Raw genomic sequence first — 142,669 nt, forward strand, 5'->3', positions numbered from 1 at the left:
TTGATAATAATGTGCTCATGTTGGTTCACTGATTGTACAAATATGCCACACTGATGAGGGATGTTAAGGGTAGGGGAGTATATATGTGTGGATGGGGAGGGGTATTTGTGAACTCTGTATTTTCTGCTCAATTCTGCTGTGAACCTGAAACTGCTCTAAAAAAAATTAGTCTATTAAAAAAAAAAACAAAACAGCCTAACTGAAGTGGGCAAATGGAAACTGATAATGCAGAATCCTAAAAATCCAGGAAGGAGTTTGGACCTGACATGACATGCAACAAAGAGGACTATCTGTTCTTAAATTAGGAGTAGGGCTGTATGATGAAAATGAAGACACACAATTTCAAAAACACATACCAAATAGATGGGTGATTTCCTCAGTCAATAAATAAAGCAAAGCAAGCACAGGTGGCTAACACAAGGATCCAACCCAGGCCTTAGGTCATCAGCCCAGTGACGTCAGTGCTCTAATCAATTCAGAATGTGAAGCTTACCAAATGCTACTAGTCATTCAACAAATACCTAGGATTTCACAGAAGTGTTGCTTTGCCCAAATGACCACAACTGCACTCAGGTCACAAAGAATATATTTAAAAGGAATCAAACACAGGAAGGATAATGCATAATTAGTGTATGCAATATGGCTCATTAAAAATTGAAAATGACAAATCAAACCACATGTCATCTTTGCCTACTTAATCAGGAAGTCAGCCCACAAGGCTTCCTCCTATCTTTCCTTCAAATTGAATTACAACTCCCTGTGTGCCCTAACATCCAGGGCAACTGAGACATTCCTTCCTAAAACAAAGAGGAGAAAAAATACAAATGCTGTTTTTCCTCAAGGACAATGGATCCATCCCAGGTGCCACTATGACAATTTCATTTCCAAATCATGGCCCCTCCTATGTCATGCAGAATATTCCATGCCCTGGGAAATCTGTCCTTGGCTCTTGGAAGTTATTGCCCCACTGCCCAAGTCAATATTGTTAACTGCAAGAACCCAAAGAACATGTGCCTTTTCTAGAGCCAATATACAAAGTAGAGAAACTCTCTTCCATGTGCATTTTAATGAACCTGTGTTTTGGGACCAGGAGAACAATGAATGTTTAAACAAGTACTGCAAGACTCTGGTGGGCAGAAGCTGATTTACAGACTGATACTTTTATTAAGAAGATAAATAATTTTTTTAACCCAGCTAAATATTAATGGAGTAAATGCCAAAATATGCTAGGCATTCCTTTATTCAATAAAATGTCAATGAGTATGTTATCTACCTTTTATTAAGTATTGAACTATGGGTATCGGGAAGTTTCTTTAAGGCAGTTTTTATCCTGAAGAAGTTACTGTAACCACCACTAACTGATAGGTTGTTGAGAACAGCATATGGTGGGATTTGACAGACATCAACTTAATTAAGTTACCTAATTTAACAGCACTAACAATGATGTGATGTACTGAAAAGGAAATGTCCCTTACAGCAATCCTGTCAAAAAATGTTTAATTTGAATCTAGTCATGATGATATTATCAGACAAACCCAATGTGAGGAAACTTCTATAAATCAACTGGCCTAGATTCTTCAAATATCACTGTCATTTGTCATGATGCCAATGTCACAAAAAGAGGCTAGGAAACTGTTCTTAGAGCAAAGGAGATTAAAGAACCATGACAATTAATTGCAATGTGTGATTCTTGACTGGATCCTGAATGGATTTCTTTAAAAAATTCAGCTAAAACATTATTAGGACAATTGAAGAAATTTAATGCAGGTTGCATTTTAATGATAGTGGTTATATCAGTGCTAAATTCTCTGAGTGTGATAATGGTACTGCAGTTATGTATGAGAATGCCTTTTTAAGACTGAGTAAAATGATATATCTACAACTCTGAAATGGTTCAGTTAAGTGTGTGTGTGCGTGCGTGCATGTGTGTGTGTAGAAAATGCATGCATGTGTAACAGAAATAAGGCAAATATACCAAAATGTTAACAAATGATGACCATAGGTCAAGAATATAAAGCTAATTGTGATGCTCTTTTTGCAACTGTTCCACGGGTTTGAAATTTTTCAAGCTAAAAAGTTGAGAAAAATGGTAAATGTAAACTAAAGAATTCCATAAGGTTAAAGAAAAATTAGTATGGGAGGGTATATAGTTCGAGTGGTAGAGCGCATGTATAGCATGCACAAGGTCCTGGGTTCAATCCCCAGTACCTCCTCTAAAAATAAATAAATAAGCCTAATGACCACCCCCCACACCAAAAACAAACAAACAAACAAACGAACAAACAAAAATTAGTATAACCTATAACTGAGGACATTTTCCTCCAATGTTTTCATATTCTCCTGTAGAACTAAGAATAGTATTGATTTTATTTACAGGTGTTTAAAGCAATTACTCCAAGTGAATTTTAAAGACTGAATCTATATTTACAGGAAGGCAGTCACTTAATTTCCTCAGGGAGTGAATTAGTTGACTACAGTTGGCTTGTTTTTGAGATTTAACCTGTCTGCTTAACTTGCTGAGTAAATTTAATGGATCTAAATAACTACTTTGGAAAACTAAATTCTGAATAAACAGAACAAAATGATCTACTGACAGATTTTCCTTAGAAGCACATGCATATACAAAAATGCCCAAACAATGCCTATTAATTGCCACACAGTTAATTCTTACAAACACAATGATGAACGGAATTGCTCAAATTCTATGTTCCACCTGTGTTATTGATTCGAGTCCTGTTCTGAAAAACTAAACTCTGGTCCAAAAAAACTGAGCAGCCTTCAAAGTAAACGAACAATTTAAACTATAGCCTTCTCTTGGGAGCTAGCAAACAAGTATTCTCTTTCCAGTCTGAATTGTTACTATATTGTTTGTAGGACCTACTAGCTAATCTCTAAACCTCAGTATTCCCAACTATAAAATGAAGGAAATTCTGACACTATCTCAAAAAGATGATACGGAAGAAAGAGTCCATTTTCTATAACTATGTATATTAAGTTCAAGAATAAAAGAATGGCTTTTGCACAGCAAAAGAAACCATAAATAAAACAAAACAACAACCTATGGAATGGGAGAAAATATCTGCAAATGATGCGACTGACAAAGGTTTAATTTCCAGAATATAAAAACGGTTCATACAACTTAATAACAAAAAACAAACAATCCAATCCAAAAACGGGCAGAAGATAATCAATTCTCCAAAGAAGACATACAAATGGCCAATAGGCACATGAAAAACTGCTCAATATTGCTAATTATCAGAGAAATGCAAATCAAAACTACAATGAGGTATCACCTTATACCACTCAGAATGGCTGTCGTTCAAAAGCCCACAAACGATAAATGCTGGAGAGGGTGTGGAGAAAAGGGAACCCTCCTACACTGCTGGTAGGCATATAGTTTGGTGTAGCCATTATGGAAAACAGTAAGGAGATTCCTCAAAAGACTAAAAATAGACTTACCATATGATCCAGCAATCCCACTCCTGGGCATATATCCAGAGGGAACCTTAATTCAAAAAGATACATGCACCCCCAATGTCCATAGCAACACTATTTACAATAGCCAAGATATGGAAACAACCTAAATGTCCATCAACAGATGGCTGGATAAAAAGAAGTTGTTTATTTATAAAATGGAATTCTACTTAGCAATAAAAAATAATAAAATAATGCCATTCCAACATGGATGGCCTTGGAGATTGTCATTCTAAGTGAAGTAAGCCAGAAAGAGAAAGAAAAATACCATATACCACTCATATGTGGAGTCTTAAAAAAAAAGAAAAGAAAAAAGAGGACACTAATGAACTCATCTACAAAACAGAAAGACTCAGAGACATAGAAAACAAACTATTGGCTATCGGGGGGAAAGGAAGTGGGAAGGGATACATTTGGGACTTTGAGATTTGCAAAGGTTAACCACTACATACAAAAATATATAAAAAACAAATTTCTTCTGTATATCAAGGGGACTATATTCAGTATCTTGTAATAATCTTTAATGAAAAAGAATTTAAAAATGAATATATGTATACATATGCATGACTGGAACACTGCTGTACATCAAAAATTGACACAACATTGTAAACTGACTATACTTCAATTAAAAAAATACACACACAGATACACGCACACACACACACACACAAAGAAAGAAAACCAACGAAGGGCATTACACAAGGGGTGACCTGATCTGATCCAATTAATATTTTAAGATCATTTTGGCCACTGTGTGGAAAACAGAATGGAGGGGACAGGGCAAGAGTGGAAGCCAAAGGCTATTTCTTAAACAAGAGCAGAGATGATGGACTACAAAATCAGCAGTGGGGACGGTGAAAAGTAACTTCATTCGAAATATATTTTGAAGGTGAAGACAACAGGATTGGTTGATGGACTGGATTTAGAAGTGAGGAAAGAGAGTTAGATTTTTGGTCTAAGCAACTGGATGGATAAGAGAAATATATTTGGGGGAATAATTTGCATATAGATGGATAAAATGACCAAGGGAAAGAGCGTGGAGAGAAAGGGTCCCAGGACTAAGCCCTAAGACACTTCAACATTTAGAAGCCAAGCATGGAAGGAAGGGGGAGCCAGGAAAGAAGTAGTCCTTGATGCAGAAGGAAATCCAAGAGAGCATGTCACAAAGCCAAGAGAGTTTCTAGAGTTTCCGTATCAACTTCTGCTTAAGGATCAAGAAAGTTGAGACCAGGAAATCAACTTCTGGTTCTGACAAGACCGAAGGCTACGCAAGACCCATTTCTGTAGACTGGTGAGGGTGAAAGCCCAAAAGGATGAGAGAATGGGGGATATACAACACTTCTAAGAAGTTTTGTTGTGACAGAAAGCCGGAAGGGAGCAACAGGTGGATATGAATGTAGGGCTAGAAAAGGTTTGTTTGTTTGTTTGTTTGTTTAAGACAAATTAAAGCAGGCTTGTATGCTGATAGGAAATGCTCTATAAAAAGAGAAAAACTAATAATGATGCCTTGGGCTAGAGTAATACATATGAATGCTTTTCAAGTTGCAGCTTAAACCCCATAAGTGGACTGCAAAATCAATTTAGTGAGTCAACATTCTATTTTAATAAAAGAGAAGAGACTATCAGAATGTACTGCATACAGTAAAGTGCTGTCCCATGAAGCTTTCATTTCAGTTACATATGCATTTTGTGTTTTTTTAAGTCTGAAAAATAATAGTATGTGTACACACTAAACATGAAAAAGAACACAAAGGAAAATGTCAGTATTCAATAATCAGTGCCAAAGAGAACACAACATAGGTATGCCTACACGTAAATGATAATCATGCAAAAATCCACATACAGAGTAGCTGCAAAAACTTCCATTTGCACGTGGTACAACGAGCAAACATGGAAAAGACCACGTGCGGTTAAAACTGACAGAACGGCTTTTACTCCCTACACATACACGAACACACATGTACGGTTAACTGCTCCTCATCAAACTCGGACGGCACCTCCTTTGAGTCAGGGCTCCCTAGGAGCCCACTGCTCCTAAGCAAAGCTCTCCCCCAACACTTATCATCGGTCTTTCCTCCAGGTACTTTCCACCCTCTAAAACCCGACTCGAATCCCGGGTCGTGCTCCCCACTGTGACCCGGCAACGCTGGTGAGCGAATGAGGGAGGGAACAGACACCCTAAAAGGCAGCTGGGCCAAGTGGCACTCGGCCCCGCGTCCTAGGCAGGGGGTGGGAGTTGGGGAGACGGTTAGGAGGGCCAAAGCGAGCTCCTTTCTCCGCCGCCTCCCGCCAAATGGTCCTCCCCACACGCAGGGAAGACAGCTCGCCCCAGGCCCATGCCTCCCTGCTCCCCGGGTCTAGCCGTCCCCAGCTGCGAGCGTCGGCCCAAAGCTGGCGACACTCCCAGGGCGACTTACACTTCCATGTCGACCCCGTCTCTTCGCCTCCGGCCGCCAGTACACGCACAACCCCACAACGAGACACCACTGCTTCCGCCGCCTGGGCCAAGCGCCCCGCGGACGGCTCCGCGCGCCGCGCTGCACGCCGGGATCGTAGCGCTGCACGCCGGGAACCTGGCGGACCCCACGGCTCCGAGAGCGCTGCGGGCCCCTCTAGCCGTCCGGCCTCGGTGCTCTTCGCCCGGTGGGGCTTCAGACTGTTAAGCAGTTGCAGACAAGGCTTCGCTCGTGTTTTCGTGGTCTAGGTTACATCGAAGCATTAATAAAGTAAGTTTCCAAAGATGTAATCGGATCAGTAGGCTTTTGCGGCGTTAAAATCCCACTCCTTGGATAGTAGCGATGGCGAGGGGCAGGCGGCCCTGGGCTGCTGGAAAGGCTGTTTTTAAGGATCTGGGTGCTGGATACGTGGTGCATTCTGTTTGTGAAAATTCAGTGAGCTGCACGCTTATGTGCACTTTGGTGTGTGTGTGTGTGTGATAATTGAATAAAACTTTCCAAAAGGTGGGAAAAAAAATTATCTCCCTTCTCTCTGTTCCCATTCTTAAAAGCTATTTGGCGAAAGGAAAAAAAAAAAAAAAAAGGAGAAGAAGAAGAAGAAGAAAAAAAAGGTATGAAGAGCTTTAACGACAAGCAGTCTCTAACCTTCCGGGCTTTCTAGGAATTTGTCCAAAAGGAATTATCAGGCACTTGAAGAAAGATCGATGTGTAATGATAATTTTGCTGGGAGACAGCTGAAATGCCCGAAAGTAGGGAATTGACAAATCATGTTTCAAACATACAATGTAGTATATGTGGCTGTGAGAAATCAGGTAATATATATTTGATATACTGGGGAAATGCTCAAGATAAGGTTTTTAAAAGATAGAAGATGATGTAGTGTGACTCTAATAATCTAAGGAAAAATAATGCATAGTGAAAAAACAGCAATACCTAAGGGTATGGGAGATAGAGCCACCTAATCTACTAAATTTTGTGTATTAAAAAAAAAAACAGGTGAAAGAAAGATGGATGCCTATTTTCTGGATTTTTGGTATGTTTGAAATATTTCTTAAAGACTGGAAGGAAATATGCCAAAAATTAACAGTGGCAAGTGTCTTTAGATGATGAGTATGGTTAATTTTTTTCTGCTTTTTTATAGTTAGATCAGTTATCATTTACTAAACACATTCCGTTTGCAAGGGCCTTGATAAGTGCTTTGTTATTCTGTAATATCAACAAGTAATGGTGTAGGCTTTGCAGACAGTCTGTGATTCTGTTTACCTCCATAACTTTCTTAGGGGCTTTCTGAGCTGTAGATTACTTAACCTCTCCTAACCTCAATTCCCTAATCTGTCAATCATACATCTGTTAGGTATCTACAGTGCCTAGCACTTAGTAAGTGCTCAGCAAATACTCATTACTGTGACAGTACAACTGTGACGCTATGAGGTAGACCCCTTTGTTATTCAAATTCTACTACTGAGGAAACTGAGGCAGGCTTTAAGAGGTTGTAATTGACCAAAGGTCATTCATCTGGGAACTTATCCAGCAGGGATTTAAACCGAAACAATCTGAACAAATACAGGAAGTATATTAAATTGTTAATAGTGACTGATGACTGAATAAATAAAATATGCTATATTAATACAATGGAATACTATTTAGTAATAAAAAGGAATGGAGTACTGATACATGAAACAACATGGATGACCCTCAAAAACATGATCAGTGAAAGAAACCAGACACCAAAGACAACATACCGTATGATTCCATTTACATGAAATGTCCAAGAATGGGCAAAAAATCTATAGAGACAGAAAGTGGATGAGTGGTTGCTTAGGACTGGGAAGGGACAGAGGTGGTGATGGTAATCTATTGGGAACTGAGTTTCTTTTGGGGGAAACAAGTGTCCTAAAATTAGATTGTAGTAATGGTTGCTCATCCCTGTGAATATACTAAAAAATACTGAATTGTATACTTTAAATGGGCGAACTGTATGGTATCTGAATTATATATCAATAAAGCTGTTAATTTTTTTTTTTAAACTGGTGTTTGCCTGTGGGGATTGCATTGGAAGAGAAGTGAGGGGAATTTTTAACATTTAACTTTACAGAGTTTTAAAAATTTCTTTCAATGTACATGTTATTTGTAAACTACAAAAAATATTTTTAAAACAACTGCTTTACTTTAAAAATCAACAAGTAAATAAAATGCCAGCCCAGACCCAGCTGGCCCTATTTGTGTGGAGAGTCCCCTGTACCTCCGTTGAGCAGAGCAGGCCTCACAAAGAAGCACTAAAGATTTCTGCTGTGCTATTCACTCAGCAGACATGCAGCGACGGCCCATTCCATGGTGATGATACAAGAGTGAGTAATACACACCTCCTGCCCTGGCTAGCTGACATCCTGGTTGGGGAACCACACTGGACATCACTAACTACAATACGCTGTGTTCAGACGCGGTGGAGAAGAAGAGAGTGTGACTAATGAGGTGGGGAAGCGTTCCAAAGCCAGAGGAGCTGGAGCTGAGTGAAGGGAGGAACACACTAGGCCAAGGCTTCAGGGATGGGCTTCCACAGAAGAGAGGCTAGTGCCTCTGAGCGGCCCATGATAAAATGCCTAAGTTCCGAGTTCCCCAAAGGATGCTACCCTAAGACTTTGAGGGCTATTTGTAGCCACCCAACCTATCCCATGGGGGCAGGTGGGTAGTCAGGAAGGCTGACTTCCCAAGGGAAGGCTGCCCAGAAGGAGCCCGCACAACAGAATAGCCCAGACAACAAAGCCGAGCCGGTTGACAGCTGAAGCTCCTGCCCAGTCTGTCCCCACTCAGGGCCTCTCTGCAGCTTTCCTAACTTGAGGTTGCCTGAGGAGTCTGTTCTTTGCCACACAATCCTAGAAGAGCTTTCTTCTTTTTTTTTTCTTAATAGCTGGCTTTTTAGGCAGAGGTATTAAATATATACCAAGGGCCAGAGCATGAGCGAAGCTTGTATGTCCTCCAAGTGGAAATGTCCTGTTGAATGTTGAAACTTTTAGGTTTAGAGCGTAGAAGAAAATTGACAGATAGCGCTTTTGAAGGTATAAGTAGCAACTGAAGCCTTTAAAGTTAAGTCACCCAGGGAAAGTCTAGAATAGTAAGGCTTGCTTGGTGCTTAGCAGCTGTCAGAGTTGCTCTAAGCTCTTCACATGTGTACGCTTATTTAGTCCTCACAAAATCCCCACAGGGACGCGTGCCAGGCACTGCGTTTGTTAGCGAGGTCTCATCTACTTCTCTCAGGAGTCCTCAGAGTTAAGCACTATAATCAGCCCATTTCACAGAGAGGAAAGTGAAGTTCAGACAGGAGTTAGGAAGTGTCAGAGTCAGCATTCTCACTCTAATCTGGCCAATTCCAACACCCATGTGTACCAGCTCCACCTCAGCCTTACCTGTCTCCATTTTAGGGCCTGCCAACATCAGGGATCCCTCCCTGTCCTGCATTAGAGCCTTCCTTAGTCATTGTGAAGCACCAGGGTGGAAATTTTTAGGGGAGAGAAGCCAGACAAGGTTTTCACTCTCCCAAGGCAGATAAATTCCATACAACACTCAGCCCTCAGCTGAAGATGGGTGTTGCCCATTGTCTGAACAGTCTTGGACCCCCAAGCTGGCAATAAGAACGGACACAGAAGGTTTGCCTATGATCAAAGCCCTGAAGGAAACACCAGCAGAGAAGAGTGGGGTTGGGAATCCCGTTTTTACCATCCCAGGGGCAGGATTTGTTGACCCCTGTGACATCCAATCATGGGTTGTATTCCTAGCCAGAACCTCCTAGCTGAGCCCATTCAACCTCCAGAATGATCAAAGGTAGTAACAATTATGACTGTTGTTGTTTTACACTTTGGGATGTTTTGTTACACAGCAATAGATACGTAAAGCACATTGCACATAAAATAATGAATAAATAGTTGTCCTAGTTTCAGCCCATCATTATTCTGGCCCATGAGGGCTTCATTTATTCATAATAGCAGTGACCACTTAGTATAAATCAGACATAGTACATCTATGATTTCTTCCTCAGTCAATACTCTGTGCGTGGGTATCATTCTCTCCTTTTTATTGAAACTTCAAGGAGTTAAATCACTTACATGAGGCCACATCCAAGGAGTGATTGTGGCTTAGATTCAAGCCCTGGCTCCTCTGACTCTCAGGGCCTGAATGAAGCACACTCCAAGATGGTAACTGCTGAGCCCTTCTAAAGTGCTGCCAGTGGTTAGGCCTCTGCCTGAGCTGTGTCACCAGCAACTGTCTCCATTAAAAACTAACAGGACTGTGGCCCTGGCCACCCCCTGTGGCATTCTTTCTGCCTGGCTGCTGCACACTCAACACATTGATGTATGGTCAATCTTAATCCAACAAATGAAGACCATGGCAACCCACAGGCCTCAAGACTCCTAGTCCATCTTTTGTTTTCACCATGAGGACTAGAAAGACAGTTGATTGTCATGTGAACTTTAGTAATGATCCTATTAGCCAGTTGTTGATCCCTTAGGTAATTAATTTCTGATAAATCAATGTCTTGGCATGCTCCCCCGATGGATGTTATTGCTGCCTGCACAGAACACAGCCTTTGTGGCCAGACTGCTGGGGTGCGTTCTCAGCTCTGCCACTTCCTAGCTGAGTGTTTGGGGGCAAGTCACTGAATCCCTACAGACTCAGCATCCTCATCAGTAGAATGGGAGTAATTATAGCATTGACCAAAAGGGGCTCTAGACTGAGCATTGCTTGTTACTAAGAAATAATGAAAGGCAAAACTCAAAAGGATCAAACTGTTTCCAGGTAACTTAACTGCATCCCAGAGGAAGCTCAAAAAGATTTATAGGAATACAAAAATCTCCAGCACCTAACAAGATAAAGATCTAATGTCTAGCCTCCAACCAGAGATTACTAGGCATGTAAAAAGACAACAAAATATGACCCATAATGAAGAGAAGGATTAATAAATCAGAGCAGGACATTAAAATAGTTATTATAACTGCATTCTATATGTTTAAAAAGTTAAGTAGAGTATTTGAGTAGGCATTTCTCCAAAGGTGATATGAAAATGGCCAACAAACATGAAAAGACGTTCAACATCACTAATCATCAGGGCAATGCAAATCAAAACCACAGTGAGCTATCACCTCACAGTCATTATAATGACTACTACAAAAAAAACAAAACAAAACAGGAAATAACAAGTTTGGTAGGGGTGTGGAGCAGTTGGAATCCTTGTGCACACTTGATGGGATTGTAAAATGGTACAACTGCTATGGAAACCAGTTCCTCAAAAAACGAAAAATAGAACTACCATATGATCAGGCAATTCCACTTCTGAGTATATATCTGAAAGAAATGAAAGCAGGATCTTGAAGAGATATTCACATACCTCTATTCACAGCAACGTTATTCACAATACACAAGAGATAGAAGTAACCCACATTTCCATTAATGGATGAATGGACAAACAAAATGTGATATATATATATATATTATATAATAGATGTATTAGCCAGGGTTTTTTAGAAAAAGGATATGTATACTAGAAGATATATTATAGAAATTGGCTCATGCTGATATGGAGGCCTAAAAATTCCAAAATCTGCCATCTGCCAGCTGGAGGACCAGGAAAGCTAGTGGTGTAATTCAGTCCAATTTCAAAGGCCTGAGAACCAATCTGAGTCCAAAAACCCAATACCCAAGAGGTCAAGAGAAGATGGATGTCTCAGCTCAAACAGAGAGAGAGAGTAAATACATCTTCCTTCACCTTTTTCTTCTATTTGGGCACTCAACAGATTGGATGATGCCCACTTACACTGGGGAGGGCCACCTGTTTCACCAATTCAAATGCTAATCTCTTCTGGAAACACTCTCACAGACACACCCAAAAATAATGTTTTACCCGCTATCTGGGCATCTCTTAGCCCAGTCAAGTTGACACATAAAATTGACTAGCACAATTAAATAGTAATGTAGCTTTAAAAAGGAAGGAAATCTTGTCACATCATACAATAAGGATAAACCTTGAGGACATTAAGCTAAATGAAATAAGTCAATCACAAAATGAAAAATAACATATGTGTCCATTTACATGAAACACATAAAGTAGTCAAAGTCATACATATAGAAAGTAGAATGGTAATTAAGAGGGGCTGGGGGCAGTGGGCAAAGGGGAGTTGTTGTTTGATGGATATAGTTTCAGTTCTGAAAGATGTTTTCCCCCTAAGATCAGGAACAAGACAGAGATGTCTACTCTCATCACTTCTATTCAAAATTGTACTGCAGGTTCTAGCCAGAGCAATAGGCACGAAAAAGAAATAAGGCACTCAAACTGGAAAGGAAGAATTATGCATGATAGATGACGTGAATATTGTCTGTAGGAAACCGTAAGGAATCCACTAAGAAAGCTACTAGGTAAACAAGTTCAGCAAAACTGCAGGATACAAGAGGAATATATAGAAATCAGTTGTGTTTCCATACACCAGTAGTAAACATTTAGGAAATAAAATCAAGAAAACAATTTCATTTACAATAGCAGCAAAAAGAATAAAATACTTAAGAATAAATTTAGCAAAAGTAGTGTATGACTTGTGACATCACATGTTTATGACTGGAATACTTTACGTTGTCAAAATGTCAATAATCTCCAAATTGACCTACAGGCTCAACACAATCCCTATCAAAATTCCAGCTGCCCTGAAACTAATGCAATATTGTAAATCAACTATACCTCAGTTTTTAAAAATTCCAGCTGCCTTTTTGTAGTGTTTGTGCAGAAACTGACAAGTTGATTGCAAAATTCGTATGGGAATGCAAGGAACCCAGAATGGCCAAAACAATCTTGAAAAAGACGAAAAAAGTTGAAGGGCCCACACTTTTCAATTTTAAAACTAACTGAACTAATCAAAACTAATCAAGATAGGATGGTACTGGCATAAGAATAGACATATGGGTTCAATGGAATAGAATTGAGTATCCAGATATAAAACCTACATATAGTCAACTGATTTCTTGACAAGGGTGCTAAGACCCTTCCTATTGAGGAAAGAATAGTCTTTTCAACAAATGGTGCTAACTGAAAATCCATAGACAAAAGTAAAAATTGGATGCCTACTTCACACCATACAGAAAAATTAACTGAGAATCAACATAGGAGTAAATATTTATGACTTTGAGTTAGGTAATAATATTTCCTTAGATATGACACCAAAAGTGGAACACCCAAGGCAGATAAATTGGACTTCATCAAGATGAAAAACTGTGCTGCAAACAATATAATCAAGAAAGTGAAAAGACAATCCACGGATGGGAAAAAATATTTGCAGATCATAGATCAAGATCTGATAAAGGGCTTGTATCATCAAGATTAAAAACTTTTCCCCTAAGAAAGATGCTATTATGAGAAAGAAAACACAATCCACAGGCTAGGTGAAAATCTTTGCAAAGCATATGTCTGGATGAACTGCTTGTATCTAAAACATATAAAGAACTCTCAAAACACAGCAACAGGCAAACAACCCAATTTAAAAAGGGCAAAAAAATATAAAGAGACACCTCACAAAGATACATCGATGGCAAATAACCACATGAAAAGATGCTCAGCATTAGTCATTAAGGGAAATGCAAATTAAAACAATAATGAGATACCATTATGCACCTATAAGCGTAACTAAAATTAAAAAGACTGATCATTCTAAGTGTTGACAAGGATGTCCCAAACTGGGACTCTCATATACTGCTGATGCGAAAAGTAAAATTGTACAACCACTTTGAAATACTGTTTGCTAGCTTCCTTAAAAGTTAAACATACATCCACCATATGATCCAGCCATCCCACTCCTAGATATTTACCCAAGGGAAACAAAAGCTTATGTTCATAGAAAGGCTTATGTACATGCATGTTTTATTTGTAATGGCCAAAAGTAGGTAGCAATTCAAAAGTCCATCAACAGGCAGTTGGATAAACAAATCATGGTGTGTTCATATGATGGAATACTACTTATTAATAAGGAGGAATGAACTATTGATATATGTGCTAACATGGATAAATTTCAAAATAATTACACTAGGTGAGAAAAGCCAGACAAAAAGATATATATATAGTAATTCCATATATATATAGGAAATACAAACTAATCTATGGTTACAAGCAGATCCGTGTTTTGAGGGGGATGGGTGGGAGAGGCAGGAGGAAGAGATTATGAAGAGGCACATGGGTATGATGTGAGTCTAATGGATACATTCACCATCTAGATTATGGTGTGGTTTCATGGGTGTTCATATATCAAAACATCAAATTGTACAATTTAAATATTTGTATATTATTGTATGTCAACTAAATCTCAATAAAGCTGATACATACATCATACACATCTACATAGACACACACATAGACACACATCCATACATATCCCAGTTAATGAGGCTTTTAACAATGGGATTGTGAGTGTTTTAACACTTCCCCAACTCCCGTTCCAGCCTCAATCCGTTTGACAAAGGGTGTGAGCCCTTTATGTTGCTGGGTATTAAGGAATGTGATCTCATGTCTGCAGAATACCTCTGGCTTTCACACTTGACCTCCCAAGAAGAGATGTCAGGCCTCAGACACTAGCAGGTATATCCCAGGACTTGCCACAACACTCTCTCAGTCTTCAGGACCACATGGCTCATAGGTGGTCTCAAGGACTTCCCTGCCAACCCAGTGGCCTGCTGCAGCCCAGTTCTGGGACTTCTGTGGGAGAAGACAGGAGAGGACTGGGGGGTCACAGAGATAAAGTGTTTGAGGACTTGCCTCCAAGGAGCTCACAGTTGGGTAGGAGAGAAGACCCAGAAGCCACAATTACAGTACTACAGTACTCCCAATTCAGAAGACTGCTAGATGTGCCTTCCCACGGGAACCCAGAGCAGGACAGCTGGATCAGGGGGATGATGGATGAATGGGAGTACCAAGGCAGACAGTGAGGGAAGGGCATTCCAGGCAAAGGAAGAGCATTTAGGAAAGCTTGCAATAGCCCAATGCATTCTAGGAACTCCAAGTAATTTCACCCTCGAGTGAGGGCTAAAAACCTTCAACCCACAAGGTAGCCCAGCATTGGTCTCTTCTTCTCCCCTCCATTCCATCCTCAATATTGTTGCCAGATTATCTTTCTAAAAATAATTTGGCTCACCTGATTTAAAATATCTGTTGGCTCCCTATGACCTACAGAACAAAGCCCCAAACCTTTCCCTTGACATTCAAGGCTCTTCACAATCGTACCCCGATCAACTTCCCACTTCTTCTCCCCACCACCATCCTCAAGCCCCTGATCCTTTGTTATAGCCACTGTGACTGGTCTCCTTTTCTCCAAGCAGGCCATTCACATTCTGACCTCTGTCCTTCAGCCTTGGCTCAGACTGCTCCCTCTGCATGGAATGTTCTAATCCCCTTCTTTGCTAACTCCTTCTCATCTTCCATGACCAACTCAGGACACCTCCACCAGAATGTGGAACTTCCAGGGCAGAAGTTTGAGGCTGTACCCCTAGTGCTTAGAACTCAGTCTGTCATTTTTTTTGTTGAATAATTAATTAGTCGTGTAAAAAACAGAAAAAACTTCCCAGGGAGAGATATAGCTCAGTGGTAGAGCACATGCTTAACATGCACGAGGTCCTGGGTTCAATCCCTAGTACCGCTAAAAAAAAATTGGTGAACTTCATCAAAATTTTTAAAAACTTAAATAAAAAATTTTAAAAATATATAAAATCTTCTCTGAGAATCCCATTAGGCGCCCACTCTCACTGCCCTCCGTGCTCCCCTCACCACTTGTCCATGCTTTGTTAGAGCTTTTTGAGGCAGGCATCATTTTTTATGCTCATTTCTCTTTCTTCAGAGTCTAACTCTTGACATTATAGGAGGTGCTGGGTACCTGTTTGTTGAATGAATGAATGATCGAGCATGTCATTTCGTCTTAGGTATTTTGTGAGCCCTCCAGGCCCGGCCCAGTGTCTTTGCCTCTATCCTTAGCTCAGGTCTCCCTCCAGTGTCCAGGGCTGGCTGCTGCCTAGAGCCCTGCCATCCAGGCACCACCTTCACTGTCCCTTACCTCCGCCCTGGGGCCAAAGGAGCGCTGGAGACGGCCCCGCCCACAGCCGGGGTTGGAGGGCTGAGGCAACGCCCACCTGGCCGGGCTGCCTGGGATTGGTGCGGTCGCCGCCAGAAGGAGGGGACAGCGCCGGGCTGCCGACGATCTCCGGGCCAGAAAGCCCAGCTGGGTGGCTCGCGAGAGGCTCACGGCGCTGCCAGGAGGTGGTGAGTGCGCGGCGGCCGGGCGGCCGGGACAGTAGGGAGCGGAGGACGCAGAGGCCCGGGACGCGCCCTCTGGGCGCTGTCCACCCCCGCCCCCCCCCCTCTATTTCCCCGAGCGCCGTGTCCCACCCCGGAGGCCGAGGAGGTCGTCAGTCCCATCCTGTCTTCCAGACCCGGAGGACCAAGACTCCCGGACGACGAGGAACCGCCCAACATGGCATCGGAGGTGAGTGGGACCTCGGGGACGCCGGTCCTCCAAACGAGGGGGAGGGGCGCCCTGGGGGCCAGCGGGGGCCTAGACCTGAGCACGCGATCTCCCCGAGCCAGACCTGCCTCCCGCCGCCCTCCTGGTAATTATCCTCGCTGGCTCCAGGCGGTGGGTACCCACTGGCCCACCTGCCAGAGCCCGGAAGAAAACTTTGCTTCGACTTCCCGGTGTCCCCATCACCGTCTGCTCTTACCCCCTTCCCTACCTCTCCCCAGGCGGTCTGTGTGGCAAACTCACCAACCCACACTACTGGGGAAGGTGGCCCTGACCTGACCCCCCCCCCCCCGCCGCGACCTGATAGTCCTCTAGGCCCCGGGGAAGGGTGCTGTCCACTCATTCAGCCCCCTCACCTCTTCATTCCTTCCTTCCCCTGTGTCCTCCTGTCAGCCCCATCCTGTGCCCCTCACCTGCACTTTTCCCTGTGTGGCAGAGTCCATATGACTTTTGTGTGTGTTAAGAGCCAGGAGGTAGGGGACTGTGCCCTGTGGCCCCAGTGCCTGGTGGCTTCCTGTCTCACTGGTCTCTCTCCCTCAGAGCCTGGGTTCTCTCCTGACCTCCGAGTGGCAGGAGTCCGAGGCACAGGCTCCTTTCCTTGGGCCTCAGTTGATTTTCCTGGTAGATGGGGATAATAGCTGAATGTCTGCCTCTGTAAGGTACTGGATCATGAGGTCATTGCTTTGACCCCTTCAAGTTAAAGGGGCTGTTTGCTTGATGCCAATGAAGGGAACCCTGGGCTAGGGAAGCAGGAGGTCTGGGTTCCTGTCCCTTCTGGCCCTCATTAGCTGGCAAGTCACTTCCTCTCTGGGACACAGTTTGTTCATCTGAATAAATGGGTTATGACTGCCTGCTCTGCTAGCTTCTGGGCCATGGTGGAGGGCCTGTGGCAGGGCCTGGACTTGGAAGCCAAACAGTCCTGGTTTCTGAAGCAGTCACTCCACCTCCTCAAACCTCTCTTCCTCATTTGTAAAATAGGGGTGACAGTGCCCACCTCATAGGAGGGTGTAATAGCATCTGAAGAAGGCCTAGCACAGGGCCAACCGATTGTAGGTGCTCAATAAGTGGTGGTTAATGACACTAAGAGTGACGACACTGGTATTTCCCAGGTGTGATCTAAATTGGTTATTGCTCTCTCAGCCCAGCCCAACCCAGTGTCCCTGTCCCCTTGCCACAAAGGGATCTTTTCAGCCCAGATGTGCTCTGGCTTATAGCAGTGCCCTCTCCTACCACCTTGCCCCTCCCTCAGTGCCCAGGTGGTGGCACCTCACTCTGACATCCTCCTGGGGTCCTTTTAAACCTACTAGTGGGGTTGGAGCTTGGCTCCAATGTGGAGAGGGCTGCCTTCAGGAGACCAAGGCACCAGGCGACCTCTGCTTGCCCTAGGCCATCCTGTGGTTTGGACTAATTGGTTTTGGCTGCAGCCTTGCTTGTTAAATAGTTGTTATTACTAACAACCTGTGGAGGGAGTCCAGAAGCCTGCTGGGGGAGGTGAGGTCCTAGCTGAAGGGAGCCCTGGCTCCCCATCCTGACTGGCTGGCCCTGGCCCTCTGTTACCAATGGTCAGGACCAGGGCCCCACTGTGGCGTTTTGCTGGCGATCAAGGCTTGGTGGGGCAGCAGAGGAGAGAGGGGTGGGTCCAGCTGAAAAGGCTGAGGAGAGGCAGAGGCTGCATCTGGAGGGCAGAGTCAAGTGCCAAGACTGCTGGGCACAGAGGGGTCAGCTCAGAGCCTGGGGCCAGAGCATGGTGGAGGTCCCTGTGGTGCACACGAGAACCGGGAGTGGAGCTAAGGCACACCCTGACCCTGGCAGCCCTTGACCCCTCCCTCAGTAATACCTGGAATTTACTGAGTACCAGGCACTGTGCTGTGTATGCAATTAGCTTAATCTAATTGATGCTCACAACAACGCCATTGGTCAGTACTATTATTATCCCTATTTTATAGGCGGGCAACCATGACGGTGAGAGGTTATATAACATTCCCACAGTCAGCTGGTTAACAGAGGTCTGGGAGACAGAGGAGAACTTACCCTCCCAGTGGCCACTGTAAACTGCCCCTCCACAGAAAAGATGCCAGTGAAGTAACATGCCCACCTCCACCCAGCACACTTTCCTCCCGTCTTTGGCACACTGGGCGCTCAGACTGCCCCTCCGGTCTCCTGTGCCCCCTCCCCCATCTGTCCCAGGCCCCGACCTTTGCCCTCTTTCAAAACAGTGGTGTCTCTGTCCCATCCCTCTGCCCTTGGCTCTTGAGGAGCAGAGGGTCAGAGACCTCCCAGAAGGCCAATGATAACGGGTGCGTAAGGGGTGCTCTCCTGAGGAGTGGTGGGGGTTGGGACCTTAGGCCCCACCCGATGCTGTGGGAGGGAAATGCAGGTAACCTGAGACTGATGGGGGCCCCTCAGGTGCCTCCCTGCCTGTCCCTGCAGCACAACTTCAGAAAAGCAAAGCCAGCAGAGAGGCCCTGGTGGAATGTGGGGTTTAGAGCACGGGCTCTGACTTCAGGCTGCGGGGCTGCAGTCCTGGCTTTGCCACTCTCACCAAAGGCAAGGGCGAGGGCAGAGCTCAGGGCTGCTCCGGGCCTTGGTTTCCCTCTCTCTGAAGCAGGATCGTACTGCTACTTCAGAGGGTTGCTGTCTGTGCACGCCAAGCAATTAGAAGGGCGGCTGGCACACAGTGAGAACGCAGCACGTGTTAGCCAGAGGTATCATCATTACCCCTGGTGCCGCGGAGCAGCGTTCACACTCTGGATTCTAGTGCCACTTCTCACCTTGGTCAGTGGCAGGAAAGGTCCCAGAAGTTCTGCTGTGGTCTCAGGGTTGCCTTGTACCCTGCCACCATCTCCCTGGAGCTGTGCCACATGGTGGGAAAGAACCCTAACTCCAGTATCCAGTCACATTCCCATGTTCACTCCCTGAGTGGGTCTGGGCAAGTTCCTGATGCTCTCTGAGCCTCAGTTTCCTGATCTGTCCAGTGAGAATAACCCTGCCCACTGGCTCCCATGCCATGAGACTTGATAACTCTCCTGGGGGCCCTTTGTGAGAAGCACTGTTCTCAAGGCGGGAGGAGATTAATTGCTTCTGCTCCCCTGGCCAGAGTGGGAAGCTGTGGGGTGGCCGGTTTGTGGGAGCAGTGGACCCCATCATGGAGAAGTTCAACGCGTCCATCGCCTATGACCAGCACCTATGGGAGGTGGACGTGCAGGGCAGCAAGGCCTACAGCCGGGGCCTGGAGAAGGCGGGGCTCCTCACCAAGGCTGAGATGGACCAGATACTCCAGGGCCTGGACAAGGTACTCTCCATGCCCCAAGGCCCACCCGAGGGCCCCTCCCTGTCACCCCAGGCTTTCACCAAATCCCCAAGCATGGCGTCATCCCAAGCCTGTCCTTTCCCCTGTAGTGATTATACGCCTAGAAGTGCCCTTTAACCGTGCATTGTGCTGACTGGCTCTCTTCATCCCTAATGGCCCCTGGTCCCATGGCTCCTGAGCAAAGGTGCACTGGGCCTGAGATGCTCCCCCAGGGGTGGGGGCCACACAGGCCCCTCCTGTGGAGCACGGTCAGCACTCAGCTGCCGACTCCTGCCCTCCTGCCCCTGTGTGGGGCCATCTGCTGCAGGTAGCTGAGGAGTGGGCCCAGGGTACCTTCAAACTAAACCCCAACGACGAGGACATCCATACAGCCAACGAGCGGCGTCTGAAGGTGCGACCCCATCCCCATCCCTCCCCTCTCTGCCTTGCCCTGGGCCACTGTGAGCATCCACACCATCACTGTTCCCTTCATCACTGGGACTTCAACAGGAGGCCTCAGTGGAGATAGCCAAGACTTGGGCAGCACCAGAGGACCCTGGGGCAGGGAGGGTGGGCCACGGGCTGGGGAGGAAACGCACCCTGCCTGAGCTGAGCCCACTGGGCTATGACCCCAACTGCCTGCCTCCCTCTACCCCAGGAGCTTATCGGTGAAACCGCAGGGAAGCTACACACAGGACGAAGCCGGAATGACCAGGTGCTGCCAGCCCCTCCTCCTGCCCCCACCTTCCCAACTTTGTGGACCCCAGGCAGCAGAGTTAGCGCTCAGCAGCTGTCCTGGCCCCGCAGGGAAGCAACACATCTGTGCCCTGAGTGCCACCTCCTCCTCCCCACAGGTAGTCACAGACCTCAGGCTGTGGATGCGACGGAACTGCTCCACACTCTCTGCCCTCCTCTGGGAGCTCATCAGAACCATGGTGGATCGGGCGGAGGCGTGAGTCCCCGGGGACACCAGGTGGCAGAGAGGGGCAAGAGGGTGGCCAGGGATCTCCACTCCTGAGACAGGCAGCCTGAATGCCAGACCTAGGTGGCCGGGGTGAAGAGGGTGGGGGAGCCAGGCTCTGGGGTACGGGGGTCCCAGAACTCCTGGACCAAGAGAGGCAGAGCAGCCGGGAGTGGGGCATTTCCTGCAGCACCCCCTCCCCAGCCAGCCTAGCTCAGCAAGCAGGGCAAGTTCATACTTCAGGGCCTCACAGGCAGGAGCTTAGGCACGAGGCTGACACCCTGAGGCTGAAGGAAAGGGGCTGGCTGGCCTAGGGCAGCCAGAGAGTCACTCCTCACCATGCTGGTGCCCTACATCCCCCATCCTCACTGGCATTGCTGACAAAGAGCCGGGGGCTGCCTCCCGCTGGCCTCATCCCAAGCTTCAGCTTCTGTGATGTGACTGCTCAGAAGTCCCTATTTGGTGTCAGAGACAGGGTTGACCCCTCTTCTTCTCCAACTCCCTGTGACCCATTTCACTGACTTCACCACGAGGGGAAAACAAGGGCCCAAGAACTGTCATCCTAGGGAGGTGGTGTTGGTAGAAATAGGGAGGCACTGCTAATGGGTACTGGGTTCCTTTCTTGGGGTGATGAAAATGTTCTAAAGTTGATGTGGTGATGGTTATGCACTAAGTGTATGCTTTAAATGGTTGATTTCTATGTGAATTATATCTCAATAAAGCTGTTTATTAAAAAAAAAACTCAGAACCATCACCCAGAGCCCCTCTGCCTCTGCCCTGCCTACTTAAAGTGCCCCAGCTATTCTGGGCTCCTCCGGAGCTTCTCTCGTGCTCACAGGCTCGGTCCCTCACGGCCCGGTGGTACCTGCTGTGCGCCTCCTCCCCTGCCCTAGCGCTGCTCAGATCTGCTGCCAAGGTACAGAGGTCCAAGCTGAAGGCATAATCTACAACTTGGTCCTACGCTTACCCCCTAGAGGCCCCAGGGCCCTGGCCCAGCCCTTGGATCACACTTTCCCCCTTCCCAGCTCTTCCCTCACACCATGTTTGTTCCCAGGAGGTCACTTGGTCCCTTGTGCAGGCAGATCCTTGGTGGGCCTGCCCTGCTCTCCTCTCGAGGGGCGCAGGCCCGTAGGGTCCCAGTTGTCACAGGCAGGCCTCACCTGAACCTCCTGAGCCCCTCAGGCCCCTGCCCCTACTCTTCCCCCACAGGGAATGGGACGTCCTCTTCCCGGGGTACACACACCTGCAGAGGGCTCAGCCCATCCGCTGGAGCCACTGGATCCTGAGGTGAGGAGGGCGTGACAGGAGGAGCTGTGATGGAGGGAAGGAGCTGGGGCTGCCCTGACCCTCCTGCCTCCTGGCTTCCCATAGCCATGCTGTGGCACTGACCAGAGACTCTGAGAGGCTGCTGGAGGTGCAGAAGAGGATCAACGTCCTGCCTCTGGGGAGGTGAGCGGGGCCCCAGTGCTCCAGGGTAGGGCGTAGGGGGCTACTGCCACACAGTGGGCATAGTCTTTGGGGTTCAACAGAACAGGAGGAGCCAGGAAGGACAGAGGGACAGAAAGCCAGGCAATCAGCCTCCCTGTCCAGGGTGGGAGGGGCACCACACATGGCCCCTCAGCTCCAAGATGGGGACAATGAATGTGTCAGAGCCAGGCCAGAGCTCTTCAGGGAGGCTCCAGAGAGCCAGCCAGCTGCTCACAGCCTGCCATTTCCCCCGCATGGGGACAAGTATCTGGCACCCAAGCTGACCAGGCCATAGCCCTGGCGACCAGAGCTTGGCATGGGTGTGCAAGTGTGTGTGTGTGCTGGGGCTGGCCTGCCAAGAGCCCTGATCACTCAGAAGCCCCCATCTCTGCAGCGGGGCCATTGCAGGCAATCCTCTGGGTGTGGACCGGGAGCTGCTCCGAGCAGGTAAGGCGCCCACTCTCAGCACCCGCCAGGTCCCACAGACACATGTAGAGAGGGCGGGGGCCTGGGTGAAATTTCAGCTTATTATCTGTGGACAGTGAGGCTAGAGCAGCAAAGGAAGGCCTGTGGTAGGGCCGCATGGTGCTGGGAAGCTCGGGGCTCCCGCCTGCCTCCTGGGACCTGTACAAGAGACCACCCCCCAACCTCCTGCCCCTCCTACTCCTCCTCTCCCTGAGGGGTCCAGGGGGACATCGCTGGGAAACCTGGTTTGGGGTAGAGAAAGCCCCTCTTCGCCCTCCAGCTCAGCCCTCATGCCTTCCCCTTTCCCCTTGTCCAGAGCTGAACTTTGGGTCCATCACTCTCAACAGCATGGATGCCACCAGTGAGCGAGACTTTGTGGGTGAGTCTGGGAGCCACTCATACTCCAGGGCCAGGCTCTGCACTGTGTGCAACCTTTGTCCCCCAGCTTTGGCTCCTTTCCAGCTTCCTTCCCCTCAACCCCCTGTATGACCCACCTGGAGCTTCTCCAGGCTGGGTGAGGGGCAAGAGAGGCCTGCCTGGTGACCTCCCTTTCCTCCCATAAGCTGAGTTCCTGTTCTGGGCTTCGCTGTGCATGACCCACCTCAGCAGAATGGCTGAGGATCTCATCCTCTACGGCACCAAGGAATTCAACTTTGTGCAGCTCTCAGATGCCTACAGGTAAGGCTGCGCCCTGCCCTACACCCACCAGCTCTGTGCCCACCAGCATGGCTTCCTTCCTCCCCACCCCAACCTGGGGCAGACCCACTCAGCAGACCAGCCCAGGGGCAGGGGAGCCCCTTCAGCTGCAGCATCTCTGTCTCCAGCACCGGAAGCAGCCTGATGCCCCAGAAGAAAAACCCAGACAGCCTGGAGCTGATCCGGAGCAAGGCGGGGCGAGTGTTTGGGCGGGTGAGCAAGGGCACGGAGGTGGGGCAAGGCCTCTGCGCTAACCCGGAAGGTCCTGAGGGAACTTCCAGGAAGGCTCCGAGATCCAGCCTCCTGATCCTCACTCTCCCTGCAGTGTGCTGGGGTCCTGATGACACTCAAGGGGCTTCCAAGCACCTACAACAAGGACTTACAGGTGCGAGTCTAGGGACTGTGGGGGAGGGGCCCGCCGGCACATATACCACATACCAGTTCTCAGGGACCTGGCACATCCAGGCTGGGGTCCCACAGAATTCCCACCTCCCATCCTGTGCACCCAGCCCTCGGCCACCCTGAGAGCTCTCTCCTCTCCCTCTGTATGAGGTGTAGGAGGTGTGAGTGTTCCCGGTGGAAGGCAGTGGGGAGGCCTCAGTGGGGACTGGGCTGCTGGGCGCTTACCTCCTGCCACGTGCCTCCCAGGAGGACAAGGAAGCCGTGTTTGAAGTGTCAGACACCATGAGTGCCGTCCTCCAGGTGGCCACTGGCGTCATCTCTACGCTTCAGGCAAGACACGCCTCTTCTCTGGGCTCCTAAACCCAGGGGTGGGCAAGCCAGGAGGGTGATCTTAAGAGGAAGAAAGTGAGGGTGGTCCAGAGACCCTGAGGCAGGGGGACAGAATCTATGCTCATTCATGCTGTGGGAACAGTGAAAACACCAACTGAAGCTGCCGCAGTAGAATGCCAGTGGGTTAGACCCAAGGGGCCCCATCAACTGGCCCGACCAGATTTCTTTTTAACCATTTATGATGTGAACTTTCAGTAGACGACAGCTGGGTGTATAACGAACCCCTTTGTCCCAACACCCAGCTTCAAAACAGTCAACTTATGGCCATTGTTGGGTTGTCAGCCATCTATACCCATTAAGCCGCCTACTCCTACTCCATTATTTTTACACAAAGCCCCCTCATCATAGCATTGCATTCCTAAATAGTTCAGGATGTGTCTCTAAAGCAGTGGTTCTCAAAGTGTGGTCCCGGGATCAGCAGCATCAGCATCACCTGAGCACTCCCAGGCCCCACTCCAGATCTACGGGAATCAGAGACCCCGGGTTAGGCCACAGTGGTCTGTATTTGCAATAAATCCTCCAAGTGATTCTGATGCATGCTAAAGATAAGGACGCTTTGAAAATGCCAAGGCGACCCCAGTAGCACACCTGATCAGTATCAATAACTATGAAAAGGTGACTGGAGCAGAAAGCGCAAAACAGGGTGGGTAAGAGTGTCTGCCTGAGGCAGGGGACATCGTGGCTGAGGGGTAGGCCTTGGGCTGGCAGCTCCGGGACCACAGGTCCCCAGGATTCACTGCTCGCTTGGCCTGCGCCCCCAGATTCACCGTGAGAACATGGCCCAGGCTCTTAGTCCTGACATGCTGGCCACTGACCTTGCCTACTACCTAGTCCGCAAAGGGGTAAGTGTAGGGCAGCCAGGGTGGAGGGTGGGGGGAGAGTGATGTTCCCCAGGCCGGGGTTGGGGGTGGGCGTGGGGATTGGGGTGGTCAGGGAGGGTGTGGGTGCTCCTCGTGGAACAGAGCCGAGGAAGCCTGCGTCAGCACCGCCCTCTGCCCCGACGTCCCCAGATGCCGTTCCGCCAGGCCCATGAGGCCTCCGGGAAAGCTGTGTTCATGGCGGAGACCAAGGGGGTCGCCCTCAACCAGCTGTCGCTGCAGGAGCTCCAGACCATCAGGTGTGGCCCCCTCTCCTCCTTTGGCCTCCCAGGAGGCAAGCCCCAGCCCCCGAGGCCACGATGGCCCAGCTGCCCCAGCCCACCTCCTCCTTTCCCCCAGCCCCCTGTTCTCGGGCGACGTGAGCCACGTGTGGGACTACGGACACAGCGTGGAGCAGTACACCGCCCTGGGGGGCACCGCGCGCTCCAGCGTCGACTGGCAGATCGGCCAAGTGCGAGCGCTCCTACGGGCACAGCAGGCCTAGAGTCCTCCCCGCCCCGCTCCCAAATAAAGTGGGCCCGAGACGAGGCCCTGCGTGTTTCCCCCCAGCCTGTCTCCCTCAGCGGCGGGCTTTCGGGGATCTGTTAAGCAGGAGGTGGGGGTCATCAAGGAAGGGGAGGAACTGGGCTGGCAGAGCGAGAGTCACGGTAGGGAAGGGAGGAGGGGGCTCTCATCAGAGCCCCTGCCCTGCGCAGGCCCCACCCCTCTGCTGCGGGGCATCGCAGTGATATCCATCGTCAGGGGCATCTTCGGAGCCCTGGTGGGACAGGATGGGCTTGGTTAACCCAGTCAGCCCCTGTCCATCCCCCTTCTTTCCCAGGCTCCTTCCCAGGCTCCCCTGCTCACATCCTCCCCTTGCTTAATCCACCCTTCCCTGGACCATCAGGCACTATTAGCAGGTGTCCTGTACCCTCAGAGGGGAGCGGTACATTTGGTGGTAAAGTCAGTCACCCGGGTGGCTAGTGTGTGATGCCAGGCACTAGGTGAGCTTCATACACAGGTCAAGGAGACGTTTCCTCTCCCCTGGAGAGTAATGTACAGACAAATTCTCAGGCACTAACCCTGAGGCGAAGGCCACCGATGGGGGTGGTGCAGAGGGGCCTGCCCATGTGCAGTTCAAGGGAGGGACCCTCACACCGAGTCTGCAAAGAGCCTGAGGCCGGGCCTGGCATGGGTTAAGTGTTCAGTAACAGTGAACCCCCAGAGCCAGCAGAGATACAGAGACCTCTTGTACACAAATCTCACCAAAATCCTGATAATAAAACAAATTGCAGACATTTCTTAACGACAAAGATAAACAAACCAAACACAAGGAAGTATGACCAACACCTCCTAAGTGATTAAGACTGTAAACTAAAGAACCAAAACTCCAGCAGCGGGGACACTACACCAAATTCCCAAAAGGGTCAAAGCGATGGGTCACAGGTGGAATCTTCTAGAGTAGTGATTCTCAAAGTGTGGTTCCTGACCACTATCATCATCGTCTTCAAACTTGTTGAAAAGCAAATTTTTAGTCCCCACCAAGACCTACTAAATCAGATTCCCCATGGGGCCCAGCAATCTGTTTTAACAAACCCTTCAGGTGATCCTGATGTGTGCTCAGGATTTGCGAATCACTGATCTTGAGAACCTTGTTACACAAAGTTGCTGCAGACCAGCAACATCTGCCTCAACTGGGTCCTGCCCTGACCTACTGATTCAGAATCTGCATTTTAATAAACTCCCCGGGCATCTCTTGTGCGCATTTAGAGTTAGAAATGCTGATCTATTGATAAACATCGAGGACTTACTGTCTAGCACAGGGGACTACATTAAACATCTTGTAATATCTTGTAACAGTAAAGAATCTGAAAAAATACATATGTATATAACTAAATCACTTTGCTGTACATCTGAAACTAACACAATATTATAAATCAATCCTGCTTCAATAAAAAAGAAAACATAAGTTTAAAAAAAACAGGGGGGTCAAACAGAAACAAAATTGTAGGACTAAAAAAAGAGCGCTGATCCAGAGAATGCCTAAATATCTAGTCTCAGAAATGAAGGGGGGCTGTGGCTGAAGCCCTATGGCATATGATCTGAAACCTCTCCTAGCTTACCTTTAATTGGTATTTTGGGGACATGTTCACTCAGTCAGTTAAGATTATACTCATTAATGCTGTCATCCATCCTACATTTTTCCAAAAGCAGGTCACAAAAGGCTTTTTCAAATAACTTGCTGAAATCCAGATAGCCTCTGTTAGAGCATTCCCTCACCCAGGACTAAAAGGGACCAAGGATGTTATCAAGAGTTTTGATAAAAGTTTTGGATAAAAGATCAGTTTATCAAAAAAGGGAATGAAGTTTAGTTTTATAGAATTTATATTTAGGTGAAACTATACGGGGGTCCCAGTGTCTACCAATTTATTTTCTAAGTGCATATTATCCATTCTTTTTATTCATTCATTCCTTTATTTTCTACAACAGCTTTATTGAGCCATAATTCACATGTCATGAAACACAACCTTTTAAAGTGTTCAGCTTAATGGTTTTTAGTGTGTTCACAGAGTTGTGCGATTATCACCCCAAAAAGAAGCCCATAAGAAACTTTGTACTTCAAAGGAAGTAAAAAAGACATCCACAGAATGGATATTTGTAAATCATATACCTGATAAGGATCTAGTATCCAGAATATAAAAAGAACTCATAACTCAATCATAAAAAGACAACCCAATTAAAAATGGGTAAAATATCTGAATAGACATTTCTCCAAAGAATATATACAACACATGAAAATATATTCAATATCATTAATCAGGAAATGCAGAGCAAAACCAAAATGGGACATTACTTCATTCCCACTAGGATGTGAGTTAATTTTTGTATGTAGTGTGAAGAAGGGGCCCAACTTCATTTCTTTTCCATGTGGAAATCCATTTGTCTCATCACCATTTGTTGAGAAGACTGTTTGTATCCAATTGAATTGTTTGGGCATCCTTGTCAAAAATCAGCTGACCAATACAAGTGAATTGTATGGTATGTAAATTATACCTCAATAAAGCTGATGCCCCTCCAAAAAATTAATTGATTATTCTTTTGTTTTTAACAAAAAAGTATTTTGTACATGTGTCAGATGCTGTGCTAAGGCTCACTAGTCAACTTAGAGTTTGTGTGATTCACCCTCTTTCCATTCTTGGGAACTTCATGGTCCTTGCAGCCTACTCTGGCTCCCAGCAGCAACCACATTACCTGTGGTAATTCTGCAAAATCATCAACTTGTTCTCAGTTACCCCAGTCTCTTACCAACTCCTGCGGCCATCTGAATGTACAAGGTTGGACTTATAAGCTCTGCCAAACATTTAGTTTTTCAGTTATTCTTGCTTAGCTTTCCCCTGAGGAGCTAATCCAAAGCTTTCATATCTTCTTCAAGCTCTCAACCTGATCCAAACATCTCCCCCAAATCACTGGAAACTATGAATCTACTTCCTGTCTCTGTAGACTTATCTGTTTGACTTGCAAATAAGTGGAATCACATCATATGTGGCCTTCTGTGCCTGGCTTCTTTCACTTTATTTATCCATGTTGTAGCATGTATCAGAACTTCATTCCTCTTTATGGCTGAATAATACTCCATTGCATGGACATACCACATTCATCAGTTGATGGAAATTTGAATTGTTTACATTTTTCACTATTGTGAATAGTGCTGCTAAGAACATTAAAATACAAGTTTAACAAAAAACCTCTTAATAATGAAATCCTCTTCAGCCCTTCCCCTACTTGACCTTTCTGAGATTCCTGACACTGTTGACCATTACTTCAAGAAAACTTTTCTTTGAAAAAAAAAAAGCACAATATGCCACAATTTTAAAAATAATAACATTAAAAGGATTACATAGCATGACCAAGTGGGACTTCCCCTAGGATGCAAGAATGGTTCAACATACAAAAATCAATCAATGTAACATACTACAATAACAGAATGAAGGGGAAAGAAAACCGCATAAATACCAATTGATGCATAAAAAGCATCTGCAAAAATTCAACATCTTTTCATGATAAAAATACTCAACAAACTAGGAACAGAAGGAAACTAACTCAGCATAATACAAGCCACATATGAAAAACCTACAGCAAACATCACACTCAATGGTGAAAGATGGAAAGTTTTTCCTCTGAGATCATGAACAAGATAAGGATGCCCACTCTTGCCAATCTTATTTAACATAGTACTGGAAGTCCTAACCAGAGCAATCAGACAGGAAAAAGAAAAGGCATCCAAATTGGAAAAGGAGAAATAAAAGTATCTCTGTTTACACACATTATGATCTTATATGTAGAAAACCCTAAAGATTCCACACACACTCACACAAAACCCTGTTACACCTAATAAACAAATTCAGCAAAGTAGCTAGGTACAAACCAACACACAAGAATCAGCTGCATTTCCATACACTAACAATGAACAATCCAGAAAGGAAATTATGAAAATAATTCCACTTACAATAGCATCAGAGAGAATAAGACATTTAGGAGTTAACCAAAGAGGTGAAAAATTTATACCGTAAAAACTATCAAACATTGCTGAAAGAAATTAAAGAAGACATAAATAAATGTAAAGACATCCATGTTCACGGACCCTACATGATCTATAGGTTTAATTCAATCCCTATCAAAATCCCAGTGATATTTTTAACAGAAATAGAAAATCCCATCATAAAATTCATAATGGAGTCCCAAGGGACCCTGAATAGCCAAACAATTCTGAAAAATATGAACAAAGCTGGAGGTCTTAAACCTTCTGATATCAAAACTTACTATAAATCTACTGTAATCAAAACAGTGTGTTGAAAGATGACTGGCATAAAGACAGGCATCTAGACAAATGGAATAGAGTCCAGAAATAAGCATTTTCTAATATAGTACAGTGATTTTTAACAAGGGTGTCAAGGCCATTCCATAGGGGAAAGACACTCTTCTACAAATGGTGCTGGGAAAACTGTATCCCCATATGCAAAAAAATGAAGTTGGACTCTTAACTAACACCCTATACAAAAATGAACTAAAATGGATTCATGACCTAAATGTAAGATCTAAAACTATAAAACTCTTAGAAGAAAACACAGGGGAAAAGCTGCATGACTTTGGATTTGGCAGTGATTTCTTGGAAATGACAGCAAAGGCACAGACAACAAAAGAAAAAACAGATTGGGCTTCATGAAAAATTAAGAATTTTGTGCATCAAAAGACATAGTAACAGTAAAAATGCAACCCATAGAAAGAGAGAAAATATTTGCAAATCATATATCTGTTTAGAAATTAATATCCAGAGTATATAAAGAACTCCTATAAATCAAACATAATAATAAAAAAAAAAAAAACCAAAACAACATGATTAAAAATGAGCAAAGGACTTGAATAGGCATTTCTACAAAGAAGATATACAGATGGCCAATAAGCACATGAAAAGAGATTCAATATCACTAATCAACAGGGAAATGCAGATCAAAACTACAATGAGATACTACCTCACACTTAGTAGGAGGGCTACTATCAAAGAATAGAAAATAGCTAGTGTTGGCAAGGATGTGGAGAAACTGGAGCCCTTGCGCTCTGCTGGTGGGAAGGTATAAGGGCACCATACTAATCCAGTATGACCCCATCCTAATCCATCATGACTTCATTTTAACTATTACATCTACAAAGACTGTGTTTCCAAATACAATCACTGTTATGGGTTAAACTGTGTCTCCCCAAATATTTGAAGAGAAAAAAAAATCAATGAAACAAGGTTGGTCCCTTGAAAAGATCAACAATATTGACAAAGTTTTAGCTAGACCATCTCAGTCTGTTCAAGCTGCTATAATAAAATACAAGTGGCTTTAAACAACAGAGATTTATTTCTTACAGTTCTAGAGACTAGAAGTCCAAGATCAAGGTGTCACCATAATCAGATGAGGGGCCCCTTTTGGGTTGCAGACTTCTCATTATATCATCGCATGCGTAAGGGGACAGGAATCTCTCTGAAGCCTCTTATAAGGGCTTTGATCCTATGACCTAATCACTTCCCAAAGGCCCCACCTCCTAACACCATCATTTAGCATTAGGATTTAGCACACAAACTTTGAGTGGACCCAAACATTTGGAGCATAGCATAGACTTATAAGGGAAAAAGAAAAAGACGTAAATCACTAAAATCAGAAGTGAAAATGGGGACATTATTACCGAGATCATTAAGATAAAAAAGGATTATAAGAGAATACCCTGAACAGTTACATACCAACAAATTAAATAACCTAGAAGAAATGGACAAATCCCTTGAAATACACAAATTACCTAAATTGATTCAAGAAGAAATAGAAAATCTCAACAGATTTATAACAGGTAAAGAGATTGAATCAGTAGTCAAAAACTTCCCAACAAAGGAAAGTCCTGGACCACATGGCTTCACAGGTGAATTTTACCAAATGTTTAAAGAATTAACACGAATCATTCTCAAACTCTTCCAAAAAAACTGAAGAGGAAGGAGCACTTCCTAATTCATCCTATGAAGCCAGCATTACCCTAATGCCAAAGCCAGATAAAGACATCACAAGAAAATAAGATTACAGACCAACTTCCCTTATGAATATAGATGCAAAAATCCTTGACGAGATATTAGCACAATGAATCCAATAACATATTAAAAGAATTATTCACCACAGTCAAGTGAGATTTATCCCAGGAATTCAAGGGTGATTCAACACAAGAATAAGAAAATCAATCAATGTAATACATCACATTAGTAGAATGAAGGAAATAAAACCACATGATTATCTCAACTGGTATAGAAGAGGCATTTCACAGAGTCCAACACTCTTTTATAATTAAAAACTCTCAGAAAAGTAGGAATAAAGGGAAAGTTTCTCAACATGATAAAGGATATTTATGAAAAACCCACAGTTAACATCATATTGAAAGACTGAGAGCTTTCCCCTTTAAATCAGGAATAAGACAAGGATGCCTACTTTTACTGATGCTATTCAACACTGTACTGAAGTTCTACCCAGAGCAAATATAGTTGACCCTTAAACAAACACTAACCCTCTGAGCAGTCAAAAATAACTTTACAGTTGGCCCTCTGTATCCTCAGTTCTGAATCTGCTTGTTACCATTTTATCTTTGTGTGTGTGTGTGTTTTCCCCTCTTGCCCTCCTACTACAGGCCAGATCTCCATTTCGCACTGGACCGTTGTTTCTGTCTTCCCTCTTCTCCAGCTCAGACAGAACAATTCCAACAATTTCTTTTTCAACCCCGGCTCACTTGAGATTGTCCTAGTAGAATGTGGATTTTGAGGTTTCCAGAGCCATCCTCCTCCTTAGAGCATCTACTTAAATCCACCAGTAGGGACTGCAACATGCACTCACTTTCACGTCTGGTCCTAAAGTTGCATGATTCCTGCCCAGTACTCGAGAAAGGATTGTCATTTTTGCTGGGAAAAGGGACTATTGTGGGAGCAGAGACTTGGCTGACCTTCCCTAAAGGTGAAGTCAGAGGAAGGGATCAGTTTGATGAGCTCCCTCCTGAGGGTTAGGACCCAAGCAGAGCTTCCTTGTACGACCTTAGCAGATGCCTGTCCTGTGGCTGACCTTGAAGAACACCTTCCTCCCCAAGTATCCTGTGGCTCCCATAGGCAGGCTTGAGAGCTGCTGGGCATGTGCTAGCAATTGCCTCATCTTCAGCCCTTGCTCTAACGATGCTCCCTCCTCCAGGCAGAGACTTTCATCTCTTCTCCGCTCCTCTCTCTCTGAACGTCCACCTCTAGGGTGTCCTCAGCCATTCTCCCTTGGGCAGGGCCGCTCTGCAGTCTGGACATGGGGGAGGAGAGGCAGTCCTGACCCATCGCCCAGTCTTTTGCTCCTCAAAGGTAGGCTCAGAAAACAGAGCAAGCAGAGCCTGGAGATCAGGGGCCTGGAATGGTGAGAACCTCAATAAAAATTCAAAATGTCCTGAGTTCCCTGCATTGTTATTTCTTCTCCATTTTGTTTACCCTGGAGCAACCTCTTGAAGAAAAAGCATCTCTGGGCTTTTCTTCAGGGAAGGGAGGATTTGCTGTAACGTTCTGCTAATTTTGAAAAACATGTATAAAATCACAGGCTAAAAAAAAATAATAATCATAGAGCTAAAAACACTGATTCTGATGAATTCTAGTACAAAACAGAGGCACAGTGAAAACACATTCAATTTTAAAACGTTAAGAGGCAAAAGACGGCCCCTTTTCGCTTCCTCCCCTTCGGAGACGGCCTGCCCTCTGTCTGTGGAGTGTGTACCTACTTTTACTTTAACCTGAGCACCCAAGTTCCACACCTCTTTCCTTGCCTTTCTCTTGCCTTACACTCTATGCAGTATGTATCTCTCTAAATAAATCTACCTTTAATCAAAAAAAAAAAAAGAGGCAAAAGACCACATAGTACATAATTTACATAACACATCCAGAATAGCCAAATTATGGAGACAAAAAATAGATTAGTGGTTGCTCAGGGCTAGGTGGGAGTGACATAAGGAGAGATAACTAAAGGGCACAGTTTCTTTTTTTTTTTTTTTTCAGGGGGGAGGGCGAGGTAATCAGGTTTTTATTTATTTATTTTTAGTGGTGGTACTGGGGATTGAATCCAGGACCTCGTGTATGCTAAGCATGAGCTCTACCACTGATGTACCCTCCCTCCAGAGTTTCTTTTTGAGGTGATGAAAATGTTTTAAATTGATTGTAATTGCTAACTAAAAATTGGCACTTGCCATCTGCCTCTACAAGGATTGGATCACACTGGCACCTGCCATCAAATTCTGCTTGGATTAAATCACCAACCTCCTGAAAGGAGTTTAGGGTGGTCAGGAATGAAGCACTCTGCTCTGGGAAAACTGGCTGAACAGGCCTTCAGATAGTTATATATTTTCAGGAGATTTTATGACCCCAATTCTTGCGTCTCCTCATATCTAGAAAAGCACTAAAATCATTATGGGTGATATTTGCTCCTTGTGACTAGCAGCAGCCTCTGCCTAACTGTGTGCTTGACTGCACGTACCCCCTTCAGTGAAATCATATTTGATACTGAGTTTTTCCCCTGCCTCTTTGAAACAGTTTCAGAGCTCTCTGGGATGCTATCTCCCAGCCTAGAGTCCTCATTTTGTCCCAAATAAAACAACCCACAACTCTCACATTGTGTGATTTTATTTCAGTCGACATAATGATGGTCATAGATATTCATTAATATACTAAAACCCACTAAATTGTATTTTAAATAGATGAATTATGTGATATGTGAATTATATTTCAATAAAACTGTTTGAAAAATAAACCTTAGCAGGGAGGGTGTAGCTTAAGTGGTAGAGTGTATGCTTAGCATGCATGAGGACCTGGGTTCAATCACTAATATCTCCATTAAAAAAACAAAAAAATAAATAAACCTAATAACCTCCCCCCACCAAAAAAAAAAAAAAATTAAAAAAAAAAAACCCTTAAATGCTCTCTTTGCTGAAACCACTGTGAGAATGGAGACATTTTCAGCAACCAGACTGTCGACATTCCAGAAGATGTTGACATCACTCTGGAGGGACACACAGGCCCCTGGAGGCACCCTGCAGACAGTCTTCATCAGTATAGAACTCAGGTTTCTTGGAAAGAAAGGAAAGGGCTTTGGGTTGACAAACAGTGGAGAAGAGAAAGGAACTGGGGTTCCAGGTCACGCAGTCTGTTGTCAAACAGCACGTGATCAAGGGTGTTCCACTGGGCTTCCAGCACAAGAGTATGTCTGTGTTTGCTCACTTCCTCATTCACGTGTGCGTTCAGGAGAGCAGGTCTCCTGTTGAAATCTGAAATTTCTTGGATGAATAATCTGCAGGGCTCCTATGAGGCCAGGCATTGCTCATTCAGAATTTCAAGCCCAGAAAGTGACTTGCATTGAACCTGTATCAACTTCAGCTGCTTTGATTCAGCAAGCCACAGTTAAAAACAGGGGTATCAGAAAAATTCTGGATGTTGTTTGTGTCTCTGAAAAAGGAACCGATCAGCAGGCTGATGAATAAGCTCTGAGCCGTCTAGCTATGGAAACAAGATGATGCCAAATGATTTCCAAGATCTATTCGTGATATCTTTAAAATGCAATGAAACTTACCTATTGGGAAAAAAAATGGGAAGTCTCACACTTCTGCTCCTGATCAGCTGAGTGTCCTGTGACTTGCTTGTTATACTCCAGGCTGTGACCCTCACGTCTTTGCAGGCACACTGTGCGTTGATGCACCCCACCACCAGAAGGAATGTCTTCTGTTATTTTCTGTCCTAGACTTTTGAAAGTCCTTTGGATGCAGGGTAATTTGGGGGAAGGAGAGGAATGTGTCGTCAATGACAGTAAATGTAGTTTTAGGTATGTTTCCTTGAGCAAGTCATTTCCCCCTCTCTCAATTCAGCCTCAATTTCCTCATCTGTAGCAGAGAAAGAATAACTCCATGTTGCAGTGTTTTGGAGCAGAGTGCCTGCTCACGGGGTCTGCTGTGACTATTGCCTTCACGCGATAGGAACCCAGTGGGCACCCCCAGAGGCCCCAGGTCACCTTTACCTAAGTGGCACTCCATAAGCTCTCACTTACGGGGTGAAGTCCACATCACTGTGGTTATGAAAGGAGGATCAGTTGCCAGAGAGTTACAGACTGGCTCAGGCCAGGCAGCCAGGACTCCAGCTCAGGGCCTTACTGCAAATGTCGTGACAGCTGCTATCCCAGGAGGAATTTTTGTCCCAGTGAAGAAACAAAAGAGCTGGCATCCCAGCCAAGCTTAGAAAAATGACCTGGAGAACAGGAGAAAGAACTAAGAACAAAGCAACCTTCAAGACAAGCCTGGGGGGTATTTCAGGGGCCGAGGAGCAGGGATCCTAGTAGAAGGGAGCTTAGGGAAGGGGCAGGTGCATAGAAAAGTCACTGAAGACAGACTTACAAAGAGCATCATGACTCCATGCTTCAGACGTAATAATGATGAATAAAACACAAAAAGAGAAAAGACCCAAAAGGGAGCTGGTCAAGATAAAAACAAGCAAGACCTCTTTGTGAACCAGACTCACGCAGAAGCGGTGAGAGGGGAGACGCGTGGGCGCGCGCTGGGTCTGGGCAGGCGCTGGTGGCTGGGTGCTTTTCTTCAGCTTCCTTGGGGTAGCTGGGAGTAAGAGAACCCATGCGTAATGGCCCTCACCCAACCACTGGTCTGCATTGTCACCACAGGTTAGATTTGGCTTTTCTAGAGTTTCACATAAAAAGAATGATACAGGATGCTCTTTTGTGTCTAGTTTCTTTCATGCCGTATAATGTTTTTGAGATTCTCCATGTTATTGCCTGTGTCAGTACTTCAACATATGAATTTGAGATCTGTGGAGTGGACATGGCTGGAGATACAAACTTGCAGACTGTATTAGCGTTCTATTGCTACATAACCAAATACCCTCAAATCTGGTAGCCTAAAACAACAAGCATTTATCATGTCATGGTTTCTGCTGGTCAGGAATTTGAAAGTGCCTTAGCTGGATAATTATGGTTTGGGGTCTCTCAAACAGTGTCACTGACTCCTTCGTGTGTTCACTTATCCTCTGGTGGAAGCATTCCCCTTCTCCTGACCCTGGGAACCAAGACCTCTAAATCCATCAAACTCTAATGTTATGAAGATGGGAAACACAAACTCTGAAGATGGGTCTCTGGAAGAGATGCTGAGGGGGCCTGTTTCTATTTCTATTCCCTTTGATTCCGGACTGTGTGATCCAGCTACTGGGGAACACCGGATGTCAGCACATTGCACATCATGGAGGACAGCACCCCAAATCTGCAGAGCATTGTCCCCAAACTGGTGCCTTTGCTGAACCTTTCACAGCCACTCCACCTTCTTAACACGCTCCCCATTTCTGGCTGATGCCGAATGTGGAGGGGGCCAATGGATTCTGTGGTCATGTGCCCATTGTTACACCTCTTGCACCATAAAATGGGTCCTCTGATCTGGGGTGATACGATGCCAGAGCTTATTTTGGTAAATCAGATTCAGTAGGCCCTCCGCTAGTGATGCTGGTAGAGGCACTGTGGGCAGGGAAGCACAGCCATATCTGGAGTAGGTATCAATGACTGTCACTTTCAACTACTGGTCCCTCCGGAGTGGAAGCAGCAGCATTTTCGGATGCAGAATAGGCGGATTCCAGATTCTAAAGAGGCCTGCCAAATGCCATGTCTTTTTCTTGGTGGTAGGAAGAACGAGGTGTAATAACTTGCCCTTTACCTTAGAGGGAAGATACTGGCATGGGCAGACCATCACGCCTCTGGAAACTTCACTGACGTGGCAGGCCCTGAATCTCTGTGGGGTTTGTTTCTCACTCTGGCACGCACATACCGTGCTAGGGCATTGCAGTGCTTGCTCCTTCCTGCTCACCAGGCCCAGCGAGCAGGTTTCATTAATATAACGGACCAATGTGACGTTCTGCAGGACTTCTGCTCTTTGTAGCCTGTTCCCTGACAGGGTATAGGGGAGTCAGCATAGCCCTGAATGTCTCCGATCATCTTTCTCCCGTAATTATGACCTGCGTTTCATCCTGTTTTGTGGCTGGAGGTCGAAAAGAACACATTTGCCACATCAGTAGGCACATATCTGGTGCCAGGGCCAGCTTTTGACATCTGTCAAAATTCATCAAATGATATTTCTGAAATATGTGTAGTTTACTGTACAGGAATTTGTACTAACTAAATATATATAGGTTGACTTGCAGATGGAAAATCACTTTATTAATTTACAGAAGCAGATCGACTTTTATTTACTTATTTCTTTATTTACTTATTTACTTATTTCTCTTTGCCTGTTTGCTGTTTTTAAAAACCACTTATTGGTTTGATTCTGATTATAAAAATAATATATGTTCACTATAGAAACTTCCAAAAAGATCAGAAATGTATGAAGAACAAAATGGAAACTATACCATCGATAACGCTTCAATCTATCTGTCTACCTATATGGATATAATTTTAGCAGTATTAGGACCATACTGTATATATTTTTGCATCCTCCTTTCTCTTATTTTCATGGTGTAAGCATTTGGGAAGGAAGCCTTTAGACCTTATCAGTTCTTACAACATATTTTTACTATGCTGGGGACTGTTTACAGTACCAAGGTCCGTTATCTGAAGGTTGCTTTGGTGAACATGAAATCGGAGCAAAAAGTAATAATTAAGAAATTGGGTAATGGTACGAACAATTGTATCCAGGCCAGGTTAGTAGTATCACAGACCCCCCTCAACTCCCCAGTGTTCTCACATCTTTGTGTGTCCTTAATGCCAAACAGGGTAGGGATCCGCAGGTTGACGCCCAGGGTCAAGGCTATGGCCCCGCGAGCCCGCAGGGCAGACGTCACTAGGCATGCTGAGGCTTTGCCTGAGCTCACCGGTGTCCCGCAGGCATACGTGAATGGAGGTGTCCCAAGCCGGCCTTCTTGCAGAAAGGGGGGAAACCCGGCGGTCTCCCGGGTCCCGCTCCCGCCCGCGGCCCTGAATCGGTGGCTTTGGGCGCGAGCAGCCAGGGAGAGGAGGGCGGGGACAGGCGCACGCAGTGACCTCGCGGGCACGGAGCCAGCGGCCTCGGCCTGCCTGGGACCGGGCTGGAGCTCGGGCCCCGCTCGGGCCCCCCGTTGGCCCCACGAGGGCCCTCCCCCGCCGCCTTCAAGTCTCGCGTGGGCTTCGCGTCGGCCTCCAGACCAGGAACTCGCCTTCCGTCAAGATGGCGTTGGGGGAGGGACACGTGACGCCAAGCCCCGCCCCCCCCCCCCCCCCCCGCGCTCAGCACCCGGCGCCCGTCCGCAAGCAGCTAGCTGCCGCGCGGAAACCATGCTGCGGGAGCGGGCGGGCGCCTGGGCCGTGCTCGGCCCGCTGCTCTGGGGCTGCGGGCTGGCGCTGCTGCAGGGCGGGATGCTCTACCCCCGGGAGAGCCGGTCGCGGGAGCGCAAGGAGCTCGACGGCCTCTGGAGCTTCCGCGCCGACTTTTCCGACAACCGGCGCCAGGGCTTCGAGCAGCAGTGGTACCGGGCACCGCTGCGGGAGGTGCGGGCTCTGGTGAGGGGCACGGGGTCAGGGCAGGGAAGCTCCTGGAAGCCAGGAGGGGGCCGTGAGGAGCCTTCCCCTGTGCCTTCGGAACTGCCAGCCGCTAAGAGGTTAAAGGTGGACGGGCTTGGGGGCGTGGGGTCGGCCCACCCGGGGAGGGACCCTGAAGGAGGAAATGGGTGGGCCCGACGTCTGTTCGGAGGCGGAGGCGGGGCAGTGTCCGTGCACCCGAGTGGGGGGCGGGTGGCGGGGCAGGGGAAGAAGGGGAGGCTTTGGACATCTTGGGGCCACCTCTGCCCTGGCAGGAAGGACCCTGGATTCAGGTAGAGGGCGGGGCTTGGTATCCCGCCAGCCGAGGACGCCCCTGTCCGGGTCTCCACTCTGACTTAGGTCGCAGGTGGAGAGTGGTGGCGAGGGCTGGGGCAGGAGTAGGCTTGTGTGCTTATCCGACGCTCACCTCACTTAGATCCTCTTTTCCGTCCTGGCTGCCTAGCCTTCATCAAGCAGAGGAAGAAGGGAGAGTGTGCATGTGCCCCACTCACAGCTTCCTCACCATAGTGGCCCTGCGCCCTGGCCCATCTTCCTCTCTGGCACTGTCAGTTGATCATTTTCCTCTTAGTCAGGGTCTGGTCTCTGCAGATCCCTCTTGCCCAACGCTGGTGTGGCCTTGGGCGCACCCTTTTCCATGGATACCTTGGTGCCTGCTGCCCTGAGAAAGAACTTTTGGCCCCACCAGACCTGGGACAGAAACCATCCTAGCAGTTGGTCGCTCATCAGCAAGTTATCCATACAGCTAGATACACTGGGCCTGCAGCTGTGAAGGACAGGAAATCTTTGCCTCCTTGGAAGTCACATGCTCCGTATACAAGATATTTTTAGGAAGCTCTTCCCCAGGCTGCTTCCAGACTCACTCACTGAGCTATCTGCCCCACTCCTGCCTTGCCTTCTGTCTGAGGTGTTCAAGGGTCTCGAGGTTCAGGCGATTCCCTGCAGGGCCCAGGTTCACCTAGTTTGGCCAGCATGTGCAGAGGCAGTATTGAATGGGCCCTGGCCCCAAAAGGCTTTCCCTGGCCCTGCAGCAAGCCCTCTGCCACTGTCCACACTCTTCACAGAGCTGATCACCTGACAGCAGAGGCCTTGTTAACTGTTTTGTTCACTTTTATTCCCAGCGCCCAGAACAGCATGTAGGTGTTCACTGTACACCGTTGACGGAGTGAGTGAATGACTGGATCTACTTCACAGAGTTGTGAAGATTAAATGAGTCCATAAAAGACATTGTTTGGTTGCTGGCAAAGAACAATGGCAGGGCGGCCTGGAATCGGGGAGGGTCTGGGAGAAGTCACGTGGTCCAGCCTTCTTCCTGCAGATGGGGTTGCTGGGGTACCTGGCCCCTTGGATTCCTAGGTGACCTGGACCTGACTCCAGCCCATTGTTCCCTCAGTCGGGCCCCACCCTGGACATGCCGGTTCCCTCCAGCTTCAACGATGTGGGCCAGGACGGGCGGCTGCGGAGCTTTGTTGGCTGGGTGTGGTACGAGCGGGAGGCCACCCTGCCCCAGCGGTGGACCCAGGACCTGGGCACAAGAGTGGTGCTGAGGATTGGCAGTGCCCACTATTACGCCATCGTGGTCAGTGCCACAAGCAGGGCGAGTGGATGGGTAGGGCCATTGAGCATGCATGCGGCTGTCTTGGGGTGCCTGGCTCCCAGCTGTCACCTGATAGCCTGCCTTCCTGGGTGCGTGGGGGGCACACTCATGCCCCGCACTGGGGTTTGTGCCCTGGGTGGGAGAGGGTTGCCTAATCTGTTCCCTTGGAGCTCCGTTCCTCCACTCCTGAGGCAGGTGGCAGCTGGCAGGGCTCCCAACCACCCCCCATGCTGCCTTTATGTGAGGGAGTGCCTGAGACAGCAGGGTCCCCCCATCCCTCCCTATGTCTGCAGTGGGTGAATGGGGTCCATGTGGCAGAGCACGAGGGGGGCCATCTCCCCTTCGAGGCTGACATCAGCAAGCTGGTCCAGAGTGGGCCCCTGTCCTCCTGCCGCATTACCATCGCCATCAACAACACGCTCTCCCCCTACACCCTGCCGCCAGGGACCATCCTCTACCAGACCGACACCTCCAAGTGAGCCGCACCTCTCTCCCCGCCCCTGCCCAGTGAGCAGCCTTCCCACCAGGGGCAGGGTGGCCTTAGCAGAAGTGAGGCCCTGGTTCTGGGAGGCCAAGGAGACATGTGAGCTAATGTCGAAGGACCCAGGGCAAGGCCCCAGTTGGCTCCTCTCCTCTCATCCTAGGTACCCCAAGGGTTACTTTGTCCAGAACACCAACTTTGACTTCTTCAACTACGCGGGACTGCACCGGTCTGTGCTCCTCTACACCACGCCTATCAGCTACATTGATGACATCACCATCACCACCGACGTGGACCAAGACATTGGTGAGGCTCCTGGCAGGATCTGCCCTTGGCCAAGCCCCAAGTAGCTTTGTTCCCCATTTGGAAAGATCCCGCAGAAGAAAGTCTCTCCCAGCGTCTCCACACTCTCAAGCTTCCATCCACCTCAGAAACCGAAGTCCAGCCTCTCCGAGCTGGCAGGGGCTTCGGAAATCACGTGTCTGCTCTGACCTCGTTTTGGGAGGAAATGAGGTCCACTGAGAAGAGGGGCTTGTCTAACATCATAGCTCAGAATTCACGAGAACCCGTGTCCGTTCTCCTCTGTGCTGCCCTCACTCAATCTCCCGTCGCTGCTGACTGAGCTCAAGAAATGGACGGCTGTCAGCTGGGGACTCCTCAGAGCGGTAGCCTCAGGGAGCGCTCCTCTGTCAGCCCCAGGTCACACCCCTGCCTCTTCTCTCTTGTCTGATCTCTCGCTCCTCTCCCGCAGGGCTAGTGAATTACCAGATTTTCATCCAGGGAAGTGAACACTTCCAGCTAGAAGTCTTTCTTTTGGATGCGGACGGCAGGACCGTGGCCCAGGGGACAGGGGGCCAGGGCCAGCTGCAGGTGCCCAGGGCCCACCTCTGGTGGCCGTACCTGATGCATGAGCACCCTGCCTACCTGTACTCGTTGGAGGTAATGGTGGTGAGCCCTGGGGCTGTGGGAGGCCTTTTACCCCCCATCCTGGCTTCAGCAGGGGTGCCGGATGGGTGGGCGGGCAAGCGTGGTCCTCTGAACTTCCTAGCCACTTGGGTCGAAGTGTCCCAAGCCTGATTCATTCAATCTTTGGTGGGGAGGCCCAGTTTTGAAGAGCAGGCCTCAGGGGGAGGGTGGACGAGAGTTCCTCCTTGCTAACGGCAGAGGCCTGTACTTTCTGCATCTCTCTGCTTGCAGTCCCAGAGGTGGGCCGCTGTGGTTTACAAGGGGTCATCCTGCTGAAGTGCAGGCTGCATGAGGCTCCAGGCCACCAAGAATGCCTCACGCCCAGGGCTTGGCTTTCACAGGTGAGGCTGACCGCACAGACGGCAGATGGGCCTGTGTCTGACTTCTACACCCTCCCCGTGGGGATTCGCACCGTGGCAGTCACAGAGAGCCGGTTTCTCATCAATGGGAAACCTTTCTATTTCCATGGGGTCAACAAGCATGAGGATGCAGATGTGAGTTGGGGCTGCTGGGTCCCTGTGGGGGCTGTTTTTCTCCAACCTCTTCCCCATGTCCCCTGGAGCGGTCAAGGGCAGCTCAGAGCAATTCGTCAAAAGTACTTCAGCACAAAACCCCTGACTAATGGGGCGTGTGCTTGGTCTGGATGGGGGGCTAGCGGGGTGACTCTTGAGGGGCCGGGCTCCAGAAGGAAGCACGTCTTGGACAGCGGGCAGGGGGTCACTCTGCTCTGCTGTTCCCTAGATCCGAGGGAAGGGCTTTGACTGGCCACTGCTGGTGAAGGACTTCAACCTGCTTCGTTGGCTGGGTGCCAACGCCTTCCGCACCAGCCACTACCCCTACGCCGAGGAGCTGATGCAGCTCTGCGACCGCTATGGGATCGTGGTCATCGATGAGAGTCCAGGCGCGGGCATCGCGCTGGCGTGAGTACCCTCCACCCTCCGCCCACCCTGCCCAGCCCGCCCAGCCCGGCACTGTGTGATCGCCTGACCCACTCCCTTTCCTCCTGCGGCCCCGCAGCCAGAGCCTCAGCAACGTGTCTCTGCAGCACCACCTGGAGGTGATGGAGGAGATGGTACGCAGGGACAAGAACCACCCGGCCGTTGTGATGTGGTCCGTGGCCAACGAGCCCGCTTCCTCCCTGAAGCCAGCTGGGTATTACTTCAAGTGAGTGCCCCCGCCTCCCCTCCTCAGGCAGGCGGGAGACCTCAGCCCTTTGGCCCAGCTCAGCCTGGGCTGGCAGCCACGGGAGGGCTGGGTGAGTCCTGGGGTGGGTGTGGGTCGTGAGAGGGTCAGCGTCTGCTCCCAGCCCAGGGGGACCCGTAACTGGTTAGTTCAAGGAACCAAATACGCACCCACCCAAATTGCAGTTTCAACCCAGTGAGCCCCGGTGTCTCTTTTCCACACCCAAAATGAAAGCCAGAGTTAACAAAACCTACTTACGTGCATAACTTCAAGTTTAAAAAAAATAGTGACATAGCCTAACTGTGCTATAAAGGGAGAGTCATTGGTAAAATAACACGTGAGTGCCTGGGCCTGACTCCCCAGGAGACCCAGTGAAGAGACCAGATGCTTGCAGCTGGACGTGGAATCTCCCTGGAACACAGCTACAAAAGCTGGTCGCTCTGATACCCTGAGCAGCGTTCCCTTTAATGCCACGCTTCTTAAACCAGTGAGCCACTCTAGGTGAAGTTCCAAACAAAACCAAGTATCATCTTCCCTCAATTTTTACAATATCTCCATTTCTGGGAAATTGAGTGAGTTAAAACTGGAAAAAAACAAAACACAACTCTGTGAAACTTTGGCCCTGCCTGTAAAGGGGAGTAAGGCTTTATAAAACCAGCTTATCTAGGTACATAATTATAAACTGGTTTTTCAATGACATGCATATTCTAACGATTCTAAAATTACATCTTTGGACAGGACCAGGCTTATCTAAAGTTCATAGTCCGTTCACTGAATGCCAGTAGCTCTGCCTTCCCCCAGGCATTGCTTTGGACAGAAACACCGCTTAGGGGCCATCTCCCTGAAGGGGGAGGGTTCATGGTCCCTGAGGGAGGCTGGCCTTGCTTGGGGTGTTCCTTGATTCCTTCTCTTCCTTATGATCGTGCAGTTGTTGTGGGGTTTTTTTTAATTAAAAATTATATTTTGTTTTAGGGGGGAAGTAATTATGTTTATTTATTTATTTAAATGGAGGTACTGGGGATTCAGCCCAGGACCTCATGAATGTCATGCATGCTAGGCATGGACTCTGCCCTCCCCCCTACCATGATCATGCAGTTGTAACGAAGCCTGTAGAGGAGGATTATTTCTCTTACTGTAGAGGCAGCAGGGGCCATTGAAATAGTCCCTGAGGCAGTCACTGCATGCATCCCAGTGTCCCGGGTTGGGCTCTGAGGAGCGGGCCCACTGGGTGAAGGAAAGCTCTGCAAACACAGTCCTGGAGCACGTAGTGGGGCGCGGGTGTGCTGAGCCTGGCTCGTGCACAGAAAGGACTACAGGCCCCCAGGAATGAGTGCTCGCGCTTCCCGAGGGGCCTCCTGGGGAGGGGGACAGAGGGGAATGTGTGACTGGGGGAGAAGCGGGAATGGGGCTGGATGTGGGTAGAGCTGCCTGGGCTGGAGGAGCTGGGCTGGGCTGTGAAGCTCCCCGGATGACAAATGGGCTGTTTCAGACAGTGGGTTTGGGGGCACTGTTCTAGCCTGTGGGAACCACAGCCTTCGAATGAGAGGAGCAGTGAGGGTAGAGGGGATCAAGGAAAGAAAAACCAGCTGTGAGGAAAAAGGAGAGAAAAGTAGGATTGAACAGTGAATGAGGGTGGTCTGCACTGGGGAGGCCGAGCCCCGACCACAGACTGGCCCCTCTGTCGGGGAGCCTCCTCCGCCACTGCTCCTTGGTTAACACGAACCTGCAGGAATGCCAGTTTCCGAGAGGCCCCGCTGACTCTGCAGTCTTGATGATGTGCCCTGTCACTGTCGCATAGAACCCTGTGCTTCCTCTTCCCTAGTTCCTGCCTCTTGTCATTAGTCACATCCACCTGTGCTGGTGTCTGTCCTGCCACAGGCTACGTGCTGTGTGGCTCTTAAGTCTTTAGTGAGTGCCCAGCACACAGCTGGCCTCCTCGTACTTGCTCCCTCATTATTTGTTAAATTAACATCCATCTTAATCCATACCCCATCCATTCCTGTTTTTAAGAGCTTTGCCAGAGATGCAGAAGCTAGCTTCTGGCAGCGCCCAGCCCAAGGACCTCAGCTCTGTGTCCCTCTCACCCCTGGAGGAAGGCCTCCCCCTGAGGGTGAGAGGGTGGGGACGGGGCTGGGATTTGCAGAGGGGAAAGAGAAGGAATGGTGTCAGGCAGCATGCTGTCTGGAGGAACATGTTTGCTTACCTGAAATACACTTGAAGGCAGGGAGGGAGGAGAGCAGTGCTTCTGGTGTTTCCGGCTGGGAAGATGGGAGGGAGAGGAGGCAAGGTGGGTATCCGAGAGCTCTTCCCTGACTGACGGCACCGTGTCTTCTGCCCCCCCCCCCCCCCCCCCGTGGACAGGACGCTGATTGCCCACACCAAAGCCTTGGACCCCTCCCGGCCCGTGACCTTTGTGACCAAGTCCAGCTATGAAGCAGACCTGGGGGTAAGCCTGGGGGTCTTCACGTCATGTCTCCCCTTTGCCTGTCCTCTCGTCCTGCCCTGATGCTTGCTGAAATGAACTGCCGGGAGGGCCCATGAGCAGCCAGTCCAGCCATTTCCATAGGTGGTCTTCAGGGTAAAGAGAACTTCCTGCCGACTCGCCCAGCAGTGCGGCTTCTTCTCTGTAAGGAGGCTGAGCACAGGGAGGTCATATTCATTCTCAGTTCAGATTCATATGTTTTTATGTCTCTCACTGTAATGTTATGCCCCTCAGTTTACTATGCTCATAAAAGGGCAGAACTTAAAGTTGCCATTGTCCCGTGTTCCTCAAACCTGGCAGATAGTCAGGACCGCTGAGGGAAGCTTTTTACTTTTTTTCTCTCTTTAAAATTTTTTTTTTTTGGTGGAGGGAGGTAATTAGGTTTATTTATTTTAATGGAGGTACTAGGGGTTGAACCCAGGACCTCGTGGGTGCTAAGCATGCACTCTACCCCTGAGCTATCCCCTCCCCCTCTACTGAGGGAAGCTTTTTGAAAGTACAGAGGTCTGGATTCTGAGATTCTGATTTAGCAAGTCCAGGGTGAGCATCTGAGGTTTTGAAAAGCTCCTCAGTGAGTCCAGTCATCAGCCAGCTGGGGGAACCTCAGACTGCCAGCCCCTGGGATTGAGAATCGAAAGGACAGGGCCACACAGCTGGCTGGACCCCATGGCCGCCCTCACGGTCTCTGGGGGCAGCAGCCCCTCACAAACTGTGTGTTGAGTTGCATCGAAGCTGTAAGACCTGGGAGCAAGAAAATGTTCCTGCCCTGGAGAACAGAGGCCAGTACTTAAAAGTGCTCCAGAAAGAGAATCCTCTAAAGAAAGAATGGATGAGAAAATACTACACAAATAAAAATTGTGAGCGCTGTCATTTTAACATGGAAGGGATGGTTTGAAGCTGTGGGGTTCACCTGCCACCCCGAGAACACCCCCTTCAGAGGAGCACAAAGATTGTGGGGAAACAGCAGCAGGGCACAGGCAGACCCATTTGAGGGGCCAGGGGGATCTGTGCCGGACCCCTCGGGAGGCTGCCAGACCCATCTGGGGTGTGTGAGCCATGTTCAGACGCCCAGCCTCCCCGTCTGCATCTTTCCGCCTCCAGTTTGGAAGGGTGCCACGGTCGCTTGGGAAAGACGGGGCCCGTCGGCCCCCGAGCACACTGAAAGTGAGCACGTGTTTAGGTGAGCCATGCTGCTCCGTCCCCAGCCCCACTTGAGGCAGTCCTGCCCCATTATCTTGGCTTCCCTCCCAGGAGGGAATTCTCCAGCCACTTTGTGGCACCCAGCACGAGCTCACGGTGAATCCAGAATCTGTGAGGAGAAAAACTGCCTCTGTCCCACAGTTTGGGACATTTCTCCAGGGCCAGGGGGAAGGCCAGGTACAGGAGTGCAACCTAGGGAGGAACCAAGCCGGTTGGGATGGGCCCTGGGCTCCCCCCACTGGGGCCTGGGTGTCTGGCGCCCACTCCGCCTCTCATCCCCCTGCCCTGGGCCCGCCTGCAGCCAGGTCAGGGGCCCCGGCCCAGCATTAGAGACTTGCTCCATTCAGTATCTGACTACATTTCCAACACACGTGAGCATCTAAATCGTTTTCTGCACCGCCGCCTTACCTCTGTGGGAAGAGCCCCCGCAAGTGTGGGAGCCCTAACGCTGTCACACAGTCTGGACGGTGAACAAGCTTTGCACACTGTTCTAGGTGCCGTACGTGGACGTCATCTGTGTGAACAGTTACTACTCCTGGTATCATGACTACGGGCACATGGAGGTGATTCAGCTGCAGCTGGCCACCCAGTTTGAGAACTGGTACCGGACCTACCAGAAGCCAATTATTCAGAGCGAGTATGGAGCAGAAACCATTGCAGGGTTTCACCAGGTAAATAATGTAGAACATTCAGGTTATGTTTTCACTTTCTTGGATGTGATGTCACTCATTGCCCCAGGCTGGGAAGGTGCCTCCTCCCCTGTTCATCACTTGTCCTGATGATCTGTCTCCCTGCCGATCTTCAAGCCCACCCCAACCTGCCCCTCCACACTTGCATGATCCTAAGGCAGCCTCCTTATGGGCCTGGTTTCCAGCCTCCCACTCGCTGCCCAAGTGGTCTTTCGAACAAATCTAGACCTTAGAGTCCCGTCACTGGCTCCCCTTGGCCCACAGGACAGAGCCCTCATCCCTGGTCAGGGCGGTCAGCATCCTTTGCCCTCTGCCCTCTCCCAGGTCTTCACCCTCCTCTGCCTTCACCTCTGGACCCTGGACTGTTTTCAGTATGCTCATTGGCTGTAGCTCTCGGGCCGTTCCTTCTGCCTGCAATGCCTCTTTGGCACCGTGATCGCCAGCTCCTGGACTCTCACTCAGGGTTGGCGCCTCAGCTGGCTGGCCCCTCTTTGGTGAAGTTTACCCACCGGCCCAGGCAGAGGAACTGTCCCCTCTCCTCGGTCTTTCTCAGTATGCCTCACTGTGCACGGTCCTTATTTCTTTGCCTCTCTCCTCGTCCACACGGGGGGCTCCAGGAGGGAGACTCAATCCTACTTCTTGTTGCTTCCCGAGCACTCAGCAGTGTCCGACACACAGCAGGTGCTAAATAATATTTGTGAAGGGAGTGAGTGAGATCTTGGAACAATGTTTAATCACTAGGTTTTTCTCATTGTTTGGTCCATTTCCTCACCAAAGAGAGGCTGCTTTGTCTTGTGGGGATGTTTTCCATGTGGATTCTTGGACCCGAGCCAGCCCCTCATCCCCAGCAGCCACCCCACACTCACCTGTCACAACTACTGGGACTCCTTGTTGACACCCCTCTTCTAGTCTGCTTATCCTTGTATGCTCAGCGGTAACCCACATGGACTGCCTTACTCTGTTCACACCCTTGCATCCATCTTGCTTACACAGAATGGCACTTCTGCAAACTGGTAAAGTATAGGGGAGTATCTCATGAAGACAAAATATATGCACACTTGTTCCCCCTCTTTGAAGAGGTAACCAACTCTGAGTTTTTAAGAAATTCTAAAAGAGCCCATTTATTGGCTCTGGTAACCTAACTGGAGAATGGGCAATGATTTGTTTGTAATTTTAACATTTATTTATACACATAAGCAACAAACAGCTTTCTGTGTTTTTTATAAACGATATAAATATTAACAAAAAATAAAAGAGCCCAGGTCAGCACTATCTGATACAGCGTTTTGTGGTGATGGAGATGTTCTGAACCATTAGCCACATGTAGCTGCTGAGGACTTGGAATGTGACGAGCATGACTGAGGCAATGTAGTTTCATTTAGTTTTAAATTTAAATAGTTGTGTGTGTGCGCCTGGTTTTAAGACAAAGCAGGGTCCTTTCCATGAAAACACAGTAAGGAACTCGACCTCTTGCTCTGGGACGGGAACAAAACAGGGCTCAGTTGCACAGTCTTGTCTTCAGTGCATCCCGTATAATAGCATTTGAATCCTGCTCTCTGGGAAGGAGAGCCAAAGCCAGCAGGGTTTGGTTCTCTCGTGAGGTGATTGAAATGCTGCATCCCTGAGCGTCTAAGACTGAGCAGCCCCCCTACCCCCTGTGCCGCCCTGGCCAAGTTCCCATGGGATGAAAACTCAGCCTTTGTGCTCCAAGAACACCTGAAAAGATAATTATATCTTAGATTGTGACACACAGGAGCTCTTCAGCAAATACTGAGTGAGCCCAGATGTGGCCTCTGTTTTTGTTGAGGACAGCCTTCTCCTTACCTGGCAGGTCTCAGCTTAAGTGTTTCCTCAGGGCAGCTCTCTGTGGACCCAGCCTCAGTCCCCACCCTGCATGCTCCCTGTTCACCCTCATTACACTCACAGCTTGTGTCTTGCCAGGTCATAAAGCCTGTGAGGGCAGGGACCCTATCTTTCTCGTTTGTCCGACTTTGTCCCCGATGCCTGCCATATGAGCAGATCCTAAATAATTATTTGTTGAATGGATGCATGTGCTAAACAGCAGATACTCACCCAGACGAGACACAGATGAATCTGAGGCGAGTTAAATCTGAATCACACCAGTTCTCAAATTATGCACTAGCAGCCACTTAAAACTTGTGTTTTAAATTTATTATCCAGGGACATATTTTTACTTCCAGCGGAGTTCAGCTTTAAGACTGCACTGGGGAATAGAGATGGAAAAGTAAGATAAAGGAAATAGCAAATTCTGTTTATAAAATAAAGCAGCTTACTCATTAAGTTTTGTAAAAAATCTTTTTCACTCTGGGCTGTGTCATACCCTGGCTGCGCCTCTGCACCAGCGTCAGCAAGCCCTGCGGGCACTGCAGCCCACCACGAGGACGCGTACTTCGGCCGTTGTCACGTGGACCTTTATTTTTCTCTAACGTTTACGGTTCTGCTAGTTCTGACTCCCAAATTCTCATTGCCTTGAATTCCAGGACCCACCTCTGATGTTCAGTGAGGAGTACCAGAAAGGCCTGCTAGAGCAGTATCACTTGGTCCTGGATCAAAAACGCAAAGAATACGTGGTTGGAGAGCTCATCTGGAATTTTGCTGATTTTATGACCGACCAGTGTAAGTGAGAGTTTGGTTTACGGAATGTACCCCTTCTCATTTTTTCAGGTTGGCATTTTAGTTCAGGACATTTGGTTGTAAGAACTCTGGAGACAAGAAGGGAAAAAGCTGATCTAATCCATGCAGGCCACATGGAGGGCTTCCTAGGAAAAGCAAGCTGTGTTTAGCAAGCAGCAGTCACTTGCCTGCTTCCTGAATCATTTTATGGTAAACGAGCAAGTGGAAGAGCCTACTGCCTCGAGGCAAGGATGGCTAACTTGTCTCTGTCTGCTTCACCACACTATGAGGCAAAAGAGGACCTCATGCTGGATTTACTGGTGGGATTCACTCATTATTCCAGAGTAAGGTACAAAGCCCAAGAAACTTAAGATATTTCAGTGTGTTTGGTATTATTCACTTATAAAAAGGTACGTTAACGAATATAGGTAAGTGTCAAAGCGTTTTGAACGTGGGAGTGTTTAAAAGCCTTCAAAGTGAATACGATCTGTACTTTCTCAAGTGGGGATAATGAGCACAAAAGTTCCAAATGAATGTTTCCCGTTTCTTCCTACACCTCTCGGTTACTAGCTTCTTAAAATACCGTGAACTTAGGATAGCGATCTGGGGAGGTAGGGAAAGATTTGGTAGTAGTGGGAATTACATTACATTACTTACGGGGAAAGACAAGTTTTTGGAAGGTTCAAGTTTAATTAAAAATCAGAATGGAAAGAGGTAAAGAGAAAAAAAAGAAAATATGAGCCCCCCACTCTGCTTGGCGCATGAGATTAATGGCTCCTGGAAATATCTTGGATGGAAGTCTGGTTTGGTGAGTAGGTGCACTGGCTTCGTGTACTAAGAAATGAGCTGTGTGACCTTGGACAGGGCACCTGACCTTTTCATCAGCCTGTAAAGTGCCTGCCACCTCGCCGGTGGATGCGGGGAGTCCAGTTGATGAAGTGCTTGGCACAGGACCTGGCATTTGCTTTTCAAGTTCAAGTTCGTCTTGAACTTCTCCGTGGGAAAGACCTCCTTTCCACTTAACAGAAGCAGTGGTTTCTCTGGGAGGTAAAGAAGTTGTGCTGGAAGGGCAGCCTGACAGGTTGTTGTCAGCCCTGCCCCCTTCCTGGCTCCAGCCCTGGTGGACCTGCCACCAGCAGTGGGGACCCAGTGGGAAATCTGCCCCAGCCGGAAGTCTGCCCTGGAGAACTTAAAAATTTGACTGGACCAGACTCTGGCTCCCACTAGGAGAGCTGTGTCCCCAGAAAGGCCCAAGCTTTTTTCCAAGGGTAATGCCTTGTCTCAGCCCCACTCATTATGAGGCAGCTGGGTCCCTATCATGTCTTAAACCTTATTTTGCAAGTGAAAGATAAACAGTTTTGGATTTTTTCCCCTAACATGAAAAATCAACACACCAGGGGGCTGAAGTGTTTTGGGGGAGCAGTGGTATTTAAACCTTTAACTCACTAAGGGGCCACTTCAGATACCACTTCAGACCAGGCAGCTGTGAACCATGAGAGGACGTCTGTTTAGGGCCCAGCTTGGCTCCAGGCTGGTTCTGGCTTGGCCCATTGGGAGTCACCTGAAACGCCTTTTGTCTTGTTTCTAGCACCACAGAGAGCAATAGGGAATAGAAAGGGCATCTTCACCCGTCAGAGACAACCGAAAAGTGCAGCATTCCTGTTGCGAGAGAGATACTGGAAACTCGCCAATGAAACCTGGCACCACCAGTCAGCTGTGAAGCCACAGTGTGTGGAAAACAGCCCGTTTATCTTTTAAAGCAAGAACTACCTCTCTGCCGACACCGGCTCTGTCGGCTCCCTGCTCCCCAAGTGAGGGGCGACGTCCACAGCACACAGACAAGTGCTTCTTGGACTGCGCCCAGCAGACTGGGAGGTTCCCGGTCTGGATTCTGTGGAAATGTGCTAGAAGGGAATGTTACAGGTGAAAATAAAGGCTTTTGTGGTATGGGAATAAAGAGTTGTCTTGTAAGTGACCATCCATATGTTGGATGATTGGTACCGCTGAAAAGCATCTCAAGTTGCTTCCAGTGTCAGGCTGTTTTCAGGCTGGAACCGAGTGTGGACTCTTGAGAAGCCTCTGCTTCCGCGCTCACACCGCACTCAGGGTGGCTGGTTACAGACTGGGTGCTGCCCCAGGAGCAGCCCCAGGGCCACCTGCGCTCAGATCCCACCTGTGCTTTCGGCCACCACACTCCTGGTCTCGACTGGAGTGGGTGACACTGAACTCCACAGATGGGCTGAAGTCCCAGCCAGTCCACAGACAGTGGTACCCTGCTGGGATAGCGCACAAGGTCTGTGTGCCAGCTTCCAGAGTTAAGCTGACCGAGAAGCGTAAGAAAGGTAAGAACTGAGGGAGGTCAGAATTGGAAGGGAGCTCAGGGGTACCAGTTCTTCCAGAACATTCTCCCAACCTCAGCCACGGTTCTGCCTGTACTGACGGATAGAGGGGCACAAAAGCCCACTGGGCCCCTCACAACCGGCCCACTGAATGTGACGAGGCCTCATAGGCAAGTGCCACAGGCCTTGGTACCTCTGGGCGCCGCCGCCTGCCCTGCTCCAGAGGATGGTCTTTCCTTAGGGAGCCTTCCCGCCTCTTCTTCCACAGGCTCCACTAAGGCAAGTAAGGGGCCTTATTTGTAGGATTTCGGTGTTCGTCAGTCCTGGTTCAAAGCTGGAAGCATTGGAAAAATACCGTCCAATCAAATCAAGGACTGAACCAATACAGTTGTTAATGCAAAGTTTGACTCACTTCACTATTTCACGTCTCAACACACGCCCTTTTTTAACCTTCCTTTCTAAGCTCCATGCAAGACACATTACAGATAAGTTAACCTCATTTTAGGGGCCATCTTTAGACCATTTTTAAGAAACGAGACCGTGGCGGGGGGTGGATATAGCTCAGGGGAAGAGCGCATGCTTAGCATGCTCGAGGTCCTGGGTTCAATCCCCAGTACCTCCATCAAAATAAACAAATAAACCTAATCTCCCCACCCCCCGCCAAAAAAAGAACTGAGAGTGTAGTTAGTTCAAATAGAAAGTTAGGAATTCTAGGGCTCACCTATTCCTTTTGTTACTACTCTTGAGTTCCTTGAAGTAATCAAATTTTATGTTCCAGTTTAATGTCAAGGAATAATTTAAAACTCTTTACTTGACAAACATTAAAAAAAAAATTAAACATAACAGACACAGTTAAATGTTTCACAAATTAGGGGTAAGGTCCATTTCTGAAGTCCGGAGGTTCTAACACAGGACATGTTTGTTCTCGTCACTAAAATACGGCTAACTCATTTCAAACGGAATCATCTTTCTTGCAGATACTACCTTCTGAGAAGACTATGAGGGTGGAGTATTCAAGGTGAGCTAAAGTGAAGCGGTGGGAAAACAGCTGATTAACAGTCCAAATGCTTACAGAGCTGTGAGCAGTAACCCCCTTTTCACTAATTCTTGACATCCATATACACCATAACGGGAACTCCAGGAGCTAGGCTCTAAGAATCCGGCCCGCGTGTTCTATACATTACTTACCATTCAAGAGAAAAGGAATCAACTCAGCACACCTGTAGAAATGAGGTCACAGTATCAATTTCAGGAGTAATTCTGATAAGCCTGAATTCATTCCCGCTGCTTTTTTGAAGTGGAACACCCAGTGTAAGAATGATGGCAGCACAACTTCCACAGGTAACTTCTACATTTATTTTATACCAAAAAAGTTATGTGCAACAAATAAACATTCTTACATATTTACATTTGTTTTTTTACCAGTTAGCAAAACTGTGTCCTAAATCTCTGATAAAGAATATTTCTATCTCTATTAAAGGGGAAGTCTGCCCAGTGAACTCCATTTTAAATGAATGTTTACTCTGGAGCTTAAAGCACTAGTAATAAATATTTTTGATGGAACATACTATACAGATCATACACCTAATACTTAGGCCATGCTTAATACAGTTTTATAACAAAACATTTCACCTTTTCTGGGCTAATTTGTCAAAAAAAAAAAAAAAAGTTTAACCAAGTAGCCCGGACTCCCGCCCCCGCCCCCTTTGATTTACTGAAGGGTGGTTCTCACAGATTAGGAATCATAAGTGCTGCCTACAGTGTATGAATAGAAATGTTTCACCTGCACTTGCCTGTTGGGGAAAAATACACGAGGACAAAGACTGAATATTAGGTGTTCCTTCCCAAATAGGTTGCCAAAAATGATAGTGGATTTCTTTTTGGCATTTGTCCAATCCTGGTTTTCAGGACAAGATCTGTCAGCATTCATTGGTGTCAAGCTTTGGTGAAGATAACGCTGCACTTTTACTGATAGTTTTAAAAATAACTGAAATATAAGCAAACTAAAGGCAACTAACAGTTTAATTTCACTGTAGTCTTCGTCCTATACCCTCCCTAGTAGGTCCAAAGATCTCTTGTACCAAATGACAGATCTTTGTCTCTTTGTATGAAAATAGTCAATGGTTTCGACATCTTTAAAAGTAATGGATTTAAAGGAGAAGCTCCAAATATCAAGTCAAAGTAATTCCTGGCACAAGCAGCTGGTTAAACCTGAGTTTTTCCACCAGAAGTTTACCCTCGCTGACAGCAACTAGCTGTAATGAAAAAAACAAATGAAATCCTCCAGGCCACCGAGATCCCCTAGAATGTATCATCTAACCCAACTTCCCTTCTTTCTTCAAATGATAAAAGACTATCAAAGTAAACAAGACACTTCATTAGTTACAAATCATTTTGAAAGCCAAGAAGCAGAAATTCAACTTTTTCCCTAATCTGTTCTTCAACGTTGGTGACAAATAATGTTGCAGTGTTTAAATATTCAGTCTAAAATCATTATAACAATCCAGAGATTTTATAACATGGGACTTTCCCCTTATTCTGAGGTGGAATTCAGATGTCGCGGGAAGTCTAAATTCTTCCAGGGCAAAAATACCAAATCACATCACTGGGCAGGGTTGGGGGAGGGCTTTGCTTACAGAGATACAGGCGTAACCACGCTGTTGTTTCAGGCAGCACGTGTTCATCACTCAGTGAGAAGAAGGATATTAATTCTGGGGTCACAGGAATGTGGCAACAATTTTTCTACAACTGAAACAGTGGTTTCCCCAAGGCTTAGAAAAGCAAAGGAAAAACTTGAAGGGTCTGGCTGAATAGTCTGACATTGTCTCATGTCAGAGTTGGAGACATTTGCAAGAATGCAACACCAAGACAAGCTTTAACTATACTCTGCTGACTGATACAGAATATGGTGAAAAACAACTTTAAATTGGGACACCAGGAACTTGTTTAGCACGGCCAGTTATATACATCACTGAAGTCTTCACTGTGAAGCCACTTCCACTCTACTGGAGAAAAGAAAAGCAGTAAACTGTGGGGTAGAGCCGGAAGCACTGTTCCAAGATGACCTCGTTGCGCAGTTCGCCAACGTTAGGGCTTGTTTCTCCATAAATACCAGACATCTAATTAACGCTTTCTAGAGTTCTTTAACTATAGAAACAAGAACAATACATATATAATAAAATAGGCATTGAAATATTCACATTCATGGGAAAACATAAGCCTTGATGGAATCTGAATTAAGCCATCTTTTACAAAGCTAGTTTAAACCAGTTAAAGGTACATTACAGCTCAGATTCTATACCTGCCTTGGGCCAGAAGAATACATCGTGTCAATTATGGTGGTTAGTTGGAAACTGCTGAACAGTTGCTGACTCCACGTGTTATGGTTTGCAGAGCAGAACCTGTCCCCTCCCTTGAAAAGAAGGCAAATAAAGCACTCAAAAGTTACTGGTCTGTTTTTAACATAATGATAAACGGAACTGGAAGCAAAAACATTGCTACTACTTCTTCAGTCTAAGGAATAAAATGATCATACCGAACCTTTCTGTAGAAGCCAAGTTTTCTGTTTCATGCTAAGAAAGGAAGGAAGGATACTTCTGCCCAAGTTCAACACACAAAATATTTGGTATGAGATTTAAGACAGAAGGCACTTTTAACATTATGATATAAGATGTTAACCATAGGAACATACTGTCACTATTTAATTTGGGTTTACTCAAATCACTTTTAATAACTCTGCATTTGGGTAGTTATTAGAAAGAGCAGTGACGACATTACTGTATTTCACCTCGTGGTATTTCAACCTTTAGTAGTCCTCCCAAGTAAGCAAACTGAGCAGCAGGTCAGCTCTAAAGTCTACAAATCCAGTATCTGACTCTAAAGAATTAAACTAGACGTCTGGTTAGTTGGTGCAGGAAGAAACAGGGAAAACGCTACGGAGCTACCCAAGAGCTCGATTCTGCCTGGAGCGACTGGGCTTAAACTGATTATTTCAAAGTCAATACTGTTTGGCTGACTGGCACCAATGTTAAGGGAAAAATATCTGCATGAAAATTCAACTCTTGTAGAGATTTTACCTAAAAATGCCGTATTAATATTTCCAGCTTTTCTCCAAAGAAATCTGCCCATTTCCCCATCTTTATTGTCCTGAAGGCCTTGGATTTGAAAGTCTGATCACATGACTCATTCTGTAAAGTTATAATTGATCCAGTTTTATGACTAGGTACAAGCGTGACCTGAATGTCCAAATTTAGTTTCTTCCTTTCAGAGGAAGGAGATAGAAGGGAACCAATCGCCCTACAATTTTTGCTGTCAGCGCTGAACCCACAGTGGTCAGTGCTTTTCACAAGATGCTCTGTGTGGACTTACATTTTTCACTATTTCTTCAGTCAACGTCGAGCTGACAGTTCTTCGTTGCTACACTTCAACTAAACTGTACAGTAAGTTCTGCAGGGATGGATCCAATATTTCTACTTTTATTTACAAATATCACATAAATGGATTCTAGTTGAATCTACATGTTTAAATCCATCGGCTAAAAACATATTACGTATTGTAAACATGGCAATATTTAATACAGTATCTATTCTAAAATATTTTCATGTCATGATCACATTTGTTATACCTGAAATTGAATTTATACACATTAGAGAATTACTAGCAATGGTTGCTCACATTACAATTGAGGGAAGGGGGCTAGGACTATATTTTATTATTTCAGAAACACCTTCAAAGTAAAGTTAAAGCTTGTCTTTGATTGGCTCGGCATATCCTTTTTTTTGTATCCATATTTAAAATGAAGATTGACACAGAAAATAGCTATGGCCCCTTCTAATTTACAGGATTTTAAAAAATCAGTTGAAGATTCTTAGGGAAAGTGTCTGTTGTGAAGAATTAAAAAAAAAAAAACTGCTGCAAAATAAACTTAATGGAAAAAGGGACTTCAGACTGTCAGTTAAGAGTTCGTCAGGTTTCAGTCCTGCTTGGGCTGCAGTTGCCGTTTCCAGGCCTCATTCAAGTAAACTAGTCGTTTGTAGTTGATGATAAGAAGAATGAAGTTCAGCACGTATGTGATGACGCAGATGATGCAAAACTCCTTCAGCACAAAGTACAGAATGTAGGCCAGGTACAAAGAGCCTACTGCGGACACGATAGAGGAAGTCATGAGGATTAAAGCTGCGACTGCACTTGCTGTCATGCCTGCAAGAGAAAGAGACGCTGGGCTCAAGCAGACCTTGGCACTGGAGGGAAAGTTTCTCAGTTAAAAGGTAACACTTAGTGACTTGCTGCAGCGTTAGGATACTGATCTTACTGCAAAACACTGAAATTTGAGGACAAAAGCTACAGGTCCATTTTGTTAAGATTATGCAAGTTGACTCTGCATATAGGATACCAGTTTTATAGCTGCCATGTTTTTGACTTGTCAATTTTCTAGGTGAAATATTACTTATTTCATAAACTAGCCTCAGTTAGGCACACACAGAGAATATGCAATCTTGCAATCATATTATGCAATGAAGCTGATTTGTAAAACTGACAGCCCCACCTCCTCTAATGAATAAAGGAATGTGAGGACCACAACCTTCTCTTCCAAGCAGGACACATTTGGTGAGACCCTCCTCTGGTCTTTTCACTATAGGCTAGCTCCCCACCTGTGGAAAGTAAAACTTTCTTTCCCATGTTTAGATCAAATTTATCAGATAAAAAACAAAAACAAAATCTCATAATGGGAGATGATTACACCAACATGCTGCTGCTGAAGAAAAAAAAATGGTGATAAACATTTCAGAAATGGCTCACCCTGGGGGACAAGAGCAATCACATTTGGCCACTTGGCCACATGTGGATGGAACCAGATCAAGAAAAAGGGCAGTTACGTATGCTAAGCCCGGCTCTTAAGATAAAGGCTTGCTTGAATTCCTGATACTATCTGATAACTTCATATGTATTGTTTTGTAATTTCCTGTAGTCAACAGTATTGAGAACACATGCATTTATTCTTAAGGACAAGGAGACAGCAGAGCATATTAAACTACCTACCCTCCTCCCCAACAGCTAACAGATAAGGATCACAGAAACAGGAACAAGTAAGAATAGGTAGTAGCTGGCTTGAAATCCCCACCACCAGTTGAATAAGTTGCCTGTGGGCTGCAGCCGAGCCACTGGGGCTGACTTGCCCACGAGACCCATCTGTACTAGAGTACACACACGATGCCCTAACAGGGCCCTTTAAGACTAAGATGCTGTTGGATTACTTGTGCCACCCGCTTTTGTAAATAAAGATTTATCATAACCCAGCCACGCTCATTCACGTCTGTGACATCCGTGGCTGATGTGGGCCAGAGTGGTAGAGTTGAGTAGCTGCGACAGCCAGCAAAGCCTAAATTATTTCTGGTCTGGCCTTTTACTGAAAAACAAAGTTTGCTGACCACATCTGTGCTAACATCCAAAACTTCAGAAACGAATACTGTCACCTCAATTTTATCTGAGAAAGTTAATTTTAAAATGATATAGGCAAGTTATTTACTCTCTGTGTGCAACTCTTTTCCTTAACCGTAAAACTGGGGTAATAACCATGACTGCCTCCTAAGACCGCTGTGCAGATTATACTTAGAATGCTCCATAAATACTACAGTATTAGTATTAGTAAAGTGTAAAGTATATTTTATACATAAAGTATTAGTTAAATACTCCTGTACCAAACCTGTGCTAATGTATTTTTCTGGGCATCATAGGATGCTGCCATCCCTAATTAAACACCAGTAGATACCAAGTTCAGCATTAGTGTCAGTCAAAGTCTTAGTGAACCAAGTTTTCACGACACAGAAATGCGTTACAAACTAGTGGTTCTATATTAACATATGCTTTTATTTAATATAAAGACACACTTCAGGGTGAAGTACTAAACGGAATATAACAAAACAAACTTATTTTTGTATTGTTGTATAAATACTTACCAAGTAGTAACTGTAGAATATAAAATATAAGTCCAAAGACACTGTTTGGCTGGTTTAATACACCATCCTTTCCAAAAATGGAACCCAAAAGGCCAAATCCTCGACCCCATCTGTAAAATAAAGAAAACCAATAACCCCATATTCGAGATTGTCTATTTTTAAAAATGTAGAATTATCTGAGCATGCCATGCCCATATACTCTGAATCTCTAGGTTATCAATTTCTATAGTCTTTTTTCCAAAAGGTAGGACAAAGTATATTCTTTTTCCGATGGAATTAGTATTTACAGAGGAAGGGCTCTTTCAATTTAAGCGAGGATCTCTTAGCAGCAGCAACATGGACACCTTGGGCTAAATAATTCTTTGTGGTGGGGGGCTGTTCAGTGCACTACAGGGTGTTTACCAGCATCCCTGGCCTCCCCCACCAGGTACAGGTAGTAGCCCCCCCGCCAGCTGTGACTACCCAAAATACCTTCAGCCACTGCTAGATGTCACCCCAGGGCAAAATCACCCCAGTTGAAAGCCAGTGATGTAACCTGTCCTATTTCTTCCAAGTATGTAGAATGAAACATTATTTCCTGACAAACTTCACCCAGACATGCATTAGGAAGCATACCTTTGGAACATATCTTTAAATGTAGAACAATATCAGAAACTGTCAGTCTTTCCTAGACTCTTACCCTCAAGAATAGAAAATTTATATATTACTTGCCCTATCAGTTTTTATTTGTAGTTTAACTTCAAATTTTGCATTTCCATAATCTTATTTTCTTATTTTAAAAAGATGATTAAGTTATGATCTAATAATATTTGACACAAATATCAAACTAACATTTATTTTGGATCAAAACCTTTGACAATAACTTTAACTCTGAATGAAAATACTTTTTAAGATACCAAAAAGAAAACAACTAGTCATGTTTTACGTCTGTAGCGAATTACTCAGTAAAGTCTAAACTTTGGTTCTGAAGACAAACTACCTGAGAACAAGGCTAAGTAAGTGATTAGGAGTCACATGACTTTAACAGTGTCCAAGAAACAGAGTGAAACCTCTTCATGATGATGATGCTGGGAGATAAACATAACCAATTTTACAAGCAAGTGAGAACCATCAAGATTTTTATTGTACAGAGTTGTATGCTTCAAGGAACACAAAGTAATCTCCAACCTATCTGTGTATCTTTTTACACATCAAATGCTCATTGTGCGTGTTCCAGGTGCAGACCACGGGGCAGGTGCCGCCATCCAGAGGGAACAAGTCAGATGAGGTGGTGCCCTTGTGAGGCCCGTGTTCCATTTAGGGAGAAGTGATAAACAGGTAAAATTGACTAAGTTGTCTTCAAAAATGGATGAACCTATTAACAGATATACAGGAATACTGAAAATTGAACATTTTAAACTGCTTACAGTCACCTCGGGGCTTTGTTAAGATGCAGGTTTTACTTCAGCAGGTCTGTGGTGGGGCCTAAGACTGCATCCCAAACAAAACAAAGTAACATGCTCCCATGTGGTGCTCATGCTTCTGGTCTGGGGACCACACTCAGCAGCACTGCCCTAGATGGAGAAGGGGTGGAGGGAGCTACTTCAGCTAGACCGTCAGGGAAGGCCTTTTTCAGGAATTCAATCCTGAATGATGAGAAGCAGTCAGTCTCATGAGGAACTGGCCAGTACGAAGGCCTGGAGGCAGGACAAGCTAGGAGTACGTAAAAAAAAGGCCATTAAGGCTGATGCTGATAAGGGAGAGTGACAAGAGAATGAGGCACAGTCCCATCATTTATATGATTTACAGCCTTGTTTAGAGGCCATGATGAAGAGTTTGAACTCTAGTCTAATTGCAGTGGGAAGACATTCAGTGGCTGTTAAACAGGAGAGTAATATAAGCTTATTTATGATCCCAGCTTGACTATCGTGTAAAGAACAAACTGCAGGAGGGCACGGGTACAGACAGGGACAAACTGCAATCAACCTTCCAAGACCTACTCATCTGAAGCACGAATTCAAATGTAAATCACCAACTGTGGCAACAGAAGTAAGTGGGCATACTGCCAAAATTATCATATATAAACAATTTTTATATATTCCAAGCATTGGTCTATGCTCATTATTCACATATGATCATGTGGATATCTTCCCTGAAAACAATGCAGTCATCCACAGAATGAATACGTCATTTTTTCAAAGTAATACATGTATAAGGTTTAAAAATCAAACAACACTGAAAGCCTTGTAAAACCAAACAGAGATATTTCCTACTCCAGTCCTCTCCTTACTCAGTTCCAGTCCCCACAACCACTTTGATGTCTTTTTACTGTTTTTCTCTCCTACTTAGAACACTGGGACATTTGAAAATACTGTAGTTTTCTCCCACTTCTGAAAGCTGTATGAAAGTGTATGAAATATTTTATGTGCTAACTTTATTCCTGGCTTTATCTTAGTTTCTAACCATCTTTTTTCCTTGCCCCATCTGTATTAAAAATTCTGTTATAGTACTTATCTGCAGAGTTGCCCCAAGTACTTTACGGAACAAGATGGGATATTAACCAATTGAGCAAAAATAAATGTTTTCTTAAAGTAATACTTATACAGATGTTCATTTTGCTTCATTATAGTAACTTCAATGAAGTGATTATGCAAAAGAGAACTTCCCTTTAATCTTTGACTCTAAGGTTCAGTTCATCTTTGACCCAAATATTAACTTCCTTGAATAGTTTGCACCTGGGTGCATCAACAACCAATACCCCTTCCCTAACGTATGATGAGAAATTGTTGAAAGGTTTCTAAACATTCCTAATTTTCCCAGAAACAACAAATCTTAAAACCAATCACTCTCCAACTCTGGTCTCCTAGGTCCCTGAGGCTAAATCTAAGACATTATTTGCCTCCTTCATTATCATGTTCTCATAAATGTATTGGGGAGTTTTCCAAAGGCTGCTTGCATGGCATGTGATAATGCAATAGATCGAATGCAAGAGCTGATGTGAAAATCCAACAGTCTTATATCATGGCAGACATTAAAGAGATCTGCAAAAAGAGAAACAATGCCTATCTTTCCACTACTGTGTGTGTGTGTCTGTTTGGGAAGTTATTTTTCATAAAAATATTTAACATGTAATGGGTTTATTAAATAATTTCTCAGTTTTTAATTTCAAATACACTAAATATCAAAGATAGAACCCACATAAATAAAATCTTTTTGGGGTCTTTAGTAATTATTAAAAGTATAAACAGGTTCTGAGATCAAAAAGTTTGAAAATCACTGCTTTTGACCAATTTACCCCAAAAAACAAATCATGGTTCGGACAAAATTTTAAAAACTGGAGTGAAATAAAGTAGAAATATAATAAACAATCCTAAAGTTTGCATGGGATTACAAAAGACCCTGAGTAGCCAAAGCAATCTTAAGAAAGAAGAACAAAGCTGGAGGCACCACAGTCCCTGATTTTAGACTAGACTAAAAAATTACAGTAATCACATCAGTATCGCAGTGGCATGAAGAAACACACAGATCAACGGAATGGAATAAAGAGCCCAGAAATAAACCCCCACATATATGGTCAATTAAGTTATGATAAAGGAGCCAAGAATATACAATGAGGAAAGGATAGTCTCTTCAATAAATCGTTTTGGGAAAACTGGACAGCCACATGCAAAAGAATGAAACTAGACCTCTCTATTACACCATACAAAAAAATCAACTCAAAATGGATTAAAGACTTGAATGTAAGAGCTGAAACAGTAAAACTCCTAGAAGAAAACATAGGCAGTAAGCTCCCCGACATCAGTCTTGGCAATGCTCTTTTGGATTTGACACCAAAAGCAAAGGCAATAAAAGCAAAAATAAACAAGTGGGATTACATCAAACTAAAAAGCTGCTGCACAGCAAAATAAACCATCAACAAAATGAAAAGGCAACCTACTGAATGAGGGAAAATATTTTCAAATCATATATCTGATAGCGTTAATACCCAAAATATTAAAGAACTCATACAACTTAATAGCAAAAAAGAAAAAAAATCTTATTAAAAATGGGCAGAGAAAAAAATGTGACAATGAATATATGTATGTTCATGTATAACTGAAAAATTGTGCTCTACGCTGGAATTTGACACAACATTGTAAAATGACTATAACTCAGTAAAAAAAATTTAAAAAAATGGGCAGAGGAACTAGACATTTTTCCAAAGAAGACATACAGATGGCCAACAGGTTCATGAAAAGTTGTTCAGCATCACTAGTCATCAGGGAAATGCAAATCAAAACCACAATGAGATACTACTTTACACCTGTTAGAATGGCTATTATCATAAAGACAAGAAATAAGCATGAATGAGAATATGGAGAAAAGAGAACCCTTGTACTTTGTTGGTGGGAGTGTAAATTGGTGTAGCCACTATGGAGAGCAGCATGGAGGTTCTTTTAAAAACTAAAAATAGAGTTACCATATGATCCAGCAATCCCACTCCTGGGCACATATCCAGAGAAAAGAAAATTTGAAAAGATACAGGCACCCCAATGTTCATAGCAGCACTATTTACAATAGCCAAGACATGGAAGCAACCTAAATGTCCATCGACAGATGACTGGGATAAAGAAGATATGGTATAAACATACACTGAATACTACTTAGCCATAAAAAAGAATGTAATAATACCATTTGCAGTAACTTGGATAGACCTACTAAGTGAAGTAAGTCAGACAGAGAAGGACAAATATCATATGATATCACTTATATGTGGAATCTAAAGAACAAAAAAAGATACAAATGCCTTTATTTATTACAAAACAGAAACAGACTCACAGACATAGGAAACAAACATATTGTTTCCAGAGGGGAAAGGGAGGGGAGGGATAAGTTAGGAGTCTGGGATTAGCAGATACATCCTACTATATATAAAATAGATAAACAAGGTCCTACTGTATAGCACAGGGAACTATATTCAATATCTTGTAATAAACTATAATGGAAAAGAATCTGAAAAAGAATTTATATACACATGTATGTATAACTGAATCACTTTGCTGTACAGCTGAAACTAACACAACTTTGTAAATCACCTATACTTCAATTAAAAATATATAAATATAAACATATAATATACAAATATAAATATATATATACATGATATACATTTAAATATATATATAGTATTATTGCAAAACAGATCTCCAGAACCGTCTCATCTTGCAAAACTGAAACTCTATACCCTTAAACAACAACTCTTTTCACTTCCTCCAGCCCCTGGCAACCATCTTTCCATCTTCTATTTCTATGAGTTTGACTACTTTACTTTAAATGACTCATACAAATGGAATCATACAGTACTTGTCTTTCTGTGACTGGCTTATTTCACTTAGCATAATGCCCTCAAAGTTCATACATGTTGCAGCATGTGACAGAATTTTCTTTCTTTTTAATAGAAGGCTGAACAATAGTCCATTATATATACACACACACACTGTTTTGTTTATTCATGGACATTAGGTTGTTTCTACCTCTTGGTATATAAAGCTTGTTTGAGAGATATATATATATACACACACACACATACATACTTTTTCTCCCCAACCAAATACAACTGCTCTTAACAATTTTTCACCCATTACTCTGATAGTAACAAACTCCTTAAATAGTAAAGTTTCAGGTAAAATCCAATGTCAAGACAAATAGAACTAGACATCTCTTCCTTCCATTTTTGTTGGAGCTAACATGGTTCACGAGGAGAACTGGGCCTGGGTAAAGATGAAAAAATAATCCTTATTTCTTTCATTTTAAAGTCATGGGCTATGAGACGTTATCAATTTAATAACAACTTTTCAGAGAAAAAAATTTCCACATATACAAGTACATTGATCCAAATGGTAAAGTTAAATAACAATGGACATAAAAATCACAGAAATATAGAAGCTAATGTTTGGGTTTATAAAATCTTTTTCAAAGGTGTGTGTGTGTGTGTGTGTGTGTGTGTGTACCAAGACATGGCCTCATGCCCACGTCATTGTGGACACCACATGTCAAATAAAATTTAAAATTCTTTCAAGCCAAAAGTTCTATTTTCTCTGTATTTCAAGAACCCAAAAAGGTCATAATCACTAAAAAGGAAGAATGGATCCTGGAAAGTGTACAAAAGTGGGATAATACATGTATTAGGCTTAGTATGGTATCTGGTAATACTGTATGTTCAATAAATACTTGTGATTACTGTAATAAAACTTTCTGAGGAACCTGGTAGAAGACTTACATACTCACTTGGTAAGTTTTTGTTTGTTTTCATGATATTAAATTGTATTTAACATAAAATTTTATATATATATATATATATACAGTTATACATATACAGTTTTAAAATCAGATAAGTACTACAAGATTTAGGAAAAAAAATAGCAGTTCTGTGATCTCTAAGTCGCTCTCCTGAGAGGCAAGCACTTTCAACTTATTTTAGTGGTTTCTTTTGGTTTTTACCTATAAATTTCTTTTCACAAAAATGTTTTATCATTTTCAGACAATCTTTTCATTACATGGTAGACTAAACTATAATTTAGTACTCTCTCACTTTCCCTTCTCCCCAATTCCCAAACTCCCAATCAGATCACATCTTTTACAGTTACATCACAATTTTTGGTTACTTCAGTATACATTGTTTCCGCTGTACTGTTTGACACTGAGCTAGGAATGGTCTGTTCTGTTAACCACACAACGTGAATTTATATGGGTTACAGGGTTACATATAATTTTCCCCAGGGTGTTACCGTTTTGCACCAATGAACAAAAGTAGCTGAAGACAAAGTACATGAGTAAGTCTGGATGCAGCAGGTCACAGAGAAATACATTCTACACCACAATTTGACCTCAATGCTTTCTTGAAGTTGCTTGAATTTCAGTGTGTGGTTCTCCCAATCTTTGTTTCACTATAGTTTGTTTCATAACTCAGCTGCCTTGGTCTTTATACCCTCATTCGTTAAGCTTCTTTCACATTTCCTCCCTCTACCCCCAAAACAAAGTCCTACAATGACCATAGTATTTATTCACTTATTTAAAATTTAACACGTCTTTTAACTCTGACAGTAATTTATTAGGATTGTTTTTGCTTTCTCTTCACCATCTGGTTATAAAGTTATACAGGTTTTGAATGGTCTGCTCCATCCCTTGTTTTCTCATAAGCCCTGGTATTTTTTAAAATACTTTTTATTAAAGCATCATTTACACAAAGAAAATTGCATATAAGTGTATAAAAACTCAGTGAATTTCCATGAACTGAATATACTTGTGCATCAGGACTTAGATCAAGAAATAGTGATACCACAACCCCAGAAGCTCTCTTATGTTCCCCTTACAGTTACTTCTCCTCCCCCAGGAATAACCACTATCCTGATAATCTTTTTTAAAAATAGAATTGTCACATCATATTAAAATATAATTTCAAATATATTATTTAATAATATATTAAATAAAAATAAATATAAAATTAAATGTTTAATAATATATTATAAAAAGCTATTATAAGTCAAACACCTTCATAACCACCACCTAGGTCAAGAAATGGAACTCTGAGACCCCCCCCCCATGTGCCCTAACCTAATTAAACACTCCTTCTCTCCAAAAGCATACAGTAACTATCTCAACTTTTATCCTGGACTTTCTATATGGATTTATCACAAGTAAGCATTCCTAGATACTATAGGTTTTTTTTCTGTCTCTCTTTTTTATTGATTCATAGTCAGTTTACAATGTTGTGTAAATTTCTGGTCTACATACTACAGTTTAATCTTGCCCCCAATCCCACTTTCTTTTGTTTGATATGTGAAGCTACTTCTAAGCTATAATTCCTAACCCTGGTATTTTTCAAGGCTCAATTCCATTGAAAATGAGGTTTTCTAGGAACATGTTACATCAGAAATGCCTATAATAAACTATGGTTATATTTCCTGTTACGTACAAATTGCTTTTCTTGGAGTTAATAATTTATATTTTGTTTGTTTCATTTTCTATGCCACCATCCTTCTTAGCAAAAATCCTTCTGAGCAGTATTTTCAACAAGACCACCCATATCAAGAAATCTATTGAGCTGCATTTTTTTCCCTAGAGACGTCTTCCCTGGAACCCTCAACCTTTCTGACCCACTCCAGATGACTTGATTTGGGCTGGCTGCTCTCTGGGCTTGCTGCACAGTGGTCATCCTAAAACTTCCAATCTGTTCCCTACGCAGAATCTTCCATTTCTTATATTTGGCATCTTCCTTTCCCCCTTGGTTAAATCACTTGTTTTGGTGAAACAATCTTCAAATAGCTTCCTTGAGAAAATACATACTAGAGATAAATTTCTGAGATTTTGGAAGTCTAAAAACATCTTTCTTCTACCATCACATTGGATCGACAGTTTGTTTGGGTATATAATTACAAATTAAAAATAAATTTCCCTTAGAATTTTTTAAGACATTGTTCCAGAGACCACGGTCTTTGAAAACTTTGATGCCATTCTGACCTTTGAATATGACCTGTTTTTGTCCCTCCATCAAGCTTTAATAAATTTCATTTTAATTCCAGTGATCTGAAATTTCACAAAAGATGTGCCTTGATAGGCCCTTTCAGTATAGAAATTTATGTTCTTCAATATCAGAAAATTTTCACATACTATGACAGCCAAATGTTGGACCTCTAAAACTGAACCTCTAATTTTCTTTTACTTTTCCTTCCATTTTCCATCTTTCTCCTTTGGTTTCATTTTCTAGGAGATTAACACAATGCACTCTTCCAAGCCTTAAGTCACTTATTAAACTTACTGCTACCATACATTAGATTTCTAAGTGTTCTCTCTTATTCTCTGATTGTTGCTTTTTCATAAATAGCATGTTGCTTTGTTTATGGATAACCACTTTTTTCTTAGATCTAAGAAGATAAAACCATTTTTGTCTACTTTAAGTTTACTTCTGGCAGCTTCATTTTCTGTTTCCTCTAAGTTCCTTGGTGATTCTGCATGAGTCTGTCTCTCATATTGAAGACTTTTTTTCTCAAATGTCTGAGGACTCTTAACTGTCAACTCATTTGTAGAACCAAGGCATTAAAAAATATGAATGCCAATTCCAGTGCTGGACAAAATAGATTATGCCCATCACAGCCCCCCTCTCTCTCACTGATTACAACTGAAAATTGGAAAGAATGAAAAAGCAACTGCCTGAGGACTCTAAAAAGTAAAACTAGCAAGTGGATAGGGGAGAGAAGTTGAAACTTGAAGAACAACCAGTACAGCAGAGCTTTCTGGGGTTCCCCCCCCTTTTATTGTCTACCTTTGAACCAAAGGGAGCTCAAGTTGCAGAACTGCCCAGGGGGAGTAGACAGCAAAAAGCCCCTCTTTTTGGACAGAAGATGAGGAAAAGGGACCCAAGTGAGCTGAACAGTGTGGGGCAACTGGAACTACATCTCAGGGAGGGCAGTCTAGGGACCTCACATTCTGAGAGAAAATCTGTGTCTGCCGAGAAGAAATAAGAAAATGGACCCCTGTGTTCTTAAGCACGTAGGGGGATCCTGTCATTTTTTTCTCTTTTCTCTCACTGCTTTACCCTGATGGTGCAGTCTGTCACGTGGGACTGTGGGACTGTGTGACAGTGAGGGGAGCTAAAATGCTCTGTGGGAAACCTCCTTCTAGCTAGAGGAACTGGGAAAGAGGCCCCTGGGAACCAGAGACTGGGGAGAAAATCCCAGCAAGGAGCACATCAAAGAAAGGATCTCTGATTCCAATATTAGTAGGAAATAATACAAGTCGCCCCTGAGCTGCACATGCATGGAACAGACCCAAAGAAGCACAGCAAAGTCTGTGAGAACTAAACTACAATATAAACCACTACTCAAGCTGTGGACTGACTACCAAGTGGGGCATGTGAGGGCCAAGGCTTTGAAATTGGAAGTGACACTGAAACTATCACCCACAGAGGAGAGAGAGGACTTGTAATCTAACTGGGTTGACTGCCTGCTCAAACAGAACAAAAATCAACATCTCCAGAAGATTTTAACAGAATCCAGAGTCTAACAGCATAATACTTAAAATGCAATGAACTAAAGATACATAGTCCAAAATTACGTGACATACAATGAACCAAAAAAAAAAAAAAGGTGACCAATTCTCAAGGGAAAAAAACAAAAGATGTCAATCTTAAATGACACAGATATTAGAATTATCAGAATATAATTTAAAACAGTTATATCTATGCTCAACCAGGTGAAGGTAATGATGTTTTTAACAAAGGTGCAAAGAACTTAATGGAGAAAGAACAGTCGTCAACAAACGGTGCTGGAATAATTAGACATGCATATGCCAAACAAACAAAAAAAGAACTCTGACCCATACCTCAGACCTCAAACGCAATTCACAATAGAGATTAGAAAGTGGACTTCAAAACACTGGCTTGTGAAAGACACCGTTAAGAAAATGAAAAGATAAGCCCGACTGAGAGAAAATACTTGGAAATTACATATCAGACAAAGGACTTTTAGCCAGAATATATAAAGATCTCTAAAAACTCAACCATGAAAAAAAAACCCCAAAAAACTCAGTTTTTATTTTAAAAAAGCACATCATCAAATATATAGATGGTGCATAAGTACATGGAAAGACGCTCAACGTCTTCAGTCACTGAGAAAAATGAAAATGAAAATTCCAGTGACATATCACTACACACCTACCATAATGGTAAATAAACACAATATAACAAAACTAAGCTAACACACCTAAGTGCTGGTCAGGATACAAAGTCATGCAAAATGGTACAGTCATTTGGAAAACAAATTGGCAGTTTATTATGAAGTTAAACATACATGTATCATATAACCCAGCACTCCTACTTGTGTTTACCCAAAGGAAATGAAACTTATGCTCACACAAAAATCTGTTTGCAAAAGTTTATAGTAACTTTATTTAGAATTACCAAAAATTAGAAACAATCCAATTACCTTCAACAGGTAAATGGATGAACAAACTAGTATATATCATGGAATATCACTGCCATAAAATGAAAGGACTATTGACACACAAAACAAGATCGATCAACTGCAAATACATTACTGTAAGTTAACAAAGCCACACTTGAAGGCTAGGTACTGTAAAGTTCCATTCAAATGAAATTCTGGAAAAGGCAAGACTTATAAGGACAGAGAATAGATCAAAGCTTGCCAAGGCTTAAGGATGGAGGAGAGCTGACTATAAAGGGGAACTGTTCTGATGTTGGTACTGGTGGCTACCTGACTGCATCTGTCTAAACTCAACAAACCGGAAACCAAACAGCAAATCTCACTCTAGGTAAGTTTAAATTAATTGTTTAAAGTAATTTAAATTTTAAAAGCAGAATGGTTTTTCTATATTGTATGGTTTTGTCAACATTAGACGTTACTATAGGTGGGTTATTAGGTAGAGGGCTAATCATATTATTAAAGGTCCCTGAATGTCAGTATCTGTACATATTTTTGAGAAGAAAATGTTTCTCTAGGAAAAAAAAAATTCTACCAGTCTCCTGCGGCTAGGGCTAGGGCTATGGATAAAGATGCCTGGCACTAGTGTCCTTAGAGCTGTGTCAACTTTCCCAGTCATTTTGTCCTTGTGGTTTTATACAATTTCTTTTATTCCTTTACCCTTGTTTCCTTGGAATTTCCTGAGGGTGCAGAGATAAGCAAATGCATAAAATCCATTATGTTTATCTGGAAATCTAAAATTCACTGACTCAAATTTTATCAAATACATATATGCCAAACAACAGGTGTTTGAAATAGAAGGGGCTGTGAAGTCAAATACTTAAATGCGTGAAGCACAGTCTACACCCTCAAGGAGCTTAGTCTTGAAGAATGGAGAGAAAAATCACATTCAGAAACATAATGCGAAGTAATAAACACTGTAAAGCACCTTTGTACCTAAGGGGAAAAGGCTGAATTCTGCCCGAGAGGGTTAACGAGGAACGGGGGCGTTGCATACAGCACAGATTCATCACAGGGGGCAGAATTCAAAATAGACCAATGAGAAAACTACTGTAACAGTTTAGGGGAAACATGAAGGTCTGAACTAGGAGTAAGAGCACTAAAGATGGATTCAACCCAGGTAATTATGTTTAATAAGCAGCCAAAAGTAAGAAGCTGAAGGTTTATACATGGGTCCAAAATGTTGACTTAGTAAGTGTGATTCTATTCAGGAAAAAGATGATAGGGAAGGAATCCATGAGGGTGAAGGAACGTGGGCGAGAGAGGTAGGAGAACCAGGAGAGGGCACAGTAACAGAAGGCAGAAGAGAAAATTTAAGAATGCAATATTCAATATCTAATCCTGAGGAAAAGATTTGTAAAATATAGAGTAAAAAGTACTTCCTAGATTTGGCAATTGAGCTAGTGATTAACCATGACTAAAAGAACAGGAAAGCATAGCTGTCAATCATCCAGCAAATTCATATAAATAAAACTAAGCAGTTGAACATTTGTCTGTTACTACATTTGCAAAAATTGCTAGATATATTTTCATGAAACTTGAAGATCACATGGCACACAAAAAATTTACTATGAACTGTACTGTCAAAGTCTGACAGTGGTTCCAGTGAAAAATATCCATGGAGGTTTTATTTGACCAGAGGTTGGCAAACTACAACCCCATGGGCCAAAGTCAGTCCACTGCCTGTTTCTGCAAATAAAGTTTAATTAGAACACGACCACTCTCCTTTGTATCGTCTCTCACAGCACACTATAATAGTATATGGCCACGTTAGTTGGGACAGAGATCATGTGGATTGCAAAACCCAAAATATTTGCTATCTGGCCCTTTAAAGAAAAGGTCAGCCAATCTTTGTATCTGACCAGAATATCACTATTGATAAAGATTGTACAGTTATAGAATGTAAAGACAGAGTTTCCCGAGTAACAGAAAAGAAAAATACCACTTGTGAGGCCACCAGAGGTCTCACAAACTGGTATTTAACTTGGTGGACTGGCCATGGTCCAGGGTTTAGCTTTGCGTTTTAAAATCTCAAAAGCTTGAAAGGCCTTGAGAAGCTACCACGTCCAGCTTCAGTAAGCCATGTATGAAGGTACTAGAGCATTGAGTCTCTACTGGGAAGCCTGCCCTGGCTAAGTCACTCTGTCCCAATAAGCTCATAAGAACCAATGCATTAAAGCTTTAGGAAGGCACCGTCTCACACACTCCCATACCTGAAGAGGAAGCCTTCCTAATTGGGGTAGAAAATCTGATAGCCCATCTTCATCTCAGAAATTATCAGGCTTGATCTCATTCTGCCTCACATCATCCCTTTTATCTGTCACTGCTAGAAGGTCAAACCATTATCCATCCATCATCCATCATCCCATGAATCTCACACTGCTCTGTACTTGCCATTAAAATCTAATTTCTCATTCTTCTCTCCTATCTCCCAAACCTCTCAGTTATATGTTCTGAAATCCTATTCTTTGATCCATAAGCTCTTAACTTTTAAAAAACCTTCCTCTGCCTTCTTCAGCTCTTCTCTGACAACGCTAATTCCCTTATAGCCCATTCAAATGGTGACGTTTCTGTCTTATACTCACTTGTCAGAGCCAAGAAGGAAAATATACTCCTTCCTTCTAATGTTTGCTTTCGAGGCTTTGCTTCTCTTTCTCTCTTGCAAAACTCCCTGCTCTGTGCAGCTATGTTTCAACACAGGTATACAAACCCAGCCACCACTCCCACTGTTGCCACCTACCAACACGATAACCATAGTTACAGTCACACTCTCACTCCCTTTTATTCAAGGAAGACTTTAGTTCCTAGTTCATAGTCTTTCTCTCCTCCTCAGCTCCTATCAATTTTTTGAGAGACTTCAACATCACATAGATGAACCATCCAACTACATCAACTGCCCCCTTGGTAACTCCAAGTCAGTTATCCATTCCCATGATCAAACCTTCCACTTTACTGTCACCAGGAACAGAGATGAAAATGGGACAGAAGCAATATTTGAAGAAATAGATAATGGTTAAGAATTTTCCAAAACTGAGGGATAGATACCAAGCCATAGACTGAAGAGGTGCTGAAGCTCAAGTAGGACATAAAAAGACACAGGAATATCACAGTAAAACTCCAGAAAATGAAAGAAAATGAGACACCTTAAAAAGCAGCCAGAGGGGGGAGGGAAAGATGCATTAATTACTCTTGAATCAGCAACAATAAGACTGACAGCTAACATCAACAAAAAGGGAAGCCGAAAGACAAGGAACTGCCAACCTACAATTCTATATCAAGTCTAAATAGCACTTGAAAATGAAGGGAAAATATTTTTTCAGATGAATAAAAACTGAACAAGTTCACTAGAAGAGCCACACTAAACGGAGTTCTTCAGGCAAAAGAAATAAGATCACAGACAGAAGCACTGCAAACTGGAAGAATGAAGATGGAAAGGAGAAATATGAAGAAACAGCTAAATGAATATGGACTATATAAAGCAATGTTAATGTCTTGTAGGGTAACAGATATGTCGAATTAAAATAAATGACAATAATGAAAATGAGAAATGAATCAATTCAGCAGTCAATGATTAATAAACACGACTACTAGGCATCAGAGAGGTCAAGGATGAAAAGGTGGTGATTAACTTGGGGACTTAAGCTTCCATTCGAGTGAAACTCCAACTATCCTGTTTGTCTTGGTTTTTAAAGAAGAATCTTCCTTTGCCTTCAGGTATTTTCAAATACCACCTTCAAGCAAAAACCGCACAGCCAACATTAAGGTAAGTTTCTCATTTGTTCTCCAAAGTTGGTAGATGTCCCCTTGACGGGCACCATACTACCTGCACTCTGTATGATGTACCTTGAAATGGATGTTGTGCATGTCTTATTAAATCCTGGCTTGTACCCTTTGTGTTTGAGGATCATCCCAACTATTCATCTATGGGTTTGAATTTGAAGTCAACTTGAACCATCAGAAATCTATGCCTCTGGACAACATTGTCTCTCCTTTGTAAAACTGCTTGCACTGAGTCTCTTGTTGGCATTACGTCTTGGTAAGTGCTAAAGGAAAACAGTCACATGAACTCCTTTCCAGCTGACCCTTAAATAACATGGGTATGAACTGCACAGGTTCACTTACACACAGACTTTTTTCAATAAATACACACAGTACTACACGACCTGCGGTTGACTGAATCCACAGATGTGGAACCATGGATACAGAGGGCCGATTCTGAGACTCGAGCATCTATGGATTTTGGTGTCCACAGCAGGACCTGGAGCCAATCCCCTGTGGATACTGAAGGACACCTAGAGTTTCCTACAGGAGTGTTGCTGAAAACACTGTCTACATATCTCTGTGTTCTATATATGAGATCCTACAAGAGATTTATTTTATAATTAATAGGGAAAAAATGGTCTCCCCTGAAGAGTTATAGGCAATGTTTTTTGGTTTTGTGTTTTTAGGGAAGACTGTCATAAAGTATATAATGTGTGGTCCCATTTATACAATATTCTAGAACAAGCAAAACTACAATAGGGGGAAAAAACACACTAATGGTTACCTCTGGAAAGCTGAGAGGTGAGGGGTAGGGGACTGACTAGCAAGAGACATGATGAAACTTTCCAGGGTTATACTCATGGTCGGTCTACATCAAGATTTCTCAAAGTGGCACTATTGATAAAGAAGTGTGACTGGACTCTACCCACTAGAGGTCAGTACTACCCCAGTACTACCCCTAGCCTGCCCAGCTTAGACAACCAAAAAATATCTCCAGACTCTGTCAAATGTCTCCTTGGAGGCAAAACTGCCCCTAAATGAAAACAACTGCCCTATATCTTGACAGAGTTTTGGCTTATACAGTTGTAGGCATTTGTCAAAACTCAGAGAACATGTACTTAAAACCTGTGTATTACACTGTATGTGTATTTCAGCTCAAAAGAAAACAGGCTGTACATAATGAACTCTAGTTAATGATACGCATGCTGAAGGTTTTGGGAGGAAGCTTTCAGCGATGGCTGGATAGAGGGGTACATGTTTGTCCAGGCACGCAAGAGTGAAAGTACAGTGACATGTTAACGGTAGAATCTAAGTGGTGGGTCTACAGGCACTCTCCATACAATACCTCAAACTTTTCTGTATGTCTGAAATTTTTTATAATAAAATGTTGGGTTATTCTCATACATTTCATCACACATTCTCATCCATTACATAAATCAAAAGACATCCAGTGGCGCCAGTTCAGAAACACAGGGGTAAGTGTGTACTGAAAAGTATCAGCAGTAAGCACTGTGATTGCGGAAAGACGCACAAGTTACTCCAGGCAGTGGTCCTTGATGGCTCCTTGCAGAAGAAATAATACTCTATAGCTCCACCATCACTAATAAGTTACATTTGCAAATTCACACCTCACAAACATTCAAGAACAGCTAACCCCTAGTTTAAATGTTCTGAAATTCCAGTTAAAACAGTAAACACCTGCACATTTTTTCAAGAATACATTGTCAAATATGTGAAAATTAAAGTGTAATAACAACTAAATATAAGAATAATATTTCTTACTGTTTCTAATAAGAGCTTCTTTAACCTTAATATTTTCTTATTATGGAACTGTATCTCTATAGTGTGTCATGCTCTGTTGTGTCATATAATGGTAGCAAATAAATCATTTTATTAAAAAAATTTCTTGTCCAACTATTTTTTCATTCTTCTTTTATTTTATCTTTATTTGGGGGGGGGTAATTAGGTTTATTATATTTTTAATGGAGGTATTGGAGATTGAAGCCAGGACCTTGTGCATGCTAAGCATGTGCTCTACCAGAGCTATACCCTTCCCCCGAAATCCTTTTAAAAGATGCAGTGAAACTAGTTATTTCCTATAGAGTTAAGTATTAGTGCACATAAAGCCTGCAATTCTGTTGGCAGTCCACTGTCACTGAAAGCACGGATCACAGATCAGTGATGGTCTATGAACTATTTGTTACAGATCCATGACGAGATCAGCTCAGAAACTGAAAGCAAGCACTTAGAAACTTTTATAGTCATTTGACATTGCGATGATATCAAAGCACATGATTAGTGGATCTGTCTTGCTGAACAGAGCACAGACAAATCCAACTGTCATCACACTTACATGGCGAGTTCATGACGTGTGCTAGTCGGGCATAGTAGAACCAATTACATGTGCTATCTTATTTTGTCGACTACCTAAAGGTGTATAAAAAATCTGAGAAAATACACTTACTCGTTTTTATAACTAGTTAATTTTAGAAACATTTCAATCTTAATCATGCCTGCTTTTTAATTTATAATTTAATCATTGGCTAAGTTAGAGAAATGAAATTTGTATTATTTTAACCTAATTTACACATGGACAAACAAGCTTCAGCTGATTTTTCAGCATTATTTTAGTGAAAAAGACACACCAGACACTACATTGTAAACTGACTATACTTCAATCAAAATATATTAAAAAAAAAAAAAAAAAAAAAAAAGACACACCAGTAGCAGTAAGCCAAATGAGGGTAAAGGAAATGATCCCAAAAGAGGCCTCTTTCCCTCAGGAGTATGATCCCTTATACACTGAGTCAGGTTTGCAGCCATAACTGATGGTGTGCGCTAACATCACAGTATGTTAGCTGCGGAGATATACTAGTAAATGGAGCAACAAAAGCATCAAAATTTAAAGAGCATTTACATACAAAATGTACACAAAAATGAGCTCAAAGCCAACAGAACTCTCCGAAAGAGCACTGAATTCAAAAGGCTAACGGAAGCAGATACTCGGTATTTCATGAAAAAATGTTGGTTTCATAGGCTTCCTATCCTTGCACTTTGGATTGCTAAGACTAAAACGCTAAATACAATTGTTAAGAAACAAGTGAACAACTACATCAAAGATATCTGCTTGGAAATACTGGGTAAATCTGCACTTTCCAATGATAGCACAGCTCACCACATTTAGAAACTAATGACATGGAAGACCAATTTACAAAACAATACTTGCGAAGTATTTTTCCTTGCACCTTGACAAGTACACAGATATTGTTTATATGCTATTTGAACGTGACAGTGATACAAACAATTCTTGTTCTTAGTTTTATAGCCAACAAACACAATTCGCTCTGAACTGGATGAAACTATAAAGAATTACAGCATCAACAAAGGTGGTCTGGAGTTTTGTGGAGAAGACTGTTCTGACGGCACAGCTGCAATGACAAAAAAACATTCTGGAGTAACTCCCCAGATCACAAAGAACACCAGAAAGTAAATCAGCACATTGCTTCTTTTGTTGACAAAATCTTGGTAGGAAAAAAGTCAGTTGAACTAAACAGCATGTTTGGTGTGGTAATAAAAATCATGAAAATGTAAATGCTAAAGCATTAGAGATTATTCTCTTTATTTTATAATAAAGAAGTATCTTATAAATGACTGCTAATGAATTAATGTTAAAACAATGATGACTGAGGGTAAACTGAATTACAGAACACACTCTCAGTGTTTCTGCAAGATAAAAAACAAGTCTGGTTCCAACTTTCAAAAGATGTGAACTGGATAACCAATTAGTTTAACATCTTCAGTACTTTCAACGATCTTAAGAATTCTTCACAAGGAAGAAATGAAACACACTTTTCAATGGCAGGTAAGATTAAAGGGAAAAACAAAAATTAAAAGCTTAGAAGAACAGCTTCTACAAATTATCACCATACATCTTAAAAATATCACAGAATATTCTGAAATTTAATTTTCTAACCAAATGAGATGTACAGAGAGTAACTGTAATAGAACTAAGGCCACTTCTTTCATTTAAAAATGATTTAAGTATAAACTGCTGGAATTGACTACAGTTGAATGACAAAGGGTACATTTGAGAATATAGCACCACTTGTTTTGGGATAAAATTCTAAGTGAATGTCCTAAGCTTGATGAAATTACTTTTGGTATATCTCTTCTTCCAATCCCATCAACATAAGTCAGTATGTTGTCAAGATGGTTTTTCTCCTTAGGAGTGATATCAGATCAAAGCATAGTAACAGTTTAGCTGTATGCTACCACCTGAAAATCATGCTGTCTTCAGTCCAACCTGGAAGAGTTAACAAGAAATGAGCCTGTCACACTAAACCCTTGCACATTGATAAAACAGTGTTTGTTCAAGATATATGTTAGGTGTTTAAAACACCTAATTGCTATTTCATAACTTTCAATCATGAAATTAAGAGTATAACAGAGAAATTCACCATAGTAACTGCCTATACATGTACAGTTTTTGTAATTCTTTGTATTCCACTGTTATTTTACTGACTATATTCATCATTAAAATGTAACTTGTCAGTTGAATAAACTACTGGAGCTTATAATTAGCATGTCTGTTGTTTCCATTTATTTCTTAATAATTCACTTTGTAAGCATATTAGTCCCTAATGGACTAGAAATTTCACATTCTTCCTTCACCACAGTTTGAGAAACACTGGGCTAGCCTTAAATAGCTACTCGTATCCTGAATTTGTGTCAACGGAGCAAATCCTGAACAAATCTTTGTTGAGATTTTTGTGAACACCTGAAGTAAACTTAAGTGTTTAAGTATCTGGAAATTTGATTACTATAGGAAAATGTCTTAACCAGTCGTTGGTGTTCATATGCCAAGTACTCGTGAACTCCACTTATGAGAGGAGTTAACAGGTCTGACAGACTGCTCGCTTGTTTTCACAGCAAATAATGAAAGCCCAAACTAGAGTGTATTTTCGTATTAAAAAATTTTTTTGTTTTGTTTAATTTTTTTTGGGGGGGGAGGTAATTAGGTTTATTTACTCACTTATTTTTAGAGGAGGTACTGGGGATTGAAACTAGGATCTTGTGCATGCCGAGCATGCACTCTACCTCCCGCCTTATTTTCATATTTAATCCATCGTTCTATCCACTGAAACTGTTGTCTCTGAATAAAAAACAAAACAAAACAAAACAAAACAAGAAACAGAAAAAAAAAACCAAGGAAGATTCTCTTAAGAACAAAATTGTCTAGTTTAGAGCAACACACTGAGCAAAATTGTCTTTGGAAATATCAAAGTGTTCTGATTGTAATCTCAGACTCCCTTAAGTTTAAGTAAATTTGAACTTGAAAAATAATCAAACACCTGGTTCAGAGATCTGTCAATCATTAGCCTAGCTAATACCAATGAAAATATTAGACCTTCCCACCACGATTAAAATAAAAAACAAAAAACAAAAACAGTGGTATTCACAGTGGTATATATTGTCAGTAATCAAAACTGAACACTAGGCAGTCTATTGTGTGTCATTTCAGAACGTATAAGCACTCTTTCAAGAAAGTAATCAGTGTTGGGAAAGAGGATGCCTGAGGCCATCAGAAATACTGCCACCATGAATAGTTTTCAGGTATGAAGAAAAACATTTTAAACTTCCATTTTAACTTGCAGTTTTAGTAATTAATTTCACATTAAATCTGAAAAGTAAGGAGGATTCTAGCAGTTACATGCACAAAACTGAGGTTGACTGTCAAGCACTTTGTTGCTCAGTCCCATCTTCCTTCAAATCACCTTGAATCAATACATTATTGTCATTTCCCACCCCTATGTAAGGACTCTTCCTACTAGGGAAAAAAACCCTTAAGCATTGTTTGTAATTTTTAAATTCATCCCAGGTTCAAATCTCTAACTCCAAAATGCAATCTCAAATTTCCTTCATTCTGCATAAACCTCTCTGGGCCTCTCTCAGTAGAAAACGGAAACCAGGAATTACAGATCTCCTTCACAGAGTGGTACACCGCCACCATCACCATTTCGTCTAATGCCAGACAGGTAATGGACTGACTCCTTGAGAACAGGAAGTCTCATTCATCTTCGAGTCCCTAGAGCCAAATTGCAAAGTGTAAGTAATTAAGGAAAGGAATAACTCTAATTCTTTCAAGTTCTTTTGTGGTCTTCTCCAAAATAGGCAGTTTGTACTCAAACTTTCTTTGATTACTTGCTTATTTCTTTGATTCAGTTCTCTACCTTTTGAGGTCTCAGAAAATAGCTCAAGAAGTAGGTGTTTTCTACAACACTCGCACGTGGCAATATTTGCAAATAACTCTTGAGCTTAGCTTTCTCCTACTAAAAATCTTGTGATACCACATTTAAATTGTGTGTTGAGGTGGTTAAAATAAAGGAACAAATGACAAAACTAATCAACAAATGGATGCTCCATTTTTTTATTTCCCATTGAAGTTTAAATTCCCTAGAGCTGGAAAAAAGATATAAAAAGCTGAGCATCTCAAAAAGCTGGTATAAACTGAGGGGAAAATAATAAATTGCGTAGTACTTGATGTTTTAAAAGAATCTTGAGAGAATTCTGCATATGCAAATCATCATGAAGTGGGAATAATCTAAGATGAGGAAAGATTTCACAGAGATGAAAACATTTCCAAAGATGAAAAACATGATTTGTCGAATTTAAAATAGTAACGGAAGCCGTGAATGGCAGATGAAACATTACCAAACAAAAATTAGTGACATAAAAAATGGATAAATTATCCCAAAGGACAAAATGGCTTAAAAAAATGAAAGAAAAAAGTCAGAATAGTATACACATCAACCTTACCAATAAGAGTTGCAGAAAGAAAAATAGTATTTATTCTACAAATTTACTGGGCACAGAGTATAGAGTAGCCTGGCACTGAAGAGACAACAGTGAACAAGACAGGCATGGAAAAGTTCACATTCTAGAATAAATGAAGCTGAAGCAATAACCAAAGAAATGAAAACTATATTGCTGAAGGAGGGAGAAAGGGAGAAAAGAAGGAAGGATGGGGAGAAAAAATAAATGTGCACATTTTGTCTTCTAGCCAAATAAAGAGATTCTGGTAGAACTTTCAAACTTCACAGATAAAGTATCCAATAAGCATTCAGAGCAGAAATCAAGTTCTCAAATTAAAAAAAAAATTCTGATTGGCAATGTTTAACTAGTATTACACGTGGACAAGGATTCGGTTAAATTGGCATGCCTATATGCTGTAGAGGGAACATAAATTGGCATAATTTTTTAGAGATAAATTTGGCAATTCCACTTCCAGGAATATAGCCTAGAAAATAACCCATGATGTAAAGATTTACAGAAAAGTGTACGAGTGTATTCATCACAGTACTATTTAAAATGGGAAATTTAAAAACAACCTATATGGCCAAAAAAAAAAAACAAAAAAAGCAAACAAACAAAAACCACCTATATGGCAAAGAATCTAGGATGAAGCAAATTACAGTTTGGCCATTCATTGGAATACTATACAGATATCAAAAGCTGTTTTCAAATATTTTATCAAATATAAAAATGCTTACTTTTCAAAATTAAATGAAAACAAAAAGTCTCAATTTTGTTTCTTAAAAAACAGTATGTGTTATTTATGTGTATACATATACATTTGTATGAACACACATATATACATGTACACTTGTATACACATACATATGTATAAAAAGTCAACTGGAAGGAAGTGCATTGAAATGTTAATGGTAGTGATATTGGAGATCATTTTTATCTTAACTTGGCAATTTTTTTTAAAATCAGAATAAAATTTTTCAGACCATTTACACTTAATGTAACAACAGATTGATATGACTGTGTTTAAGGTACCATCTTGCTGTTTTCTTGTCCTATTTGTGCTTTGTTCCTTTTCTCATTTCCTGCCTTCTTTTGGATTAACTGAGTATTTTTTAGGATTCCATTATATCTCCTTAGTTAGTTCATTTGCTATATTCTTTTTTTTTTTTTAAACTTTAGTGTTGTTGACTTACAGTGTCGTGCTAGTGTCCGGTTTTAGCTGGAGTTTTGCTTTGTTTCGTTTTCATTAGCTATAATTCTGTTTAATTTTTCTAGTGGTTGCTCTAGGCTTATATTATACACCTTTGGCTTAACATTCTGCTTCCCTATGTTACAGCCCTTAATGTATAGTGTAAAAACTTAGCAACTGTATACTTCCACTTCCCTCCCTCCTATCCTTCCTGCTGTTTTCAAACATTTTACTTACATATTGTAAAATTCACAATACATTATTAACTTCTGTTTTAAAAACAGAGTATCTTTTTTTAAGCTACTCTCTAATTTCAGAACATTTCCATCACCCCAAAAGAAACCCTACATCTGTTAGCAGTCACTCTTAATTCAGTCGTCTTCTAAAAGGATTAAAAAAACACGAATAAATGTCTTTATACCTGCCCCACATTTACCATTTCCAGTACTTTTTAATTTTTTGTAAAGATCCAATTTGCCATCTTAAGTAATATTCCTTCTGCCTAGGAGACCTCCTTTAACATTTCTTGTTGTGTGAGTCTGCTAGCAACAAGTGCTCTCAGCATTATTAGTTTGTTCAAAAAGTATTTTGCTTCCATTTCTGAAAGGTGTTTTCCTAGGAAAATACTAGGTAGTCAGTTTTGTGAGTTTTTTAAGTACTTTAAAGATGTCTCTCTGCCATTTTTTGATCTGGTAAACTTCTAATGAAAAATCTGCTGACATTCTTATGTTTGTTACTCTGTACATAGTGTGCATTTTTTTTCTCTGCCTGCTTGCAAAATTTTCTCTTAATCACTGGTTGTGAGCAATTTGATTATGATGTGCCTTAGTGTGGTTTCCTTTATATTTATTTTCATTGGAATTTGTTGAGCTTCTTGGACCTGTGGGTTTGCAGTTTTCATCAAATTTGGAAATTTTCTGGTCATTATTTTTAAAACTATTTTTTGTCTTCCCTTCCTCTGCAGAAAGGGCTCAAACACATGTATGTTTTTTGTTCCTGACTTCTGGTCATTGACGGTCTATTAGTTTTCCCAATATTTTTCTCTTTGCCTCATTTTGGACATTTTGTATTATTATATCTTCAAGTTCACTGATCTGCTGGGCTTCATCTGCTGTCATTCCCATCAGTGTATTTTTTCATTTCATTTCCATCTCTAAAAGTTATATTTAGGTCTTTTTTATATCTTCCATTTCTCTCCCCTCTACGTTAACCATTTCCTCTACTTGCCTGAACATACAGAGCGTATTTATAACAGCTGCTTTTTCATTAATTCCATCATCTCTGGGTCTATTCTACTGATAGGTTTTTCTGATTAGAGGTCATATTTTCCTGATTCTTTGCATGCCTTGTAATTTTTGATTGGATGCCAAACATTGTGAATTTTATGTTTTGAGTACTGGATTTTGCTGTATTCCTTTAAATAGTGTTTCACTTTGTTCTGTTGTGCACTTAAGTTTTTTTGGAATCAGCTGCATCCTCCAAGACTTGCTTCTGTGCTTTGTCGGCCTGGCTCCAGAGCAGCCTTTAATTTAGGGCTAATCTAGCCCTATTACCAAGGCAATACATTTTTGATGCCCTTTGTATACTCTGGCTAGTAAGAACACAGACTATTTCCAACCCTGTGTAAGTTCCAGCTTCCTATTTTCCAGTGAAATTCTTTCTCTCACTTCAGGTGGTTTCCTCTCATGCATGTGCAGATCAGTAATCAGCCAGACTCAAGGGGACACCTCTGCATATCTCTGAAGTTCTCAGTCCAGCTTCCTCCTCTCTTGTCTGCCCCACAAACTGTAGCTGCCTTGGTCCCGTCAAACTCCTATCTCTGTCTTTTCAACTCAGTGAGACCACTGGGCTCTATTTGGAGTCCCTACTCCTGCTCTGCAGCCTGAAAACTACCTCCAGATAATAAATTGGGGCAACCATAGAGCTTGGCAGGTTTGTCTCTCTTCTTTCAGTGATGACAGTCCTGTGTTGCGTGTTATCCAATGTCTCTTAACTGTTATTTCATACATTGCTTAGTTTTCTAGCTGCTTAAGGTAGCAAAGTAAATTCAGTTCTTAAGATTCCATGATTGTTGGACAGAATAAATTTTGTGTAAATCAACTAATGCTGTTACAATTTCCTACCTAAAGTCTTTGTCTTAAGTCTTCATCCAGATCTACCTCTTTTTTAAAAACATATCTAACAATACCTTAACTATTCCTTTTTTCTTGAAATTTGTTCCACTCTTATTTTGACACTAAACTCTTTCAATTCTCCTACTTCTCTGATTATGATTTATTCTTGAATCCTCAAAATAGGCACGTTTCCAAAGTTCTGTCCTTGTCACATTTTCTTCTCCATCTGTGCAGGATCTCACCATGTGTAATTTCAACAAATCCCACAGTTTCATTTATGACCTCTTTTGCTGCTGACTCTTAACACAACAGAAGCACCATATGTAACTGGCCTTGGACTTCCTCATTCATGAATAGGATACAAAGAAAAAAAAAGCAGAATACAAAATGTAAAATCTCAACTACACCTTAAAATGTGAGTTTATACATGTACTTTAATATGTATGTAACCAGGAAAAAAAAAACACCCAGAAGTTAACTCAATTAAATGTTAGAAGTGATTACGTTTTATGAATTTTTATTCTATATTTTCTGCATTCTCTATACACACATACATAGACAAACATTAAATTTATAAAGAGAAATTTATTTTCTAAATCCTCATGTCTAGCTCACAGCTCCTGCTGTTTCACAGGCCAGCATCTCAAACCAGTATTTTCAAAAACCAGTCACATATCTTCCACCTAGGGCCTGCCTGTCCCCCTCTGTTCTACTTAATGGTACAACGTCCTCCCATAAACTTCAAAGGCATTTCAACTTGTTCCTCTGTCCCCATATCCAGTCAACAATCCCAATGAAAACAATGAGTTTCAATTCACAGGCAACAATATTACTGCACAAGGCTCTAGACTAATGATGTTAAGCAGCACTGAACAGCTAGCAGAATGAAAAACCCTTTCTAAACAGGTCAGAGATAGAGGAGAAACCTGCAAAGAGGAAGCAATGCCCTTGACATAGAACTAGACTGTGTCTGGGGTAAAGAGGTAGATTTTGAGAAGAAGACCAAACAAAGTTGGACAACAAGCCCAGGGGGAAAACTACTGAGCAGACTGAGGGTCGAGAGGCGGGGGATTTGAAGAGCCTGTATTTCAGCTGGCCCCCACAGATGAAAAAGGAGAAACACGTTGTGAAATAAAGCTTTAAATGGCACTTTGGCATAAAGCTGTTTTGCTGCCAAAACTAGCATTAAATGTGGGTTGAGGTGAATAATACACATTATCAACTTTTTACTATATAATTAATCAGTTGTGAATGAAAAGGTCATAACTTTTCATTTTAATGCTCTTTTAAAAATAGGTAATAAATGAACAAAGTACAGAATCCAAAGGCCACAAAATAGTTTGAATGAATCTTAAGGACATCATGCTAAGTGAAAGAAGCCAGTCACAAAGAGACAAATACTGAAGACTCCACTTTTATAAGGTATCTAGGGTAGTCAAATTCATAGACGCAAAATGCAGAATGGTGATTGCCAGGGGTCAGGGTGAGGAGGAAATGAAGAGCTGGCTAATGGGTGTGAAGAAGCTCTGGAGGTCGGCTGCACAACAGCCAAGGGTGAATATACTTAACAGTACTGAACTGCACACTTCCAATGGCTAAGATGGTAAATTTAATGTGTCTTTTGTCACAACTTTTAAATTTAAAAGTCACAAAACAGTATACAGATCAGTGTCTCCCACTTGCCCCCCAGCCACCTACTTCTCCTGGGAGAGCAAGCATTGATATATTTTTCTATCCTTCCAGAGATATTCCATTTATTTACACTTGTATGTACATGCCTTAAAAAAATACCCACACAGAAATGGTAGCACACTACATACAGCGTTCATGTACCTTGGTCTTTTCATTTAATGTATCTTAGATACATTTCTAAATTAGTTCATATAGAACTGCCTTACTCCTTTTAAGAGCTACTACTAATTCATTGTATGACTATACCACTAGTTATTTTACCAGTTCCCCACTGATGGGTAAATAGGTTTTGTCCAGAATTTTGCTGTTACAAACACAGCAGTGAATATGCTCATGCTATTTAACCCCCATATATACAAATGTGTATGTTTGTGTTTACAAGCATAGAAGGAAACTGCTAAAACAAAGGTATGTGCTTTCTTTATGACTATGTATACACACTTTTTATTTTAAAATTGAAGTATAGCATACATTCTGAAAAGCACACAAGTCTTAAGTTTATAGCCTGATGAATCTTCCCAATGTAAACACAACTGTGTAACCCGCACTGACATGAAGATACAGGACATTACAAGCCCCTCAAAGCCCCTCGTGTTCCCTTTCTGTGAGCTCCATGAAGGGTAACACTACACTGATTCTAATACCATAGATCAACTTTATTGTCTGTTTTTAAACTTATATGTTGACTCTTCTACTCAGTATTAAATATGTGAGAATCATCTATACAGTGTGTGAATTGTAATTCATTCATCCTTGCTCTTTGTAATATTCCATCGTGTAAATACATCATAATTTATCCATACTACTCTTGAGGCATGTGCATTCTTAATTTTGATGGATATTATTATCTGCTCCCCAGTTTAGAATCCTACCATTATATATGGAAGCAGCTATTTCTCTACACCTTAGCTAAGTTAATCAAACTTTTTGATCATTGCCAAAATACATATTAAAAATGCTTTCAATATACTTTTGATTTGCTTTTCTCTTATTGACTGAAATTGACTACATTTCCTGTTTAAAAATCATTTGTTTTTACTTTAAACTATCTTTGAATGTCCTATGCTCACTTGTCTTACTGAAGTGTCGGTCTTTTCTGAATTGATTTAAAAGGACTCTCCAGGTTTTTAAAGAAAATTATCTCCTTGAACATGCTGCATGGTAGATTTCCTTCCCATTTTATCTTTGGAATTCCCGGTTTAAACTCTGGTTATAGCCATTTATTGCTATGCATAGGTTTTATCAGTTTTTAAGCAAATTCATCAACTTTTTTTCTTTATGGCTTCTGGGGTTTTATAACACTTAGGGCAACTAGAACTCTCTGGTTGCTGGTAGGTATAAACTAGCACAGTCACTCTGGAGAATTATTTGGCAACACACACTGAAATTAAATATACGCATATCCTATAACCCAGCAATTCCACTCAATTCTAACAGAAAATGAATACTTATGCCCACCAAACACGTACAAGAATGTTCTCAGCAGTTTCATTCATTTTATCCAAAAAATATAAACAACCAAAATTTCTATCAACAGTGGATATCAACAGTGGCAGATTAATGCAACGTTATATGACAAAACAATAAAAAAGAACTGCTACGTGCAACATAAATAAATCTCACAGACATAAGCAAAACAAGCTGGACACAAAAGAAGACTTACTACATGACCCAATTTATTTGAAGATCAAAAACAGGTGAAATTAACCTATGGATAGAGATCAGTATAGTGGTTATCATTGGGGGAGGTGATACTGACTGGGAGGAGCATAAGGGAGGATTTTGGGATGCTGGAGATAGTATACATCTTGATCTAGGTAGTGGATACTCTGTGTATACATACATAAAAATTTACTGAGTTGGTCTCTTAAAATACGTGTACCTTCCTGTGAATTGTATCTCAATAAATTTTCCTTTTTTTAATTGAGATAGTAAGCTAGCTTTCTTTTTTCCCAAATGGCTACTCAGCTGACCCAATGCCATTTACTGAAGAATTCACCGTTTTCAACTTTAGTGTTCATAACATTTCTACAAATGAGGCTACAGCGATAACCTGTCTACGCTGGTGCTCTTAATTACGTTAGCTTTAACACAGACTTAATTAACACGAGTCCTCCCTTCATGAATATTGATTTTCATAATTTTCATGAAAAATTCTACTTTTGTCCTTTCATATAAACTTTAGAATCCAGTTTTGAAAACCCTGTTTGAGACACTGTGTAAGACTGAATTTATGGATTGTACTTTATGAACTTCAAGATACCTTCCGTGTAAGATGTACAATTATTCTATGTAGCAAAGACATTGTCCAGCTATGACATAATAATAAGGATTTTTGTTTTATGCCTAATGAAAGAGTTCTTTCAGACTTAAATACTGTCTTGTCTTTACACACGAGTTAGGCTTATAGTGAAAGGAAAATAAGCAAAATAAGTTGGTTAAGATGTTCCTAAAATTTCTTCACCCCTACCAGATGGCCAGAAGTGAATGGAAGATGTCATCAATTTTAAGGTATATCTCAATTTTAGAAATGACAAAATGCTAAAGTGTATCTAACGATATGAAATACGACAATTTAGAGGAGATACCGACATCTTTCCAATGAGAAATTTACCTTATCAAAGAACAAGTATGTTGCAACATTTATTCAATTCTTTTATGTCCCTTGGTAAAGCTTTACAATATCTTTCAGAGATATTCTTCATTTTCTTGTTAAATTTATGTCTATCTTGACCCTTTTTCTTCAAAAGTTCTGTTAGGAAGATATGCAAAACTTCTATTTAGAAACTTATAGAACATTACTGAGAAAAAAAATTAAAGAAGACCAAAACACATGAAGGGATAGTGTTCATGAACTGTATGACTCATCAATATATAGAACTACCCCTAAACTTATTCAGTGCAACTCCAATTAAAATCCTCACAGGAGTCCCTGTGGAACTTCACAAGCTGATTCTAAAATGTATATGCAAATATAAGAGGCCCAAAACAGCCAGGACTTATTATCTACTGGATATCAAGATTTATAAAACTAGAGTGGTAATTCTCAAACTTTTTGGTTTTATACTCCTACAAGTTATTGAGACTCTAAAGAGCTTTAATTTATGTGAGTTTATCTATTTTTTTACATTTAAAATTAAAACAGAATATTTTGAAATATTTATTTGTTCATTTAAAAATAATAAGAAACCCATTACATATTAACAGAAATAACTTTATGAAAAAATGGCTGTTTTCCAAAACAAAAATATTTGGCGAGAGGAGTGGCACTGTCTTACATTTTTGTAAATCTCTTTAATATCTGGCTTATTAGGAGACATCTGGATTCTCATATCTGCTCCTGTATTCAATCTATTTCAATATCGCATGTCACGCATCCTCTGGAAAACCAATTGTACACTTGTGCGGGAATGAGTGAATAAGGCAAACAATATCTTATTATTACTATGAAAATAGTTTTGCTCTCAGAGACCCCCTGAAAGGGTCTCAGGGACCCCACGTGGTCCCAGGGGAACTACTGAAATACAGTACTTAAGACACTGGCACACTGGCACAAGGACAGGCGAACAGAACAGTGCAACAGGAGAGCCCAGGCAAATCCTTGCACAGACGATCACCTGCTTTATGATAAAAGTGACTCTACAGAGCAGGGGAGAACAGCCTTTTCAAAAAGCGGTGCCACAATAATAGTAACTGGATAATCACACAGGAAAAAAAATTAAATTGACCCTTATCTCACGCCACTAAAAATTCCACATAGATTATTGATCTAAATGTGAAAGACAAAACCTAACAGAAAATAATATAGAATACACCTTCATCACCAGGATACAAAAAGCTCTAATTATAAAGGGAAAGACTGATACACTTAACTACATTAAAATTAAGAACGTCTGTTAATCAAAAGATACCTTTAAGAAAATGAAAAGGCAAGCCACAGAGTAGGATATGTGCAATACAGGCTTCTGCATTCTCTCTCTTAGTCTCTCTCTCACACACACACACACACACAGAGTAAGACAAAGGCAGAACACTAGGTAGAAAAATGGGCAAGTGACTTTAATAAGCCTTTAATGAGCCTTTCAAAGAGCTGATATCCAAATGGTCAATCAATAAACATACGAAAGGCTGCTCAACCCCATTAGTAATCAGGGGAATGCAAATTAAAACCAAAGAGGGGTGTGAAATAGTACAACCATTCTGAGAAACTGTTCTGTAGTTTCTAATAAAATTAAATGCTTATACAATACCTTTGTAATAGCCTATAACGAAAAAGAATTTGAAAAGGAATATATAGATGTATAGCTGAGTCACTATGCTGTACACCAGAAATTAACACTACATTGTTAACCAACTATACTTCAATAAATAAAAGCTGTTCTCATATTTAGGGAGAAAAAAATTAAATGCCTACTTTATGATCCAAAAATCCACTGAATGTAAACTCAAGACAAATGAGAAAATATAGAAAGATTTGCGTTAGAGTGTTCACAGCAGCATAATTCACAATAGCAAAACTTAGAAACAATAATCAATAAGAAGATGATAACCATAAAATGGAACTAAGCAATAAGAAAGAATAACTGATAAAACCAACAACTTGGATGAACTGCAAAAAACATTACTATACTGGGCAAAAGAAGTCAGACACAAAACAGTTCACACTGTTATGAGCCCATCTACATGAAGTTTAAGAACAGCCAAAATGAATGTATACTGGTAGAAGTCAAAACAGTTTTGTCAGAATAACGGCTTCTGACTGGAAAAGAGTATGAGGGAACATTCTGGAGTGATGGCAACGTTCTCTGTCTTCATTTGGATAGTGGTACATGCATATGTAAAAAATTCTTCAAGTTGTACATTGAAGATTTTTGCAATTTATTGGATATGAAATATACCTCAAATTACACACAAAAATTTATTACATATAAACCAGAATGGTTAAAATTTTAACAGATTGACAATTCCAAGGCTTGGCAAAGAGGCAGAATAACAGGAAATTTCATACAGTGTTGGTAGGAATCTAAACTAGTGCAACCACTATGAAAAACAGTTTGACATTATCAGCTAAAACTGAAGATACACAAAAATGTTCATAGCAGCATTATTCATAATTGCCTGCAAAGTAGAAACAATTTAAATATCCACCCAAAAAAGAGCAAAAACATCAAGCATGACATATTTGTATAACAGAAATTCCACAGCGACAAACTACAGCTCCATCAACATGGATGAACCTTACAAAATAACGCTGAGTGAAAGCAGCCAAAGAACACAAACTAAACGGTTCCATTATTGAAAGTTGAAAAAGCAGGCAAAACTAAACTACCAAGTTTGGGTGCAACCTTACGTAGAAAAGTAAGAAAGTGATTATCATAAAAGTCAGGACAGAGGTTACTCTAAAGAAAGACGAACAGTACAGTTCATAAGGAGGGAGTTTCAGGAGGGCTTTCTGGGGTGCTGATGATTGTCCATCTAATGATCTGAATACTGGTTACAACGGTTATGCTTTAAAATCCTCACATCAAATATGATGCACAGATCGATGACCCTTCTGTACGTATCAGAACAAAACAAAAAAAGGTTACAAATAAGAACCAAAAAAAGGTTTTAAAAAAAACCAATCGGACCTGGTGACTGACTGGGTTTGGTGGGGGAGGGGAGGGTAAAGAAACAATCGAGGAAAACTCCCAGGGTTCTGACTTCCACAGCTGTCTGAATGGAGATGCCTTTCACTGAGACAGGAAGCAGCATTTTCAGAAGACTGTGACTTCAACCTCGGACATGGCGAATTTACAGTACCTTTGAGACATCCAAGCAGAGATGGTCAGCCGGCAAGTAGATTTGCACATCTAGAGCTCGAAGGAGAGGTCCAGGCCAGAGATAAAAATTTTGGATTCATCCTCAAGTGGAGTCATGGACATGGATGTGATTGGTTAGGGACAGAAGACTGACAAGAGGGTGTAGAGCTGATCCCTGGTATGGCAACATTTAATGGGCAGGTACAGGAGGATAAGCCAATAAAGAAAACTGAGAAGGAAGCAAGTGGTGGGAGGAAAACCAAGAACATGTCATGAACCATTAAGCAAGAGAAGAGAACGTCTCCTGAGTAATTAGTCATTCACTGCAGGTTAATGCATAGTTAAGAAAGGATATGGGTGGTAAGCCAGGTTTTACTCCACCTATTTCTGGCTGATTTGAGAGAAGCAACAACCAAGAGAAAACCAGTGCTTCTGACAATGGTTCGAAGTTTTTGTTACCTTTAGAAGTAAGGAATCAAGGCCCCTCTCACTCTTTTCCCTGACTCTCAGGAAGGAAGAAGACAGATCTGAGAGCACTGATAGGTCTTGTGTGCTACTGGGTAGAATCAGCATTAAAAGGTCAGCACACGGGTGCGGGCTCACTTTTCTGCTTCTTCCATGTGACTGAAGTGGTATGAGACTCCTTCAAGAGAGGACTTTCTCTACTCCAAGTGGGAGCCAGGGCCAAACCTACTACTTGGGTAGAAAAGGCCAGAGGCAGGTGGCCAAGGCCAGATCAGCAGTCAGCCAGGGCAAATGGGCTCTCTCTGGTTACATGGCCCTGAACACTGATAGGAATGAGTTAGAGCAGGTTTTGCCCACATCACAAGGGGAAGATCTAGCTGTGTTTGAAAACTGGGGAGATGGAGGGTGTCCGTATTATGGCCTGTTTCAGTTTGAAATAAATGAAGCTTAACTAAACTGAAAAAAACCAGCATCTCTACACGAACCAGGTAGGATGATTCCAGCCTCTTGTCTTGGAGTTTGGTGCCCAAATCCTAGTTAAGAATAAAATGCAAAGTATTTTGGTTTTTCATTTGCCAGTATAAATATTTAATACAAATCTTTCCCTTAGGGACCCTACAGACTTGAAAATAATGGCTGTGGACTGGGGAGAAATCTAATATTTCTGGATCCCTGACCAGAATACCATTATAAAATGTCTCAATTTCTAGCACCACATAAATCACGTACAAAATAAAACCAAACCACAATGGGCATCTAGATTAAAAATGGCATCAGATTAGCAACTCCAGAATAAATAAAAAGACACAATATGTTTGATCCTTGACAAAGAATTTAGTAGAGGCTGTCTCCTTTCTAAATTCATCTATAAATTTACTACAATTCTAGTCAAAATCTCAATGGGATTTTTTTTTTAGAGCTCATGAAAATAAATTCTAAAATTCACCTGAAATAATAAACACATGACAAGAGCCAAGAAAAAAATTAAAACAAGCATAACTGCTCTACCAGGTATCAAACTGTGTTATATAAAGGCACAGAGGAAAGGGGCACCCTGGTAACGGAATTCTGCAGAAACAAACACAAACATGTAACTGGTATAGAACTGAATCCAGAAAGAGGCCCTGTGTACATAAGGAAATTCTTGCAGCACTGCAAATATGGACAAGTCAATAAACAGAGTTAGGCAAAAGCCTAACGGTTTAGAAAAAAATAAGTTAGATCCCTACCTCACACCAGACACAAAAGTAAATCCCACACAAATTAAAAGAGCTAAATATGGGGAAAAAATTCAAACACAACATATGAAAGTTAAAAAAAAAACTTGGGATAGTAGAGATTTTGCTAAACAAGATTAAAGGAAAAAAAAAAACCTCAAAATACAAAGAAGTCAAAGATGGAGCCACATAAAAGTTTAGATTTCTATATGAATAAAAACACTACAAACGAAATTAAAAGACAAGTGAGAAAGTAGGAGAAAATATGTGTAGCACATATAACAAAGGATTAACTATTATGACATCTAAAGAATTTCTGCCTCACCAATAAGAAAAAGAAGACAAACAACCCGGAAGGGGGAAAATGGGAAAAGGGATGAATACACAATATCCAGAAGTAATATGAATGCCCATTAAACATATGTCTGTACAAAAGTTAGATTACAGACTCCCCTAATGCCTGAAAGCTACATTCTAGGTGATTAAAAAATCAGCTTTTTCAAAACTAAAAGAAATTATAAATACATATTCATCTGATACCAGAATGAGAAATGTCCTTCTAAACTTAAAACTTATGGGAAAAACTTACAAAGAAAATTAATTAAATTTTAGATACTTTAAAAAAAACCATAATGCTGCAAAAATTGATGAAATAGAACTAAAACAGCAAAAATATTAACAACAAATAAAACATCCATACCCTTTAAATATATAAAGCATTTGTCTAAATCAATATAAAAAAATTCTAAGATCTATAGAGGCAAGACTGGGAAAGTAATGAAAACTGTTAATAAAATGTAAAAACCGTTACACCTTGCTCATACTTGGGGAGGAACTCAAAACACTGAGATGACATTTTTCATACATGATACTGATAAAGGTCTAAAAAATGAGAAAGCCCAGTACTGGCAGCCGTACAGAGCACTTGTTCTCTTACATTACCAGTGGGATTTCTAATGATCTGAGAGAACAATTGTGTGTGATAAATGAGGAAAAAAAGGTATAAAATACATACACTATGATCTCAACCATGTTTCAAAATAATAACTAAGTTTGATGAGCACTTCCTTCTGTGCCAGGCACTGTACTAAGACTGTTTACACGTACTGGTGCATTGGTGTCCTTCATAGTCACAATAATCCTGAGTTAGACGCTATTATCATCCTCATCTTATGCAGGAGGAAACTGCGACGACAGAGATGAAGTTATGGTGCTGAGATTTCAACCCAGGTACACTTGCTCTAGAGTCTGTGATCCTAACTATTAGCACAGTGCATAGGAGGAAATGAACTCCTAAAACAGAGTGAAGCTGAATATACTCCACACTTAATTCCTATTTTGTCATGGATCTTCCATCATTTTACTTCTCAAATACAATAATTGTTTTCAGTAAGTCAATAATCACACAACAGTGACAACAGCACCCTTGAAACTCCCCTATATTACAGATGCGAATGACAAAAGAAACTTCATAAGATCATAATTCAATGGTTTTAAAAATGTTTTTTAGCAGAACATTTTTTTTCTGAATGAAATCTTATATGGATCTACAATATGAGAAACAGATTAAAGCAGTATTTTACTCTATTAATGAATTAAAGCAGTATTTTATTCTATTCATGTATTTTAAAAGCTCAAATATATAACATTTACAAAGAAACTCTTTTGAGGAACACAAACTTTAAATTATGGAGGACTGGGGCAGCGAATTTTTTTGTCTGCACAGTATCAAGAAAAACCTGATTCACAGAGATTAGCAGTTGCAAGTAAGAATTTTTGTGTTAAAAAAAAAGCACATTAATGCTATCTAAAAATTTTATTACACTTGTCCAGAAGTCCAAGGAGTAGAACATTTCTAAGTTATATCTCTATTAATATTAGGAATAAGAATACTTGGTAACCACAAATATTTTGGTAAAAAATAAAAATTTTAAACATATGCTAATCATGATATCAAGACATTATACATATGGCAATCACATTATTGCACAATGCAACAAGAGTTGTCTAAGGTAGCAAACTTGCCCATATAATTTTACTTGAGCAAATAAGCACTGGCCTGAATTTTAAAATATCAATATAAAGCTACAATCTTCCCAATCAATAGAAATTTTAAAAATTCAAGTATATGCACAAAGAAAGAAAGAAACTCTATTACAAGGATTGTTATCTGGCTGGTGGCATTACAGATAATTTTTTTTTTCCTTTTTCTTGTTTTCCCTCAAATACCCTAAACACACTGGTGGTTTGTTTGTTTGTTTGCTTTTCTTACTTTTCATTTAAAAATAGTTATAAATCACAGGAATTTGCAAAAAATGCACAGGAAGGTCCCCAGGATCCTTCACCTAACTTCCTTGCATAACTCTAGTACAAGATCACAACCAGGAAACTGACTTTAGTATAATGCAGAGTTTCTTCACATTTCACCAGTTTTATATTCGAGTGTGTATGTGTAGCTCTGTGCAATTTTATCACATTTGACATTTGTAGCTCCGAGTAACCACAGCTGAGATACATAACTGTTCCCTCTCCACAAGGCTCCCTCACGCTGCCTCCTTAACACCACCACCCCTTCCCCCATTCCTAACTCCTGGCAACAACAAATCTGTTCTCCATCTCTATAATTTTGTTGTTAATTATGTTATATAAATGCAACCATATGGAATATAACCTTTTAATGCTGACTTTTTTTGTTTAACCTAGATAATCAGGCAGCACAAATCAGTGGTCTCTAATGTGCTAAAATTTAGCATGATATGCATTTGAGCACATATAAATGTTTATAGTGTTTTAAAGTTTACAATGTTAAAATGTGACTCAAATGCATATGAAATTCCTGTTGTACCATCACAAAACTAGAATTCTGGGGAATGAATTTTAAAAATTGATAATCTAGTACAAGGGTAGTGAAATATAGTACAAATACAGTACAGCAGAGAAACCTAAGGCTCGGAGCTGGTAAGTCTTATCTATGTTTACAAAACATGCGGTTTACGAGAATGCCTGGTTTTGCATTTATCTGGCCAAGCTCTAGATTCCAGTCCTTCCCCAACCCAGGCAGGTATGTTACACGCAAATATGACCACTGGCTATTGCCCTCAAATGGTCAAGTTTTCTGCCTTTCCTCATGTTGTTTCCTAGAATTCTTCCAAATCATCAAGGAAATGAATCCCTGTTAAATTCCTGGTTCTGGTGGTTTAGTCCCATCACGCCCCAGGCCCAGTTCTCCTGTCTCTATGTGCACTGGGTCCTTACAACTCAACACCTCTCTCAGAAAGGACTACCCCACACTAGAAAGGATTCAAACTAAATCCTTTTCCCCTCCCGCCCTGCACCTCCAGGTACCTAGATCCACTTTATCTTTCTTCCCTCAGCTATTCTGTTAGTTTTCCTGATAGCACACCCCACTATCTATCTGACCACTAACTAGGTGTGACAAATGTCGTATCTTCACCAGTTTAGGCTTAGAAGGCAAACAATCCAGGAATTTACTGCTTGAATACCATGGCTTCACAGTAGAGTCCTTGCTCTTCCAAAAAGATGACTCTGAGTAAAAGCTGTAACGTAAAGGCTAGCCATTTTTCACATACAGATTTTTTTTAAAAAGGCACAGATGTTTGCATTTTCTAAAAAATTCTGCTGATATGGGTATCCTTGTATCACTATCAGATCAAACAGAATTTAAAGTAGTGGTAAAGAGCCAGAACGCCTGGGTTAGAATGTGGTTTCTGCCCTGTATTATCTAAATCAAGTTTCATTTACATTCTGTGTGCCTCAATTTTCTCATCTGTAAAATGGTGATAAAAGTGCCTCATAGGACAGTTGTGAGAATTAAATAATGTAAGTAAAGTATTTAGAACATTGCCTAGCACCCAGTAAGCATTATCCAAATGTTAACAATTGTCTCTAACGCATGGCTATTCAGGTTCACCTCCTTGTGATACCTCTCTGTTCCCCCTTGTACTCTCTGTAGTTCATACTCCTTCTGAAATGTGGTACCAAGAAACAGTGGTAACATAAGAAACTATTTCATTTATTAAATTCATCTTGGTCAAAACTAACTACTAGAACAAATTTTCTTTGACATAGTAGCACTTACCAACATTCCACCAAACACAAATTAAGCACTTAAAAGTATGGTGGTGATGGAAAGAATGCGAGCAAAGAGTGAACTACAGATCAGAATCTATAATATGGCAATTTTATGTTTTAAAAATGGAGAGACTAAATGGTCATATTTATGCTTGAATATGCATAAAATGGCTCTGTAAAGTTTCATGGCTGCTTACAGAGAACTGTAAGTCTGGAGGGAAGGGTATGAAAGAGATGTTCACTGTATACACTTTAGTATCTTTCAAATTTGAAGCAGAGAATATATTATCTATATAATTTTAAAAATGGAGTTGGGGGAGAGATACCCCTAAACAAGTACTGTGGAAGCCAGGCTTCTAGTCCTAATCTGCCACTAACAGTCTTACCTTGGGCAAGTCATTTGACCTCTGAGTCTATCTGGACAAAGTAAGAAGCAGCAGAGGTTTCTAGGTTATATTCTAACCCTAAAAATGTATCTCAGTGGTTGAATGTTCCCCAATACAACTGCCACCAGTGCCTATGTCCCAAGAGTGAGCCACAGATGCCCCTTGCCTCTCCAGGAGACTCTCCAAGACCAGCAGGTTATCGAAACTGTTCAGGTCATCAAAAACCGTCTGAGAAATTGTCACAGTCAAGAGGAGATGAAGGAGACATGACAACTGAACACAATATGGTATTCTAGCATGGATCTTATGCTAGAATAAAGACCACTGGATCAAAACTAAAGAAATATGGATAAGGTATGGACTTTAATAATAATGTATCAATATTGGTTCATGAACTATGACAAAGATACCACAGTAATGTAAGACATTACGTTAATAAAGGAAACTGGGTGGGGGATATATGGGAAAAAATATATCTCAAAGAGGGGTAGTAAAGAGATGGTACTATTTTTTTAAGAAGTGAGAGGGGTCCAAAATTTTTCAATATAAGGTGACTTTTTGAGGATGTGAATTGTCAAGCCTATTAATCTTTCAAGATCTTTTTTTTCCCTTGAAAGCCCTTCTTAGAAGTGGTCTAATGTTACTTACAGAAAATATAAATATTCTGTACCAGAAGACCTAAACAGACATTTCTCCAAAGAAGACACACAGATGGCCAACAGGAACGTGAAAAGATGCTTGATACCACAAATTACTAAAGAAATGCAAATCAAAACTACAAGGAGATACCACCTCACACCAGTCAAAATGGCGATAATTAAAAAGTCTACAAATAATAAATGCTGGAGAAGGTGTGCAGAACAGAGAACCCTTCTACGCTATTGGTGGGAAGGTAAACTGGTGCAGCCACCATGAAGAACAGTATGGAAGTTCCTTAAAAAACTGAAAATAGAGTTACCATATGATCTAGCAATCCCAGTCCTGGGCATTTATCTGGAGAAAACTCTTAATTTGGAAAGATATATGCATCCCAGTGTTCATAGTAGCACTGTTTACAATAGCCAAGACATGGAAGCAACCTAAATTTCCACCAACAAATGAATGGATAAAGAAGAAGCAGTATATATACAGTGGAATACTACTCAGCCATAAAAAAGAATGAAATAATGCCATTTACAGCAACATGGATGGGCCTATAGATTATCATAATAAGTGAAATAAGTTAAAGAAAGATATCATATGATACCATTTATATGTGGAATCTAAAAAAGATACAAATGAACTTATTTACAAAACAGAAATAGAATCACAGACATAGAAAACAAACTTATAGTTACTGAAGGAGAAAGGGAGCACAGGGAAAGGGATAACTTAGGAGTCTGGGCCTAACATATACACACTATATATAAAATAGATAAACAAGGATCTACTGTATAGCACAGGGAACTATACCAATATCTTAAAATAACATACAATGGAAAAGAATTTGAAAAAGGACAGATAACTGCATCACTGCTGTCTACCTGAAACTAACACAACATTGTAAATTGTACTTCAATTAAAAAAAAAATCCTGCACATTATTTTGTGTCTCGTCACACTTTTGAAGTTGTTTTAAATGGACTTTAAGTCTTTATACTATGTCATGAAGTGAACAACAGAGTACACTGAAACAACTTATATTTAAAATACATAAATGACTATATCTAAAACAAAAAACTTATACTACTTAAAGATGTTTATTATGAGACACTGCAAAATAGATGAATAACACCTCCAGTCAATGATAACAGCTGTAACTGACTGAGTACATACTTTATTCCAAGTATCTTCCATTTATTTACTCCATGTATCTTCTCTAAACTTACCCACTCATCTGGCAAAGTAGGTTTTAATATCCCCAAATAACATGAGAGGCATCGGGGACTCCAGGAAGATAAATAACCAGCTTGAGGCCACAGGCTAACAAGTGGAAGAGCTAGGAGTCCACCCAGAATCTTTGGACCTGAGCTCAGTGCACCAGACAGGGAGTTAATGTTGACTTGCAGGCTAGGCAGACTTACAACAGAGTTTTTAGTAATTTATTTTAAAAATAAGGAAAAATAAGGAGACGAAAGTAAACTTTTTAATAAAGCTAAATGATTCAATTTAAAGGTCTTTTATTCTGAGGTTCAGTTCTAATTATCTGAGTTAAAATACTCTTTTTAAAATGAAATGACAGTGACCGTACACAGTGGTATGGGTTATTGGTGCTGTTTTTACTGACTATACTCAGCAGAACAAATAAACTGGCAATGCTATTGCAGCCTCCCAATTTGGGGGAAAATAATCCTTTTGAAATCCAAAAGCCTGGGAACTACTTCCTTAGACAATGATGACTCCCAAAATGCTACAAGACGTTACACACACACACACACACACACACACACACACACACACACACACACACACACCCCTCTCAAGATTCCCTCGTTAACCTCTACTTTATTTTATTTGTATTAGGACACTTAAGGATTGTGAAATGAGGATAAAGTGAGTTTTAGCAATCAAAAGTCACAGGAGTTAAAACGCTGGATTCTGGTAGAGAACTTTCCTCAGGATTCTTTTCATCGGCTAATTTTTTTCATCCTTTATCTTCAATTCCACTCACTCAAACCTAGGCTCAAACTTTTTTTTCCTAAAATAGTCACAGTTTTTACTATTACTGCAAAATGGCAATCAATACTTAAGTCAAATAGAACTACTACTTGAGGTCTCCAATAATACGCTTTTATTTAAAGCCTTTTTTCACTTTGACAAAATGAAAAACTTTAATGATGTTTAGTCTACCTACTCCCAAAAGGAAATTGGTCTATAAGTCAGATTCAAGTCACTTTAGTTTCCAAATTTCTGTATCTCTATTAAATATATATGTATATACATATATGTATGTAAACACACGAAAACATATGCATATATATTGCTTTGTAGTAGTTCATAAACATGTTGATCAAACGATAAACTTCTTGAATTATTGTGTACATGGCAAATAAGTTATTTATTACTCTTATTAGCATGTCTTATTTCTTATCTCCTTTAGTGAGCATCAGATTTAAAATATTTTATGTAACCAACTACACAATTAAACATTAGTTTCAGTCACAACATACTAAATTCACACTCATAACTATAAAGAGGTCCAGATATTTTCAGTCTTACATATACACTTTTAATATCACTTGATGTTATTTATATTATTTTACGGTGCTTTATAAAAAAGCAGAGCACAAAAACCTGGATCTTGCAGGATAAATAACTGAAAATATTTATCATCTATATTTATTACATAGTTCAAAAACACTCATTTTTACAGGAAAGCCAATTTAAAGAACTTGAACAGTCTGGATAACACAAAACACTCTTCCCATGTCCAAATGTTAAAAGGTCTAGTTAAATTTATTACAGACTACAATGTTTCCAAAAGCTAAAACTACAATAATTCTACCTAAATTATGTATTAATCTAGTATCAAAACTTATTTTTATTTCTTCTTTTTTCAAATACCTGAAACATACTACTCCATAGTCTTTTCATTATATATTTATTCAACTAAATTTGGGTGCAAGGTATTTTAAGTATAAAAGTTCTTTCCAACAGACAGTGAAAATAACATAAAAATGTCTGCATAAAATACACTCAATGGTTCTCAAAGGGTATCTGAGTCTATTAAGTCTATTAACTTGGTTCAAAATACCCAACAACAAATGTGAGCTTTCTGTCACACTGACATATTTCAACTGTTAACTGCTAACTACATTTTAAACATATTATGTTTAATGTAGTAAAAATGATGACTATTTTCCCACTGAAAAGCTACAGGATTTTGGTTTGAGGGCAAATGAGAAAGAGTACCTGGTCCACCAAGAAGGCTGTCTTAAGTGGAAAAGATCGTAAGTTTGTAAATAGTAACAAAATAAACTCCAATGCTAGGGTGTTCATGTAATCACCAATACGTAGGTCAAAATAAACTAGTGAGCTATACAATCAACAGGAGAGGAAGAAATGGCTCAAATGTGACTACTCAAATTCGAAATATCAAGCATAGTATGTCTCTATTAAAATTGTAACCTATCAATAGTGAAATAATTTCTTTCACTTTTGCTACTTTTTAAAAATGAACTCTCAATTTAAAAAGGAGCAGCCACTTTCAGGATGTAAATTCTTTCCTTCAAAGTAACCTGCCTAGGAAAATCTAATGCGGAAAACAAAATGTAACAGATAAATCAACTGCAACATTAAAAAAAAAAAAAAACAACTTACGATTATCAGTAAAACAAATCAACCCTCCAGTTTAGCAATGCGTGTGTTTTTAATCTTCGGTGGGTTACTCCATTATACTAATCAACAACGTTTAAAAGTCACCCTTATGCCCCAAACATCATCGCTCCACATGACATACACATTTAACTCAAACTAAGCTTAGGCTAGACCCAAACTCAAGCCGTTTCTCCCTTCGGGCACACTTAAATATACCAGTATGAATCCAAGAAATCAGATATGTGAAGTGCCGGTATCTTCTTCCAGAGTAGGGTTAAATTCGTGTTTGCCCGCAAATGTCACCGTCTCAAGAAGTCTGCGAATTCTCATTAGCGCTACAGAGTACAAAGAGGCCTGACCACGGAAACACCTGTCCTAGCACCGGGAAGGCAGTGGGAAATGCAACTCCCGAGCCCACGCCGGCCGCACAGCCTCGGGCTGCAGCAGTGATCCCGGACGAGGGGTGGACACTGACCTCACAGCTCCTTCGGGCAGGGTCCCACACCCCCGACCCGCCTCCCCGGGCGAGAATCAGGAAATCTGTCAAGCCGGCCGGGACCCAACCTCCGTGAACCCCTTTCTCCTTCCCAGCCCGCCCCAGCCTGCCCAACTGCTCCCGGTCAGCTCCGGCCTCCCGGCTGCACTCTGCCACCTCATCCCTCCTCGCCGGGCTCGCGGCCCCACCACCTCCGCCCCGGCGGCCTGGACTCGGGCCGCCCCCCGGGCCGCCGCCCCCCGGCCCCGGCCAGGCTCGCAGCGCCGTCGGTCCCTCCGCGGCCCGGTCCCCGCCGCCCCCCAGGCCCGAGCTCCCGCCGCGCGCTCCCCACCCCCAGCCTCCGCCCTCGCCCCGCTCGGCCGCTCCCGGCCCGCTCCCCCTAGCCAGGCTACCTGGAGGCGAGGGCGGCAGAGCACTTCACCCAGGGCCCCAGGTCGCAGAGGGCCCGGTGCTCGGGGTCCCGTTCCTTCTCCCGCTCCACGTGGTAGGCGTAGATGGAGAGCAGGATCCCGGCGGCGCACACTGCATACCGGGCCACCCGCTCCCAACGCGGCACCGACACTCTCAGCAGGACGGGCGCCGCCATCTTCCCCCCTCCGCCGCCGCCGCCTCCTTCGCCGCCGCCGCCGCCTCCCTCCGCCTCCACCTCAGCCGCCGCCGCCCGTCGGGGCCCGACCCAGCCGCCGCCGCTACCGCCACCGCCTCCGCCGCCGCCGCCACCGCCACCGCCGCCGCCGCGCCCCATTGGCTCGACCGCCTCCTCCGGGCCCCGCCCCTACAGGCGCGCGGCCCAACCGCCCCGAAAGGAGAGAGTCGGGCCGGGCGAGGAAGGCGCGCGCGGGCGCGGAGGGAGGGGGCGGAGCGCGCAACCGACCGGGAGGCCGGGCCAGCAGGCGGAGCCAGAGGCGGCGCGGCGCGTGCGGCGGGCAAGGCCGAGGGAAGGGGCGGGGCCAGGGAGGGAAGGGCGGGGCCAAGGAGGGAAGGGCGGGGCTCAGAAAGGGGCGGGGCGGGGTGGCGCGGGAGGGCCCTAGAGAACCGGCTGCAATGAATACATTTCAAAGATACCACCATGTGTGGCGGGATAAGCCCTTGGCTCCTCCCCCTGGGGAGTGGTAATCAGTTGCCACCCTTTTCCCTTTTTTTGTCATTATCACTTGATATTTTCTGACTCAATCCAAATTAACCTTGGCCAATGCCCAGGGCTCCAGAGCGTTACCTGTTCTTCACCATCACCACCACCTCCAGGAACCTCATGTTCAATAAGTGCAAACATAACTATTTTAAAAAAATTATTTCTGAATGCCTTGATTCCCTGTATGCTGAATTTGAGATGGCTTAACATAATTCATGGAATATAGAAAAATATAAAAATGAACTAAAAAATTCAGGACGAAGAAAAAGACAAATCAAAATAAAAGGAGAGACCAGGAGTAAGAACACAGGCCCTAGGATTTTGCATCATTATTAATACTGAATCATAAATTTATCTTTGAGCTGGTGGCCGAAACTAAGGGGAAAATACATGTATGTTATTCTCACTGTCTCTAAGAAGAAAGAAACACATTATTCCTGGCGATTGCTAGCTTTTTCCTGGTTGCAGCTGTCAAAGAGATTTCAGAAGTTTTATATAGTGATTTTGAGCAATTGATGTCCTTGTATTAGTTACATATCATTGGGTAGCAAGTTACCCCAAGCTTAGCAGCTTAAAACAAAAAAAGCTCTTATTTTCTCACTGTTCCTGTGGGTCAGGAATCTGGGGTCTGTTTAGCTGGGTCCTCTGGCTCAGGATCTCTCACAAGGATGCAGTCAAGATGTAGGCATCTCAGGGCTGGAGAATCCTCTTTCAAGTTCCGTCACATGGCTATTGGCAGGCCGTAGGTCTTCTGTAGCTGTTGGCTAGATCCATCAGTTCCTGGCCACTTGCACCTCTCCATAAGAGGCTGCTAGCTTCCCCTAGCACAAGGAATAAGAGAAAGAAAGGGAAATGGAAGTCACAGTCCTTTTTGTAACTTAATCTCAGAAGAGACAACCCATCACTTTTATACACTCTATTACTCAGAAGCTAGTCAACAACCTAAGTATCCATGAATGGATGAAGGGATAAAGAAAATGTGATATGCACAGACAATGGAATATTATTCAGCCATAAAAAGAAGGAAATCCTACCAATTGAGACAACATGGACAAACCTTGAGGGCATTATGCTAAGAGAACTCCATACTGTTCTCCACAGTTGCACCAATTTACTTTTCCACCAACAGTGCAGAAAGATTTTTGAAACTGGATTTAAGGGATGAGAGGCCATTCGCTTTTCTGGTAGGAGAAAACAAAGATGCAAATGGAGGAACTATGGGGGCCACTTTTCCTTCTGTAGGCAAAAACAACTGGCTGGAGAGAACAAAATTAACACACAGAGGTGGGAAGTGGACAGAGTCTTGATGGGGTTTGAATCCCTGCCCTGGTGAACTGGGTTAGTGTCACCAGAGTCCTGATTATTACAGTAGAGGTGGGAAAGCCTTCCAGGAGAAAGAGATATCTAAACCATGGGTAAGTAGGAGTTTAAAAGTGAGAGATAGTAGAATGTGTATTAGGAATTCAGTCTCTTCAATCGTTCAGCAGAAACACCTGTAGGAGGCAGAAGAGGCAAGCCACACTGTGGGAGAAGATACTTGCATACACGTATTGACAAGGAATTTGTATCCGGAGTGTATCAAGACCTTCTATAAACCAGTAAGAAAAAGATGAACTATTTTTAAAAGTGGGGAAAAGGCTTAAATAGGCACTTCATAAAAACATTGAAATGGTCAATAAGTATATGAATGGTGCTAAAATGTCAAAAACGTAAAGCACTGACATTGCCAAGGGTTGGTGAGGGTGGGGAATACCAGGAACCCTCATACTTCACTAATGGGAGTTTAAGTTGGTGCAACCACTTTGGAAAACTGTTTGGTAGTGTGGTGGCCCTGTTGGTTCACCACTCGATCTCCCTTTGAGTGCTGCAAATAGGCTAATTGGCCAATAGCTTCCAGCAGCCACAGCTTTGGATCCACCACAGCATTCATGCTGAGGCCATGCTCTCCCCAGGGTCTCCCAGCCAATGCGGGTGTATGGCAGGGGTACTAGATGAGGGCCACTCCTGCCTTGCAAATGGCCCCTTGGAAAGGTCAGTCTTTACTCTGGGCTCCCTGTCAGCCTACCTGAGACTGCAGTGTTTGCACAGTGGTCAGATCTGCATTGTGATCTGGAGGCTCTCCGTGCCTGCCCTTGCTCCCTCTCTCCTTTATCATTCACAGGCATTGCCCACCATAAATCTCTTGCACGTCTGATTCCACCTTGGCATCTGCTTCCTGGAGGACCTATATTGACAAAGGCAGTATTTACTAATACTGTCTGACTCTAATTCTACTCCTGGGTGTATTCCCAATAGACATTAGTGCAGATAGCCACCAAAAGACATTTACAGAATGTTTATAGCAGCTTAAGTCACTGCAAGGATACAACAAGACCCTTCAGGTGTGGCAGGAGCTGGCTAGAAATATTTCTATGGCAGAGTCTCTGAAAGCCCAGGTATCCCAGTTTCCTTCAGGAAAACCCCACTCAAAGTGAATATCGTATTGAGGGGGGAAGGACGTGGATAATGGATTTTGATACCATTTCATTATTGCCAGTATAGAGGAAGTGCTCTTTTTAAAATACTGGATGAGGAGTGGACCAGTAAACATCCTATGAGCACAGATGACCTGCTGACCCACTAGGCAAAGAAGCCATCCACTGAGCACACATCTACATGCCAGGCACTGTGTCAGCCTCTTGATATGTTATATTTAAACTTCCTAAGATTTGTACAAGGTAGGTATCAGTATCCCCAGTTTCCATGGGAGAAAAGTAAGTCTCAGAGGGTTAAGTAACTGGCCCAATTACTGTAAGAGCTGGAGCTTCAATGAGTCCCCAGACCTCCCTGGTTCAAGTGCTCCCCATCTTCTACCAGCCCATGCGGCTTCCCTCTGAGAAGCCATCTCTCAATTTGACATGGATGCTCTGTTTGTTACCAGGGTGTAATGAATGGTTTATTCACCAACCTTCCCCTTCCATTCTCCTCCATCCATGTAACCAAGTTCCAAGGTCTTTCCCTATTCCTGCCTCAGTATAAAAACCAATAAATCCCTGTGGTCTGCAGTAGGCTGGACCCAGGGTTAAATGCTGAAGTCTGCTGAAAATCCATCCACACATTGCCATCCTACACACTACCCCAGGGCAGCTTGAGGTCCCTGTGATATGTCTCCATTGATGTCCTTTCCTCCCAAGAGTCACAAACCCCAGCATGGCCACCCTGGCCACTAGCCTAAACTTGGTCCCAGAGCGCCAGTAGGAACCCTGAAGCCCATGATTCCCCTCACCAGGCCTCATGTCCCTGTCATCCTGTTCTAAGTTCTTTACCTCTATTGAAGCCTGACAACAACTTCTGGCATTATTGTTTTCTATGTTTTACAGATAAGAAAACTGAGACTCAGAGAGGCTAAGTAACCTGCTGAAAATCACATAGCTAATAAGTCGCAGAACTGGGATTCAAGCTCCAGCAGGCTACCTCTCTGATCGATGCCCTTACCTCCTGCACTATGAGCTAATACACACAGAGAATTTGGATTTCTTTTTCCTTAGAATTTACCACCACATAACATAATGTATTATATTTTTTAAAAAATCTTTTATGTCTGTCTTTCCCACTAGAATATAAACCCCACAAAGGCAGACAGAGAATTTTGTCTGCTTTGCTAACTACTGCATCAGCATCTAGAACAGGGCCTGACCACAGAGTAGGTACCCAGGAAGTACATTTTGAATGAACGAATGAATGAGCACTGAAAAAAGTGTTAGCTATTAGTCCCTGTACAAACAACAGGCCCACAGCAAACACCTTTTCCCAAATAAAAGAGCTCTCCTTGAAGAGATTACTTTTTTCACCACCCCAGAACAAAAGGCAAAAACTCAAGAAAGGCTTTACAACAGCATTTGACCTCTCTGCCTTCACCATGCCTCTTTCAAGTCCTCTGCTCTCCTGAGGATGTTGGTGTCCATGTGGATGGTTATGCAACTCCCCTGACTCATTGTCCCATATCTTTCTCAATTCTGATGACCTTTGCTTCCATTCTACTTCAGCCACCCACAGGAGTGGCCCTCGTGATCCTTTTGAGTGACCAGATTTCTGAAATCTTAAACGCCAATATTCTGCTCTTTGTTCTTCCCTTCTGTAGCAAATTGCATTTTCCAAGATGGCAGCAACAAGATCTCCCATCCTATATGCTCTTCTTCCTGTGGTGTTGGCCCTGCTCCCATTGAGAGGTTGAGTCTATGTTCATTCTCCTTAAATCTGAGTCTGTGACTGTGGCAGAGATGATGCTCTGTTCCTTCTGAGGCCATGTCATAAAAGGTGACACCACTTCTCTTGGGACGCTTGCTTTTTGGACCCAGCTAACTGCTGTGAGGAAACCCAGGCCACATGGAGAGGGTGCATTTAGATCTTCTAGCCAACAGCCCCAGGTCTCAACTGACAGCCAACATAAGTCACTACACATGGGAAGAAAGAAGGCTTTAAAATAACTCCAGCCCCAGCCATGGCAATAGCATCAAAGACCCAAGTACAAACCACCAAGCTGAATACAGTCAACCCCAGAATCATGAAAAAAAATTGTTGTTTTAAGCCTCCAAAATTTGGGGATTATGCATATGAAGCAAGAGTAACTGAAACACCCTTTTATCCTAGCTCTCTGATTCTCTCACTCACCAAATCTAGTGTCTCCCTAGAGATGAGACCTGCTGTGCCCTAATCAATGTTTTCCCTATAGTCCTAGCAAAAACAGGTGGGGGCACCTCCCTGCTTTTCATGGCTATTTTGAAACCACTTTTCATCCTGCTTGGTTAACCTAAATGTCTCTGTATTCTCCTGCATTCTATTACCTTCAATACTCAATCTGTGGGACTTCAGCAAGCCCTGACTTCAGGGGGTTCCCTCCCTAAGGATTTCTGAGATTATACAAGGAGTTTCACATGCCACTGGTAAAGAGATGAGTTCATTTGCCACAGTCCACACTCAGCCAGCAGTGAGCCAAAAAGAAGCTGCACCTGGATCTCTGTGCATGCCACGCTTTTTCTTCTTGCACAGGTTTTCTTCAGTATATGAGGATGAGAACACTTTTGAGCTAATCAATATGCATGCTTTCTGTTTAAGGAAAAGCATAATAAATAAACCCCTGTCAAGTAACTGAATTCCTAGTGGGATTGAAACCAAGTCCCCCTAAAACCAAGTTCCCTTACTGAGTTTATGATTAATTTCTCTATCCAAAACTTGATTCCTTTTCTTGTCCCCTCTGACCTCAATCCTGTGCTAACTAAACACTCATCAGAGTCAGATGACTAGAATTGCTGCTGTTAATAACATCATGAATGTGCTAAAATTGCTATTATAGTTATCATCATTAATGGATAAACTCAGGTTGTTTCTCCAGAGAAAGATGAACAGGCCCCCAAGCCATGGACCACGTGGCCAGAGAACTGTAAACCAGAGACATCCTGACTCTCAAAACTACGGTTAAGAAATGTCTTGACACAACATTGTAAAATGACTATAATGCAATAAAAAAATGTTAAAAAAAAAAAAGAAAGAAATGTCACAGAAAATTGTTGGAGTCACTACAGAAAACAGTATGAAGGTTCCTTAAAAAACTAAAAATAGAGTTACCATATGATCTAGCAATCCCAGTCCTGGTCATATATTCAGAAAAGATGAAAACTGTAATTCAAAAAGATATACGCACACCAATGTTTATAGCAGCACTATTTACAATAGCCAAAACATGGAAACAACCCAAGTGCCCATCAACAGACGATTGGTTTAAGAAGATGTGGTATATATAGATACACAATGGAATATTACTCAGCTATAAAAAAGAATGAAATATTGCCATTTGCAGCAACATGGGTAGACCTAGAGGATATCATACTAAGTGAAGTAAGTCAGACAAAGAAAAATACTATATGATATCACTTGTATGTGGAATCTAAAAAGTAATAAAAATGAATCTATATAAAACAGAAACAGAATCAAAGATACAGAAAAAAAACTTATGGTTACCAAAGAGGAGAGGGAGAAGAGGAGGGATAAATTAGGAGTATGGGATTAACAGATACAGATTTCTATATATAAAATAGATAAGCAACAAGGAATTACTGTACAGCACAGGGAATTATAGTCAATATCTTGTAATGACCTATAATGTGAAATAATCTAAAAATATATGCATAACTGAATCACTTTGCTGTACATTTGAAACTAACACATATTATAAATCAGCCATACTTCATTTTTTTAAAATGTCACAGAAATTTCACAAGATGATGATTAATCCCAGCCTCTCTGTTCTTCCCCTTTAAAAAAATCCCCCAACTCAAAGACCAGGTTGGAATGGCTCTGAGGCTTATCTCCCTCTCCCTTGCTTGGCATCTGCAGTAAATCCTTACTTTGCTATAAACTCCCACTGTCAGAGTTTGGCTCTCTGTGCTGCGGGCATGTGAACCCTCTGCTTGGTTTCACGATCAGGTATTAAGAGTAGTATGTCTTCAAATATAACTGCTATGAATATCATTTTCTTTATTTTAAAACTTCCTAGTAGGGGAATAGCTCAGTGGTAGAGCGCATGTTTAGCATGCCCAAGGTCCTGGGTTCAATCCCCAGTACCTCCATTAAAAAATAAATAAAATAAAACTTCCAAATCAGAGGCTTCCTAAGATATTCTATGACCTCCTCAACAATTCACAGGAAGCCCAAGAATAAATTATTCAAAAATAATTAACGAAAGGCTTTACCTTCTCTCATAATTTAGTGGGTGATCTTTTCTTGCTGGTATAGAAAATATCTTTTAGATGAGGCCTCTGTATGTTAGGAAGAAGACTTCTGGCAGTCTTTTGGCCATGAGTCACACATAGCACAAGGTAAACCTCTTTTATATAAGAAATACATTTCACAAAAGCATATTGAATGAAGGTACATTTTTGAGCATCAGAGGAATCAATCTGGAATAAGGGCAGAGACACAGTATTAGGTGGGTTAAGAGCATGGGTTGGATTCACAGCTCTACCTCTTTAAGCTGGGTGTGCCTCAAAAGGTACTTAACCTCCCCCTGCTTCAGTATCTTCATCTATAAAATGGGGATAGCAACAGTACGTGCCTCAAAGGGTTTGAGGAGGATGAAATATGTGGTTCTTGGGACAGAATAAGTGCCAATAAATGCTATTATCATCTTAACCCCATCTTTTTACTACCTCTATGAGTAAAAGAAAAATGAACCATTCAATGCAATTAAATTCTTCCAGAAGCGATGGCTTAAAATAAACTGCTATTTGAAAACTAAAATTATCATATTGGGTAAATGCTATCCAAAATTTAACTCATCTATATTCCAATAACTCCAAGAAACACATCAATTTGGGTACTTACTTAGAAGAACACTTAACAACTACTTTAAAGTGCAGATTCCTGGGCTTTACTTCTTACCTGGTTCCCATCAGAGAAGAGACTTGGGAATGTGTATTTTTGTCGAACCTTCTTGGTGATGCTTATAATCAGGAAAATTCAGATTGTAACATTGATTGAAGGGTTCATGAGGCCATGATGTTCCTGGGGAAGGTAATTAGTAAGCCCTACTTTGAATATGCTCCAGGTGAAATGATGTTGGCCATAGAGCAGCTGTTTTCAAATTCTAATGTGCTTAAGAATCACCTGGAGAGTTATTAAAAATTCAGATTCCTGGTCCTACCTCCAAGAGATTCAGATTCAGAGATCCGAGTGGCACTCAGGAATCTACATTTGTTTAACCAGTCCCTCTTCTCCAGGGTGAGTCTTCCAGAAGCACTTTCAACTCCTGTCATTCACTTGCTTGAGAGAAGCCAGATACATTTTTTAAAAGAAAAAAATCTGACTTTGCTGTGTAATTTGACTACCCTAGACCCCGTCAAACAAGGTTACGTTAAAATTATAACTGAATCTTGTGAATTTTGAACTGCCAGAAGATTATGCAAGAATCAGTTCCCCTCCCCAGGTATATCAGGAGATTTCAAAAAAAGTATCTTCATGTCTGCATGTGTTGCTTTTTATTCATCAGCCTGACAGTTCAAATCTCAGCTCTACCACTTACAAGCCACAGCCAAGTTCCTTGTTACTTATCCATTGCTGCATCAGAAATTATCCCCAAACTTAGTGGCTTAAAACAGCAAGAACCATTTTATTATTTCTCAAGTTTCTGTGGGTTGAGAGTTTAAGAAGGGCTTGGGTGGCTCAGTGTCTCCTTCTGTGGTTGAAAACAGACAGTGGTTAGAACTGGAACAGGAGGAGGAAAGAGCAGCAGGGAGTGGCCAGGTGTGTCTCACTTAGTTGCTTGTAGTTTCAGGACTTTTCCATGAGGTCATCCCATGTACGTTAGTTTGACCTTCCTCACAGCATGGCAGCCTTAGGCCACCGCTTCCATGGTGGCTCAGGGCTCCCAGATAGATATTCCAGAAAACAAGCTGAAAAGTGCAAGTCCTTTTCTGACCTAGCCTTGGAAATCACATCGCCCCATTTCTGCTGCATTCTCTAGGTCACAAGAGTTGGGAAGCCTGTCCAGATTCAAGCGGAGGGAAAGAGACCCCACCTCTCCATGGCAGAAAGATCAAGGGCACGTTGCAGAATAACACGTCGGGTAGGAGATACTGTGGCAGACATCTTTGGAAGATTCGATCTGCCACATAACAACCTATCCAAGCTTAACGTCCTCATCTGTAAAAGGAGGGTAATAATAACCCCCACCTGAGAGGGTGGTAGTGAGGACTAAGTGAATAAATATGTGGAAAGCACTTAGTGTCTGGCATGCTCCATAAACACTAGCTTTTATTATCACCATTACCGTCATCAGTCTCATCAGTCTCTCACTGAACCAGGACTATGAAATCACGGCCCCCTAGGGTCCTCAGAAGTGCGTCTCTGAGCCCAAGTACACCAGTGCCTCTGGCCTCTCTTTCCCTAGTCACTGTCACTCTCTGAATCTCCCACCATGGCTAGAGTCCCTGCTGGCTGAGCCAAGACCCTGCAGGTCCCCATAACTTCTCAGAGATGCCCGTGAGTGGACCCCACAAGGAGTGGCTGCAATCAATCCGCTGCTGCCACTGCCTCAGTGTCATTACTGCCACAATCTCAAACTCTGGCAGGCAGCCCAACCTTTCCACAGGGGAGTCACCTCCGAGCCGCCCTTCCCTTACATCCTGCGGTCGCCCCACTCCCGAGGGACAAATGCCTGCTGATTCCCCCAGCCACCAACGCCCACAAAAAGCAACTAAAACAAACAAATAAACAAACAGCTCCCTCCCTGGGTACTATACTGAGCTGTGGAGGCTGATGGATTGTTACGAAACTGTTTTCCAACTGATACACACAGTTGTTCTTCTCCCTGGAGCGAAAATACTCCCAGGAGGGATTCTGCCGTCAGAGCCAGTGTTGCTCCCTCTGCATGCCTGCTCCTCCCTCCTGATCCTGGCCCTGTTTAAACATCTGGCTACCACACCAGGTACCATTAGGAACATGGTAGATTCTACAGTCTGCTTCCTCTGGTCCTGACAGGTCCTTCTCACAAATCCATATAATTCTAAATTGTGGACAGGGTTGAATTTGGTTTTTCCTCGGATCCCTCATATAAGTCAGTAGAGGCAATGGGATACCTGGGAGGAAGGGAGACATTTCAGCCCAAACGGTGAACACATTTAAGTCCCAGCTCCTGCCTGCCAGACACCCTGTCACACCTGCCACTTCCCTGTTCAGGAGGTGGTCGCATACTGGGGACTGACTTTTCCTGACTTCCCCCCCTGTGGTGGGAAAACCGTCACCTTGGACAGGTGAGATGGCCCCACCAGGAACAGATTTCAGTAGTGTTTTGGAGGAGGTGAGGAGTGGCATGAAGAGATCATCAGGGGTTGGGCTTGGCCCTGGGGAAACAGGGGCCACAGCTGGAGGGTGAAGTCATCCTCCAGGCGCTGGGGCCCACGCTATGCACTTTGGTGCACAAATATCAGTGTCGCTCAGAGAAGGCTGGGGGACTCAGAGTAGCAAGGGCATGGGGGGATCTGGCCATCCGGTAGTTTTACAGACCACCCAATACCCTTTTAATAAATTCCTGTTCTTTTAAAATTAGCCAGAGTTGCTTGTGATGCTTGCCCATAGGGCCTTGACCAATACTGGCATTTTACGCATTTTTTAACTTCAGAAGCTTCAGAGCCCAGTGCCCTCAGCAGGGACACCTGCTGTGTCTATGATGCCATTGGCCCAGAAGGCATAAGGCCTGCGGGGGAAGGGGTGGGCATTAACCAAGGAGGCCAGAGCAGGGGGGATGAACATGGCGATGCCCTGGGGTAGCAAAACTGCCAGTTCTCAGTGGGACACCCTAGAAGACTCCCTCCAAGGGCAAGAGGAAGATCCTGTGACATCAGGTGAGGGTGAGACCCAGAGACATTTGGGACGTTTATAACCAGTGACGTGACATTCAATTTACCCACAGCCCTGGGAAACGTGTTAGTCCACAACAATCTCCACTGGACACCAGAGGACCTGTTGGCCAGGCCCTGGCCATAGACTGTAACCTCAAAATAGTGGTCACCAAGGGTTGTTGGAATGTCTGGGTCTGAGAGGGAAAGAAATCTGGAATTCATTGTTTAAGGCTTTAATTGAGATGTATCAACTTGGTTTAAAAAAAAACAAATTCTTTTAATGTCTACCTATAGCAGATGATTAAAGGAAGGTGGTATTAAGAGAGGAATGGAGGGTATAGCTCAGTGGTAGAATGTGTGCTTAGCATACACAAGGTCCTAGGTTCAATCCTTGATACCTCCATTAAATAAACAAACAAACAAACCTAATTACCTTCCCCTCCAAATAATAAAATAAAAATTCAAAAAAGAGGGGAAGAAAGAGGCAAAAATTAGAGAAAAGAAAAAGAAAGAGGGAAATTAGTTTACAGCTGAGATCACCTTCATACAACCCTGGAGAAGTGAGGTAGCAGCGTGAAATGTCCACGTCAGACAAGTCAGATGATTCAGGGTATGCTGGTGGCGTCCTCCTCATCCGAAGGGAGGCCTGAAGTTCATTTCTCAATGAAGGTACTTCAGGGTTAGGGATGCCCTGTCATATGGAGGGAGGGGTCCAGCATCTGGCCAGGAGTGGACCACTTAACCAGTCTTTGCCTCAGCCTCAGTGTCTTTGTAGGAAGAAGTAAAGGGAGGACTCAGGCACCTGTTCTGGAGAAAGAAACAGAAAAGGAATCTCAGAAATACCTCTAACAGCGCTATGGGACAGGAACCACAATAAGAACAAACTGAAGTACTTGAGTCCTAGTCCACCCAGAGTGGGAGAGGGCTGGCTGACAGTGAGGACCCTGAGCTTCTCCAGACAGTGAAGGTGCAAAGGATCTTGCAGGGGTCACAGCTGCACACCCTGCCCCTAAACCCGCTCGCACCAACAGCCCTCTGCACAGCCAGCCACTTAATCTTGTGCCAGCAACTGTGGCCACTTAAGCCTTCTTATTTCACGAGGATGAAAAAGTGAAATGACTGTTTCTTGGAGGAAAGAATTTGTCTCTGAAATTTTCAGCAGAAGGGAACTTTTAAGATGGCTGAGTACAACCTCTGATAGCAAATTTCGGTAAAATTGAATCCAAAAGCAAAACACTTGATACACAGCAAGGGGTTCTAGTTGATAAAATAGTGTTAAAAGAATGAAGGCTTTTTTTTAATTGTGAAGTAATTTTTTTTTCTTGGTCTTAGAATTAGCTCAATTTCTTTTTTTTTTATATATAAACATTTTTTAAGAATAAGGGTTCTTGACAGTCTTGGCTGCTGTATTGGTTGGTTACTTACTGCTGCATAATGACTTACCCCCAAACGTTAAACCTTTAGAGGCTTAAAACACAAACATTTATTATCCCACAGTTTCTCTCAGTCAGGAATGTAGGCTTCCAAGAATCCACAGCCTAGCTGTGTCCTCTGTCTCAGGGTTTCTCGCAAGAATGTGTCAAGGTTTCAGCCAAGGCTGCAATCTTATCTGAAGGTTTGACTGGAGAAGGAGCTGCTGTAAAGCTCCCTCACTGGTTGGACTGGGAGCCTCAGTTCCCTGATGGCAGTTGCCCAGAGGCCAACCTCAGTTCCTTACGATCTGAGCCTCTCCAGATTGCAGGGTAACCCCTTCCCTCCATCAGGGTAAGTAAGCAGAGAGAGCAAGAGAGAGTGCCTGCAGAAGTGAGATGGAAGTCCCGGTCTTTTGTAACCTAATCATGGAAGTGATGCCCCATCACCTTTGCATATTCTATTCCTTAGAAACAAGTCATCAGGTCCAAACCACACTTAAGAGGACAGTATTATACACGGGAGTGAACGCCAAGAGGCGGGATTACCGGGAGTCCTGTCAGAAGCTGCCTACCACAGATGGAGTCTAGAAGGTTAGGGAAGGGGTCAGAATCACAGGAATGCAGATCTTTGTGGTTGAAAAGAAAAGGCCCTGTAAATCCAGCCACCCACATGATGCCTGAATTCCTAATATAGCTTGCTGCCAAGTGGTTTTTCATTCTACATCTGCACAGTGACATGGTTAGAAATGGCATCCTAGTTATCTTCGGCAAGAAACCCTCTGCCTGCAGCATTCAACCGTGCCCACGTGGGTGCCCTATAACCTGTGAAAGTGGTAAGAAGGTCAGGAGATTCTATTCTCCTTAAACGATGGCTAACCGCATTCATGAATGCTGAAAAGGAAATTGTAAATTAAGATTTGATCTCATTCTTAAAGTCATCTGGAATATGCAGAATGTTTCTGCAATTATTAGTCCATATATTTTGAGAGAAAAAAACACCAAAGATCTCTCTAAGCTGCTGGACAAATCAGTAAGTTTTAAAGAAAACAGCAGTGGGCGTGTCTAGTACAACCAAACCAGACATCGAAGTCAGCAGTTAAACACTCCAGAACTGAGAAAATAAATGGATCCGGGAAAATAAACAGACAAAGGGAAGGCCCTAGTGCTTTTCTCCTTTGACACAAAGGTTATTTTTCATATGTAATTCTGAATTTGGCAGGACGTATGAACTGTGGCCCAGTGACTGGCAGACAGCATTTCAGAGTTCACAGCACGCTCTCTGAGAAACTATCGTCATCACGGTTATGGCATCAGGCTTGACCCCCACTTATCCACAAGGCCTGGCTCACATGACTGTTTATAAATGCCAACTCCTGTGTCAGAAGACATAAGATTGTAGAAGGTAATTGAGGTTATAAAGAAGCAATGAAGCAGGGAAGGAAGGAAGGAAAGTGAAGGAGGAAGGAGGGAAGGAAGGTCCCTTCCTTCAAATACTACCCCCTCATTTTGGGTGATTACATGATTATAAGAACATAAAGCGCTACCTTAAGGACCACAGCACTGTTTTGGGTGTGTGCTTATTGGAAAACAAATCTCATGAATTGACTCATAGAAATCCAGGATGGAAGGATCTTGGGAACTGGTGGTCTCATCCCTAATCTCAAAGATGAGGAACTTGGGTTCCAAAGAGGCTAAGTAACTCACCAAGTAGACAGAGAAGAGCAACAGTAAGATCAAACGTTCCCACAAGGGGTCCAATATGGAACAGCTGAAGCCAATGCAGTAGTGCCTCCTCCTAAAGGGACAACCAATTCCCCTTGCTTCTTGCAGCCCCTCCAGCAAGCGTATTTCTCAACTTTGTGTTTGTGCAAACTCGTGGGCACTGCCAACTGCTGATCCAAGAGGCACTCCACTCTGTTTGCAATGGAGGGCAAAGGCTGGATGGTTTGGCCCCATTCCCAACTCCTTCAGATGCCTGAGATGCCAGAGAAAATGCATTTATTATCCCTAATTCAGTGAGTAGAGACCAGGCTCATCAAGAGTGGACTAAAAGTGGCTAGGCCAGCCTCAGGGACTATGAGGTCCAGTCCTGGTCTGTCTGAGGTCTGGGCCGTCCAGGATGACTGCTCAGCACAACAGCCAGCAGGTCCCTGGGGGTCCAACTCGGAGGCACCTACCAGTCCTGACTGTATTCTCCGAGCCAGGTGACCATGCCAAGTGATGTCCCCAGGGGACCTCCAGGGTGACCCCCAGCTCCGGGATGAGGCCAAAGTCAGTGCCTGCCTCATGCAGTGCTGAGGGCCTGGACTGTTCTCTGCTGCACTGCACACAGGCCAGGAGGTAAAGAGGACAACATCTATCCAGACCTGGCTGAGGGTTGGTGGGGACAGTTTGGGGCCAGGCAGAGCCCCAGGGAGAAGCCAAAGCCAAGAGCAGGCAAGGCTCCAGCCAGACGCCTCCCTGGTGCAGGACCTTTGCTCGCCTGCTCTTTCTCTGCTCCAAGCACGATGCCTCACGTGTGCTGGATCCCACATCTGCCCTGTCATAGGCCTTTCCTTCGGGCCTTGTGTTTTTCTACGCACTTTTCTCTGAAATGCACTCATTCCCTTAAAAAGAAGGTGCTTCTTGAAACACAAGTAAAACACAAGTATTCAAACCCCAGGAGAGCATCAACTGTTGCTACTCTGCAGAAGCCTTCACTGGCCAGCAGGCAGGGAAAGGGGTAAACCACCAAAGGTCTTCGATGTCACTGCTAGTGGAGATTGAAATAATTTGTCTACCTTTCTATACGTTTTCCCCCAGTCCAAATGAAACCTAACTTTTTAGTTCCAGATGCACAATAAAGAACATGGAAAGGCAGGACAACATGCTAAAAAGACCAGAGAGTCAAAGGAGGCCGGTTGTATCCAGAGGCGGTCAATGAATTTTGATGCTAAGAGATTAACAAAGGAGAAAATGGAGGGCAGAGAGAGGGACATTTCGAAAGTTGAGCAGGTATTTTTTTGTTTATCAGAAATAGTGTTTATTGGACTCTCCATTAAAATATTGCCCATGGCAGTAAGATTAATATTTATTCCCTATGTTTCTCAGAATACCAAAAAAAAAGGGAGTGGAGAGAAAGATGGGGGAGGAGGTTAGAAAGAGAAAGAGGGCTTGAGGGAGAACTGGGGGAACTCCCCCAGGAAGTTCGGGGCAGGTCCAAGCCCTGGCTTCCCTACTCTCCCCTCCAATTCTATATTTAGCACCAGAAAGGATTCCAAGCCCTATTTTGGCTTCTCTCTCATATTCGTAAATCCACGCCTGTTCCTCAAGTATTTTGTTAGGGAGGAAAGCTGTGAGCTAGTACGATCTGCTCCCCCACCACCTCTGGAATTTTCCCCATGGAAATAGGACACGATAAAGTCAGACAATGGAAGCATTCACTCCAGGGCCGCCCGGGATGCCTTTGTTCTGCTGAACCAGAATGAAGCTTAACTAAATATGCCCGGGAACAACTTGAAGTGGAAATGGAAAATGATTTTCCACTCGGGGACAGAGTAAAGAGAGCTTCTAGGTCTAAGAAAATCCAATGCATTACAAAGGATCGTTTTCATTCTGGCCTAAGGAGATCACGGTTGAAGTAAGTTAGTAACAAGTAAAGTTTGAAAAAGGCGGCCACATGTTTTGCTTTCTTTAAAGTTGTACCTCCCCGCCACCACCGGCCGCCGCCACACACACAAACTTTATTGAGATATGATGGACATATAAAAAACCATACATAGTTAATGCATACAATGTGATGTTTTTGGGGGTAAAAGTGTGTCCTTTTTTGGATTGTATGGTAATTAGAATGCTTAAACATTTTAAACGTACAGAAATGGTACCTGGATCATTTAAAAGGCACTGTGTGATAACACTAGAAGTGTCTAAATTTGGCTGTTCTGTAGAGAGTCCTATCTCTGATTAAAAGAGGGAGTATAAAAGATTCCAACGGGGACGGAGGGCAGGGGTGTACAGCTGAGTGGTAGAACGGGTGCTTGGTGTGCACAGCATGCTCAAGGTGCTGGGTTCACTCCCCAGTACCTCCATTAAAAAATAATAATCAAATAAAAAAAAATTTTTAAAGACTCTAACTAGGAGCTATTACAGTGCTGTAGACCAGAAAAGACTGAAACAGTGATGGCGAGGATAGCGGGGAAGAGGAGGCAGACAAGAGAGATGGTCCAGAGATATGACCAAATGGGACTCGGACAGCAAGTGGTTCTGGTCACAAGAGTGAAGGGAAAACCCAAGAAGGCTCCTGGGTCCCTGGGTTAGATGGCCAGGTATGGCCCATGCGCAGTGCCAGTCACTGAGCTCGCAGATGAAAGAAGAGGAACACAGGCCATCGCGCAGCCAGTCAACACACTCTGACCAAGTGCTGAGTGCCGGCAGAGGGCTGTGTGTCTCCAGCCCCATGACGGACGTCTCACCCGCCCTGACTGCCTGTCTTCACAATTACAAAATGAAGCTTATTTTAAGAATCCAATAAAGTCACTGTGTTTAACAGCTGGTGTCGATATTCAGAAGTCCTCAGACAATGCACGTTTAATGAATTTTGTAAGGAAACAAATTAGATAAAAGTAAGTGAACTTCATGAAACCAATAATTATGCCTTTGGGATATTTCATTTGGTAATCCTGTCTATACACTGTGCCACTTAACAAGCATGCTGGGAGAATAGTCCTGGGCTGGGGGGCAGGGGACCAGGGACGTGGGCAAGGAGCATAAGCCATGGTCACACACTCCTCCACTTGGCCACTGGTCTTGTCCAGTCCTTTCTATAATCCAGTCATTTAAAAATAATTTCCCAAGTGTAAAATATCTGCTTCATTCAGTGATGGAATAGACACTCAGAGTTCAAGTTTACTAGAAGGAAAACAATTCAAATACCATTTGGGAACTTTCAAAAAAATACATAACTCAGAGAAACTGAAAAAAATTCAATCAGAGACATTAGTGGAAGTAAAACCAGTTTTAAAGGACCTAGTGTTTACACAGGCAAGTCGAGTTGGTTTCTTGGTCTTTCTCTTCCCTGTTTCTTGGTCCCTTTCAAAGTGTGGGTTTCATTTTCAAATCCGGGAAAAGAGATGTAGGGGAATGTCGTTATTTTGAAGCCCACCGCTGCTGAAAGGCTGTTTTGGGTCATAACTAAGACACACAGACTGGGAGGCAGCCTGTGACAATGATTTCTGTTTGAACAACACACGCTCCTGAACTCAGGGAGATTCCACTCTGTTTGCAATTGGATGGAGCAGATGTCTGCAGAGAGACAGGCCCCTGTCTCCAATATCGAGGGAATGAATTAAGATGTTGATTTTGTAGCACAGGGAGCTATATTCAATATATTGTAGTAACCTATAATGAAAAAGAATATAAAAGGAATGTCTGTATGTATATGTATGACTGAGCTATTATGCTGTACACCAGCAATTGACACAAAATTGTAAACTGACTCCACTTCAAGAAAAAATACATTTAAAATAAAATAAAATAATTTAAAAATAAATAAATACAAATTAAAATTTTTTTTAATTAAAAAAATGTTGATTTTGAGGAGGCAACAGTTTGCCAAGAAACCTCCACAGCCTGGCACCACCAGGACTCCACAGGCACTGAATATGAAGGTGAAAGGACCTGGGGCTGGGCCGTGTTTTCTCAGAGGCCCTGCTGAAAACTTGGCCTGGAGTGAAGGTAGCCACTCATCAATTATCCTCCTCCCTCCCTTACCCCTCCTTGTCCAGTTTCTGGAATGTTCTTTGAAACAAAGATCAGTTACTCCTCAGCTCACAACCCTCCAACAAGCTCCCACAGTTCTTAGAATAAAGACCAAAGACCTTATGAGGGTCTGGGAAGCCATTTTTGACTGGCCCCGGTGACCCCCTGACCTCGTCTCCTGCCTTTCTGTCCTGGTCGGGCCACGCGGGCCTCCCCGCCATTCCTCAGACACAACAGGCACACTCCCTGCTCAGGGACTTGGCACTGGCTGGGGACAGACGACTCGGATCTTCACGTGGCTCTGTCTCTCACTTCATTTGGGTCTTTGCTCAAGTCACCTCCTCGGACAGGAGGTGTCTTGACCTTTCCTGACCTTTCCATCTAAAACAGTCCCCCTAACATCGTCCCCCTCCATCCCCTTACCCTGCTTTATTTTTCTTCAGAGATTTACCGCATCCTAACATGACATTTTATCTTTAATGATTATTGTTTTTTTACTTCCACCTTCCAGGAAAAGGAATCTTGTGCTTGATGAATGAATGAATGAATGGAAAAAAAAAGGGGGTGATGACAACCAACAAACGGTTATTCTCTTTTAATTAGTCCAGATTCAATAATAGGGAATGCCATCAGACAGAACATTTCAATGCTAGCTAGGATTTCCATAAAAAGGCAGCAAATCACAAAATCTCCCTCCCTTGATACTCATTTATGTTAAAGCTATTAATTATGCACCTACTACGTGTCAACTACTCTACTAGGTTCTAAGAAAGAACAAGATGAGGCTCCTGCCATGTGGAGCTTATGTTCTAATTTGGAGAGAAGGACATACAAATTATTTTTTAAATAAATGATGAGCTAATTTTTGAATGTGGTATCTGCTCTGAGGGAATGAAGCTAGCTGCTGTGATGGGAAGGAGGATGAGGGAAGTCCATTTCATACAGGGAAGAGCATCCACAAAGGTCCTGGGGAGAGAAAACACTTGGTGTTTACAGAAGCAGAGAAAGAAGCCCCTGTGGTTGGAGCACAATGAGCAAGAGGGAAAAGACAGAAGATGTTAGGCAGGGCCAGATCACACTAGGATTTAGTTTTGATTTTACTTTAAACTCAATTCTATTTAAAAAAAATTTTTTTGGTGGGGGGAGGTAATCAGGTTTACTTTATTAATTTATTTTAATGGAGATACTGGGGATTGAACCCAGGACCCTGTGCATGCTGAGCATGTGCTGTACCACTGAGCTATACCCTCCCCCCATAAACTCAATTGTAAAACGTTAAGTGATGTCAGGTGGGGGAGACACATCATATCTACATTTGGAAATCAAGCTGTGCATCAGTTATCTATTGCTGTGTAACAAACAACCCCAAGTAGTGGTGTAAAATAACAACATCACTCATTATTATTCTCACAATTCTGGGGGCCGACTGGACTCAACTAGGTGGTTCTTGCTCAAGGTCTCTTATGCAGTTGCCTTTAAACAGTGGCTGGACTAGAGTCATCTCAGGGTTTCCTTGCTCACATATCTAGTGGTTCATGGGGGGCTGTTGGCTGGGACCTCCACTGGGGCTGTCCAGTGCAACACCTACATGTAACCTCTCCATATGTCCTGGGCTTTCTTAAGGATTGGAGTATGGATCCCAAGAGCAACCATCCCAGGAGAGAGAGGCAGGGGGAAGCCATATCACCTTTTATGTCCTAGCCTTGGAAGTCACATGCTTCTATTCTTATTCAAGGGAAAGGGAACAGGATTCCATCTCTTTTTAAAATTTTTTAAAATTTAACTTTAGTTGATTTATAATATTGTGTTAGTTTCAGGTATACATCTTCAGATTCTTTTCCACTATAGGTTATTACAAGATATTGAACATAGTTTCCTGTGCTACACAGTACATCCTTGTTGTTTATCTATCTTACATATAAGATGTACAAGTGATATTTGTTTCTTTCAGATTCATTAAGATTATGAAAAAATCATGAAAAATGGGATGATTCTTTTTAATCTGCAGTTTCCATTTTAGCTCATATGTGCTTTATATTCTGAATTGGTGCATGTTTGAGAGTTTCTGCTTAATGCTTTTATACTTGGGATGACATCCTTTTGGGTGGAAGACTTGATTCATTTTTGTTTTCCTTCAGCCCTTCCTTTGAGCTGGCGGTGGTTGTGGAAGGTTCTGAGGCTAGCAGAAGGTTCTTCTCATACATAGGCCTTGTTTTCCTGCTCGAAGACCTGTGGAACACTTTCTATATCCCTGAATTCAATAACTTAGCCAAGCCTGGCTCTGGGCCAGTCACTGCATAAGAATTTTTCGAGGTATTTGATGTGCCCTTTGAAGGCTGATTATCTCCTTTTTTTTTTTTTTTTTTAATCTCTGCATGCTTTTCCTGTTTCTTTTTTTTTTAGGTTCTCTGCCTCTGAGTCACCAATTACAACTGAGTGTTGGATTGTCTCTTTCTAATTTCCACAACTATGATTTTTTCCAGGTGCTTTAACCTATTTCTTTTCTCCTCTGAATTCCCTGATTGTCTCAAGCATTTCTCTGTTAATAACTCTTATTTTTTTTTTAACATGTTGGTTCTCTTCCTTGTGTCTACTTGATTAGATTTTCATGGTGGTGGTTTGGTCCTCTCTTTGCTTCCTTAGTCCTATAATTTCCCTTTCATCTGGTTCTGTGGTGTCATTTTCTTGTCCTCATACTATTATTTCCTGATTTATCTGCAGTGCAAAGCATTTGGGGGGGATTTTCTTCTAAGTTTGGGCTACATTTTCTTTCACAGGGTTGTAAATGTTATAGCATCTCTACGACTGATCCTTCTCCCTTCTCTGCCTACATCCTCTGGCTGGGTGATCTCTTCTAGGTTATGACTAAATGCCATGTATAGGCTAATGACTGGCAAATTTACACCTTTAGCCCACACCGAGCTCTTGAACTCAAATTAAATTTCAGCTGACCTCTTGACATCTCCACTTGTATACCTAATCCAATCCAAATGTCCTATATGAAACTTGTGGTCTACGTCTCCCACCTCCCAGACACCTGTTCCTCCATCAGTCTTCTCCATTAAAGTAAACAGGACCAATATTCACCTTGTCGCTGAAGCCAAAGGCCTCAGAGTTACCCTTCTCCTCATGCCCCACCTCCAGTCCACCACCAAGTCCTGTTATTTCTACCTGCCAGTGTGTCCTAGCATTCTGCACCTCCTTCATCTCCAGCTCAGTGTCCTTTCTTGCCTGGATACTCCACTAACTCCTAACTGACCTCCTTTCTTCCACTGTTGCCACCCCCCACCATGCTTTATTCTCCATTCAAGAACCAGGATGTGGTGGTTTAAAACCTGTCTGAAAATTCTTAGACGCTTCTGTCATCAAGAGGTGGAATCCATGGTGCGGCCACTATGGAAAACAATCTGGCGATTCCTAAGAAAACTAAAAATAGAATTACCATGTAATCCAGCAATCCCACTCCTGGGAATATATCCATAGAAAATTGAAATTCAAAAAGACATGCACCCCAATGTTCATAGTAGCACTATATACAATAGCCAAGACATGGAAGCAACCTAAATTCCATCAACAGATGATGGATAAAGAAGATGTGGTATGTGTGTATTTATACATATAATGAAATAATGCCATTTGCAGCAACATGGACGGACCTATAAATTATCATATTAAGTGAAGTTAAGTCAGACAGAGAAAGACAAATATCATATGCTATCATTTATATGTGGAATCTAATAAAAAATGATACAAATGAACTGGTTTACAAATCAGAAATAGAGTCACTGACATAGAAAACAAACTGTGGTTACCAAAGGGGAAAGGAGCTGGGGGGAGGGATAAATTAGGAGTTTGGGATTAGCAGATATACACACCACTATATATAAAATAGATAAACAACAAGCACCTTCTGTATAGCACAGGGAACCACAATTAATATCTTGTAATAACCTATAATGGAAAAAAAATCTGAAAAAGTATATTATGTATATTTATAACTGAATCACCTTGCTGTACACCTGAAACTAACACAACTTTGTAAATCAACTATACATCAATAAAAATTAATTATTTTTAAAAAAGAATGAACTACAGGAAATAATTATTCAGCCCTATTTTTTTCCCAGCCTCTCTTATGTACTAGATAATTTGCACATCTTGGATTATCTAATCCACATATAACTCATCAAGGTAGGAATTATCATCTTCATTTTCCAAAAGAGGAAACTGAGCCTCATGGGTATTTGTTTATTTTCTAGAGTCACCCAGCTAGTAAGGGCAGAGTCAGAACTTTGCCCCATATCAAAGTCAAAGTCCCTCCTTCCAGCCTGCCTCCTTCTGGTTTTATCAAGTTCAACCCCAAACCAAAAAGAAAAAAAAGAAAAAAAAAAAGTTCAACCTCATCCCCACCCCCACTGGTGTGCCCATGAGTGTCTGCACACACACATTTCTGCAATGCTCCATCTGCCCCAGTCAGGAACTTGTTATGACAAGCCAAATGCAATACTGGCATCCTGACCAAAGCTGTTGTTCAATACCTCTGATTTGGGAAACAGCTGCTGATTTCATCCTGACAAAGGTCATACTTAGGTCTTAAGAGAAGTCATCATCACAGAATCTCCTGATCTATGTGAAACTGTATGATGTTCAGATATATCCAGCCCTTTGAGATGCTCTGCTGGAAGGTGGCTGAAGTACAAAGTACTCCTGACTCGTGGTCACTTCTGTCTACTTGCATTAATGGCACTTTGTACGTCTTTAGTGTTTATTCTAAGGGTGGTTTCAAAGACCTGAGGAAGCTTATCAATTTCTGGGTATTCAAGTATCTCTTTCACAATGAATGTTTATACACACACACACACACACACACATATACACACACACACACATACATACATATACACACACACACACATATATATATATTCGCACTATATAGATCAAAAATTCTTCATGATAGATGAAAAGCAAATGGCAATAAAGGTGTGTCACCCATGTATCCCAGGCCATGCTAATGCTAGTCTGGAGATGATAAATGAGGCCACCATCATAGTCGTAAGAGAATGTTGTTGGTTTTGGTCCTACCCAACCCGCTCTCTGGGAACTCCATCTCTTATGAAATCCTGAGTTGCCCAGGCTGTGTGTCACACGTGATCTTGGCTACCCCATTGGACCTTCCTCTGACATGGCATGCTCATAATCAGGTCTCCCAGCATTGTGGGGCCCAATGTAGCACTGATTGCTAGGGCCATGGCCCACCTGAGGACCCACACAAAGCTGACCCCACTCCCACGAGTCCCTCTACGACCTAGTTTCCACAAGACAGCCAGAGTGGTGTATGTACAACGTGAATCAGACCATATAATGCCCTGGCTCTGAACCCTACAGTGGTGTCTCACCTGAGAAGCAATAAATTAATAACTGGGTAATCCACCCCTTTGGTTTCTCATTTTCCATGAGAAATTGTCACTTTCATCTGGATCCAAATATATGTTCCCATTCTAAGTTTTAAAATCCCATTCTTTACAAATTTGTGCCCTGACTTGCACATGAGAAACTTGGTGAGACCGTGAACTCAACTCTTGCTGTAATTCAACAACCCACATACCTGAATTTGTGTTTGATTTTCAACAATCTCAGCCCTGTGAATACCAGAAGTAAGAGAGTTTTTCACGGCTATTGTGAGAATCTCAGGTTCTTAAACCACGATTTAACCTGAGAGTTGAAGGCTTGAGCTTGTGGTTTTTCTCCCTGTAAGTGCTCAAGTGCACATATGAGTCCATCCCACACCACAGCCTTCAAAATCATCATTACTGGCATAACTGCCAAGAGCAGCAGACACTTAGCCTCCAAGGCAAGTGCTTCAGTTGGCATTTCACCACAATAAACAACAAACATCTTGATTAATTGTGATGTCATTTCATGCAATAAATTACCAGCATTCCTATTTCCCATTGACAAGGAGCTCAGCACTGCTCTGAAAGCCAAAGCTATGACTACATCTGTCCCCAAATCCCATCTTTGTGGTTCTGTCTCCTAGTACTATCCACGGTACCAATCCCGTATCTGTCAGGGTCCAATCAGGAGACATAAACCACAAAGAAATTAAACAGGTGAAGTTTAATATAAAGAATTATTATAACAGAGGATCAGAGTAACCAAGGGCTGGCTAGTAAAAAGTGAAGAGAACTCTAAAGAATATAATAGCAGATATAAGGGGTAGCTACTATCCCTCGGTTGAGACAGAGTGCCCATGGAAGGGCCCCCTGCCCCCCAGTGCTGAGATCCAGGCCTCCTCAGAGCGGGGCACAGTCATGGGTAATTGGATGGCACAGAAGTCATCGTGGACCACTGGTAGACCATGTTATAAATCCGAAATCTGCCCTCTGGAACCTACTGGAAATCTACTTTTCAGGGTTCTAGACTAAGCTGTTAATGAAGAGATAGGTGTCTCACTGGAGGCATTCCACTATAAAATCACCCAGAGGGGTATGCAGGAGAAAGCTGCTAACCACCACGCACTGCAGGTACCTGTGATTAGTACACCTGAACCAGAAGGAAAAGCCCCTTCCTCCTGCACTGTCTCTCCTGCGCCCTCTACTGACAATATTTACTATTACATCAGATCTCAGGGAAACGTACAAAAGACCCATCTCCACGTTTGCAAAGCAGGCCATGAAGGGTGGATTTGGAGCTGAGAGGCAACAATTGATAAGTGGTACATGATACATCATTTCCATCTGCCAAGGAAGTAAGGGAGGGTGGAAGGAAGGAAAGGAAAGCTGGCCCTTTCAGGTTTGCAGAGCCAGTCTGAAATGGACAGGACAAAGACCCTGTAACCATAAAGATTGGAGTCACTGTAACTTCATGATGGCCACCCTCCACTGGACCCTTGATGCTGCCAAGGAGTTGCTTGTATGTCTTGAGCCAGCTTTTTATCTCATGTTCCCTAGATGTTTCTCTATCCTCTTCATGTCCTGAACCCCAGGCATCTGCCCCCTCATTTACAGTCAATGACCCCCATCTCCTATTTCACAAAAACTTGGAAACCATCAGACAGTAACTCCCTCAACTTTTGGCCCTGAAATCCACATATTATCCTGTATTCTACCTTTTCTCTTTCCCTTGTGTTATACAGAAAGGGCTAATCCCCCACCTGAGGGATTTTCCCAATTCCTGCCTTCTCTGGAACCTCTCATCAATTTTCCCCCCATGTTCCTGTATCTTTAACCTGTCTCTCTTTTTTATTCCCTTCTCATTAGCATTTAAAGTAATCCTGTTTTTTCTATCAACAGATGACTAGATAAAGCAGTTGTAGTATATTTATACAATGGAATATTACTCAGCCATAAAAAGAATAAAATAATGCCATTTGCAGCAACGTGGGTGGACCTGAAGATCATCACTCTAAGTGAAGTGGGCCAGAAAGAGGAAGAAAAATGCCATATGATATCATTTATATGAGGAATCTAAAAATAATAATAATAAGGATACAAATGAACTACTTATTTATAACTTAGATGATTGATTTCTTGAATATGTGTAAGCACATTTGACTGTCCTTTGTGATTGGATTACCGCATTCTGTTGATTTTTATTCTGTAGTTGGCTTTATTCCTTTGATAACTATGTAAGTTTAAAAAGCTAAAGCTCTAATCTGTTCTTAGAGACAATGATCAGTACATATACATAAACTAAAAAAGTGTGCAGTATACTGTATATATGTATTTACATACAATATAATGTGTATGTGCAGTCAAACTGTAATAATTCTACCTAATAAAACTGAAAAACAAAAAAAAGATGGGCCACATAAAATAAACAAATAAATAAATAACTTTTAAATTAAAAAAATAAAAACAAGAGATTAAAAAAAAAAAAAAGACGGGCCATAAGTCAAGAATGCTGGGAGCCTATAGAAGGTGCAAAAGGAAAGAAAACAGATTCTTTCTTAGAACTTTCAGTAAAGAAAGCCACCCTACCAATACCTTGCATTTCATCCAGTGGGACCCATTTTGGACTGCTGATCCCCAGAACTGTAACATAATAAATCTGTGTTGTTTTACACTACCAAATAGGAAACTAATACAGTTACTCATTCATTCCAAAAATGTGTATTGAACTCCTACTCTTTGTCAGGCACTGTTTAGACACTGGGGATACAGCAATGAACAAAGGCTCACATCCTACCGATAGACTTAGTAGAGATCACCAAACTGAACGGAGAAAGAATTGGGCAGGTTCTACCAGTATCGATGAAAGGATCATTCTTAGAATAGAATTGTACCAATTTCTTTTCTTTAGGCTGGAAGTGAGAAGTTAACTATAGGTGTTCCTGCTCTATGAAATAGGACACAAGGCACCCACTGAGACTGAGGTGGGAACTGCAGAGTGATAGTGATTGATCTGTCAGTTAGGAGTTGTACAGTTGCACTGATGGAAAACCCAGTTTACAAAATGAAGATGAATTGGCCTAGTAACCAAGGAGCAAGGACTGCCCTGTGGTTCAAAGTACCCTTTCTGGGGGGAGGGTATAGCTCAAATGGTAGAGCTCATGCTTAGCATGCACAAGGTCCTGGGTTCAACCTCCAGCACCTCCTCCAAATAAATAAATAAACCTAAGTATCTCCCCCACCCAAAATAAATAAATAAATGAAATAAAATGCAGCTTCTTTCAAACAACAACAACAACAACAATGTGCCCTTTCTCTCCATCTCTCCACTCTGCTTCCATGGTGCTGGCTTCGTTCATCCCTAGGACCCTCCCCGACCCCCACCTACACACAGCCTCAGCTGAAGCACCTGAACCTCCTACAAGCTGTCTAGGCAGAGAGTCTGGTCCAGAGCCACTCGCTGGACCAAGCTGGTCTCATGCTCATCCTTGAACCAATCACTGTGGCCAAAGGGATAAGATAGGCCATTTGGGAAATGCCCACTGCAGGGGAGCTTGAGAGGAATGGAGGCCTTTTAAGACAGGCCGTATGAATAACAACAGAGTTGGCTGACCAGGGACCTAGGGAAGGATCAGGCCAAGGAAGCACAGAGGCTGGAGGGTCTGGAGGGTTGGCTAATACGTCTGTTTGTGGTTTATTCAGCCACACTCAGGTCATCCAAGGAGGGAATGTGGGTGATCTGATCCTGGGTTGGGCATCTCCAGAGTAGGGGCCTAGGAGGACCAAGGAAAGGAAGAGTGGTGGCTCATGAGACCAGGAGGGGAGTGGCTAACAGGCTAGGTCAAGGCACTAAAGGTGTCAAGGAGGTGGGATAAAGGAGTCAAGGAGAAAGGCAGAGCTAGATTAATATTAGAGCTCAAGGCTGGGGTGGAGAAGCAGTCCAATTAGAAGGTGTGACTCAGGGTGTGGCCATGGAAATCAGTTGCTTAGAGAAGTAAAGGGGAAAGCTGTCATAATGGTCATCATGATGTGATAAGTACCTGCTAGGAATTATTTGCACACTGGACGTGGAGGGCCACAGTGATGACAGTAGGCTTTCCCTAGCTATTGTGAAGAAAGGAGCAAAATAAACAGTTCCCTGAGTGTCCTAAAGACAAAAAAATTAAGTTCTGGTATGGACTTCAGAAAACATCTCATGTGTAAGTCCTGGAGGAGAAAGCGACTATGATGTCATGACTTCATCACTTTCTGTTTCTAGCACTGAAACAGCTTCACTCTGTGAGCCTCAGTCATCTCATCTGTTAAGTGCAGTAATTCTCACCCTCCCTGGGATGCTGTGAGAGCAAAATGAGGGAATTGTGTAAAGTACGTTGTATGTGAACAATTCCTGGCAGCTACTGTGAGTGTCCCCAAATCAACAAACTGACCCATTCTCAGCTCCACTTCTTACAGTCAGATGCTTACAAGCCATTTCCATCCTCCTCTATCGCACTTTTTGAAAAATAGCAGGGTTGATTCATTTCAGGCTTTGAAAAATATCAGTCTGGCTACCCTAGACAGACCTCACTGGGCCAGAGCCTGAACCTGTAGGTGGGTCTTTTACATTGAATGCTGGGTCCTCCCCAATCCAACTGAGTCTTCCCAACTGTAGTCTTCCATATTGGATGGCGACTAATGGATCCAGTCAAAACCCAAAGAAAGGCTGATGATGGAAAGCAGAGAGAGAAATAAAAACCCTGAGAACAACAGAGTAGCTGGGTGGAGACTAGAATTCCTTACAAGAAGTCTCCAAGCCTTCAAGTTGGTCATCTCTTCCTTGCAACGTGAAAGGGCCATATAGAATGGTCCCTCAGAGAGAGGGCATGCCTTCTGCCATCACCAAGCCATTCTCTGTGGAGGGGAGGGGCGCAAGGATATATCAGGAGCCAGGACTTGTGTGGACAACTGTGTGCATACTGAAAGGAAGATGTTATTCCCCCCATTTCTCAGATGAGAAAACTGGGGCTCTGAAAAAGTCAACGAAAGTGGCAGGATCCAGATCTATTCAGGTAACACCTTGTAAGTACAGCATTTGTTTTTATATCATTTCTCCTCCACCACACTGTGAACTTGTTGAGGTCAAGACCAGTTCTACTTGACTGTGTGTTTCCAGCTCCTGGCACAAAGCCTAGTACACAGCAGGCTTCCACTAAAGGCTGAATTAATTAGTCAATGAATTAACTCATCATCGTATATCCCAAACAGATACAATATTACATCACCACACCCAACACAAACACCCAAAGTCTGATGACCCATAGGAACATGCCCCAGCACCCCCTAACCCCACTGCAACTTCTAAAGAATCCTGATTCCTTGGAGCAGTCTAGACACTCTCCCTGGAAGAAAAGGCATTATCAAGAATGTCAATCCGTTGTGTTGGGACTTTCAACATCATTTCAGTGCGTATGCCTAAATGATTCAGGTCATGGAAGGGTTAAGCAGATTCTTCTTTTTACCTAAAATTATCTCTCCCTTCTCCCCACACTAGACAGTCCATCAAAATGGCTGCATATGATTCGAATCTTTAGGGATAGTCGCCCATGAGAAGTATGACTTTCTTAGGTCCCCCAAATCAAAGTATTTCACGGCCACCTGATGTGCTGTGTTTTGTGTCCTGCTGGATATCAATAACCCAGCTGCTCCCTGGTGCTGGCTCCCTGCTCCTCCATATCAGAGTTGATGGGCTCTCCTCACCATGGCCAAGACTTCCCAGAGTGCTCCGGTATACATACTACAAATCAGTAATACTGTATTTCAATTTGTTGCTATAAAGGTCCAGTAAGCACATTTACAATCTTGTGAATCCTGAAGAAACCAAAAACACAAATCAAAACTATGCTTCACTTTATTTTCCTTTATGATCAGCTACTCTTAAAAATAAAAATTAATACCTCTGCATTAGTGTATTACTTTATGGTTTATTAGAAAGTATTATCCCATGTATCAGTTTATTTGATCCCTGGAACAACTTGCAAAGTATTATTATCCCCATTTTACAGGTGAGAAGTAAGAGGTTCAAAGATGTTTTGTAATTTGTCCAAGATCATGCAGCTAATAAATGGCAAAGTCAGGATTAAAATCCAGTCTTTGTTTTTATTTTTGGCGGGGGAAGGAGGTAATTAGATTTATTTATTTCAATGGAGGTACTGGGGATTGAACCCATGCTAAATAGGCACTCTACCACTGAGCTATACCCTACCCCTAAAATCCAGGTCTTTGGATAGGAAATACCGTTCTCTCTACATTGGAAAGAACCTTAGTGACATTAACTTTGAGCCCAAATGAGAAAATGTAGCTCAAAGAGGTTAAATGGCCTTCTCCAGGTCATCGGTCCGGCAGGCTCATTTGTGGCAAAGAAAAAGCACTCGGTCTCCACTCGTTACACTCAAAATCACCCATATACCTAGAGGTATAAAAAAGACTTGAATTATTAATCACTTAGTGATTAGACTGAATAATCTGAGAGATCCGGGTCACATTCATTTATTGCAAATCTCCAAGGGACTCTCCAAATATCTCAGTTGTCCTAAAATATTGTACCAAACAATGCTTTAAAAATGTGGGCTGAAATCATCTTGGGACACTACTGTGATATCCCATGGTGCTCATATAGTATGTATTTTTCTAAATTTTGGTCAGTGAAATTGATGCTATGGGAATTTTGTGAACACCATGCCCGATGCCGTGGTAGATGTGGTCTTAGAGAGTAAAATCTTTGGACATTCCGAAAAGAAGAGCCCTAAATAAACTTCTTTGATAGAAGTACAGTGAGTATAATTTTGATGTGTGCTATGGAAATTCAAGAAACATCATATTACTCTATCTGTCCAAAACAGCAGCTACCACTTAAAGGGCATTTGCTTTGTGCCAGTCACTGACCTATGCACTTTAAATGCATCAGATAAACCCCATTTGCCCCTGTCGTGCCCTCTTTGGGTCTGACAGTAATCCAGGATGATTTGGCAGGATTTGGGCAGCGTGGCTCCCCAGCCACCATACTCTTGTGTTCAGTTTCCACCATTCCCACCCCCACTGCCAGCTCCGTGGGTGGGTGGGCTTTCTCAGGAGCCATGAGGCAGTAGAAGACAGCTCCAGTACCCTCACTGACTCTAACACCAGTGACCACCTCCAGTATCCTACCTCTCAAGTTTGCCAGTTTCACTTCCTTCATCCTCAGTACAGCACCTGTGAACAGATCTGTACTCCCCTAAACAAAATCCTTAAGGGTAGGAAGGGAACAGGGTCCCCACTACTTAGGACTGTCAAACTGAACAAATATAGACACAGGATGTCCAGCTAAATCTGTATGTCAGATAAGCAACAAATAATTTGGAGGGAATTATAAGTACATTTTTATATAAAAAAATGTTAGTCACTTATCTGAAATATAAATTTAACTGGGGATCCTGTATTTTATCTGGCAGCTCCACCCACACTCCCTTTTCCCCAGCTTTGCAACATAAAAGCCATAAGGAGGAGGGAGGCAGTGAGCATGCTTAGCATGTGGTAGAGAACATGCTTAGCATGCACGAGGTCCCGGGTTCAATCCCTAGTACCTCCTCTAAAAATAAATGAACCTAATTACTTCCTCCCCAAAGTAAAAAAAGAAAAAAAATTACATAATACAATAATAAATTTTAAGGAAAAATTTTAAAAAGCCATCAGGAACCACCTTAGGATGGGGAGTCCATATTCAGAACATGGAGGCTTCTTGGATGGGGAGCAAAGAGCATAAAAATCTCACCTTCATTTTGAGTCTCCTGTGCGGTGAGACTAAGGCACAAATGAACAGCTAGCTCAGAGATTACCCCGCCACTGAAGCAAGGTGGTAATTAATTGGTAAGCTTTTTAGAATACTGTTTTGGTGACAAGGCAAATTTGGTATGCTAACATAACAACATTCACAGGTCTAGTCGAGAGAACTTCCCAAATTCCCAACTTCTCAAATATCACTTCAGTGTAAAGTTCAGTTGAAAAATTTAAGTTGCCCCTCAGACTCTTAATGATTCCTACACATACAGGACTCAAAAGTCAATTATAAAATGGGCTTCTGGCTGAAGACAATTGGATGCCTCTTAGCTTTTCCTTAACTTCAGTCACCAGATTTAGCATTGACTTTTTCAGTAAGAAATGTCTTATCACTTCACACCCACTAGGATTACCATAATAAGCAAGATAGATAATAACAAATGTTGGCAAGGATGTGGAGGAATTGCAACCCTCACACATTGCTGGTGGAAACAAAATGGAACAGCCGCCCTAGAAAAACAGTCTGGCAGTTCTTCCAAAGGTTAAGTATACAGTCACTGTACGATGCAACAATTCCACTCCTAGATATATACCAAGAGAAATGAAAACATATGTCCACACAAAAACTTGCACATGAATGTTCACAGCAGCATTTTTCATAACAGCCAAAAAGGAGAAATGAACCAAATGCCCATCAACTGATGAATGAATAAACAAAATGTGGTATATCCATACAATGAAATATTATTCAGCCATTAAAGGAATGAAATACTGATACAACCCTGAAAATATTATGCTAAGTGAAAAAAGACAATTGCAAAAGACTGCATATTACACAATTTCATTTTTTTAAATGTCCAGATGAGGCAAATCCACATACAGACAGAAAGTAGGTTAGTGGTTGCCTAAGTCAGGGCACAGAGGAAGGGAGGGAATAGGAGGCAATGGCTAAGGGGTGTGAGTTTCTTTACAGGGTGATGAAAACATCCTAAAATTGTGGAGATGAATGCACAACTCTGAATATTCTAAAAACCACTGAACTGTACACCTTAAATAAGCAAATTGGATGATGTGTGAATTACATCTCAATAAAGCTATTATTAACAAAGCAAAGCAAGTTTTTGTCACTTCATGAGAGTGACCAAGTTTGAAGAGGTGTAGAGAAGAACAAAAGGACACTGAGATGTGATGTTGGGGGCTGGTTAGGCTCAGTCACCAGCTCAGTGGCTCCTGAAACTTCACTAGTAAAATTACAGCTCTGGAGGGCAGTCATACTGAGTCAAATTATGAATGTTAAATCCATTGCAAATGCCAATAATCTACTTTATGTGCCTTCTCATGAAAAAAATAAAAAGTCAAAGTACCTAAACAGCAAGTGGTCTGAAATGATAGCAGCTGTTTATAAAAGACTATTTTTTTAATGGCATCTTCTTTGATAATGACTCCCAGAATGATCCATGCTAAAGAAGCTCTAATTTCACATTTACTCAAGCATTGATTTGATTTAGCCAATATGACTCCAGTCTTGGATAAAGCATGCAAACCACATAATTTTATTTCCTCCTTTATCAAAATTGATTAGGGGGAAAAATTAATTAATGAGGGAACCAATAAGATGTTATAAGCTATTCAAAGAATTCCCAAACCACATGTATACAAGACTATCAAGAATGATAGAGTAAATTTGATTAATAGATGAAAAAAAAAACACATTAGACAGAGAACAACTGTGCAGGGGTCTCCTAATCCTTAGTAACACAAACCTGATCACATGGCTGGGGTATTACAAGGGCTGCATAGCCAAAGAGGGACTGGTCTGACTTGAGATTTCTTTAATAGCTTTCCATACTTGGGAGGACTGGGACAGGCAGGATTAATTTTTAAAATCATTTAAGAATCCCACAAGAATAATAAAACTCAGCCTTGATCTCTATCTTTCCTCACACCCTCTATCTAGTCTGTCAGGAAATCTTGTTGATGGTCTTCAAAATGTATTCCGGATCTGACTGTTCATATCACTACTACGACCCTGGTCAGAACCACTATCGTCTCCCACCCAGATGTTGCCACAGCTTGGTCTCCCTGCTTCTACCCAAATCTCCCTGGAGTCTCTTCTCAACTCGGAGCAGCCAGAGCATCACTCTATATCAAGAGACAGATCACGTCACCTCACTGCTCTGAACCCTCTCCTGATTTCCATCTCAGGCAGAGTAAAAGCCAAAGTCCTGGCAATGACACCCAAGGGCTCACATGACCTGCATGGATCCCAGCCTGTCAACTCTCTGGCCTCTTCCCCCACTTATCTCTCCCTCACTCTCTCTGCTCCACTGGCCTCCTTCCTGAGCCTCAGACGCACCAGACAGCTTCCTCTTAGGGCCTTCATTCTGTTCCTTCTACCTGAAGTGCTCTTCCCCCAGGTAGAGCCTTGGCCAGCTCCTTCACTTTCTTTGAGCCTTTACTTAATTTTTACTTTAATGAGGCCAACCCTAACCATTCTATTTAATATTGCTGTTTGTGGCTATCCTCACTATTAATTTCCAATTGCTGCTGTAACAAATTAAAATAAACTTAGTGGCTTGAAACAACACAAATTTATTATCTTATAGCTTTGGAGTAACAACCAAATCTGCTGTTTGGAGAGAGAACTTTGGGGGCAGCGTGGATAATGGATTGGATGGGGAGACAAAGAAGAAAGGAAGGAGGGAGAGAAACAGGAAGAGAACAATTTCTACTTACAGTTGACCCTTAAACAACACTGGGGTTGGGGCACATACCTGCCCAATGGAAAATCCTCTAATAGCTTTATAGTCAGCCCTTGGCCCTCCATGGTTCCACATCTGGATTTAACCAACTGCTGATTGTGTAGTACTGTATGTATTTATTGAAAAAAGTTCACCTATAAGTGGACTTTCAGAATTCAAACCCATGTTACTGGAGGGTCAATTGTACTAAAATTTTAATAATTGTCACATACTGGACTCAACAATTCCAGTTGCCATAGCCCAGATGGTAACAGTGGAATTGAAGAGAAAGCATCCAGAGATTCTTAGAAGGTAGACTCAATAAGGTTTGTGAGGACTGGTTTGACATGGGTGGGGAGAAAGCTGGTGGTCTTGATGAGAAAAAAGGGATCACTTTTGGGGTGCACAGAATGAGTCCAGCTGGGGAGCTCTTGTCCTGGAGATACACGGCATCTGCCTGGATAAAACTAGAAGGTGTCTGGGAAAGAGTGTGGTGCCAAAGAGATGGATTTGGAAGCAGATAGGGAGCAATGAACTTACATCTTGTAAAGGGAAAAATTATGACCCCAAATTTTAACCTTAAATATGTACAAACAAAAAAGTAGATATAATTGCCTTGTTCTTACAGCTCTTTGTACAAGTATAAAACTAAAGCAAAATTTAAAATTAAATATAATTGTGCCAGTATTGGAAATATAAAATATGTTCTAAAAAACGGTAAAATTCAAATGAACAGCATTAATTTAATATGATGGATGATGTTTTCTGAAAAGGAAATTCAAATTAAACCCAGGAGGTACCGTTTCCTACCTACTACAATGGCCAACATTTCAAACAATGACAAGGCCTACCACTTGTTGGCAAGGAAGTGGAGTGACTGAAACATTCACACATTGTTGTAAAATGTAAAATGGCAAAAACACTTTGGAAAATATGGCAGTTTCTCATAAAGCTAAATGTCACCTACCACACGACCCAGCAATTTCACTCCTAGCTCTTTTCTACAAGAGTGATGAAAATATATGTCCAAAAAATATATATGTACAAAGCCTTTTTATTCATACCATCTTCATTCTTAATAGCTAAAAATAGGGAAAATTTAATGGCCATCTATAGGTGAATGGATAAACCAAGCATGGTATCTTTACACAGCAGACGTGTACTCAACAATAAAAAACAAGAGAATACCAAAGCCTGATAGGGAAAGCCAGTTCCTGACTGTCAGGAATGACTTTTCTTTCTCCTTGGTGTGGTTACCAATGCAGTGTTCAAAGTAACCAATGAATTTGTCATAACACAGGGCATACACATATAAGCTTTTTACATATTACTGCATGTAAATTTTACCTTAAAATATGTATAATATATAAACATTAATAAGAAATAGCATTTCAGAGAGTCCGAGTGGAGCTAATGAGCTGAATGTGTGATTGTCCTTTGACGACAAGTAGCACTGGCAGCATGGTTGACCAGCTGATGGGAATACAACTTGCAGACTTCAAAGAAGCTTTCTACTCTTTGATAAGGACAGTGATGAACATCAAAAGATTGGAAACTGTGATGAGGTCTCTTGGGCAAAATTCCACAGAAGCAAAGTTTCAGAATAAATTAATGAAGCAAATGGTGATGAAAATAGTACAATTAGCTTCCTGGACTTACTGACAATAATGGCAAGAAAAATGGAAGACACAGAGACAGAGAGTAAAGAGGAAATTAGAGAAACATTTCTTGTGTTTAATAAAGATGACACTGGCTATGTTCGTGCAACATAATTACATCACATGATTAAACACTTTGGAGAAAAGTTAACACACGAGGAGGTTGATGAAACAAGCAGAGAAGCAGATACTGGTAATAATAGTCAAGTAAACTCTGAAGAATTTGTATAAATGTCAACAACGTGAGAACATTGTACAGAGTATGTTAAAGTTCTTATACAAAATTATTTATTTGCCTTTTTTCTCCTTGTGAAAAGTGCTTCTTGCTGTCAAAAGAATATGCATGAAAAGTCATGAGGATGTGTTCCTTTACATTTTTCTTCCTTATCTCACTATCACTGTTCTATACCTTATTTTTAAAAGTGCATCAAGTAGCAAGTTGCACATGGCTTACTAAATTATTGGTTTTCAAATTTTGGGGGGTCAGCATCCCTTAACATTTTATTGAAGATCTCTAAGATCTCTAAGACTTTTTATTGATATGAATTACATATATTAAAATGTACTGTATTAGAAATTAAAACAGAATTTTTAAATATTTAATTTGTTCATTACAAAATAACATAACCATTATATGTTGACATAAATATTTAAAAATAATTATATTTTCCAAAACAAACAAAAAAAACTAGTGAAAAAAGTGGACGCATTTTACATTTTTGCATATCTCTTTAATGTCTGGCTTAACAAGAGACTAGATTCTCATATCAGCATTCAATCTGTTGTATCACACTTTGTGTAGCCTCTGGAAAATTCTACTCTACACTAATGAGAGAATGAGAGGTAGATGATGTCTTTCATATTGTTGTTAAAATAGTTTTTACCTCATGGGTCCCCCATGCTCACATTTTGAAAACCACTGACCTAAGTCTTTCAACACATCTAAACTTCGATGGAGTTGGTCAAATAAAAGAACACCAAGGTTATGCCTGTTTTAAAAATAGTTTTCTTTAGGGACGGTCAGCCTGTTGCTGAAATGCAGAGTTTGAATTCTGCCTGAACTATGGAGAATCTATAATATATACCTAAAGGTGTACTATTGCAAAATGAGTTTATTATCCAAGTATCTTGCATCATTATTTTGTACTACTTGTCTATACCAGAAACTTTGTCTTCCACTGTTACTTGCTTTTAAAAGCTTTGTTTTGTTCTTAGAGAAAATCTGCTTGTGGTACTATTTACCTCAAACAAGATATACATTTGATTTCTAATTTAAAAATTACAATTAGTTTTATAAGAAACTGCCATACTAACTGCCAAAATAACTACCATTTTATATTCCTACCAGCAATGAATGAGAGTTCCTGTTGCTCCACATCCTTACCAACATTTGGTGGTGTCAGTGTTTTGAAATTCAGCCATTCTAGTAGGGATGTGGTGATATCTTATTGTGATTTAATTTGCAACTCCCTAATGACATGTGATGTTGAGCATATTTCCAGATGCATATTTGCCATCTGTGTACCTTCTTTGGTGAGGTGTCTGTTCAGCTCTTTTGCCCACTTTTAATCAGGTTGTTAATTTTCTTATTGATGAGCTTAAAAGAGTTCTTTATATTTTTTCAATACCAGTCCTTTATCAAATATGTGTTTTGCAAAGATTTTCTCCAAGTTTGTGGCACTGTCTTTCATAGAGCATAATGTGGGGCCAACTGGCATTCTTCAAAGACCAATGACCCCCATTCCTGGGCTCTCAGATGTCTGCCTGAGATGTCTTAACAGATAAAGTACATTCTTTACTGTGCATATTTGCCCTAACAAACTAATAGCCCTAGGTAATGCCTAATCTCACAATAGCTCAGGCTGGCTAGTTTCAGCCCACGTTATCAGAGTCATAAACCCAACCGCCTTCACAGAGCCTAACTTTCTTATTTCACCTACAACCAGTCAGAGAGTTGTGCACAAGCCAATCAGGCATCTTGTGACCCTACCTTATAAAGACTCCAACAACCGACCCTCAGTGCTCACACAGGTACCTCTCGTCTGTGTGACCTGCTGCTGTCTACAGCAGCGCCCTAATAAACTCCTTTTCTATTCTCCTTTGCCTTTGGTAAATTCTTTTACTACCCCCAACACCGACCCGCCTTGTCCCCCAACACATAAGTTTTTAATTTTAATGAAGTCCAATTTATCAATTTTTTCTTTCATGAATCATGTTTTTGGTGTTGCAACTAAAAAGTCACGGTCAAGTCCAAGGTCACCTATGTTTTTTCACTTATGGTATCTTCTAGGAAGATTTTACAGTTTTGCCAGAGGTTGTGGGGGAGGAAAAGAAGGACAAATTGGTGGAATAGAGGGAATTTTGGGGGCAATGAAAATATTCTCTATGATACAGTAGTGAACAACATATGTCATTATATATTTGTCAAAATACACAGAATGTAAAAACAAAATAAAACAAAATAGATAGAATGTACTCCCCAAAAAATGACCCCTAATATAAACCACTGGACTTTAATTAATAATAATGTGTCAATACAGCTCATCCATTATAACAAATGTACCACACTATTTCAAGATGTCAATGCAGGGAAACAGTGGGAGAAGGGGCTATGTGGGAACTCTCTGTGCTTTCTGATCAATTTTCCTGTGACCCTAAAACTGCTGTAAAAATAAAGTCTATTTTTTTAATTACCATTACCCCCAAATTAGTGCAAAATCAGCAAGTATTACAAAATGAAATCAATAAAATTCAAGGCTCTGTTTGTTCATGATTATCAGAACTCATATTCCACCAACACTGCCCACAGGCAGTTTTTGAAAGCCCATTTGAAAGGATCAACTCCTTTTATCTTAGTGGAACTGTTCTGCTCACTTGAAGATATGGTGAGAGTTGCGGCATATGGAAATATGCATGAAAACGATTATCCAATCCAATGTGTGATGGAATTGGGGACAGAGAGTTTGTTCATGAAGTAATTACTACTTCACTTACTGTTATGAACTATTGCTAGTTGGTATTTACAAAGCAAAAGCCTCACCTCAGAGCTGCTCACGGAGAAGGGTGGCCTGTAGGTACAGGTGTTGAGGTTGGTGTGCCTGGGCTTTGGCTGCTGACTATCCATCATTTTTCTCCAGCCCAGCTACTGGGAAAATATGATTCATCCAATTTGATAGGATATCATTGAGCTTTTGCCTGGCAAGAATCACAAATGTTAAGAATGGCCATGAGTCTGTGGGTATAGCTCAGTGGCAGAGCATGTGCTTGGCAAACACAAGGTCCTGGGTTCAATCCCCAGTGCATCCATTAAGGGAAAAAAAAATTTTTTTTTAGTTAAAAAAAAAAAAAGAATGGCCATGAAAGCACAGATTTCTGTAACTTGTTCTTAAGGGAACCTTGGGCCTAGGTGGGGTTTTGTAAAAGGGGAATTAAATTGTTAAAAACTCATCGCAGTCTCTCTAGCCTTGATGAGCAGAGAGGGTCTTCTGGTCATTGAAGAG

The 142,669-nt window shown here is 42.4% G+C and overlaps 4 protein-coding genes and 1 pseudogene across 7 annotated transcripts in view; 3 read left to right on the forward strand and 2 right to left on the reverse strand.

The window, feature by feature from the left end:
• The window catches only part of CRCP (CGRP receptor component), a 52,537-nt gene extending 46,443 nt beyond the window's left edge, over positions 1–6,094 (reverse strand). Inside the window, exon 1 of one of the 2 annotated variants that reach the window (XR_004312671.1) lies at positions 5,892–6,035. Coding sequence is in view for 1 of the 2 variants with exons in the window: in XM_014556545.2 (XP_014412031.1) it covers positions 5,892–5,899 (8 nt within the window). In the remaining variant the exon portion in view is untranslated. Of the gene's footprint in view, positions 1–5,891 lie in introns of both variants that reach the window. The other variant, XM_014556545.2, reaches the window with a different exon arrangement.
• Positions 6,095–16,079: 9,985 nt separating this feature from the next.
• Positions 16,080–28,075, forward strand: ASL (argininosuccinate lyase). 2 transcript variants are annotated; one of them, XM_032460357.1, is made up of 17 exons: positions 16,080–16,206; positions 16,375–16,429; positions 19,563–19,757; positions 20,083–20,166; positions 20,413–20,469; positions 20,609–20,706; positions 21,925–22,002; positions 22,087–22,164; positions 22,577–22,629; positions 22,964–23,026; positions 23,211–23,325; positions 23,472–23,556; positions 23,669–23,728; positions 23,992–24,075; positions 24,897–24,977; positions 25,146–25,252; positions 25,353–28,075. In XM_032460357.1, exons 2-17 carry the CDS (start codon positions 16,418–16,420, stop codon positions 25,495–25,497), a joined length of 1,395 nt encoding a protein of 464 aa, XP_032316248.1. In that variant the 5' UTR covers positions 16,080–16,206; positions 16,375–16,417; the 3' UTR covers positions 25,498–28,075. The 2 variants fall into 2 exon arrangements, with proteins under 2 accessions (XP_032316248.1, XP_032316249.1); XM_032460358.1 differs by lacking the exon at positions 16,080–16,206 and having other exon boundaries at positions 16,213–16,429.
• Positions 28,076–38,336: 10,261 nt separating this feature from the next.
• GUSB (glucuronidase beta) lies at positions 38,337–52,318 on the forward strand. Of its 2 annotated transcripts, none has more exons than XM_032460359.1 (12): positions 38,337–39,094; positions 40,524–40,709; positions 41,021–41,202; positions 41,372–41,514; positions 41,960–42,147; positions 42,516–42,668; positions 42,916–43,094; positions 43,192–43,338; positions 45,718–45,802; positions 47,533–47,709; positions 50,229–50,364; positions 51,950–52,318. In XM_032460359.1, exons 1-12 carry the CDS (start codon positions 38,369–38,371, stop codon positions 52,117–52,119), a joined length of 2,472 nt encoding a protein of 823 aa, XP_032316250.1. In that variant the 5' UTR covers positions 38,337–38,368; the 3' UTR covers positions 52,120–52,318. The 2 variants fall into 2 exon arrangements, with proteins under 2 accessions (XP_032316250.1, XP_032316251.1); XM_032460360.1 differs by having other exon boundaries at positions 38,340–39,082.
• Positions 52,319–54,033: 1,715 nt separating this feature from the next.
• Positions 54,034–103,648, reverse strand: VKORC1L1 (vitamin K epoxide reductase complex subunit 1 like 1). The gene is made up of 3 exons (XM_032460361.1): positions 103,326–103,648; positions 59,657–59,766; positions 54,034–57,899 (listed from the first exon to the last, which is right to left on the reverse strand). The coding sequence occupies exons 1-3, from the start codon at positions 103,517–103,519 to the stop codon at positions 57,673–57,675; spliced, it is 531 nt and encodes a 176-aa protein (XP_032316252.1). The 5' UTR covers positions 103,520–103,648; the 3' UTR covers positions 54,034–57,672.
• A 35,411-nt stretch (positions 103,649–139,059) lies between these two features.
• LOC106729220 lies at positions 139,060–139,417 on the forward strand (annotated as a pseudogene).
• The last annotated feature ends 3,252 nt before the right edge of the window (positions 139,418–142,669 follow it).

Source organism: Camelus ferus, chromosome 18 (assembly GCF_009834535.1).
Source record: "Camelus ferus isolate YT-003-E chromosome 18, BCGSAC_Cfer_1.0, whole genome shotgun sequence".
In the NCBI taxonomy this organism is placed as follows: Eukaryota; Metazoa; Chordata; class Mammalia; order Artiodactyla; family Camelidae; genus Camelus; species Camelus ferus.

What these genes read in the sequence shown, in the direction of transcription:
- GUSB (XM_032460359.1), top strand. Translation starts at nt 38,369, where the DNA reads ATGGCCCCGCGAGCCCGCAGGGCAGACGTCACTAGGCATGCTGAGGCT. An exon ending in TGCGGGAGGTGCGGGCTCTG is followed by an intron (nt 39,095 to 40,523) that starts GTGAGGGGCACG and finishes TTGTTCCCTCAG; the next exon opens with TCGGGCCCCACCCTGGACAT. An exon ending in CCTACCTGTACTCGTTGGAG is followed by an intron (nt 42,148 to 42,515) that starts GTAATGGTGGTG and finishes TGGCTTTCACAG; the next exon opens with GTGAGGCTGACCGCACAGAC.
- VKORC1L1 (XM_032460361.1), bottom strand. Translation starts at nt 103,519, where the DNA reads ATGGCGGCGCCCGTCCTGCTGAGAGTGTCGGTGCCGCGTTGGGAGCGG. An exon ending in TCTGCCGCCCTCGCCTCCAG is followed by an intron (nt 59,767 to 103,325) that starts GTAGCCTGGCTA and finishes TTTATTTTACAG; the next exon opens with ATGGGGTCGAGGATTTGGCC. An exon ending in TATTCTACAGTTACTACTTG is followed by an intron (nt 57,900 to 59,656) that starts GTAAGTATTTAT and finishes TTTCTCTTGCAG; the next exon opens with GCATGACAGCAAGTGCAGTC.
- ASL (XM_032460357.1), top strand. An exon ending in GCGTCATCTCTACGCTTCAG is followed by an intron (nt 24,076 to 24,896) that starts GCAAGACACGCC and finishes CTGCGCCCCCAG; the next exon opens with ATTCACCGTGAGAACATGGC. An exon ending in CAGGAGCTCCAGACCATCAG is followed by an intron (nt 25,253 to 25,352) that starts GTGTGGCCCCCT and finishes CCTTTCCCCCAG; the next exon opens with CCCCCTGTTCTCGGGCGACG.